The 125,342-nt window shown below is 41.6% G+C and overlaps 1 protein-coding gene across 1 annotated transcript; it reads left to right on the top strand.

Annotated features, from left to right (window-relative positions):
• The first annotated feature begins 44,069 nt into the window (after nt 1–44,069).
• Nucleotides 44,070–108,285, top strand: Ppa2 (inorganic pyrophosphatase 2). Its single transcript, XM_051185465.1, has 12 exons — nt 44,070–44,229; nt 55,665–55,729; nt 57,771–57,818; nt 59,860–59,913; nt 64,264–64,383; nt 74,052–74,138; nt 81,882–82,008; nt 98,500–98,627; nt 100,878–100,963; nt 103,348–103,417; nt 106,584–106,623; nt 108,063–108,285. The coding sequence occupies exons 1-12, from the start codon at nt 44,088–44,090 to the stop codon at nt 108,086–108,088; spliced, it is 993 nt and encodes a 330-aa protein (XP_051041422.1). The 5' UTR covers nt 44,070–44,087; the 3' UTR covers nt 108,089–108,285.
• The last annotated feature ends 17,057 nt before the right edge of the window (nt 108,286–125,342 follow it).

The raw sequence follows: 125,342 nt of genomic DNA, 5'->3' as shown, positions 1-125,342 counted from the left end.
CCACTTTAAGTCAACAAGTAAAACAACAGTATTAAGCATTGAGACTGACCCTGATCTATTGAGCATTGACAGTGTGCTATGACATGTGTATGTTTGCATATTGTTTTATTGCTTTGAGGTTTGGGGTTTTTTTTGTTTTTTGTTTGGTTTGTTTGTTTGCTTTTGAGACAGATCTCACCCTGTAACCCAGACTAGCCTTGCAGAAATCCTGCCTCCGCCTTCCTGAGTGGGAATCACCATATCCACTGACACTATGTGACATAGTATGAGGATTGTATATGTAGCATTGAAGGCAAATATTATTGTTCTGAGGTTCACTGTATGTCATCTGGTAGCAGAGTCATTATCTCCGAGCCCAGAGAAGGCTGGGCTTAAAAGCAATGCCCCTTCCACAAAAGTGCATTTTCTTTATGAACAGTAATCTGCACCGTGCCTTTTGGTAACATCTTAGCTCTTGATTCCAGAAGAAAATAATGTGTGATGTCAGCAAACAACGGTGGACTAGATTTTCAGCTTTAACCTTCAGCATTTTAGGAACTGAGATTTAAAAAGCATAAGTGACTGAGGGTCGTACAGGTGTTAGCTGCCAACCAAGGATGGAGACCACATCCCGTGATACCTAAATTCTTCTCTTCTCCTTGCTACAACTCGTTGTGGGCATAGAGAACAGCTTCTCATTTAACCAGTGGCTGCTAGTCGTGGTACCATTTGTTCAGATTCTTCAGCTAGGTCTCCTAGAGGCATTCTTTGTGCAGCCATGTTCTTCCTCCTTTCCTCATAGCAATACGGATATGAATTAACATTTACTCAGAGCAACCAGAGATAGATGCTAAATTTTAAATGTACTAAATTTCACCCATGTACCACTTGGTTAAAATAATGCATGAATAAAATATGCACAGCAGTTCAGAGTAGGTTTGTAGGACTTTGGCAATCCAGAATTTTAAAGAAACAAAAATCTGGTTCTTTGCATGCTTTTAAAATAAGAAGAGAGAAAACACAATGAGATTTTGAAGCAGGTACTAATTGGGGTGGCTAGGTGAGTCTATAAAAAGCAACAGAGGAGAAATAGCTTATATCCCTTGAACTGAGGCTATGCCCAACCTCAAAGAGGAGGAGTTTGTACAGTCACTTACCTTGACAGGCCATCCTCAGACCCTGTTTAGTCAATCCTTGAGCCGATGTTAGGTTAGAAGCTTGAGGCAGTTACCAAGGGAAGAAGACGGATCCAAATGGGATCATTAGGTCCTTTACATTTGTGGTAACAACTCATCAAAGGTAAAATGAGAGAGACGCACATTATGTAAATATCAGGAGAGGCATAGCTGTGGATGAATCTGGCAAGAGAGATGAGGCGTGGGGCTGATTCAGGGTAGAGAGAAGTGTGAACAGAAATCCTTGAAATTAGTTGAGACCAAGTGATTAAAACTTCAGTGATGGTGGAGTCAGAGCCTTATCACTCACCCACCTCTGTGTCAGAACTAATGTCCTGACAACAAATAAAACCTTTTGCAATGTATCAACAGAACTCTATTCTCCACCAATCAAAGGGCCAAGCGTGCTATCAGATAGCATCTAAGGTCTATAGTTGAGATCTGTTCCCCACTTTGCTATAGCCTCCTACTTATTGTTTCTACCTGTGTATTTAACAATACCTTGACGTATAACCCTCTTTGTTCTGTTATTATGAAACTTTAAAATTACTCCCATGTTGGAAAACAAGGAGTGAAGGTAACAAATCTATGTATTCCAAGACCACAGTCACTCTTATATGTTCTGACTCCAGCATGAACACTTTCTTATTCTCCTTGACCTTGAGAACCCTGTTTTTACATCGACAAAAATCTCGCCTCAAGAAATTTGATGGGATGCAGTTATTGACAAGGTGAATAAGCCAAGCTGTGTCTACGAACTCGAACTATCACTTACCCTGGAAGCCCTTTGGACCTGAGCATCAAGAGATGTGGTGGTGCATGGCTATAATCCCAGTTCCCAGGCAGGGGTGGTGGATCTCTGAGTTTGAAAAGCCAAAGTGTGTGTGTCTGTGTGTCTGTATGTGTGTGTGTGTGTGTGTGTGTGTGTCTGTGTGTGTGTGTGTGTGTGTGTGTGTGTTGAGGGGAAGGTTATATCATTTAAATAATTCATTCAGAAGTATACCAAGGTGACAAGAGTTGGCACCAATCAGTTAAAATATTTATCCACTGCCTGATATGTTCTATGGACAGTTGTGCTCTCACCTAGGAACGGAATAAACAATCATTTCTCATAACTCTGACCTCATCGGGAGCTGTCAGGATGACTTCAGCAGATGACATGGCAGAATAATCTGGATTTATGCTGACCTTGGTGGCATGTGGTAAGTGTTGTGACCTTACTGGCATTGCTCACATTGCTTTTCAAGGAAGAATGTATAATCTGTCAAAAGAAAATTGGATCCAGACCGTAACAAGTCTTGGCTTTTCATCATTTTCCATAAATTAAGCCCTATATGAGGGTCCCAGCATCGTTCCCAAACAGAGTGCATTGAAAATATGCAATTTGCTAGTGTAATGTCCTCTCTCATCTCTTTCAGTCCTTCATGCCTCAGGAGGCAGACAAGCAAGAGCCCTTCCCTAGACTGGGTGATCCCCCCCCCCAGGCAAGCATTAATTCCCATGAGAATATAAGAGCTGAGGAAGGGAGGTGACTGCTTTCACATTATCATTTAAAGTGCCCCAGACTTGTTCAGGAATAGTCCAAGGTGATTTGTGCCACCCCCCCCCCACACACACACTACATTTCCTCATTCTGGATCCCTCTGGCATACTTCCATGAAAATCTGAACGTTTTCTAAAAGTGCTATTTACTGTGTGAAATTTTCTGTAAGTGATTTTAATATTATCTTACGTGTGTCTACTATTTTATGCTATGATTTATAATTTGATCAAAACTTGTAGTGTTTCTCAATAGCAACCAACCCATTTATTGAATGTTAATGAAAAAAACTTACTTTCATATGCATTTCATATTGATTTCTCACATTTATTTTAGACAATGTAGTAGGCATCTTTGCATTGCTGTAACAGAATGCCTGAGATAATTACCCATAAATAAAAAGTTTCTTTTCAATTAATTTCGCCCAGATTTGTGGTAATAATGTATCAAAATGTAAATTATGAAAGGTATGGTAATAACATGCTTTTAATTCTAGCACACAAGAGGCAGAGGCAAATGGATCTCTGTAAGTTCAAGGCCAGCCTTATCTACATAGAAAAATCAGGAAAAGTCCAGGCTATCTGGAGACCCTGTATCATATCTCAAATTACAAAACAAACAAACAAACAAAAGCCCTGATTAGAACTCAGCTTTGAGACAGCTGACCTGAAAAGGGGAGCTCATGGACCCCCAGACTGATAGCTAGGAAACCAGCATTGTATTGACTGACTCAGACCCCCTGAACATGGGTCTCAGGTAGAAGGCCTGGGAAGTCGGGACCTCAGACAGTGGAACCAGGATGTATCCCTGGAGCACAAAAGGAGGGAGGGCCTAGACTCTACTCCAAATGACTTGACAGATTTTGATGATCCCTCCTGGAAGGCATCACCCTCCCTGTGGAGTGGGTAGGGAATGGGGGGGGCACTGGGAGTCATGGGAGGGAGAGGAAACTGGGATATATATAGTCAGCTCTGTTCTACCCATTCCCTGCAGACACTCCAATGGAATTGAATGTGACCCTTCTCCCAGATACCTTGTCTGAAGTACCAGAGTGCACAGACTTTGATTCCTCTTCGTGAGGTTGAAGAGCCACACTTTTCAACCCCTGTGCAAAGTCTCCAACATTATCTCTTGGAATGTGCTTGTTCCTCTCTATCTTCTCCTTTTCTAACTACACTATCTCATCTCAATTTCTAATAATTGAGTGGTCCCCTTGAAGGGCTCAGACCCTCACCCAGTCCCCTGCTTTGGCAGCCATGGCAGGCTGCAGAAAAGACTCAGCAAGTCATAGACCCCTGACTCAGCAGCAACAAGTGCTGAGCTCCCCCAACCTTGCCCAACTGTGTCCTAATCACTAGGAAGCCAGATACCCTCCATGTGATAAAGAACCAATCCAAAGTTGGCGGGCTCTGGATGTGTTTTATTGTTAATAGTGGAATGCACGAAGGAGCAGTCGCTGCCCTGGGATGGCCTTTAGGCATAGCAACCTTTCTGAAGCTGCAGCTGACCAATCACCTCAGGACAGGTTGCCCAAGCCTGGAGGTGAACCAATCCTGAGACTGTTGTTATGCAGCTAGCAGACCCTTCCCCCAGACACTCCCCTTGCTCTACCCCAATACTTGTCCTGCCCCAGTGCTGCTCAGGGTCACACCTGCTCCACCCACTGTGTTGGACAGACAGAGGACCTGAGTTAAACCCAATTAACTCCATAATAATAATAATAATAAAAGACTCTGTTTTTGCATCAGACTGATCTCTTGGTGGTTTGCAGGATTCAGAGTCTGGGTACAATACCCGAAGCTAACTTCACCCACCCTGACTTCCAGTTCACAAATTTGTCTTCAGCCATGTCTAATTTGCTACTAAGTACATCCTTTGAGCTTTCCTCGGCTACCTTTATTTCTACAAAGATCATTTTGACTCTTTTCAAGTATGATGTGTGAACTTGGTACACCTGGGGAAATTGAAGCATTTCCTATACTGCATTTGCCTGAGGGGATACCTATGAGGCAGCTTTTAATTTCTGATTTACGTAGGAGAGCTCAAGCCACTGCAGGCAGTGCCAGCCGTGGGCAGGTGAGTCTGGACTGTAAAACGAAAGTAGCCAAACAAGCCAGGCCCCGGTGTTCCTCCCCTGCATTCTGCTTGGAGTCCCTGCCTCGGATTTCTTCAGTGATGCACTGTATGAAACCTGTAAGTAGAAACAAGCCCTTTCTTTCCCAAGCTGTTTTTGATCATGGCGTTTATCTCAGCAACAGAAACCAATAGGACACATTGTGTTGCTTTTCTGTTTAAAGTCCTTTTAATTAGTTTCAATGATTTTAATTTTACTTATTTTTATTTCACTTCAGGCTTTTCTGTATCTGAATTTTGCAAGTCCCTATTAAAACAAACAAACAAACAAACAAAACCTCTTAATTTAATGGCTTATTTCCCTAAATACCTTTTATACAACACACATGTTTTAGATTCTAAGCCCATATTTTAGGAGACTTTTTTTCTACAGAAAAAAAGGGAGCTGGCAGGATAGGTCTATGGGTAAGGCACTTGCCTTGAAAGCCTGGTGACTTGAGTTTGAGTCTCTGGATCCCCATAAAGTTGGTAGAAGAACCATCTTCACAAAGTTGTCCTCCTCACACTGGTCATACCCTCCTGCAGAGGTGCTTATGGCAATCCATAGGACCCACTAAGGGTAGTTAACAAATTTTTGTAACTCTAGTTCCAGGAGATCAGATGACCCCTTCTGGTCATTGTGGGCACTGCACTCACACAGACACACACACACACACACACACACACACACACACACACACACACACAGTGAAAGATAGATGATAGATAATTAGATAGGTAGGTAGATAGAGAAAATATAGAGACATAATTTTAAGAATATTTTTAATCTTTAGTTATGGGTTTTAAAAAGTTGCCAAACCTCATAAACCCTGAGAGACTTCATCACAGTTGTGCCAAGCTGTAACTTTGGTATTGCCTGGGTAGAAAGACGACAAGGAAACTGATAAGAAGGATATGAATAGCTTGATAACAAGACACAGGCAAAGGTCACAAACAGCTATTTTACAAAAAAAAAAAAAAAAAAAAAAAAAGCAAAAGTGATTTGCCTGCTCTAATTACACATTTTAGAGAAGTGGGATCATAGGTCATCCTCTCTGAAAATGATCATTTGCTCGGCTTCTACATTTGAGAAGGGGGCTGGACTCCGAACTGGATAGTCTAAATTGGTGACAGCAAAATGTCTTCTTCTCAAGAGTGATTATCACTAATCAGATTTCTGGAGATTAAAGAGACCACTGTAGGAAATCATGAATGTTTATATCAAACAGTAGCTAGATGGGAACATGTGCGTCAAATACATACTGGGGTCAGTTTTCTTTAGGTTTTTTATTTTCTTGATATCTTTTTTTTTTTTCCTTTTGAGAGAGAGAGAGAGAGAGAGAGAGAGAGAGAGAGAGAGAGAGAGAGGTCATCAGTATAATTAGCACTTGTGAAAATTTTAAAACTTAAAAACAAATGTGAATGTATTACTCTGCATAGAGAAAGTGTGCATGGATGGAGTGTTTTGTAATGTTTGGGCACACGTATGAATTGTGTAATGCTTAAGTCTTGGCGAGCCTAGCTATCCCTTCCATTCAGTTCACCTACCATAAAGGAGGCTGTCAGGAGCAGGGAGGCACGAGAAACGTGAAAGTGGCAGGGGTGATGTTCAACATACACTATACACACATAGGAAAGCGTAAGAACAAACGTTCATACTACTTTCATCTTATCCATCCTGCTGAACGGCATCGCGGTGGAACCTCTTATCCCTGGCAGGAGCTCTGCCCACCACATAACCCTTCTCCTCCATTTCTTTCTTTTTAAGTTTGTTATGTTTTAGAGTTTTGTTTTGCTTTTTTGAGACGGGGTCTCTTTACATAGCACTGGCCATTCTGGAACTTACTCTGTAGACCAGGCTGGCCTTGAACCCACAAAGATCTACCTGCTTCTGCCTCCTGAGTGCTTGCATTAAAGAGTGAACTACCAAGCCTAGATTTCCCTTGGTTTCTCCTGACCTCTGGTAGCCCCTTCTCCCTTTAATTTCTACTGATTCTAAGAGGCCACATCTGTGACACCACATAAGATTTGACTTTCTGTGTCTGGTTTATCTACTAACGTAATGATCTCCAGGTTCACAGAAAAGTCGTTCTCTATAGATAAGTGTAAGGAAAACAGAGGGGGAGAGCAATCTAAGATGGCTACCAGAAACAGGTGACATTTTAGAGAAGTCTCAGCCTGCACCTCTTATGGAACACATTTTTATATGACGATATATTTCTCTTTGCAAAATTTTGTACAATTTCTATCGTTTTCTGTAGTGGGATATTCACTTTGTCTCGTTCTGTGGCACTGACCACGCCCACTGGGGGTGGAGCCAGGGGCGGAAGTGACCTGTGGAAGGAGGTCTGAGGAGGAGCCAGGAACACTCTCTTGCTGACAGGTTGGGGAGAGGATCGGGTGGAACTTGCTGATCTGTCTAGGTTGTAAGTTATTTCTCCCTGAATAAACATCTATTCAGCCTATTTGTTTATCCTGATCTTTATTTAACCGCAATAATTTTCAGTCCAAACTGCTAATAGTTCTGCAACAGAATTCTCTTTATTGTTTGTCATTTATGAATTTTATCGGAGCTTTCTCATTAGACAAAACCCATATGCAGATTTAAAACAAAATAAAAACACCTTTTGTCCCTAAGGTTCTAAAGAGGATGTCTGAGGAAAGTTAGTTAAGGGACCACATCCCCAGGGTCATCAGCAGCCTTTGCAGTCACCCCAGCCTTATCCTCAGAACATACTCTACTGAGGAAACTCTGTGTAACATTTGCTTAGAAGCAAGCCCTTAATTTTAGCTTTGGATTTTCCCACCACAGTATACCATTATAAACATCCACTGATCCCACATCACACACATTGTTCTCCGTGGATTTGTGGGTAACTAGCCCTAGAGCATACAAAAATTCTCATGCCATTGTATAGTTTGCAAAAACAAAAAATAATAATTTTAAATCACTGCTTTCATCCTGTAAGCTGCCATTTTATCATTTCAAGATTATATACTCAGGCAGCCATTTCTGATTTTTTTTTTCTTATAAACCACATACAGAGTGAAGCATGGTTATTTTTCAGATTTCAGCATTTCCCCCTTAGGTTATCTTCTGAGATGTAAAATAACTGGGTCAAAGGATATTAATATTTTAATTACTTGATAAATATTACAAAGCTGCTTCTCAGGGAGGTTGGATCATTTTTTACCTTGCTATCTTTCTTACTTTAGGCTTATTACTTATCTCATTTTTCTTATAATCTTCCTACTTTCAGCTTTTTCTTAGTGTTCCTGCTGTGTTGCCCTTACTTCTAATTAAACATTCAGTCACCAGTTTCTTGGTTCCAATATGTACATAGCACGAGGAAGCCAGTATCTCTCTTTGGCCTTCCCTATTTCCTCCAATATATACATTATGTATTCAAATGATCTTTAATTTCAGTGTGTGTGTGTGTGTGTGTGTGTGTGTGTGTGTGAGAGAGAGAGAGAGAGAGAGAGAGAGAGAGAGAGAGAGAGAGAGAGGTATGTCACAGATGGCCAGAGAGGACACTGGATTCCTGGAGCTGGAGTTGTAGGAAGTTGTGTGTGTCCTAATATGGGTGCTAGGAACCCAGCTCATGTCCTCTGGGAGAAAAGGAAGCACTTTTAACTGCTGAGAAGTCTCTTCATCTCTCCATTTCCTTCTATTTACATTGTTTCCTTTTAAAGAATTGTGCTTTAATTAAACTTGTTAAAAAAGAAAGTGGGTTATCCTCACTATGCCATAACACAGGCACCTAAAACACTCCATTGAAGTGTAACAATTCAGGCTTTAATCAAAATAATTGCAACTGCAACAAGCTTTCAGTTTTCTGAGTATTTTGTTGGTTGTATGTGTTTGTGTGTGTCCCTATGTGTACACACCTATGTGCAGTTACATGTGCACTTGTGTAAGCATGTGTATGTGAAGACTAGAGGCCGATGTTGGCCGCCATTTTCCGTTCATCTCCATCTTATTCTTTGAGACATGGTGTCTCACTAGATCTGCAGCTCACTGATTCAACTGGACTGTCTGGTGGATAAGCCCCAGGGTTCTTCTGTCTCTCTTGACTTGGTGCTGGGATTATGTGAGTGTGCCAGCATGTGAATGAGTGTTCCAGTATGTGAGTGTCAGTGTGAGTGTGCTAGTGTGAATGTGTCAGTGTGACAGTGTGTGAGTATACCAGTGTGTGTCAGTGTGTGAGTATGCCAGTGTGTGAGTGTGTCAGTGTGTGAGTGTGTCAGTGTGTGAGTGTGTCAGTGTGTGAGTGTCAGTGTGTGTCAGTGTGTGAGTCTCAGTGTATGTGTCAGTGTGAGTGTCAGTGTGTGAGCATCAGTGTCAGTGTGTGAGTGTGCCAGTGTGTGGGATAGTGTTCCAGTGTGTGTCAGTGTGTGTGTCAGTGTGTTAGTGTGTGAGTGTGAGTGTCAGTGTGTGTGCCAATGTGTGAGTGTTCCAGTGTGTGTCAGTGTGTGTGTCAGTGTGTGTCAGTATGTGAGCATCAGTGTATGAGTGTGCCAGTGTGTGTTAGTGTGTGAATGTGTCAGTGTGTGAGCATGTCAGTGTGTGAGTGTGCCAGTGTGAATGTGTCAGTGTGTGAGTGAGTGTGCCAGTTTGTGAGTGTGCCAGTTTGTGAGTGTCAGTGTGTGAGTATACCAGTGTGTGTGTGCCAGTGTGAGTGTGCCAGTGTGTGTCAGTGTGAGTGTGCCAGTATGATGTTAGTGTGTGAGTGCCAGTGTGTCTGTTTTTCTTATGATGGTTCTGGGTGATCAGACTCGGGTCTTCATGCTTCCACAGCAAGCATTTCCCAGCTATCTCGTGCATATCTTACTAATTTTACCTAGCTCTGAGAGTTCTATAAATGGCCTAAGAGAGGCAGTTACTAATAAACCCACTCTAGCATTGTGACATCAGGAGTGCTTTGGGCCAAACCTCAAAGGTACAGTATGTGATAGCCCAGGCATTTTTGTGGCCTTCCTGTGAGAAGGTCAGGGACTAAAACACAATTCACAGCAGCAACTTTTCTTTGGTAATGGATAATAAAAGAGATTAATTTCTTGGTGAAATACGATAAAGTAACTGGTTTCTATATGTGTTCTTTATATATGTCAAACTTGCTAGTGAAAAAGCATATTAAAGCCAGGCAAGACAGCTCAGTGTGTAAAGGTGACTGTGGCTAAGCCTGACTACCTGAGTTCAATCCTTGGGACCCACATAATAGAGAGAACTGATTTCAGCAGGTTGTCCTCTGACCTCTACTCTTGCCCATCACACACAAATAAATAAGTAAAATATGATAAAAATGATAAGATTCCATGATAGATGTAAGCACAGAGTATCAGTTACTGCTAATGGTACAAAAAAGATAAACATATCTTTTAATTTTTAATTTTTTAAAAATTAATGAAAATTTATACAACTCATTTTTATTATAGTCCTCTCCTCTGGTAACTCCTCCTAGATCTTCTCATACTACCCAACCAACTTTATATTCTTTCTCTCTCTAAAAAACAAAAGAACAAAATAGCCACCACCATCACCATCACCAAGAGCCCCAGAAAGCAAAAACCACCAAGCCAAAAGAAGTGCACAATGTCCTCTGAAGTCTGTCTTGTGTGTCCAGTTTGTGTTGGCCAGCTACTCCAGCATGGCCAGCTACTCCAGCAGGTCTTCCCTGCAGGGTGGTTGATATGTCCAGTGTCACTCCACTGGGCATCTCCTAGCAGATATCAATTGTAAATATTATTATGCACAAAATATCTTTAAAATAATTCCGATAAAATATAGATGACAGAGAAACATATCACATACCAGCAGTCAAGGTAATAAGGACTTGATTTATTTAAAATAAGGAAACACAGTTGGAGAAAACTGAGAAACTCATTAGGATTCAAAGAGCTTCCCAGCTGTGTGAATTGATGGAGTGGTGTAGCATTATCAATCACATCGTGGTCCAGAATAATCTTGAAAGGGTAGGGAGATGGCTTAGTGGGAAAAGCTCTCACTACTCACAAGCCATCCTCAGTGCCAAAGAGACACTGTCTCAGACAAGATGGAAGGTGAGGATTGATGCACAAAAGAAGCATGTGTGTGTTCATACATGCACAAGAACAAGTCTAAGAGCACACAAGTGTATGTGCACACTCGCGCACACACAAATAACTTTGAAAGATATGAGATAATTAAAACTTTGAACACTAAATATTTGTTGATGTCACATATTGTTGCCATTTTGCTGCAATATTGTTGCAGTTGTGCGGCAATAGTCCTTAATTTTTAGAAAAACATACTAACAAATTGACAGATTAAAATGTATGATGGTTGTGTTCTAAATTAGATTTTTCAGAAACACAACTTTGAGAATGGGAAGCTTTAGCTGCCTTCACACTGATTTGGGCTTAGAATTTATTCCCATTCTGGAAAATAATGCTAGAGGGGTACAGGTAGGGCTGAATGGCAAAACTCATGAAGCAGAAGGAAATTACATACTTAGTAAGATTCCAGATCCCCCGGACTCATCACATAGCCGTGTCCCAGAGAGTGTCCTAGCTAAGATAAACTGAGTCTGTCTGCAGCTGTTTCCAGCTCATCTCCCCTTCCTAACTTGAATCCAACAGTGCTGCAACCCTACAAGGCTCACACTGTTGGTGAAGGCCTTTCATCTTTTAAGCTGCATGCCCAGGAGAAGCCTCAGGCCTGGCGGGGCCTCACCAGTTCAAATCCCACTATCAGATATTACAATTGGGATGTGCCATCGACTCTCCTGCCCTGTCTACCTTTGTGATATTCCCTGAACAAAACTGCAGCTCTTGTTCAATCTATAGCTGCATGTAACATGGAAAAAGTCAATAGCCTTTCTGTATAATAATAGTGAACTGGCATGCAAAGAAATCATTTAAAAATTTTCAAATTTCATCAGCTTCAAAAGTAACTAAGCTCCCAAGAAGTAAGACTAACAAAAGAAGTAAGAGATGTCCACAATGGAAACATTAAAACACTAAAGAAATTAAAGAAGACACTGCCAGGTGAAAAGACCTCCCATGCTCTCAGATTGGCGGAATCAATATTGTGATTGCAAAAGGATGTCCATGTGTTAAAAAATGATATGGATCAGAGATTTTAAAATAATAAACTCTGAAACCTGGAGGGGGGGCAAAAAACAGAATTAAAAAATTTCAATGAATTGGTATAGGCAAGGTCTTTCCGAAACAGGCTCCAATAGCACAGGAAATGATCCCAAGAGTTGATTAATAGGGTTACATAAATATAAAATATTCTGTAAAGCAAAAGGAAAAATCACCAAAGTGAAAAACAGCCTGTAGAAGAGGAAACTGTTGTGGTTACCTTCTTATACACTGTGAAGATTTGTCTGTTTCACGTCACCAGCCTAAGGCACCTTCTGATTGGCTTAATAAAAAGCTGAATGGCCAATAGCTATGCAGGAGAGGATAGGCAGGACTTCTGTGGAGAGAGAGGGACTCTGGGAAAAAATCTGAAGCATGAGAGATTAGCCGACCAAATATGACGGAAGATGGGAGTACTGTACTGAGGAGAGGTAACGAGCCATGAGGCAAAATGCAGATTAATATAACGGGTTAGTTTAAGTTTTAAGAGCTAGATAGGGACAAGTCTAAGGTAAGGCCAAGCTTTTATTCTTAATAAGAAGTCAGTCCCTTTTCATTATTTGAGAGCTAGCCATAAAAGAAAGACTCGTTATAGGAAATTGCTGAGAACACATTAGATTAGGATTAATAGCTAAAAACATAAATGACTACAAAAATTAAACACCACTTCAAATCATCCAATCTGTAAGTGAGCAAATGAACCGAGTCAAGAGTTCCCAAAAGAAGCCTCAGATATGGTCAGTAAATGTTGGGGAAAGTGTTCAGCATCCTCGGCCATCAGTGAAACGAAAACTATAACTACTTTGAGATTATTGTTCATTCAGCCAGAACGACTACCAAGAAAAAAAAAATGACAACAAATGTTAGCAAGGATGTTGGGGGGAAAAAACCATTATCCATTGCTGGCTGGAATGTGAACTGGCAAGGCTGTTATAAAGCTCAGTGTGGAAAATCTTTAAAACCTGTAGTACAATTAATAGTCTAGTTATTCTAGCTAGAGCAAGTACAAATATCTTTTCATCCAAATAATTGTTCTAACTGTAGGTAATCAGAATATGTTTTACTCAAGTTTCCCCCTTTCAAAAACGAAAACAACAGCAGCAACAAAACCAGTTCTGCCTTCCCTGAAGGCCCACTCAATTCCCAGCTGTTGTTGGCGCCCCCTTGTGTTGAGACGGTTACCAAATTCTCACGTGTTTCTGCTGCTCTGATCAGAAAAGCAGGCATGAGAAAACGGGCATGAGAAAACTTCCTGGAAGAAATGAGGATACTTCTTTCTTCAAAAGCTCTCTGCTAACCTGCCTTCCACGAGGCTTTTTCACTGTAAACATTCCCAGAAGCAGTCAGTGTGGAGACCCTTAAAGGGCCAGTGTCTCCACTAATAAATTCACAGCATTCTCAGCGGAATACAAAAGCGCTCAGTGTCTGCAGGAACAAAATAGCATTATTTTCATAAATACTAGAAAACACCCACTAATTCAGCCTTGAAATTTGCACCATGTCTTTTTCTCCTAGAAGTATTGTCTTGGATTGGTTTTAGTAGTTTTTAAGTATTTCTCTATTCTGACATATAACATGATACATTAAATATCTAATTGAAAATAAATGCAAAATGAAAGAACAAGATACTGGTGAAAATATAGTATAATATCTTATACTTTAGTTGATAAAATTCTATCTAGACATTACATCAAAGGACAAACTATCAAAGAAAGACTACCTAGAAATTAAAACAGAGTACATGAAAATGTATAGAAGATAGAAATAGGAACAATAGATTTATACTTATAATACTTGTGATTGACAAATTCATTGTCACAATTATTTATAAGAATTATTATAAGAATTGCTTTGGAATTAAAGGGGACAAATGTTATAAAGAGCAACTTACAGGGAATGCTCAAATTACCAAGAAACATATGGGAAGATGCTACAGTTGGCTACCAAAGGAAAGTGTGAAGTCAAACCATAAGACAGTTTCCCTGGAAACAATTACAGTAAGTGACGAGCATAGTAATAAAATAGACCATCTTAAGAGATGTCTATTAAGGTTGATAACACCTTATTGAAAACAATTTTGAAATATCTGTTTAAAATAATGACACATTGAAAATAATATACTAGAACACTTAAAGAGTCAGAAATTCCATTTGTAAGAACTTCCCTGAAGAAATTGCTGCAAAAGGTCGAAAGAGATATAAAGAAGGATTTATTACAATTTTGTGTTTCTAGTAAAGACAAATTTGGAAATGGCTTCATTGTCCATTGACTGAGAGCTGGTTAAAAGCATAGAGCTTCTTTATAGAGAGAATATTACACGATTATTTAAACCATAATGTACTTCTGTATATACTGACCAGGAATGATTCCCACATAGTAATTTATAAGAAACATGGTGTGCTTCTGTAAAGTGTATTTTCTAGGGGATTGAGTATACACTGAAATCTCTAGGAGTGTGAATCAAACAAAGTGTGATTATCTCTTACAGGTGCAAATGTGAAAGAAAGTATTTTTTGCTTTCAACTTTGTGTGTCATTCAAATTTTGCAGAGAGTATTAATATTTTCATTGCCAGAAAATATTATCACTTTGCATATTTAAACATACTTAATTAATGTGAATGAATAATTCTTATCACTGTGTTTCATTGAGACTTCTCAGGTTATATTGACCACTAAAGAGTAAACCCAAACTGTTTAAAATTTCACTTTGTATTACTTAGTAAGGAGGAGTGTTATCAATTCCTAAACAACAGGAGAAACTTCTATTGAAGGGATAGGTAACACATGTAACATTCTAAGGAGTTGTCATTATTAGGTGTCATGGTTGGCTTTGTTTGTTTGCTTGTTTTGTTGTTGTTTTCTGTCAACTTTACACAAACTAGAATCATCTGAGAGGAGGGAACATTGATTGAGAAAATGCCCCCATCAGATTGGCCTGTAGGGAAGCCTGGGCAATTTTCTGGCTTAATGATTGATGTGGGAGGGTCTAGCTCAGAGTGGGTGGTACCATTCTTGTGTTGTATAAAAAAGCAAAGTGAGCGAGCCTCAGGGAAAACAAGTCAGTAAGCAATAATTAAGAAATCCTCCACAGTCGTGCATATTGCAAGTCAAAACCAAAAATGCTTCAGTAAAGTTCAATTTAGAACCTTAAAGCCTGTAGCCCAACACACACACCCTCTCAGCTTCACCATCCAAGCACTGTCTTCTGAATTCTTGCCTCTAATAGCTGGTCTACCTATTGTGACCCTGGAACATCCATTTCCAGGTAAACACACACTTCATGTCAACAGCTCTACTTATGTTACATAGCAATCCCTCTGCTGTTGCTGATCCTGGCCATTTTGCTAATTTCTTTTGCGCATGAATGATCTTTATTCTTCTACTTGCCACCTGCCCCAGAGCCTGCTGTTCGTGTTTGCAGTTTTAGGAATTTTTCTTTCTGCCATTGTAATTTTCCATCATTATACTTATTCTATGAACTCTCCAACACATAAGCCACTTGCAGATTGCGGCTATTAACCATCTATAGTGTGACTAATATGAACTGAGATATATATATATATATGTGTATGTATGTATATATACATATATATGTAAAGCATCTACCTTCTTACCTATCATAAAGAAATGCAAAAGCAATATTAATAATATTATACAGATTTCACACTGAAATGATGTATGGATTTAAGACAACTATACTATTAGAATTGATTTTGCATTCCTTTTAGTTTGAAAATTATAATGCAGGATAATCTACATTACATATATTGCTCGAATTATATTTATACTGGAAAGAAAAATAAGAAAAACATCACTTGAGGGAGCTAGAGAGATGACTCAAAGGTTAAAAGCATAGTCTGCCCCTCCAGAAGACCCTGGTTTGATTCCCAGCAGCTACATGGCATGTCACAACCATCTATAAACCAGTTCCAGGGTTTCTGATGTCCTCTCTGACTTCCATGGGCACCAGGTATGCATATGGTGTACAGATATATAAGATATACATAGGCAATACATGTATATACATAAAATAATAATAATAAAATACAAATTTTTAAAAAACTTACGTGATTACATATTTCATGTACTCTGAGGTTACTGTACTCCAGGCATTAATCGTGGATGGTAAGTGATACCCTCATAATGGACATCACATTGAGGTAAATCGAGACAGAATATATACACAAAATTATTGTAGGTTGATATTTTTTAGTTGGAAGCTCCGCTCCAGCCTCACTCTCCCCTCCCAAACCCCGCCCAGATGTTCTGCTGGGAACCGGGTCCCACTCCTCTCAATCCAGACCCCGCCCCTCAGAAAGCCCACCAAGGGTCAGCTCCTCCCCGAGCTGCTCAAGACCACTCTTACAGCTTACAGGGTCTTTAAGACCAAATCACTAACTAGTCTTGCCCGTTGATCTCCCGCTTTCCTGAGAGTCACCTAGGAAGCTACTTTGCTCTGCTTATTAAATCTGGATTTATTCATTCGGCTGGATTTGACTTATTGCATTGGCGTAGGAACCTCCAAACCAGGGCTTTTAGAAAATATTTATCAGATATATTTTGTGTTATTGGGGGAAATTTAGTGGGGAACATAAAGTAGACAAAGGCTTCTAGGAGATAATTGAATAGAGCTTCCTGAACTCGTAGACCAGGCATTATGGACAGCTGGGAAGAATTACTTAAGTCTGAGCGTGTACAAATAACGGGTGAAGGAGCTGGGCATGGTAGCTGTAACCACCGCAGTGAGGCAGACATCCCAGGAACGGAGCAACTGAGCCTGAGCCGGAACTGTGAAGACAGGATGATTGATGTAAGAAGTCTTGAGGCAGGGGGTGGGATATAATGTAGGTCTTGCTGACTTTGGCCCTGAATTTCATGCAAAGCCTTTGGGAGATGGAGGGCAGGGTATGGCAGCACCTGGGAGGGGAAAGCACCAAAGTAGTGGTCTGGTGATTAGTAGGATGGAATGGCCACTGGCTGAGAAAGGTCGGGTTGTGGGGACTGACAGGATTGGTGATGGCCTGTCCCCTCAGGGGAGGGAACACAGTTCCAGTGTTCAGAGATGAGGGAACTAAAATTGTCTTGGAATACAGCAAAGCTTCCTTGGAGTAGATGGGTTTTTGGCCTGTTGGGGTGAGTGAGATTTTCACTGCGGAGGAAGAAAGGATGGAGAAGTCTGAGACAGGAAGATTCCTGGGGCTCTTTGGCAAACCATCCTCGATACTCAGCAAGTTCCACAGTCTGTAAGCCACTCACTCTGTCTCAGAAAATAAGATGAAGAGCGATCAAAGACAACCTATGCTGACCTCTGGTCTTCATACCATACCCACACCACGGCACTCACCATGCACACACACACACACACACACGCACACGCACACGCACACGCGCGCGCGCACGCATAAGCACACAGGCACCAACACATAGAAATACACGCATGTACACATACACGCATACATACAGGCATGTACACATGAAAATCAAGCAGGTAATAAGCACTTTACGCTGGACATTTTTCATTAACTCTACAATCAGTCTCTCTCTCTCTCCCCCGGTGTGTGTGTGTGTGTGTGTGTGTGTGTGTGTGTGTGTCCTTCTTTACTATTCATGCTCCTGGAGGGGTGGCTTTATGTATTGTGTAAACCAGCTTCCTTTCCTCTTTAATGTATAATCACATAAGAGATATAGAAGGAGTTACAAAAGCAGGTAGGAGAGAGGTCAGAGTGGCTGCTACTGGAAGCTGCTTTCAGTTAGGATGGCCTCCTGGGAGCTCGTGGCTAGGAGAGCTTCAGGCAGCAAATGGGACAGTTTTGTCTTCCTTGAGTCTTGAGATGAACTGGCCACCTTGCTGTGGGAAAGTGGGGTCCTTCCCTCTCTCTCTCTCTCTCTCTCTCTCTCTCTCTCTCTCTCTCTCTCTCTCTCTCTCTCTCTCTCTCTCTGCTGTAGCCTTGTGCCCACATTTGTGAAGTGCCTCTTTATTAAAGTCATGCCGCTGGAACCATAATTGTGTGCACCATAGGAGAAAAAGTCTCCCATCTGAGGGTTTTTGGTTGAATTGATTAGAATTGACCTCTAAGGTAGCTACTGTTAGTGCTACTAGCCACTACTTTCCCTCTGAAGGCAGCAGCAAGGATAATCTCTGCAGGCACCTACACTCACATGTGCAAACACACACACACACACACACACACACACACACAATTAAAACGAATAAAATAAGCTAGGCATGGTGGTGCACACCCATAATTCTAGCATTTTAGAGGTAGGGGCAGGTGGGTCTCTATGAGTTCAAGGCCAACCTTTTCTACATAATGAGTTCTAGGACAACAAGAGAGACATAGATCTCACATAACAAAAACACTAGTAATAATAATAATGCATGAAAATCAGAGCCATGGAATCAAGAAGAAGAGCCTGAGAATTGTGGGAGGAGGTAATTATGAGAGGTGGATAAAGCTGAGTCTGTCTGGTAGACCAGGCCTCCCTCAGCAGCCCCTTTACTGAAAGCTATCCATATTAAGTCTATTTGCATTTAATGAAAAATTGCTTACTTAAGCATAAAACTTTTTTTAGTGGTACTTGTTGAAGAACTCCAAAAATAAATAACTGGGGTAAAGAGAAATCCACTTAAATAAGTCAAGAGAAAAAGGGCCAAAGACACAAAAATATCAAAACCTGAAGATCCAGCAACTGTGGGAATGTCAACTAATTCTGGAGCCATATGAAATGGCAAAACTGAGTTTTCTTATTGACCTGAATAAACACAGAAAATCTGGCTTGCTTAACTGTTGAATTGTGGTTGTCACGCCTATCCCTGTCAGCAAAGCTTCCCAGTTCCCAAGGAGGCAAAGTACAGCACTAACAATAAACATTTACAATGCCTCTCCATGTTCTACATCTGCACTCAGAAGTAAGCTTTCTTGGAGAGTTGAACATTAAGAAAAAAATTAAACCTAGTAGCTGATGTTTTGGTGAATACACAACATTTATCAAGGTATTACATTTTAATTGTCCAAAATGCAAAAAAATGTATTTCTTATGACAGTTTTTATTTCCTGAGCCATAAAACTATTTCAGAAAATTAAATACTTTTCAAAGTCAAGGCTGAATGCTGCACTCTGGTTACTGTCCTATAAGAAAAAAAAAAAATCTGCACCTTTAAATACACTTTAATTCACTGTTATTCCTGGTTTCTAAACTAAGAAACAAATTTATAGCTGTGTGGAAAATGTAGCCAGTAAGTGTTCTCAATGACAATATATTTTAAAGCAATCCTAGTGCCTGTTTCTTTTTGTTTGTTTTGTTTTGTTTGTTTGTTTTTCCCAGTGAAGAAATTCACATTTTCTTTAGCTTATCAAGTGTTGGATTTGGTATCAAGAATCCTATGTCTAGTTTCTGGTGGAAAAATAACCATCTCTAAATATTTTTGATGACTTATTTATTTTATGTGTATTGATATTTTGCCTACGTGTATGTCAATGTGAGCCTGTCAGATACTGGGGTTACAGACAGCTGTGAGCTGCCATGTGGGTGCTGGGAATTGAACCTGGGTCTGCTGGGAGAACAGGCAGTACGCTTCATGACTAAGCCTACTCCCCAGCTCCCCATCCCCAAATATTTTATTAGAGCTAACTCATTGCTGATTCTATATAACCTAGCCATTTTTGTGCTTCAATTATGTATTTATCATTTATAATAATCATTCTAACTTGTTTTCCCTTTACTACCATTGTGCATCTGTGTTGCCATTCAAAATTATACTTCTGTAAATCATGTCACAAACTTTGTCGTTCATTTCCCTTACCACAGCTGACCTTGCAAAATCCATTTGAGAAGTGTTTATTCGCTTCATACTTCTCTATGCCAGAAGCTAGGTGTTCAGCCTTGAGCTGTGTGATGTGTTAGGTTCCTATGGTTCTATGGTTGCAGTTTATAGAATGCCTTTTAATATGAAGTGTCTTTCTTTGTGTATCTATAATTACAACAATTAAAAGTATCTGTGATTTATTTTACATTGTTATATTCATGTACTAAACTTCCTAAATTTATGCATTTACATCAGGAGAAAATGTGAATAACTAAATGTATTTTAAAAGATAAAAGCAATTCCTGCAGGGTGGACATGGTGGTTCATGACTTTAATCCCAGTACTTGGGAGGCAGAGACAGGGGAACTTGAACTCTGTGAGTTCAATGCCAGCCTAGGTTACATAGTTAGACACTTTTTCAAAAGGAATACATGTAATTTCCCAGTATTACTAAACATTTTTAATAGCTGATAAAATATACTAGAGAAACAACATAATACTTACTATAAATACATTTATTCTTAAATATAAATATTAAGAGTTTATGCATTTAATATTTATTTTATTGTTACATTATTTTACTATTCTTAATTTGATATTTTACCAAAGTTTTAGTAATATTATACTTAAGAATATTTATGGAGATGGTAATCACTCTTGACTGATAACTTACCAAATTATTTATTTAAATTCTGTTCCTAGGCAAACTTGTATAATATGCATATAGTCTCTAGTCTCTGTCTGGCTTATTAACTTGCATGAGAATGCACTAGAATACTTTACTTGATAAGCACTAGTTAATCACTCCCTTTAATGGTTGAAGTTTTTGGTATCTTTCAACCATGTCTCTCAAGTTTGAATTGAAGCTTAGTTTCTACTTTTTGACACTACTTTTATTGTTTCCTATGTGTGTGTTGGCTCTGGGTGCTACTTAACAAAAAAAGACTATACTTCCTCCCACTGGATCACTCTGTGCCTTTGTTGAAAATCAAGTTAACCATGGATACGCCTTATGTTGTTTTGGGGCCAGTTTTTCTATTACAGCTTGACATTATGAATAGACCAATGTCTATATATTCATAGTGTGTATTTATTTAAACTAATAAAATTTAACTCTTTGTGGTCAGTTTTATATTATACCTTTCCATGCATTTCAATTATTTTTTAACTTTTACTATATGTGTGGTAGTTTGAATGTAATTGCCCCCCATAATCTCATAAGGAGCGGTGCTATTAGGAGGTGTGGGTATGGTCTTGTTGGAGACAGTGTGTCACTGTGAGGGCAGGCTTTGAGGTATCCTGTACTCAGGATACTGGCCAGTGTGCCAGTCAACTTCCTGTAGCCTGCAAGACGTAGGACTCCTAGTTCCAGCACTACATCTGTCTGCCTGCACACAGCCATGCTCCCCACCACGATGATAATGGACTGAACTTCTGAAGCCATAAGCAAAGCCACCCTCAATTAAATGTTTTTCTTATAAGAGTTGCCATGATCACGGTGTCTCTTCACGGCAATAACACCCTAACTAAAAGTATGCATTTTAGAACAAAGAATTTTTATAGAAAACATTAGAGGGTGAGATAACACTGAGGATGTCTGGAAAAATGATAAGGAATCATACTTTTAACTGTCTATGTTTTTTTAAAAAACATAATGCATTAAGTCTGTGAATAAATATGCAAATATAGCTTAAATGAGATTTTTCTCATCTAGGCTGACAATACTCCCTCTAAGAGCCAATGGCCATCTTAAAAAACTCCAACCATGATAAGTCTTCTTTTGAGTTGTTGGTCAGGGCTGTCTAAGAAATTTGCAAAACATTGCACTCTATTGCTATTGTCCTGGGTTGTCCCCAGAGGTGGGTACAAGTTTAGAGACAGGGCCCAGAGACCTCTGAGCAGGTACTGTCCTGAATGCCCCTCCCTGAATGCTTGCTTTCATGGTACCAGAAGATGCAATGTAAGCTTCCAAGGGAGGGAAGCAACCAACTGTCTTATCTAACTATGAACCACAACAATCACCAGGATAGCACGAAAACCCTAAGTTTGCAATAGTGGCACACATACCTTGACAGTAACTAACTGCTCTATAATTGGATTTAAGATCTGTTCAATAAGATGAAAATCATGCCTGGGACTGAAATCCTAGCCAACAACTCAGGACTAGTGAAGTCATGGATCATGAAAAAGAACCTCCACCACCAATTTAGTAAACTAGCAATCTTCTGCAAAAACACTCCTCTACCTTCTCTACTGAGAGGAGAGAAATCATCATGAAATGATTGAGTGAAAGACATGTTGCATGAGTTACAGAGGTCTTGGTAATGTGATATTAGTTTCTCTGTTTCTCAGAGTTGCTTTGAATTAACTTATGAAACTCTAGTGTCTGGTTAATAGCCTGAGATTTTTAGCACTGAGCTTATGTTCCTGTGATTTTGTATGGATTTTGAAATCATCAGGAAGCATAGCTATCGAGTTTTAACTTTAGCCAAGGATTTAAAAGTGTCGATTGGCTTCTAGGGACCCTGCTTGGAGCTTTCTGAGGCCTGGAGGACTGGCCCTGTCCAGAGTCCACCAGTGTCCTGGTCCTGCCTCCACCCACAGGAGGAGCCTGTCTTCCTGTGCCCTGCTCAGAGCTTCCTGGGGACTAGGGACTATGCACAGGTAACCCATCCCAGCGGACCAGCCCATCCAAAGTCTGCCAGCACCCTAGTCAGGCCACCACCCACCAGAAGAGAAGAGCCATTGGAGTATTGGACCTGCTTCCACCTACCAGGCAGAGGGAGGGAGAGACCCCCCACCAGTCTGCACTTGGAGGAGGGATAGGTAGATAACAGTATATGAATACAGTCAACAACAGAAAGATCAATATGATACCACCAGAGTCCACACCAACAAGACCTGGACATTCCAACACAGAAGAAGCAGAAGAGAATGACCCTAAAAACAACTTCATGTAGATGATGAAGACCCTAAAAGAGGAAATGAGAAAATCCTTTAAAGAAATGGAAGAAAAGACAAACCAAAAGTTGCAAGAAACAATTCAAACAGTGCAAGGTTTGAAAACTGAAAAACAAACAAACAAACCAAACAAATAATCAAAAAACCACAGTCTGAGGGAATGCTGGAAATAGAAGAGCTGGGTAAACAATCAGGAACTACAGATGCAAGCAAAACCATCACATTACAAGAGATAGGAGAGAGAATCTCAGGCATTGAAGATACATTGACCAAATAGATTCATCGACCAAAGAAAATCTTAAGTCCATCAAATCCATAACACAAAATATCCAGGAAATATGGAACACTGTGAAAAGTCCAAACCTGAGAATCATAGGTATAGAAGACAGTGAAGAAACCCAACTCAAAAGTGCAGAAAATATATTCAACAAAATCATAGAGGAAAACTTTCCCAACCTACAGAGAGACATGCCAATGAAAGTACAAGAAGTTTACAGAACACCAAATAGAGTGGACCATAAAAAAAAAGTCCCCTCACATAATAATCCAGACACCAAACATACAGAATAAAGAAAGAATATTAAAACCAGCAAAGGAAAAAGGCCAAATAACATATAAAGGCAAACCTATCAGAATTACACCTGACTTATCTATGGAAACTCTGAAGGCCAAAAGGTTCTGGATAGATAGTCTACCAACACTAAGAAACCACAGATATCAGCCCAGACTACTATACTCAGCAAAGCTTTCTATCACTATAGGTGGAGAAATCAAGATATTCTATAACAAAGCCAGATTTAAACAATACATATCAGCTAATCCAACCCTACAGAAAGTTCTAGAAGGAATACTCCAACCCAAGGAAGGTAACTAAAGCCACAAAAGCATAGGCAATAGATGATCCCACTTTACTAACAGCCAAGAGAAAAATTGGGGGGAAATCCATACACAATATCACCACCACCACCAAATCTTAAACAAACAAGAATTAACAATCAATGGTCATAATATCCCTCAATATTAATGGTCTTAACTCACCTATAAAAAAGACAAGCTAACAGAATGGATATGAAGACAGAATCCATCTTTCTGCTGCATACAAGAAACACTCCTCAACTTCAAAGACAAACGTTACCTTAGAGTTAAGGTTGGGAAAAGATTTTTCACTCAAATGGATCCAAGAAACAAGTTGGTGTAGCAATCCTAATATCTAACAAATTAGACTTTAAACTAAAATCAATCAAAAGAGATGAAGAAGTTCATTTCTTTTTCATCACAGGAGAAATCCATCAAGATGAAGTCTCAATTCTGAACATCTATGCCCCAAATACAAAGTCATCCACACTCATAAAAAAATTACTAAAACTCACATAAAACCACACACACTTATAGTGGAGATTTCAACAGTAGACAGGACCATCAGACAAAAACTTAACAAAGAAACAAAGGAAGTAACAGAAGTTATGCCCCAATACTCAGCAATATAGCAAACTTCAATAGGTACAAAAAATCGGAATAACCCCCTGTATCTTATCAGTCCACCATGCTTTAAAGTTAGAATACAACAACAGAAATTGCAGGATTCCAACAAATGCATGGAAATTGAACAATGTACAATTTCACCATTCTTAGGTCAAGGAAGAAATAAAGAAAGAAATTAAAGACTTCCTAGAACTCAATGAGAATGAAGACACAACATAACCAAACTTATGGCACACTTTGAAAGCAGAGCTAGGAGGAAAGTCCATAGCACTAAATGCCCACATGAAGAAACTGGAGAATAGTCACACTAGAGAATTAAGAGCACAAATGAAAGCTCTAGAACAAAAAAGAGGCAAACTCACCCAGGAGGAGTAGACACCAGGAAATGAGCAGATTGAGGGCTGAAATCAATAAAATAAAAGCTAATAAAACAATACAAAGAATCGATGTAACAAAGAGTTGGTTTTTCGAGAAAATCAACAGGATGGACAAACCTTTATCCAAACTAAAGAAAAGGCAGAAAAAGAACATGAAAATTAACAAAATGAAATGAAAAGGGACACTGAGAAAATCCAGAGAATCTTCAGGTCATACTTTGAAAACCTGTACTTCACAATATTAGAAAATTTAAAGGTAATGGACAATTTCTGGATAAATATCACTTACTAAAATTAAATCAAGAGCAGATAAGCAGTTTAAGCAGAGCTATAATCCCTAATGCAATAGAAGCAGATATCAAAAATCTCCCAGACCCAAAAAAAAAAAAAAAAAAAAAAAAAAATTGCCCAGGGCCAGATGGCTTCAGGGCAGAATTCTACCAGAAATTCAAAGAACAGCTAATACCAATACTTCTCAAATTGTCCACACAATAGAAGCAGAAGGTTCACTGTCATACTCTTTTTACAACGCTACAATTACCTTGGTACCCAAGCCACAGAAAGACAGAACTAAGAAAGAGAACTACAGACCAATATCCCTCATGAACATTAATGCAAAAATATTCAATAAAATACTGGCCAATTGAATTCAAGAACACATCAGAGAAATCAGCCACCATGACCAAGTAGGCTTCATCCAGGGGATGCAGGGATTGTTCAACATATAAAAATCTGTCTATGTAATCTGCAATATAAACAAACTGAAAAAGAAAAATCATATGATCATCTCACTAGATGCTGTAAAAGCCTTTGACAAAATCTAACACCCTCTCATGACAAAGGTCTTGGAGAGATCAGGCACAATAGGAACATACCTAAACATAATAAAAGCAATATACAGTAAACCAACAGCCAACATCAAACTAAATGGAGGGACACTCAATGCTATTCCTCTAAAATTAGGAACAAGACAAGGATGTCCACTCTTCAATATTATACTTGAAGTTCTAGGTAGAACAATAAGAAAACAAAAGGAGATAAAGGGGATACAAATTCGAAAGAAAGAGGTCAAACTTTTACTATTTGCAGATGATAGGATAGTTTACATAAGCGACCCAATAAACTCTCCCAGGGAACTCCTACAGCTGATAAACACCTTCAGCAAATTAGCAGGATACAAGATTAACTCAAAAAAAAAAAAAATCAGTAGCCCTACTATATACTGATTATATATGGGCTGAGAAAGAAATCAGAGAAACATTACCCTTTACAATAGCCACAAACAACCTAAAATATCTTGGAGTAATGCTAACTAAACAAGTGAAAGACCTATATAATAAGAAGTTTGAGTCATTAAAGAAAGAAATTAAAGAAGATACCAGAAATGGAAAGATCTTCCATGTTCTTGGATAGGCAGGATCAACATATTAAAAATGACAATCTTGCCAAAAGCAATCTACAGATTCAATGCAATCCCCATCAAAATCCCAGCACAATTTTTCACAGACCTTGAATGAACAATACTCAACTTTATATGGAAAAACAAAAACCCAGGATAGCCAAAACAACCATGTACAATAAAGGAACTTCAGGAGGCATCACCATCCCTGACTTCAAGTTCTACTATAGAGCTATAGTCCTGAAAACAGCTTGGTATTGGTACAAAAAATAGACAGGTAGACCAATGGAATTTAATTGAAAACCCTGATACTAACCCACACACCTACGAACACCTGATTTTTGACAAAAAAGCTAAAATTATACAGTGGAAAAAAGAAAGCATCTTCAACAAATGGTGCTGGCATAACTGGATGATGACATGTAGAAGACTGGAGATAGACCCATATGTATCATCATTTAAAAAACTTAAGTCCAAACGGATCAAAGAGCTCAACATAAATACAGTCACACTGAACCTCTTAGAAGAGGAAGTGGAGGTACCCTTGAACAAATGGTGTTATGGAGACATAACACCAGTAGCACAGAATTTGAGATTGACAAGTAATAAGTGTGACCTCCTGAACTGCGAAACTTCTGTAAGGCAAAGGACACAGTCAACAAGACAAAATGGCAGCCCACAGAATGGGGAAAGATCTTCACTAACCCCACATCTGACAGAGGGCTGATTTCCCAAATATACAAAGAACCCAAGAACCTAGTTTCTAAAACTCCAAATAATCCAATTAAAATGTGGGGTACAGAACTAAATAGAGAATTCTCAATAGAGAATCTAAAATGGCTGAAAGACACTGAAGAAAGTGCTCAACATCCTTGGCCATCAGGAAAAATGCAAATCAAGACAACTCTGAGATACCATTTTACTCCTGTCAGAATGACTAAAATTAGAAACTCCAGTGACAGCTTATGCTGGAGAGGATGTGGAGAAAGGGCAATCCCTTCCAATGCTGGTGGGAGTGCAAATTTGTACAGCCACTTTGGAAATCAGTATGGTGGTTCCTCAGGAAAATGGGAATCAGTCTACCACAAGATCTAGCAATTCCACTCTTAGGCATATACATTCATACAACAAGGACATCTATTCAACTATGTTCATAGCAGCATTATTTGTAATAGCCAAAACCTGAAGCAACCTAAATAACCCTCAGCTGATAAATGGATGAAGAAAATGTGTTGCATTTACACAATGGAGTAGTACTCAGCAGCAGGGGTGGGGGTGGAGGGGGGAGAAAGGGGAATGGAATTGTGAAATTTAAAGGCAAATGGATGGAACTAGAAGAAACCATTCTGAGGGAGGTAACCCAACCACAAAAAGACAAACGTGGTATGTACTCACTCATATATGGATTTTAGACAGAGAGCAAAGGATCACCAGCCTACAATCCACACTGCCAGAAAAGCTAGGAAACAAAGAGGACCCTAAGAGAGACATACATGGTTCCCTGAAGAAGGGGAAAAGGATAAGATCTCTGGAGCAAATAGGGAGCATGGGGAGGGGTGGGGGAATTAGGAGAAAGAGAAGGGGAGGAGAGGAGGGGACAGGAGGACATGAGTGAGAAGGAAGATTAAGTCAAAGGAAGAATAGAGGAGAGCAAGAAAAGAGTTAACTTAATAGAGGGAGCCATAGTAGGTTTTAAGAGAAATCTGGCACTAGGGAAATGTCCAGAGATCTACAAGGATGACCCCAACTAAGAATCTAAACACTAGTGGAGAGGCTACCTTAAATGCCCTTCCCTGATAAGGGGATGACTGCTATATCCATGCTAGAGCCTTCACCCAGTAGCTGATAGAAGCTGAAGCAGACACCCATGGCTAAGCACTGAGCTGGAATCCAGCTGCAGAGAGGGAGGAGTGATGAGCAAAAAGGTCAAGATCAGGCTGGAGAAACCCACAGAAACAGCTGACCTGGACAAGGGAGAGCTCATGGACCCAGTCTGATAGCTGGGAAGCCAGCATAGGACTGACCCAGACCCCATGAATGTGGGTGTCAGTTAGGAGGACTGGACAGTCTATGGGGCCTCTGGTAGTGGATCAGTATTTATCCCTAGTGTACGAATGGACTTTTGGAGTCCTTTCCACATACAGGGATACTTTCTCAGCCTAGACACATGGAGGAGGGCCTGGGCCCTGCTCCAAATGATATGATAGCCTTTGAAGAACACCTCCCATGCAGGGCCTCCCGCACCCTGGGGAGCAGAAAGGGAATGGGATGGGTGTTGATAGGGGAAACAGGGGAGGAGGGGGAGGATGAGGGGACTGATATTGACATGCAAAATATCTTGTTTCAAATTTAAATAAAAAATATCATAAAAAAAGAAAGCTATAATTGAAAGAAGTAAAGGAAGGGGAAAATCAGTATTGTGGGTCCTAAGGGATTTTCCTCTCCAAAATGGTTTGCTATAGAGACCCTATCTTGCTCTTCAAAAGCAAAACCAGCAAATAGAGCACATGTTAATGCTGAGAGTCAGATGGTAAAATGGTCTCATAACAGAGTCATTATTACCAAATGTCTTAATAGACATCCAGTATAGAAATAGAAATATGACAGGAATCTGCTAGATTTGGGCAAGTATTGGAAGTATATGGGAAGGAATATTGATTTTTTTTAATAGGCTGATTTAAGGAGCACCTAATTTAATTGAATCTTGACAGTAGGTTGGGGAGAATTCATGAGACTATTGAAACACAAATAACCTTTAAGCGTTTCTCTTGCTTGGGAACATTTTTCTGTGACTTGGTGTACTCCCTTAATAGAACCCATTACCTAAATCTGAAAGAGTCAGAGACTTCTTGGAGATATAGTAAACTTTGTAGCATTATGCGCTTTCTGAAAAAAAAAAAGGCTCTGCCATTTTCATCAAATCTGAAATGGGTCTGAAGGCCCAAAAGGACCATGCTGCCTATAATAAGCTTGAAGTTACACTGTCTTCTCAGCTTATTTATAGCATTAAGAATTATATCTCAAAAGATTAAGTGCATTCCTTGCTAAATTTTTATCAAGGGTCTGTTTTGTTATAGGTACTACTTGAGGATTCAACACATAAATGACTCTTTCTCTGCATAGAATTCTGTTCTGCCTCTCAAAGAGGCAGTGCTTCTGATGTAGGAAGTGCTAGAAGTTGCCTGTGAACATTCTGATTGCCTGTCAACAGAAAAGAGGAGGTGCCATAAAAGCATACAGCATGCCGAGATTTCTGCAGTGAAACATGAGCTAGTCCTGTACGGAGCAGAGTGTTAATCACTTCTGAGGACAGCGTGCCAGAGCCAGAATGAACAGACCCAACTTTCTCATGCATTGGTTCACTTAGCCCCTCCCACTTCCTAGTTCTGCAGAAGTTAATGCGATGACAGTCATGGTTTCCAGATTATAAGAACAAGATGGGTTGTGAAGGAAGCATCCACTGGTATCTGGAATTGAAATGGACAGGGATACTAGTCCGTGTCCATCTGTTTCTCCTTCCTATAACAGACAAGTACAAACTTCAACACCCAGAGTTGCTCTATCCTTGCTCAGTTTGTCCCTGAAAAGACTTGGGCTCAGAGAGAGTATCAACTATTCATTTTCTTTTCACTGGGACTCTTAACAGAAAAAATAATGTGTGTGTGTGTGTGTGTGTGTGTGTGTGTGTGTGTGTGTGTGTATGTGTGTGTAGCATGAGTTAGGATAGGTCTTAATAATAAAAGCCCAGAGTCATATATAGGAGAAAATGTTGAAAGATCAGAGAGACAAGCCACAAACATGCCTTCCCTCACTAACTTTCCAGCCCTAAAAAATACTTATGATCCTGTCTCCTCTAGCCTTATCACTCCCTGTCTCTCTGTACAGACTTCCAGATGACTAACTAGTGGCTAGCTCAGTCCTCTGATCTTCAGGCAAGCTTTATTTGTTAAAGTATGAACAAGATGTCACTGTATGTATGTATGTATGTATGCATGCATGCATGCACGTATGTATGCATGCATGAATGTATTCCTTAGGTCTCTGAGCCGAAAGTGATCAGGCTTTAGGTTTTAGTTTGAAAAATTGTTAAAGTGTGGAAAAGTTAGGGCCACAATAAGAACTTCTCCCCATAGCCAAGGTCATCCAAGAAGAAAAAAGAGAAGGAAAGGAAATAAGGGCGAGTCCAGTGCTGATAGGAAAATAAATACATGACATCAAGTCCTAAAGCTCAAGAGATCACTGTGCAATGAGGGGGTGACTATAGTCAGGCACATTAGGATTCCTTCTCGAGCAGTCAGTGTGGCAGGTGACAAGAGTTGGAGCCGACTCTTCTGAACCTTTGGATGCTTTGGGTTAAACGGAGTGATTTGTTTGGGAAATGAGAAGTCTCCATTGCAACTGACAGGCAGACAGGTGAAGTGAAGGAGCAAAGTGGAGTGTTGAGAGGACAAATAGAAATCCCAGGGCAAAGGCAACATCTTCTGGCAGAAGGGTGGGGTTAGGGCATTTAATTTTTACTGATTTGAGACAGGGTGTCCCTGAACCCATAGACATCTACCTGCCTGTGTCTCCTAAGTTCTGAGATTAAAGGTGTGCACCACCACATCTGCTCCTGAACCTAGGATATTAATAACTGGAACCAAGGACTTGGATGCCCTTACGACTTTCTCAGGTTTCTTCCTTCTGTGATGGGTGAACATGGCTTCATGTGGTCTTGGACTCAAGTCTTTATTACCACCATTGCTGTTTGAGATGCCCAGGGAGGAAAGGAAATTGGCCTACTGTCTAGTCCTGTAGGGCTGGTATGACTTTAAATAGGGAAATTGATAGAACACAGTCTTAACCACTTAAAGCCTTGATAGAGGTCCTATAAACAAAGCAGTATCCATGGCAACTCTACATTCAGAAGAAAGTTCCACCCAACTCACAGTGATAATTCGAGGGTGAGAAATTGACTCTGGCTTCACCAGTGACCTGACCAGAGAATTAGATTTTCTTTGCTCTCCTTGAGAGGGCAGCCAGAGTGACAAACGTTTTCTCTGGAGATGATGTGATGTTAAAGCTGCTTGTGATTTGTAGCACCCATTGTACTAAGAGATGAATGAGGCTTGTGTACAGTCTGGTAGCTTAAGGAATTTTTAATTATTCTCTACTTTGATGGTTGGGCATATAGGAGCTTATAAATTTAATTTTTTTTTCTATATTTCTCACGTACCACTATTCATCAGGAAGTGAGAGGACAGCATGCCAGAGTTCATTCTTTCCTTCAGCTGTATTAGTTTCAGAGATCAAACTCAGAGTGTCACATTTGGCAGCAAGTGATGTTACCCACTGAGCCATCTCACTGGCTCTACCCCACAATTTTTAACTAAAAGAAAAAGGAACATTTCTTGTGTAAGTTTATGGATGTGGGATGTAACTTATGTGGTTGGCCTATTGTATTTAAGATATATAATTTACCTTCTGAGATGGGGGACACAGACGTTGGTGTTGTTATTTACTTAAGTGCAACACTGCTTCTAATTTCACTCATTCCATGATGAATGGGCTTAAGATTACAAAAGAGATGTTGATCAGATGTTGTCAGAAAACCAGAAGTTACAAGGTTTTACTGCCTTGTCCAATTATGTGTTGCTAAGAAAGTCTGCTGGTGAGTTGCATAATACTTGGGTTCAAAGTAAGTGTCAGTAGATTATGCTATCAGACTGCTCTGCCATCATGGGTTTATGAATTAGTCATATGGTTAAATGATGATTAGATAATGTGTTCAGTAATAATTATAATCAATGCTATAACACATTGCACAAATTTACCACAAATTAGTTGCTGTGCTTTAAATCATGCACATATGTTGGCCATCTTCTATGCCACTACAACAGTATGCTTCCCTTTTGAGGTATGGCACTCCTTTCCAATAGGATCTACTGTAATACTCCACCACCAACACCATGTGCTGCTACTTTTTCTGATCATTGGACATGATTGGTTCAAGAGAAGTTGCCTAACACAAACATAGCCAATTCCGGTCCATCATTGACAACTGAGATTATACTGGGAGAGAATATGATAAAAGCAAGGGCAAAATGTCAACATCAGGAGCTATTAGGTTCTACCTCACTGAGGAAGTATGGAAGAAGAATCATACACTTCAAGAGAAATCCATTTATGAGAGATGGAGAAAAGAGCCTTGGAAAATCGTTCAGTTGGTAAACTTCTGGCCATGCAATCTCGGGACAAGTTCACAGAGCCAGCACCATTTAGAAGCCAGGTGCTGTGGTATTAATCTGTAAACTATCTGGGGAGGCAGAGGCAGATGAAGCCTTGGAGCTCATTGACTACCTAGTCTAGCTGAATCAATGAGTATCAGATTCAATAGAGATGCGGTTTTAAAAAAAATAAAGTGAAGATCAATTAAAGAAGGCATTCAATACCAACCTCTGGCCTACACACATGCACATGGACACACATATCACGTACACACAAGGCACACATGCACACACAAACATCTGCACACACATGCATATACACACATACACATATGCATACATACAAACAAATGCACACACATGCACGAGCATGCACGCACACACAGAGGATGGTGATGGGACATAGATACATCTGGAAAAAGAAAAAGAGGAAAAGAGACCTGGAGTTACTTAATGAGCTAAGTTTCAAATATTTTTAATAAGCAGCACTATCTTCATAGTTCACTTTTTAAATATTGTCCTCAATTATATCAGATTGTTTTCAACTAATTGCTGGTTTTGCTTAGGTTAGTTTGCCTTACATTTATTTTGCTTGTAACAAAAGCATTCTTACTAACCTTGTGGACTATCTTTGTTAATTTTCTCTGAGGCTTCAGTGGTATTCCCTTTTACAAGTAAAGACACTAAATGAATTTGAGCGAATACAAGGTAGGTGTTACACTCTGGTTAAATCTAGTCATATTCTCCAAGGTACAAATTCTGAAGTTTCAAGGGATAAATGATGGTTTCTCTGTATTCATACATAGTATTTTATGCTTATCTTTAGTAGACATATGTTTTTAATTTTTCATATTTATCATTTTAGTTTATGTTTAAGAACATTTTGCCTGCATGTATGTCTGTATCACATGTGTGTCTGCTGCATGCAGTGGATAAATGTGTTTTTAAAAAGATGTTTAGTGTGTCAGTTAACCATTACTGAAAACCAAATCACCCCCAAGTCTGTCCACAATAATAATATTATTTCTTAAGCAAGTGCGGGATAGCTAAGTATTTGCACTTCTAGGTAAGTTTAGTTGGGATAGACATATATGTCACTCATTAATCCCTTGGATCAGTGTCTGATGGCCACTCTTCCAATGGAGACGAGAACACTACAGAGGGCAAATCCAGGTGTGCCAGCTTACTTTACACTTCCCCTTGTGTAGCATCTACTCATGTCCTTTTGTCTAAGTCACACTGCTGAACTCCTTGTCTGGTTAGAGCCAAACATGCTGCCATTGGGAACCTCAAAGATACATGGGAGAGGTCAATGATATAGGAGGAATGAAAACATTGTTGGTCGATGCAATCTATAATAATTAGAGGATTATCTTCAGCATAGTGTCCTGGTTAACTTGCTTTGGCATAGAATGTCAAAAGGCTGGCCTGCAGGGTTCAAGCTCAAGATTCGCAGCTGTAGTTGGGTGATGACTGAAGTTGCACAGAACAGTGCAGAAGTGGGTAGGGACTTCCCAGGCATCTTGCTTTCATAGCCTTACAATGTAGTATTTCCACGTGGCTGAGGGTAGGCATCCTTACAAGCCCAGAACATGCACAGCTTACATTAAAAGCAAGGTTTTACACAGCTTGCCATATAAACCCAAGTACCAGGTGTGGAATACTCTCTGAGTTGTTGGTCTGTCTGGTTGTTCCAAGTACTCCCAAAATGGCTATGACCATTGTTCTTGGTTGCCCAGAAGAACTAGATGGTAAGACCCCTATTGCTTGTTAGGTTAGTAGTGGCATACCCTTTTAACCCCAGCACTTAGGAGGCAGAGGCAGGTGGATCTCTGAGAGTCTAAGGCCAGCTTTATCTTTATAGTTAGGTTAGTCCTAACAACCAGGCCTACATGGAGTGGCCGGATTGCTGAAGACACCACACACAATGGTGGCAGGGCATGGAGAAATGTCATAATACTAAAAGGTGCTGTGCATGCTGCTGGAGGGGTTGGAAAATCACCAACAGCCCTACTCAACTGTGAACTGTAATAATGACTGACATGGCAAGATACGCCCATGGGTACAATAGCAGCATAAATGCTGTGGGGGTAACTATCTTAGTTTGCTTTCTACTTCTGTGATAAAACACCACGAGCAAAAGCAAATTGGAAAGGAAAGGGTTTATTTTTGCTTACTACTCTCAGGGCATCACTGAGGGAAGTTGGGACAGAAACTCAAGCCAGGAATCTGTAGGCAGGAACAGAAGCAGAAGCCATGGAGGATGCTTCTTAGTGGCTTACTAAGGAACAGCCTACTTCCTCATACAACCCAGGTCTACCTACCCAGGGTTGGTACCACTCACAATGGACTGGGCCCTCCTAACTCAGTAATTAATCAAGAAAAGGCACTACAGAATTGCCTTCAGGCAACCCTGATGAAGGTATTTTTTTTCAGTTGAGGTTCCTCTTCCCAGATGACTCTAGCTAGTTCTCCAACCCCTGATTGAGGAGTTAGGTGTAGAAGAAAAAAAATCAACCTGTCACCAGTCACTTTCTGATTGGATTTAAGGCCCTCTCCTGAGGAGGAAGCACTAGAAATCTGGTTAAGAACCCGTGGCTGCAGAAGTTCAAGACCCCAGGGATGAGAATCTACAGGTGAGTAGAATCTACTACTATTATTCTCATAAATAAACTTACTATCAAATTGCCCTTTGAATTCATCTCTCTCTCCCTGCATAGACTGTTGCAACTTTTGGACTTCATTAGAGAAGTTTCTTTGTGCAATCCATGGTAGTTAGTGGTGGTTCATTCAAAAGTTCACAGCTGGTCAAAGTGCAAATATTGGGAAGTGGAGAGGTCAGCCACCAATGGGGCATCTGTGTCACACACCCTCTCCAGGGCCCAGGGGACCATTGTGCAAGAGGTGGTGGGAAGACTATAAGAGCCACTTGCTGGGGAGGAAGAAAAGAAAGACAGGACCAAAGCATGCGTGAACTCATGACAGCTGTGATTGTCTGCATATGTCAAGCCGGCCAACCTTTCAACTTAGAGTAGGAAGGATCTATGGACAACTGATGGCTTTTGGGAGGAGAAGATAGGTCAGCTATACTCCAGTGGATGATCCCACACCTAGGGGTTAATGGGTCTCACAAGCTGGAGTTGATGAGTTATTATCTTAAGGCCACTAAGTTGGGGAGGGGAGGCTCATGGAGTCAGGGGTTGATCTGGGAGGAGTTAGGAAGCATACTGGGGTGAATATGATAGAAATATATTGTATGAGCTTGACAGTGGTGGTGCACACCTTTAGTCACAGCACTCAGGAGGCAATGTCAGGTGGATGTCTGTGAGTTCGAGGCTAGCCTGGTCTACAAGAACAAGTTCCAGGATGAATTAGGGCTACCCTCAAAGCAAACTTGTCTCAAAAAAGAAAGAAAAAACTACACATACATTTTTATGTATATATTATAAAACACAAATAAAATTTGTGTGTGCATTGTAATAAAGGTAAAAGCATATATATGTATAAAATTCTCAGATAATAAATACACATAATATTTAAAGAAAAAAACTTTAAGGTTTTAAGAGCGAGTGTTCTAGTTCATAAAGCACATCTCCTCTTGGCAGTCATACAATTTCACTTCTGCCAATGCAATCAAGTTTCAGCCTGTTCAAGGGGAGGAGAGTGACATTTCCCTTCCTGATAGAGCTCACCTACCTTCTAAGACACATTGGATGAAAGGTACTGGTGCCATTTTTGCAGATGGGGATATATAATCAGTTACAGGCAGTATGATGGAGCAGAAATTAGGCGTGCTTTGTGATCCAGATATCTTCAGACATAGTATCTGATCTGTCAATATTAGCTCCTAGTAAGCATCACATAAATGTCTACTAAATAAACAAAAGAGTGGATGAATCAGTGACTTCCGGCTTCAGATTCTTCCTTTGTAATAAACCAATAACAACAAAGAATAAATGATGGGAGATGCCATTATGTATATATGTTTCTCATACTGTTTAATGAATAAAGCACTGTTGACCAATAGGAAAGCAAGATAGACAGGACTAGGAGGAAACAGGAAGTAGTAAGAAGTCAAGATGGAGAGACTGGGGAGACGAGATGCTGACCCCTTTCTCCGGTAAGAAGACCACGTAAGACCACGTGGAAATACATAGAAATGGGTTAATACTTAAGACAGAGCTAGCCAATAAGAAACAAGTAACTGGCCAACAGAATTGTATCTAATACAGAGTCTGCATTATTTTGGGGCTGGCGCGGCGGCTGGACAAAACCAGGCAGTGGGCGAAAAAACCATACTCCTTACAAATAAATGAGTTGAGAAGCTTTAAATTCCTTTGAAAACTTGACATTGTAAGAATCTATGCACTTTATAAAAAAAGATTTTATTTTTATTTTTCGGTGTGTGGCTATAAATGGGTTTGTGCGCATGAGCGCAGTGGGCACGAGCGCAGTGCGCACAATGACCAACGAGGGGTCATTGGAGTGTGAGGAGCTAGAGCTCCAGGCCATTGCTGCCTGACATGGGTGCTGGGAACTGAACTCGGTCTTCTGAATGTGAAGCAAGTGCTCTTAACTGCTGAGCCATCTCTTCTGCCTCCTGTATCAGAAACACTTGATGTAACTGATAACCTAGCCTGGAAGACATTTCCAGGAAAAGACTATTATAGAGGGGAGACTTTCACCATCTAAGTTGGTCCCACTAGCTCCGCCTACCGGGTCCCCACAGCTGCTATGAAATAACCACTCAGAGACATAATATATTGATGGGAGATGTCAGTCTGTAAATATGTTTCTCATACTGGTTAATGAATAAAGCACTGTTGGCCAATAGGAAAGCAATAGGTGGGATTAGGAGACAGGGAGGATTCGAGGAAGTAGTAAGGAGGAGTCAGCATGTAGAGACTAGAGAACAGAGGTCCGGGCCCGCTCCCTGGTAAGATGAGATGACGTGGGAATACTTAAATTAATAAAAATGGGTTAATACTTAAGACAGAGCTACCCGATAAGAAATAAGTACCTGGCCAACAGCATTATATCAAATACAGAGTCTCTGTATGTGAATTGGCAGTGGGACCAGGCAGCGGGGGGGGGGGGGGGGCCTTACTCCTTACAATATATATTTATAATTGTTTGGCCATTGACTTAGGCATCTTATTGGCCAGCTCCCTTTTAATTACTAACCCATTTTTATTAATCTGTGTAGCACCACATGGCCTCGGCTTATCGGTGATGCCCAGGTATCTCGACTTCCTAGCAAATATGGCGTCTATCACTCTATTTTGCTTTTCCCTGCCTGTTTGTTTGGAACTACCGCCTAGCTAAATTTTGCCTGTCTGTTGGTTGAAACAGCTTTATTCATCAATCAACAAGAGAAACACATAGTCACAGCATACAAAATGACATCCTCCATCATCTCCCCGTTTCTGTCTAAATAAAGAGGAGAGTTTTAACTTTAACATAGTAAAATTATACATAAAAAGTTATCAAGGAAGGATTATAGTTACAATAGTTAGTCTATTGACATTTGGCAAAATTTAAAGAAAATACTCCATCATCTATCTATCTTTTTGAGTCTAAAGTTTTATACTAGTTTATCTCCTCTTCCTCTCTCCTCCTTCACCATCTCCTCTTCCTCTCCTACTTTTCTATTGTTCTATATACCATTGCTGTCCTACTTCTGACCATTAGTATTTTTTAAATAAATGTTAGTCAAATGAACAAAGGTTTGAATAGAGGATGGTGGAAAGAAAAAGTATTTTTTAAGAAAAACGTATTTCTGGCTTCCTCACTGCAAAAGTCAACAATTGAAATTCTTAAGCCATACTAAATTATTTCAGGTATGGAAGCTGAGACTATTTTGGGGGATCAGCATGAGGTCTGATATAAACTAATCTCATCTACATTTTCTGATAATGGATTACATAAAATTTATTTGAAAGAAGTGCCTTTAGAACCCAGAATTATTTTGAATCCAATTTGAAACCCATTCTTTCCTGTAATTAGAATATGTATAAGAAAGGAAAAACTAGAAGTTCTATAGTTAAATCATTTAAAAAACAAAGTTAATTACCATTGCTCAAGGCCTAAGGGGAAACATCTACAAAGTGGGCAGAAAAGATGGGCTGTCTCATTAGATTCAGGACCTATTATTACCAATTATTGGCTCAACCCTTAAATTGGATTGGAGTTTCTGTATTTATAGTATTATAAGGAATTTATAATGTGACATTGGGGCTGAAATTCCTCATGCTTAATTTAGCCTAAAAGCAGTCATAATACTTAAAGAAAACTTTGTTTTCCTCATGCCACTTAATAGTGTGTACTTAGCTCATATGTGACTCTAGTATGATGGATAAATATTATTATGGCCAATTTAGTGAGGAGACAGAAAGGCTGAGTGCTTAATACCGAGTCCCTTCTGCAAATCACTGGGACTCACATAAAAGTAACTTGTAACTTGTCTGTCCTGTTCAGTTTTTAAGAGCCTCAGGACACAGGCTTGTTTTTGCGCAGACCAAATCACCCTAGCAAGAATTTCAACATGCTAACACCTGCTTTTCTTTCCCCAGACGGGAAGAATCAAACTAATCTCTCCCCCTTCATTCGCTCTGTTTCCATTTGCTGGATCAGTCTGCTCCTTGGGCCAACTCTTTCAGGAAAGTTAGATCAAAATCTTTTTTTTATTTTTAATTTTTAGCATAAGGGAAAACATAACCAAGGGACAAATCATGTGATCTTTCAGCATGACAGCTTTTAGGAAGAAACCAAAGCGTTGATGGGGTTCCTTTCTATGTCTTGTTCTTTTCAGCTTCCATTATTCTGTACTGAGCACTTGACCACGCTCATCAATGTACTTTGGATGTGTAGGGGAAGGAGTCTATGCTCCACTCCTGTTGTTGATGTTTACAATTCTAGGGGGCTGGATAATGAGCGTAGGTTTGAAAAAAGATTTCATATTATTAGCTTTTATAAAGAAGTAGCATTTACAAAAGGACACGACAAAGTCTCCTGTAGTGTTAGCGAATCCTACAATTTTCAACCCCATTATAAATGGAATGCCATTATCACATAGTTTACTCTTTTGTCTTTTGGGCAGTTAGAAGCCTCAAACCCACTGGAATTTGTATGTATGCATGTATGCATGTATGTATGTACTCCCCCTACCCCAGGTACCCAGATCTGGAATGAGTCTTTCTCTGTACAGAGACACAGAGACTTATCAATTACGAAAGCTTAGGCTTAGCTTAGGCCCGTCCCATTAGCTCTTATAACTTAAATTACCCCACTTATTTTCATGTATGTTCTGTCATGTGGCTTGTTACCTCATGCTGCTCTTGCAGCTTTCTCCATGTCTGGCTGATGACTGTCTTCTTTCCAGAGTTCTCTCTGTCCTGCAGTCCTGCCTATATCTCTTGCCTAGCTATTGGCCATTCGGCTTTTTGTTACACCAATGAGAGCAATATATTGTCACATTATGTACAAATATGAGTTGAGTCATCTTTTTAAGGAATTTCATGCACCTAAAGACCTATGATGCAGCAAATACAAAATGATTACCAATGAGTTACTTCCTCATTCAGAAATACCCTATTTATATTTAAATGCTGTAAAATCAGATGCCATGCAGTAGCTCTATATGTTTTAAAAATCATTTTGTTATTTTTAATTAGGTCTCCAAAAAAAAAGGGTTTTGAGAATTTAAGCTCTTTTCATCTAATTAGAAGAGATGTGGATGATTAAGGTGACAAATGACTTGTGAAATTAAAATAAAGAAGTATTTGTTTAAAAATAAAGCTAAACATTAAAATCTCTCAAAGAATGGAAGCACCTTGTGGCCACATAGCTCCATTTAACATTCAAGGGGTAATGGGTGTTTTAGTCTAGGCTGTAATATTTACATCTTTATCTATATCCATATCTATTTATAGAGGTATAGACTATGCATGTATGTATATAGTCACGAAAGCCAGTCTGAGTTGAAAGCAAGTGTGTGTCATACACAGGCAATCTGACAGTACTAGTGACAGGCAATATTAGTTAGGAAGCTGAAAGAATGGTGTGTAACAGGAATAATAAAAACCCAAAGACAGATGTTGGGGTTCAAGCTGAAGAGCAGAAAAGCAAAGTGGCAGCTCTTACTTCTACCAAGGCCCAGACCAAAGGGGGTGTGTGGTCCTGTCCTCAGAGTGACTGCAGACTGCAATGCTCTCCACCAAACCTCAGACTCCCTGAGACTGCACTGAGCTCCTGCCTTATAGTCTTCCCTAGTGCTGGGATTAAAGGCATGTCACCCCAAGTGCTGGGATCAAAGGTGTGAGCTCTGTTTCTCTTTCAGACAGACTCACTCTCATGCAGCCCAGGGTGGCCTTGAACTCACAGAGATCCATCTGCCTATGTCTCCCAAGTGCTGAGACTAAAGGTTTGACCACCTCTGCCTATCCTCTATGGCCAACTAGTGGCTTAGGTGTTTGGCTAACTAATGGGTCAGTGTGTGTGTGTGTGTGTGTGTGTGTGTGTGTGTTTGTGTGTGTTTGTGTGTGTGTGTGTGTGGCTTAGCTCTGTACTCTGATTTGTTAGATTACAAACAAAATATCACTACAATGGTAATTACTAATGATAATGCAAGGCATAGCAACTAACAATGGGAAAGAATGAAACATTTTAAATTTAAATTACTATATTTGCTATTGGTAATACCAGGAGTGGGGGGGGGCGAGGCCAGCCTAGACTGCATAGTGAGGCCCTGTTTGAAGCAGCAGCAGAAAAAGGAAGATGAGAAAAGGTAGGAAGAGAAGAACAAAACAATGATTCTACAATTTTGAGATATGTCTTTTACTATCATTGTTCGCTTGCACGGCCTTCTTTAAAATGGGCCTTTAAAAAAGAGCAGTTTTGTGTTCACAGAACAATTGAGCAGAGCATAGAGAGATCTTGATTGTATATTAGATATAGAAAATCTTTGGGCTTCCAGCTCACAAATAATGATGGGGAGACTTATTAAGAAAGGTCTTTGCTTAGGTTTGTTCCTAACTAGTTAAAGTTACCCACTTATATTAATCTACATTTTGCCTCAATGGCCTTTTACCTCTTGATGCCAACTTAGTGCAGACACCCGATCGGCATAGTGCACTACAGCCCAGAACTCACAGGCATGTACCACCTCTCAGGGCTGGTGCATGGGCCAGAAATCGAACCCGGGTCAACTGCTTGGAAGGCAGCTATGCTCACCACTATACTACCAACGTGTACCTCCCATTTCCTCTCTATGTCCTCTGCCATCTCTCCTGAACCTAGACTCATCCCCAGTATCTTTCTCTGCCCGGAAGTCCCACCTAACCTCTTTCTGCTTAGCTATTGGCCATTCAGCTCTTTGTTAAACCAATCCGAAGGTGCCTTGGCAAAAACATCATCACAGTGTACAAAAAGATAATTCCACAACAACTAGACATATTTCTTGGTACTGGGAAAAAAATATGACAAAAGCAACTTCATGAGGGCAGAGTTCTTTTGTTTTGTTTGGCTCACTGGTTGGGGTACGGTCTCTCATGGTGGGCAAGAGCAGGAGGCACCTGGAAGGAGATGAATGCTGATGCTCAGCTCACTTCCTTCTTTTTTATTCGGCTCAAGACTCAAGCCCATCCAAGTTAGTTTTTTTCCCCCTCTCTAGTTAAACCTTTCTGCAAACAGCCTCACAGTCATGATTAGAGGTGTGTCTTTTAGATGATCCAAAATCTAGTTAAGCTGACAGTGCAGACAGACAATCAAAAAATCCACTCTGTCAACATGTCAGCCAAACTTAACTTCGAAATCATGATATGGCCTCTCTATTCCAGAAAACTCTCATATTCACGTTATAAGGCAAAAATGTACTTATTATATTTTGTATAGTACTCAAAGCTCCAGTATAGTTCAAAGTCTAAATACAAAGTCTCTGCTGGAGCTCGGCCAATCTCTTATGAGACCATGTAAAAACAAAAACAAGAAACAAAAAACTAGTTACACACTGCCAATATTCAATGGCACAAAGTCTGAAAGAGAGAAATAAGGTTATAGTTATAAACAATGGGACCACAGCAAGACCTAAACCCAGTAAGGTAATCACAAGATTCTGCCTCTCCTTATCTGGTGTCTGGGGCTGATGATGGCGTCATCTGGGCCTTGTGTGGGGCGGTGGGTACCCTGCCCACTCAGCTCTTCAGCCTAAAGCACATATGGCCTCTTACTTGGAGGACCTTCACTTCCAACAGCTTCTGTGTCACATATACTTCAGGAAAAGGAACCTACTTAACTGAAAACCTCGAAACTCGACTTTGATGTTAACAGCCTAGTGATTTGGTTTATTCTAAAGTGTCTTATTCCCAATTCTGCACTTTCCATGTTATAGTCTTCTGAGGTCCACATTGAACTGGCTTGGATGTCTCACTACCCTCAGATCAATACACAAACAAACAAACAAATAAATAAAATTTAAAAAATCAGTACCATACTAATCTTGACTATCTGCTAGACTCACCTGGGAAGAGGCGAGACTGTCTCAAAAGACCAAAACCAACCTTCCAAACTCTACTAGTTTTGTATTTTGTTAGTAAATTCTGGAGATGTGTTTAAGAGCTTTTGTACAAGTGTGTTTATCCTCCCTCTTGTAAAGTCCTGGGGTTCAGAATTAAGACTCATACTCACTACATGGTAATGACAGATGCCCATGGAGGAAATTCAGTGTTAGGCCCCAAATGTCTACATTTGAAATGGGGGAGTATTATATGGTAATCATCCTCAGAAATTTGTATTGTAAAGTTATCCAGTAAGCCAACTTTTTTTCATAACATATATATTTAGTTTTGATACACAAGTATTTCAGTAAACTATAGAAAATAAAAGATCAAAATTTACATGTTCCAAAAACAAGTCAATGCTTTTAATGCCACAAAGTAATAAATATGTCCCTAAATCACATACTTGAAGAACTTGATGTTAATTTTAAGAATGTAGACCATTAAACAACACACAGTCTAAATATCCAGTCTCTGAGCTTTGACTGAAAATGTAGACTTCTTTTTTAATATAAGCAACAAAATTATATAAATCAATGAGATACATGCACAAGGGAAATGCTTCCTTTCCTTTTCATAGGACAACAATTCAGCTTAAGTTGACACCCATTTTAATTCTGTTGCAATTTAGATGCAGAAAGAACCCGTGTTTCCAGTTGGTGAGGACGAGGACCCTGCTCACAGTTGAGGAGAAACTCTCGAGGACCTTTGCAATGAGCACCTCCCCCCTGCGAAAAAGAACAACAACAACAAAACAAAAACAAACAAACAAAAAACTGGTCCACAGAGAAGGAAAATGACATTTGTGGCCCTGTCGCTTGTTCCTTCTGCAGTACCATAGCTCCTGTTGTTTGCTGGACCAAAGACCTCAGAATAAAGGCTGCTGTTGTGACTAGTTGCAGCCAGTAGACTAGCTATAAACCCTTGCGATGTGGGCAGTTGCTGTGAAGTTGGAAGTTACCTCTACCTGCTGGGTTAAATATTAAAGGGCCTTCTGGAGGAAGTGGCACTTGAGGGAATTAAAGATTTTGGCTAAGTCTGTGCCAAAGGTCTTCAGAAGGAGGTTCGATCACGTGTTAGTGTGTGTGTGTGTGTGTCCTCTAGTGTCCTGGTTTGGGCAGCCTTTGAGCAGTTTCTAGAGCCACGCAACCAGTATTACATCAAGGTAATAGAATGATCATAGTGTGTGAACGAGTGACTTCCAGGGGCGAGGCTCTCAGGGCGCATCGAGGAAGGTGAAGAAGGCAGGAAGAGGGTGGGATTTGAAGCCGACCGGGAGGCAGTGCCGGCTCCGAGCGGCAGGGGGCGCCGTGGTGCGGCCGCGCCGGGCCCAGGAGCGACCCGGCGCCTACGGGCTCAGTCCGTCCGCCATGCGCGCGCTGCTGCCGCTCCTGAGCGTCGGCCGAGGGTGGCGCGTGGGGGCCGCCGCCCGCCCTCCGCGTCGCGTCATGTCCCTGTACCGCACGGAGGAGCGCGGCCGTCCCCCCTCGGAGAACTACCGCCTGTTCTTCAGTAAGTGGCCCGCCGAGCTCCGCGCCGGCCCGACCAGCAGCCGCGCCGCCGTGCCCTGCCTGGCCGGGTCCGCAGCCCGCGGCGACGGGGACCGGGGCTCGGCGCGCAGCGGGGACGCGCTGGGCGGCGCGGGGCCAACCGCCCTCTGCAGCGACCGCAGGCGGCCCGCAGCGCCGCACTCCACCCGCTGACCTCCCGCGCCGCCCTCCCGGGAGCGGCCAGCCCATCCCCCTCCGCACGGTCCGGTCGCTTTACTTTGGGGACCGGGGCTCACTCCTGAAATGAGTTTGCATGTGAGCTGGCTGCAAGCGCAGGCGTAGTTGGAGGGAGGAAGTGGGGGGGGGGGGGGACCAGGCGCTTGGCATAGGCTAGTGTGCAAATGCCCCAATGGAACCTGTTATTTTGTAGCGCTGACTTTGAAAAACAACACTGATAAACCGAGTTTATACCTGAAAGTTTGCACCCTGAATGCCATCCACAAACAGGACTCTGACTGGCGTTCTAGCAAGATGGTGGCACCGCCTCTTGCCTTGCCCATTGAACTAACCTAGAGGGAGGTGTCTGGTGCTGCCCTGAGTTGGGCACCAAAGACAAATGGCTACTCACCTTTTCTTTTCACCGTGTAGTTCCCCCCCCCCCCCTAATGTAAAATAGCCACGAAGATCGAGGTGCCTTCATGCCCCATTGACTTCAGAGCCCTGAGGAGAGCTGTAAGCCATGTAAACTCTTGTGCACACCTGTTAGGAGTTTACACCCTGAAGGGGGTGGAGCTAGAATCTTGGAAATGCGTAGTTTTTGCTCGGAAACCCCAACCTATTTCTTAACTTGCTAAGCATTAGTTTTTTTTTTTTTTTTTTTTCCAACCTGGTAAAACGGGGATGCAAACATTGCTGTGTGTGCAAAGTAGTCACTAGGTTTATAGTGTAACTTGTAATCATTAATAACTATACTTTTTATAGTTACCTTTCTGGAACTTGAGGTTGAGGATTGTTTTATGATAAAGGAGCAAAGCTAATTTAAACTCTTGTCTTCTTGTTTTCTTTTGATTTTTGAATCAGTGCCTGCCTCTGCCTTCTGGATTGAATACAGGGGCCTCTTCATTTGACAAACCCTCCTAAGTAATGCATCTGGTACTAAATCGTTTCTTAAAAATTAGTTTCTGTGCTACAATTTTTCCATCCTGTCTTGTTTAGTCAAGACTGATTAGATTTTTTAAAAGGGGAGTGGGCTCTGCACACAGTGGGAGCCTGGGTAAGACACCAGTCTCAAAAACAAGAGTAATAATAATAATAATAATAAACCCCAAGGAGAAGCCCTTAATAAAGTAGACTCATTTCTGAATGGATTGTGTCCCCAAAGTTACAATGTAACAGTTACTGGCAATGTTCTCCATAAAGATACTGTTACCTAATGACAGCTTCCTAAGCAGAAAAGCTCTTATGTATAATATGGTGAAATGTTCTACATTTACAGTAAGTACGGTCACATGTAGTGAATGTGTTCTGTCAGAAACAAACAACATTAGTTGTTCTACAATGTCAGTTAATTTAATAACAGTAAATTTAGAAGCTACTAGGGTTTGGTTGGGCCATACTTGGCCAAGTAGTCTATTTCCCTTGATTGCTGGCCAGGGTTAGCATTCTGGAGCTCTGTCTCCTGGTCCTTGGACCCAGTTGATGATCAGATGACAGGTTGATGGTAGTTATAACCCTTCAGGATTAAGTGGTCTTGATAAAAAACAAGGGGTAGAAATAGGATAGGCAGTTTATGGTGGAGGACTCTGGAAGTAGACTCAGCCTTGGGGAAAGCTCAAACACCTGAAGCTATGTTAAGGCGATGGGAGGAATAATTATCCCTTTCATATGTAATGGATAATGTAGTTATCCTTCCCAGAAGCCCCACCCTCAGCATAGATGCTTGCAGAACTTCCTAGCATAGCTGAGCTTGTCCACTCTTCTGAGTTACTTAGAAAACAGCTCTTTCTTTTTCCAAAGCTTAAGTGTGAGTTTTCCGATTCTCTGGGCTTTTTCATTCTTTCTCCAGAGCTGCCCATGTCCCTGTCACCATGTGGCTGCTTACAAACTGTGGCTTTCTTTCTTCCTCTTGATTTCTAATAAAATCGGTGTCACACTTGAAGTCTATTTCTAAATTCTAAATTCTATGAGTAAGACTAGGAACCTCAAAGAAGAAATCCTCATTTGCCCAGTACTATATTGGGCAACATGCTTTATGACATCCAGGTGAGGATGTTGTACCTTTTCATTTATCTTTTTGTTTGATAAATTCTTGGGTCTGGCTTTTCTGATAGGGTTTTGTTACATTTGTGAAGTATGTGTGTGTGTATGCGTGCATGCATATGCCAGTTGCATGTGGGAGTTGGTTCTCTTTCTCTAACATGTGGGTCCTGGAGATCAAATGCATGTTATTGGGTTTGGCAGCAGGTGTCTTTAGGCACTGATCTATCTTTCCAGAGCTTGATAAGATTTTAATGTGCCATGTGCTTATTTGGTCCCAATGTACTTGGATAATTTGATAGAATATCATTGTGTGGACTTTTAGGGGTGATTTATTTCTTTATCTATATCCTTGATTGATTAATTGATTTGTCTGTGCTGGTGGTGTTCTTCAGGCAGTGTTATTTACATGTCTGCCAAGGTGCCGAGTCCTCCTGCCTCTGCATTTTTGCTCAAAATGGAGTAAATTCTGCTTGTAAAATGGAGTTTCTCAGGCTAAGGCACAGCCTGAAAAACTACTGTTATAACGAGATATATTGAGATCTACCCTAGATAAGGGCACACTGTAGTCTCCGTGCAGTACGGGACAGCAAAAACTGTGCTGAGCAGTGGAGAGGTACAAGATGTAATCATGTACCCTGCCCTCAAAATAATGTAACTAATGGCTAAGAATATAAAAACAGAGAAAAGCTGTTCAAGAGCCTGGAGTCTACAGCACAGCTGGCCAAGCACTGGATTTGGAATGGGGAGGCCTGGATCTTAATCATGGTCCTCCTGCTGGGTGCTGCTGGGCAGGTGGTGGCAGTGTATCTTCTGGGGACAGTTCTGCCCTAAAAGGAGGCAGCTGACCCTGTGGTACTCCTCAAGGTCCTTTGTGCACTAGTATTCCTTCAAGGATTTGAATGCATTAGTAATAGAAATTCACATAATCTGTATTGGGAAAGGTCCGTGATGGGTATCTCCGAGACTACACTGTATTTTTTTTTTTTTTTAAGCACCAAATGTACTTAAGATTATTCTGAAACTCAGATGCCATAAGTAAAATTGATTTTTATTCAGTTGAGTAAATAGAGCAGAACAGAAGAAGGAAAAACAAGCAAAAGGTTTTATTGAAGTAAATGGCAAGGATCTGAGTAAAAGCAAGTACTTACTATCTGGGGGGAGGTTCAAATGGCGGGACTCTTACTGGAAAAGTTGAGTTAAACAGTTCCTGAATTACCACCAGATGGCATCAGTGGCCCAGGACTTTTTCTACTTGTTGAGAGGGATGGATGAAGTGATGGGAATCTACCTGAGGGTAAGTTGAGGAAAGGGAGGCAGCCCCTCCCCCCTGCCCTGTGGCCCTGCTTAGTGACTTACCGAACTTTATTCACTTCTCTTTGTTTCTGAACATTATTTTATAAATCGTGGAATGGGAGACTTGAGCCCAGTAACCGTTTTTCAAACTACGCTTACTTGAACACAAGTGTCCCTTGAGATTCTAGGTTTGCCTTCAAACACAGGGTTTTGTCACTTAATAAACTAAAACGTTTCTCATTTAATACCTTCTTGGAGAATAATAATGTGCATATTAAAGTTCTGGAAAATTCTGATGTAAGGCAGTGCATCCCAAACGTTTGAACTGTGAGTACCTATTTCTTAGAACATTGCTAATGTCTGAGTAGCTCTGGAGTTTCCTGGAACTCAGTTTAGGAAGTACCATTCAGGGTGATTCCTTCAGCCTCTAGAAGCTGGTAGGCTATGATGATAGACACAAGCCAGCAAGGCATATGAGCTTTAGTTCTGACTTCACCATCTTGGACAAGTCACCTGGCTGAGCTAAGCATGGTATGACCTCTCTGGCCTTTTAGCTCAGTTTGTCTCTAGCATAGGGTTAGCGGTAATCAGAGAATTTCCATGCCTGCTCGATGAGGTGTGCATACAGAGAGATGTGCAGGCAGTGAGATGTGCATGCAGTGAGGCGTGTTGTGAGGCGTGCATGCAGTGAGGTGTGTATAAAAATGGTCAGTGTCTCATGGCAGTAGTTACTAAATTATGCCATTTCTCTTTTGATTTTAAGAAATCAGTCATTTTAGTTTTTCTTTATTTTTGAAAATCTTATAGTTATACAATAAGACCTCACTTTTCCTTTCCTTTTCCAACTCTCCCCAAATTCCTCCTAGCTGCATTTTTTTTTTTTTTTTTAAATTAAGTCTAGCTAGAGCTACCCATATGCATGTGTGTGGGACCATGCACTGGAGCCCGGGAAATCGAGCAGTGGTCACATCCTCCAAAATGAATGATGCTCTCTTCCCCAGCAAATACACACTGGCAGTAGTTCCTCAGTAAAGGGTGAGGTCTGTTGATCACCTACCCCATCAGCACCAGTTTTAGCTGGCTTGATCTTTTGTAGGTCTTGTGCAGGTACCCACAGCCAGCCGCAGTGAGTTCATGACTGTGGTATCCATGTCATATCCAGAAGACAACGTGTTGCTGCACTACTCTGCATACTTGGGCTCTTACATTCCTCTCACCTCATCATGCTTGGTGTTCTCTGAACCATGGTAATAGGGGGAGGAATACACATGGCCTGTTTAGGCTGCACACTCACTGTGACAAGTGACAAAGTACGCATCCCTCCATTGACTGGTGACTACTGCACATGCTGGTTTTTTTTTTTTTTTTTTTTTTTTGATATCAAGGTTGACAGCATCTGGGTCTATGGGTTTAAGCATAAATATTTAGAAAGCAGTTTGACAATATGACCATTTAGCAAACAAACGATAACAGCTTCAAGTCTTCCCCCGCCATGTGCCTCTGACCAAGAGTACAGTACCAGGCTTGGCGTCCCTCCTGTGGAGCAGGCTTCAACTCCAGCTCGAAAGTAGTCCGTTACCCCGTAAATGTTGTGCCACTGTTTCACCCGTGTTATAGCACCAAGGGTCCAGTGCTGGGTAAAGACCGGGAATGTGTCTTCTCCCCCAGCAGCCCACACAACACACCTGGTACTGTGAAAGCCAGCCAGCAGGGAGCAAGCGTCTCTGTGAGTGTGTGGGTAACGAGTCCTGGCAGTAACCTGTGTGTCTGAAGACCTCTGAGGCCACCCTGACCAGTAACTCATAGCAGGACATCCCGTGCCTTGTACTGAGATTCTCAGTTAATAACTTCTGCAGGTGCCATTGTGTACTCATGTAGGGCACCTGATTCAAACGCCTTCTTTAAATTAGATTTTTAAATGGGCTCATTAGCTAGCGGGGTTTGCATAAGGCTTTTCCATAGATCCTTAGTTTTGGTTAACCTATTTATTATCCCCTCTTCTCCCCCCCCTCTTGCCTCCATCCCTACTTAATCTTTAACCCCTATTATTGCCCCACCATATTTCATATTCCATGTATTTCACCATCCCTCTGTTGTGAATAATTTTTTTTTTTTTTTTTTTTTTTGTATGCTGTGAAGATGTGTCGCTCTCATTGTTAATGAAAAGCTGATTAGCCAATAGCTAGGCAGGAGTTTTGTGGCAGAGAATGCTGGGACGAAGGGTGAAGTCTCAGGAGTCACGAGCAGACACAGAAGAAGCAACATGGGAAGTTCATAGATGAGGTAAAGGAGCCTCACGGCAGCACATAGATGAATATAAATAGGTTCCTTTAAGTTTCAGGAGCTGGCTGGAGACAAGCCTAAGCGATCCACCAAGCATTTATAATTAATATTAAGTACCTTGTTATGTGAGAGCCACTGCCTAGACAATGAAAACCTCTGCCTACTTCCCTCCAATTATACTTTTTAAATAAGTTGAGACCTAGTGGGTTTTCCTATGGCTTTTAACACACAGTTTAAATTAGCCCCTCTCCCATGCCAGTTAAAGCTATCCACTGGAGGGATACACTGCTTCCATTTTACTTGTAATTGATTGTCCAACCTGAACGTGCCTCCTCCCAAAGGCCTCTTTCTCATTTGCTGGCTTCCACCGTGCTCCAAGTTGAACATACAAGCAAAAGATTAGAAGCCAGAATCCCGGCTTGAGAGAGCAAGTATAGAGTTTGTGTTGTAAGTGTAATTTACTCACTGAGTGCAATCTTTCCCACTGCCATGCACTTACATGCACATTTCAGGTTTTGTATTTTTTGACCTTCACAGCTAAGTAATATTCCGTTGTGTATATGTATCACATTTTCTTACCCATTCACCCACTGAAGGGCATTTCCTGGTTACTGTGAAAAGAATAACAGTGAATGGGGTTTTCAAGTGTCTCTGTAGTTGGATATAAAGCCCATTGGATTTATTCCCCGGTAGTAGTGCAGCTAGCTGATCATATGGCCCTAGTTTTACCTTTCCAGATTGGTTTCCACGGTGTCTGCATTAGTTTATACTCTCACCAACAGCGCATAAATACTCCCTTTTGCTGCCTTCTGTGATAGCATTTGCGGTCGGTCACGTCTGTCCTTAATGAGGGCCATTCTGAGTGGACTCGGATAGAACTTTTTTCAAGATTTATTTATTTATAAATGTTCTGTCTTCCTGTATGTGTGCACAACAGCAGAGGCCATTAGATACCATTATAAGGTGGTTCTGAGCCGCTACGTTGTTTCCGGGAGTTGAACTCAGGACCTCTGGAAGAGCATCCTGTGCTCTTAACCACTGAGTCACTTCTCCAGCCCCTGAGATGGAATCTTAAAGACTTTAATATGTAGTTTCCTGATTGTTAAGAGTGTTTCTAGTATTCTCTAGCCATTTCTACTTCTTTTGGGAACTTTCTGGTCAGGTCTATAACCAGTTTTTAATTGGGCTATTTCCCTATTGTTTAGAACAGTTTTTCTTTTTTTTTCTTCATGTATTCTAGACAACTAATCCCCCATTGGGTGTATAGCTGGTAAAGGTTTTCTTCATTCTGTGGGCCCCTACTCATGCACGAGCATTCCCTTTGCTGCACAGAAGCTCCTTAGTTTCATGAGATCCCATTTGTTGGTCAGTGGTCTTAGCTTTTGTGCTACCAACATTTTATTCACAAAGTCCTCACCTGTGAGTTGGAGTTCACCCCCTGTAGCAGTTTTAGGTCTTAATGCTGAGTCTTTGTCCCATTTTGTGCATGATGAGAGAGAGAAGGATCTGGGTTCGTCTTTCAGTAAGTTAAATCCAGTTTTCCTAGCATCATTTGTTGAAAATGCTACATTTGCCCAATGTGCATTGTTGGTATCTTTGTCAGAAATCAGGTAAGTATAGTTGTATGGACTTCTATCTTGATTAATCTGTTTGTCTGTTTTTGTATCAGTACCATGCTGTTTTTAATTATAAATTTTTAAGAGCTAATAAATAATTTTAGCAAAGTGGTTGGATATAAAGTTAACATACAAAAATAAGTAGCCTTCTTATTTACCAGTTGATAGACATATGAAAAATATAGAAACAATTTTATTCTCAATAGACACACACACCTGGAAATAAGCCAAGGAAATCAAAGACTTTGCAATGAAAATTTTAGGACATTGAAGAAAGAAATTGAGCCACGAGACAATGGAACAACATCCAATGCTCATGGATTAGCAGGGAAAGAAAAAAAAAAAAAAAAAAAAGATTGTGAAAATAACCTCCCTGCCAAAAGCAATCTACAGATTAATCTCAGTCAGTATTCTAGTGTTCTGGAAACGTATGGGGAGACACAAAGATCCCGAATAATCGAAGGACTACTGAATAAAAATTATGTGGTGAGCAGTATCACCATACCTGACTTCAAATTATACGATTGACCATAGTATTAGGGATACATTCTTTCTGTTGAATCCCATGGAGGGTGACAGTGATGGATTCAGTTCTTAGACTTGTAGTGGACATAGCCCTGCAGCCTTGCATTAGCTGCGAAGTGACAGTGAGCCCACTTTAGATAGGATTACACGTGCAGCACTGCCTGTCTGCTCCCTGTGACGTTGCCGGTGTTTTTTTTTTTTTTTTTTTTTTTGGTGGTGGTAACTTGAAAGTGACTTATTTTAGATTTTAAATTTTTCTTAAAGGAGGGGGGAAAACCCATACTTTCCATAATGTGGAGTCTTGTTGGTATGTGGTAGAAGACAGATTCGCTTTATGGAACAGTGTTGTATGTAACTCAAGCTATTTTTATTTATTCCAGGGCTGAGTCATTCAGGTCTTTGTTGATGTGATTTCCTTCTCTTTTTCTTTTTTCTTCTTTTTGGAAATAGGAGATGAAATTACCATCGTTTTTCTTAATTACATCATTTGAGTAGTGGGTGGTGACATGTTTGAACTTAGTAAAACTCCCTACGAGTAACTTCCTGTAAGTTAGAATCAATACATTTAAACATAATTGTTATTATGTTGATATTATTAGTAAGTTGATATGTTAAAAGTTATGTTTACTTGATGTTAGTTATAGAACCTTCAAACACTTTAGTTTTCTGAGTGAAGAGCTGTAAAATGGAAATTCTGTGATTTAGATGAAGAAGAGGGCACATTTTTTTTCACTGAAGGTCATCTTTCAAATTTCTTAATATTTTAGAAAGTACTGCAAAGCTCATTTTCATTTTATTTGTTATCAAGTTTCCAGTGAGAATCTCTGTAAATGGGTCAGTAATGCTGTGTATGTTGGTGTTTGCTGTCAATATAGCTATTTGGTGTATAAATGTTATATTATAATGCTATAATATGTCCTATATTATATAATGGTTATATGTTATAGTATATAATATATAGCATACTATATAATATATAATTATACTTTATATGATTAATTTATAATTATGTATCAGTTGATATATTATGATATTACAATATATGGATATGTTGTATATTTTATAATATATAATGGTATAATATTTAATTATATAATATGGTATTTATAATGTTATAAATATTAGGTAAGGGTTCCACAGTCTGCTCTGTTTTCTCAGTTGCAAATACAAACAATACATTTTCAGCAACATGAGACAGTGAAACCTTAAAGAGTTACATACTGACAGAATGAAAAGTAGTTTAGACAGTTGACGAGGAAGTTGCGAGGCTGGAGTACCTGGGACACGTTGATGAGCCTGCTGGAATTCATTAATTTTTGCCTAGGGCTGCAGACTGCCTTTATACCAAGACACAGTGTGGTGACTGCAGACATTTATCTCGTCAACTTTCTAGTAAATACCATATTAAAGTCAGAGCGAGAGTCCACAATCAACAAAGAAGGAGCCGCTGGAGCTCAAGAGTTCACAGTATTTTATCATTGTCTTAAAGAAGTGTGGCTGTGATGGAAGTGGCTAGTGTGTGTGTGTGTGTGTGTGTGTGTGTGTGTGTGTGTGTGTGTGTCAGAGCGGGTGGAGTTGGGAGGGAGCCGAGCAGGGCTTCAGGCCTTGTGCACACACTGAGATAGGTAGGCGAGAGAGAGGGTGTGATATGTGGCTCAAAGTTGATAACAGTTATTTTGACGACTTTCTCTTCATATCACCCTTTCTATGACCCTTCTCTTATTTCTGACCTCTAACCTGTGAAATGCTTCCCAATTCATAGCCCCTGCCTCTACACCGTCTCTCCCCTGGAGTTGGCAAAGTTGTCTGTAAAGGACCAGATGGGAAATATTTTAGGCCACATGAACTGTCCACCTCTGTCATAACTGCTCAGCGCTGCCATCAGTGACCAGAGTCAGCTGACTATGGCTCTGGGCGGACCTACTGTGTGTCTTAGTGTTGCCTGTCCATAAGTCCTAGGCTTACACCATTAGTCACCAGTCTGGAGACAGGATTCACATGGCCAGCTTTGCACCTTGTATTGTTCCTTTACTACAAACCACACTACAGTTCCCATGCATGAAACAGAAAATCTTGGTCACCTATGTCTGCCCAACATGTTTATTAGTTTTAATCAAGCTAATGAAATTGGCATATTCATTGCCTCAGATATTTATTATTTTTGTATAGCAAGTACGTTGGAAGCCTCTTGTCTAGCTATTGGAAAGTTTGTGGTCCGTTTTATAGCTGTGGTCACTAGCCTCCTGGAGCCTGGTGTAAGCTGTGATGTGCCTTCAGCTGACCTTTCCACGCCCCTTCCCCTGTAACCTACTTGTCCCTTCTCTTACCTTTGTCCCATGTTGAGTCATTGGCTTCATATCCTTTTGGGACATATCCAGGTCAGCTTTTGAAAAGTGCCCAGAGTACACTATTTCCTGTCCACCCCCATCCTTGCCACAGCATCCCTGTCACCATCACCTTCAGGAGATCAGTGGCAGAAGCCTCCTGATTCTTTACTGAAGGCACATGATCCCGTTTAAGTAGCTCTGTTCAAGCCCAGCGTGCTTTCTGTCCCACTCAGAAGAAGTTTGAAAACTGAGTTAGGATGCAAGGTTCCTTATGAGCAGATGTGAGACAGTGCCCTCCCTTTTGCTGCCAATCATCCTCTTGCCTCTGGTTGTTGCATTCCTGCCTAGCTGGCCCATCACCTCGTGCTCTTCCTCTGCTTTCCCCGTGCCTTGTCATATGTCCTGCAGGAGTTACCTTGTTGGGAAAGGACATTAATGGCGTGGAAAGGGGGAGAAATGGAATAGTAATAAATTGTTTATCTGATAACTACCGAATGCCAGCTAGATGCTAGCTACCTTTTTCCATGAAGGGAATTCAATAGAAATGTAGCAAAACAGACAAAACCAAGCACCAACAAGGACACTTTCCCTCAGAATTTAACCTGGCTACATGCTCATGACCCTGAGTAGGGGGAGGAGTAAAAGTTTAATAAAATAGTGGCATTATTAAGTTGTCCGCCTCTGCTTTTATTGAACTGGACTCAGAACTTATTATTTGTTGTTTAGCCAGCTGTTTTGTGATAATTTTATTAATCGCTTATTTTGGCTTTTTGCCCCAGCATCTTGCCAGCTCCAGGTGGACCTTTCTTCCTGTGGGTTATAGATGGAAACTGTGGGTTATACTGTTAGATTCCTCCTAAGGAAATGAACATCAGTTTAGTCTAATCCACTGAGTAATGAGAGCGTTACTCTACCTTAGCTGCTGTCTGCCCGGGTGTTTGAAGCCAAGCACAATATTGAATGACATGATTTTAGCAACCAAGTATGGGTAGCTGGCATATATTTCTATCTTCAGGCTGGAGCAAGGTTTGAAAGCCGAACTAAAATGTAATTAGCATTGCTAAAAGCCTCCCGGTTCTGAGGGACATCAGGGCCTGGCTGCCGCTGCGAGCAGGGTGTGCATGCTCCTAATTGCCTTGCCTTTTCCTTTACAGAGAATGTAGCTGGCCACTACATTTCCCCTTTCCACGATATCCCTCTGAAGGTGGATTCTAAACAGGTATTGTTTTTTACTTGTCTCGGGCTTGAACAACTTCTTGTACATGATAGTACAAAAGTGGTACTTCCCTCCGGACCTGACAATTCTTGTCTAGAAATGCCTCGAAAGTAAAGACTTGGTCGGCAGGCAGGAGAAGAAACCGAGGAGCTGGAACAGGGCTGCAAGCCTCCTTTGTGAATTAAAATCTGTGGGCAGCTAGGAAAAGGGTTATTTGTGGTCTGTGAAGTTTAAGCTTTGGTAGGAACTGAAGATTCAAGGACGGTAATGTGGGACATTAATCTGCTTATGTTGAGTCATAATACAGTTAACATTTGCGGCTGACTTCTGTGTGTTAACCCATGCTAAGTTGCCATAAGCTGCCCAAGGGCCATGAGGCAGCAGGGGTTTCATTGGTTTGCAGAGCAGCGCACATCTGGCCAGCGCCAGAGCCAGGTTTGGAGCTGGCCCGTTCTGACCACAGAGCTCCTGCCCATTACCACCCTATGAAGCAGAAACATAAAGCTGGAAGAGCCCAGAGTTTCATTAGGTCTTCTCTTGGAAACCACTTGACAGTCGGAAGGATGCTGGTGAGGTAGGGTTGTCAGCCACTGCAGAAGGGGAGCCCCGAGGGCGCCTGAAGGCTGGGTACAAGTGCGCGGTGCTCGCCTTGTGTTATTGTAACCCTGATGGCAGCTACCGTTAGTTACTAGCTTACTTCTTGATGAGGTTCCACGCCTTGCCCTTGGTCCCACTTGTAGCTGTTATGAGATGGGCTTCAGTTTAGACGTAGTGCTTAGCCTGTCTCTTCAGTGTTCTGACGGACAGGGTGTTGTGAACTAAATACCTGTTGTCTGCCCAACACCTTACTTTTGGCCAGAGGTGTGCATGCATTTGTTTATCCACTTGGCCAATAGTCGTTGCACACTTAGTACCCGTGGCACTCTGTGTGCAATGGTGAGCAAGTCAGATGTAGCTCACACTCAGTGGGAGAACACAGGCAAGCCATAGGAGAGGCCAGTCAGATGGTGTTTAATACTGTAAAGGAGGATGGAGGAAGACGGATGACTGACTATGTAGTGTCCTATCTGGGGTTCACCATAACAGATGTGTACACTGCGTAACAGCAACGGTGCCAAAGCTGCGTTTGTTTTTTGGTTTTGGTTTTATTGTTTTTAATTAGGAAGTAGGTAGGGGTGGGTGTGGAACAAAGACAGACACACATCTGTGGGTGTAACATTCTGCCTATGGAATTTGAGGATAAGGCAGGACACACAGGACAACTTATAAGACACAAGGCTAGTGAGTTGTAGAGGTGCAGAGGTGTATGTGTATATGCGTGTAGAGGTGCACGGCATGGGTATAGATGGGCTTCCCTACTTTGGAGCCAGTCATGATTGGACTTTTTGCACCTTGTATCTTGGGATGTAAAGTTTTCAGAACAAGAATAATGTTTCAGGACAGTGTGACTTGGAATCATCATTTTCTGTTTATTTTGTTTTCTCCTTCGTAGTCATTTTGGTGTGTAAGTGTTACATAGACCGGCGAGCATTCGTGAATGGCATAATCTTTCTTCCCACCCCACCACGTAGCCTGGTTTAATTTAAAAATGCTTAGCGGAGACAGAGTAATCACACCTTGATAGGATTCACAGGCAGGAGGTAGAGCCAAGCACTTTCACAGCTTGTTAGTCAAGCTCCCGGGAGTTTCATTTCGATAATGAAATGACTGTTTGAGATGCGGTCACTGGAACCTGCGGGTCTCTCCCTGTCTCTCCCTGCACACTCGGCAGAGCCTCTGCCTGCATCAGGCAGACTTGGGGAGTTAGTTAGGGGGAAGAGCTTTGGACTTCCTGATACTTTTAAAGCTCTTTGATCATTTGTCCATTTGAGGGTGGGGATGCTCGGGGACAGACAGTACTAGCAGGTTGTCTGCTGAGACTGATTTCTAGACAGCACCTGATAAAGCTCGTGGGGCAGTAGGCACATTTTTGTTGCTGTGCATCCTGCATTTTTTTTTTTTTTATGAGACATTCTAATCACAATTACCATCTTTGCTCTTACAGGAAAATGGCATTCCCAGAAAGAAAGCACGAAATGATGATGAATTTAAGGTACCTTTTGTTGTTTCTTTCGATTGTTTGAATCCTTTAAAATTTTATTCCCTGTGTGTGTGTGTGTGTGTGTTGTGTGTCTGTGTGTGTGTTGTGTGTCTGTGTGTGTGTGTCTGTGTGTGCACATGAGTGCAGGTAAGTATTCATGGAGGTCAGAAGAGAGAGCCAGATCCTGTTCAGCTGGCATTACAGATGGCATTTTAGTCTGAAGTTATCTTTTCAGTGGGGAAAAATATATTGCAAGTTCTGAGTGCCAGCTTAAAATTTAATTCTTTAGCCAGGCAGTGCGCCTTTAGTCCCAGCACTTGGGAGGCAGAGGCAGGCAGATCTATGTGTGTTTAAGGCCAGCCTGGTCTACTGAGCGAGTTCCAGGGACAGCCTCCAAAACTACAGAGAAACCCTGTCTCAAAAAATAAACAAAAAATTAATTCTTGTAACACAGATTATATGTTGGGCACTGATTGGTATTTATCTATTATCTTATTTTCCCCCTAGGGGGAAAGGACTAAAGGAGGGATTAGGCTGCCCTGTCATAGTTCTGATTTGAAATAGGTATCTTTAATTGTCTGATAAATGCTGCTAGTGAATTGTTGGCCTATTACTAATGCTAATCTTAGGGAAACAAGAGCGATCCTGGCTTTGATAAATTACATTCAGAGCACACTGCAGCTGGAGAGAAGGGCATGGTGGCATGAGTCTCTGGTCGTCAAGTGTAAATGGTGACTGAGAGTGTGGCTTGCAGGCTCAAGTTTCAAAGCTGGTGCTCTTTTGGCCCTGCGGCTCTGTGCAAGTGGCTTTGGTGGGTTAACTAGCACAGTCCCCTCTGCCCTCACCTTGAATTCATCCATCTGCGTCTGTCCTTTTACAGCCAGGTTTTCAAAGATGAATACATTGTGTAACCATCTGCCATATAGTTATGTGCGTGATGCCGTGCTGTGGGAGTGTCTTCTACATGGACACACCTACAAAGCTTCCATTTTTTTTTAGCGTGAGATTCAGTAGATACACAAACTACTGTCAGTTAGCTGCAAATGTTTCTAAATGATCAGGTAACTGTTGCAGACTGGTCATGGGCCTGGGCTATGCTGTTTTAAACCATTCCTTCCCCTTGACCATGATTCATTATTGACATAAGCATAATAGCCTTACCTAATTTTGTAAGCCACCTTTAAATGTTAAGACTTTCTCTTTGTGAGGCAAGCTGTAGGCATTGTATGTACCCACACTGACCTAGTGTCTCCTTCGAGTTAAGCAGTTTACAAAATGTAGAAGGGAGAAAAAGAAGCCATGGCCCTTTTGTAATGTTAAGGAATCTGAAATCACTAGCCTTGTTTTAGAAAGGCATTTCTAACTCCTTGTAAACTTTCTAACTGCCTATAATGATATCTTTGATTTTACATTATGATGATAGCAAGAACAAATGTTCTTTTAATCATTTTCAACATTTTTTGACTACTTAATTTTTCTGTATGTGTTCCTTTAAATTGCATATCATTATTTTAACCACATTGCCGTGAGTAGAGCGGAACTGGTCTGACTTACTGTTTTAGCTGGAAAATAAATGACAAAACTCATTTTGTGCCAGGTGTGATGATGGTGCACGCCTTTAATCCTAGTACTCAGATGGCAGAGGCAGGTACACCTCTGTTTAAGGTTAGCCTGGATAGCAAGTTCTAGGCTAGCCAGAGCTCCCTGGTAAGACTGCCTCAGAACAAATAAATGAAAGAGAACAGGTCTCCTTGTCCCCAGCGTTGCCACAGCTCTGGAAAGAGCTTCCAGATGTTCAGTGCCCTTTGATGCTACGCCGCGATGGTCAGATTCGTGACGCCTCTGAGTGTTAGGTGGCCTCTCTTAACTGTAAGAAGGGGATGGATATAGAAGGTAGGCACTAACTATCTTATGTTTGGGGTGAAAACTTGTGTTATTCTTTTATTAGAGTCTACTGATATTCATTTAGCAGACAGTCCCCCAGTGCCAAGTGAAAAAAAATAAAAGGTGAATAAAAAGGTTAATGTTTCATCTTTTTTTTTTTTAACTGCAGAATTTGTTTAATATGGTTGTGGAAATACCTCGGTGGACAAATGCCAAAATGGAGGTACAGATATATTCTCTTAACATAAAATTGAAATGCTAACTTAATCGTATAAGAGCATCTTTTCTAGCTACTTGGCATATTTGGAAGAGGGATGCCAGGCTTCTTTATGTAGGATAATTTAAAATGCTCTTGTGAGTGTAGACCTTAATTTCAAGAAGAAAATGGTTTGAACTGCATATTTGTTTTTAAGAGTGTTTCCCCGTTTTTTAGGCACGCCTTTATGTCATTTTCTCTGCCCTTTCCCTGACTTGACGCCAAACACTTTCAAGTTTCTGTATTTAGTTCAGACACAAACTTTGTAGCGTTTTGTCTGGCTCTGGTGGCAATTTCGGTTTCCTGGGACTTAGTCCTTTAAGAGTTTTACGTTGCCTGGGAACAGTGCCTTCTCCCGAGTCTGGATCTTATCTAAGAGCACCTACTTTAGCCCTTAAGTTTTTTTTTTTTTTTTTTAAACTTTATTTAATTTTTTTCCATGAAACACAAAGCTGTCAGGGATCCCTCCTCTTCTTGGCATTGTCCCCATCTTCCTGCCATCAGACAAGTTTGAATTCTCAAGGGGGGCTACTTTGTTTCTTTACCTCATTGTTTAGCTTGTTTATTTTATATAGGATTTTTTTTTGCCCTTTTCCTATACTAATATGAATATGTTTGATAGAAAAATAGCTTTAAAATGGAGTCACTTGGCAAAGATCTGAGCTTGGTTTAAAAAATTACTGTAAACGAGCAACATATATTTGTAGAGTACAGATGTGATTTATGACCATGAGATAAAAATTAAGTCAAGTCGGTCAACATACAGTCTGAAATATGTTTTTTGGTTAGGTCACTTTAAAGTCTTACTCTCTCAGACATTTTGAAGTGTGTAATACCCCGGTAACTGTGTTCACCGCCTTGCACAACAGCACTCAAAACACAACACAACACAGCAAAATATTTTTGTCTAAAGTTTTTATACTCTTGGACCATCATCGCCATTTTGCTCTGCTTTTTAAAGCTGAAATTTGTTATTTTAATTCTATTTAATTATTAACTATAACATAGAAATATAAACATGATGCCATGTTACACTTAAACAGATATGTATTGTTTGAATCGCATTAGACTTCCACAGTGAACACTTTCCGGGTCCTTCTATCCCTTGAAGCGTACCCTGTTGTTTGCAGCTGTCCCCACACCATGCAGCTGCACCAGCACCTCTGCCCCGGATCAAGCTTCCCCATCCTGTCTCGCCTCCTGCTCTTTCAAGCCTCAGAGCTCAGCCTTGGAGCCCGTTTTCTTGGTCCGTTCATCAGTTGGTGGTCCTGTTTCCATCCCTTGGCTGTTGTGAACAGTGAGGTGCTATCAGGTGCCAAGTTAGCCGACTGCCCTCCTCTCCTGCGGCTGTGCGTTTGGAATGGAATGGCTTCTTCTGTCAGTTCTGCTTTTCATTTCCCATGTAATCTTTGTGCTGTTTTCCTCGAAGGCTGCACTAATTTCTATTTCATCAAGGCTATCCTCCATCAGCAGTGTACAAAGCTGTCCTCCGTCAACAAGGTAGCCTTTCCTTCCCCGAATCTTTACTACTACCACTAACTGTCTGTAATCTTCTTGGTAACAGTTTTCCTTACTAGAGTGAGGTGAACCCTCACTGTGGTATTTTGCTGCTTTTGTTAAACGTGTGTGTGTGTGTGTGTGTGTGTGTGTGTGTAAATAGGTAAATAGGTGTGTGTAAATAGACATCTTTTGGGAGTTGGTTCTTTCTGTCTGTCCTGTGTGATGTACCTGATGTCCCTGGTACTCAAACTCAGGCCTTGACACAAAATACCTTTGCCGTCTGAGCCATCTTGCTGGCCTCCTCATTATTGTTTTGACTGGAATATTCCTGATTGCTATATTGACTATTTTTTTTTTTTCTCATTGATCATTTGTGTATCTTCTTGAGAAATAAGTCTACTACCCCCATTTTTTAATTACAGGTTTTTTTTTTTTTTTTTTTTTTTTTTTTTTTTTTTGGTTTGCTTGTTTTATTTTTCTGTCTAGTTCTTTAGTTTCTTGTATATTTTGGATTTTAAGCCCTTGTCAGATGTATGATTTGAAATATTCTTTTCTCCTATGGTGTATATAGTTTTTTTTTTTTTTTTTTTAACTCTTTCGGGGGTGAAGGCTGCCACTCAGCTCCCAAATAATCCACTGTAACTTATTCTTTCTTCTAAATGCCTGGCCTTAGCTTGGCTTGTTTCTAGCCAGCTTTCCTTAACTTAGTTATCAGGTGAACCTTTACCTCCCGGCTTTTGTCTTTCTCTATTCTATATGCCTTTCTTCCCTTCCTGTTCCGATGCTTGCTGGGTAGCTGGGTGGCTGCCCCGAGGTCCACCTCACTCCTCCCTCTTCTGTTTTTCTCCTATTTATTCTCTCTGCTGGCAGCCCCACCCATCCCTCTCCTGCCTAGATACTGGCCGTTCAGCTCTTCATTAGACCCATCAGGTGTTTTAGACAGGCAAAGCATCGCAGCTTCACAGAGTTAAGCAAATACAACATTAAAGAGTGCAGCGCATCATTGCGTCATTAAACAAATATTCCACAGCTGAAACGAATGTAGTATATCTTAATATTCTACAGTAGTAGGCGCCTTTCTTTATTCAGTTGGTTGTTTCCCTTTCCACGCAGAAGCTTTTAAATTTGATGTAATTTGGTTTGTCTGTTTTTGCTTTTATTGCTTGTGGTTTTGTGGTCCAATCCCCAAAGTTTTTGTGTATACCAGTTTGTCCTTCCCTCCTGTTTTCTCATTTTACAGCCTCTGCCTTATATTTAAAGAATCCATTTTCAGCTGTCCTTGCCACACATGCTTATGCTGTTTTCCCAGTGCAGTTTCTTTAGGAGAGTGTGCTTTTCCTGTCCTGTGTTGCCAGCACCTCTGCTGAAACCCATTTGTATTCGGTCTCACCTGTCTGTTTCTGAATTTGACTTCTGCAGATTCTACCGACTTTATTACTGTGGCTTTGTAGTGTGGTTAGGCTTTTTCTTTTTGCTCATACTTGCTGTAGCTTTTTAGGGTGTGTGTGTGTGTGTGTGTGTGTGTGTGTATGTTTCCATGGAAACTTCAAGGTTGGTTCTTTCTATTTCTGTTCTTTTTAAATGACTTTGGAACTTCGCTGTGAATTGCAATGACCCTGAATTATGCTCCTTCAATCCAACACTGGACGTCTTTCCCATTGTTTGTGTATCCTTTGATGTTTTTCATCATCAACTTAGTTTTCAGCAGGAACACATCTTTCTTTTCCTCCATTAAATTTATCCCCAAGTGCTCTGAGTTGTATTGTTGTTTTGATGCAAATAGGATAGTCTCTGGATTCCTGCTTTGAGCAGTTCATTGGTAGTATACAGAAATCCTGTGGGGTTTGTGTGTTGGTTTTATATCTTGCAAATTCACTACATCCATTTGGTAATCTCTCTCTCTCTCTCCTTCCGCACTGGTGTGTGTGTGTGTGTGTGTAACCTTATGTGCTTTCTACATATATATTTGCATTGTATTGTCAGTAAGCAGCGATGACTTTAGTCCTTCTTTTCATGTTTGGATGCCTTGCCTCACTACTCTGGCAAGGACTTCCAACATTATGCTGAATCACAATGGCAAGACCGAAATCCTTTACTCGTGTGTGTGATGTATCCTAAAAGCTTTCTGTCTTGTTTGCATGTGTGCGTCCTCGGGTGCTGTGTACAGGGGCTACAGAGGCCAGAGATTGTGTTGGGTGTACTCCTCCATCGTTCTCTACTTGTTCTGCCAAGGCTGTGTCCTACTCAGAACCTAAAGCTTGTGTCTCCTCTGCACTGGTAGTCAGCAAACCCAGTGTTCCTCCTGTCTCCTCCTGTCTCACCACACCCAGACCTGGGCTCTCAGTGTTTGCAGATACCTGGCTTGTTACATGGGTTGGTTCATATGATTGCAGAGCAAGCACCCTTAACCGTGGGGCCATCTCTCTAGATGCTCACTGTCTAGTTAAACACCTTTGAGTTAGCTATAGTAGCCTAAGACTATCGGCAGTAAAAGCCGATTAGCAACAACAACAAAAATATAGATTAACTTTTACCCTCCTGTCTTTCCACTCATCTTACTGTTTCTTGTTAGAGATAATGCAGGGTACAAAAACTTTGAGCCTAACTATGTAATCGAGTGTCTTCTTTTCAGGTGGTTTTTCTTATATGGTACATGTTAACTGCTGATAAGAATTGATGTAATTTACCCTAAAGCACCTTTGATTATTAAGTTGGGATGTGAATATTTGGTCGTGCTATGGTGGATTTAAAATCTGTTCATTGTGTGCAGGGCTAACCATTTCACTCTCTCCCTGCCTTCCCTTGTGATCTGCCTAGATTGCCACTGAGGAGCCACTGAATCCCATTAAACAAGATGTAAAGAATGGACAGCTACGCTATGTACCAAATATCTTCCCTCACAAGGGCTATATATGGAATTACGGGGCCCTCCCTCAGGTAACATCCCTGTTACAATGGTAAACTTTTATGCCTTCTAAAGAAATCCCCATAAGTCCTGTCTGCTCCCTGAATTTAGATTGGTTCCTAGAGCATACCAGTTTCAGAGATTTGTGACTTAAAAGTTTTTAACTTGGCATTCAATTGTACCAGTAAACTACTTCAAACCATATATAGTCATCCCTCAGGTTCTTGGAGTCTGGCATGTAGAAGATTGACAGTTGACATTTAAGCACATCTCTTTTTTGTAGGCTTAGCTGTTGTCAATGAACAGTTCTGAGCAAATTTTATCTAGCCATTCCTTTCATATGCTCTTATATACCTTTCTACACGACTGGATGCATTTTATTTTTGATAAATCTAACAGGTGAATTGAGTTACATTACTTACAGAACCCACCGTTGTAAATCTGGAATTGTGACTGGGAAACGAGGAAGTCAAGGCGTGAGTGATGGCAAGTCCTCGTTCCGATGTGGGCCATGTTGCCACTCTTGACCCCTTTTACTGACCTCCCAATTTCCTCACCCTCTGAAGTAGCAACTCTTCCTGATTATTCAGTGAGCAAGACTCAGTATATCAGCTCCAAAGTCTGGGTTTTGGAAACAGAGAACCGGTTTTTCTTTATGATCGTAAGCCCTATGAGCTGTGTGGAAATTTGATGTTTGTAATTTTATGTACTAATTTTCAATTACATGAAAACTTACACGGGGGACTGTGTCCCATTAGATAAACACTCACATGAAAAGAACGGAAAATTGTCCTTTGTAGAGCCGGTTTCCCTCTGATGTAGCCGGACTACCCACTTGGATGCACTCTGGTACTCTTGAAATGATGGCTAGAAATGAGAGTGTACGCTCAAGTCGTGAGGGCAGTTGTCTTCACTTCTTAGGTCTCTACAGAGAAGATTCTGTGGAACCTAACAGGGAAAGGTTAAAAAACACAGGTCCATGGAGCTTAGGGGATTGTGGAAGAGGAGGATGTGGGTGAAAGGAAGGCCAAAGAAGCTACCTATTGGGGGCAAAAGCAGAGACAGGCCAAGTTGAGCAGTTCGGGAACAAACTAGTGTTCATTTCTTGAGCTGCTTCTTAAGGGCGATTTGCTAGAGGCAAGGGTATGAAAAGATGGGAGTAGGCATGAGGTCGGGCAGAGTAACGGGAGACCGAGTGGGTAGGCTCGAGAGCCTGGCTGTCACATCAGCACTGTGACCTTGACATGGCCTGCCTCTCTTCATCTGTAGAGGACACGGACATGTACTGCGCGTGGCTGTGCTGAGGGGCTGCCTGGGGAGTTTCATTAGACTAGGGTGTGATGGACAGCACCCGTTTTCAGTAGCAGTTATTTTTATCTTAACGATTAGTGCTTGGTACAGCGGTCCTCAGCCTTCCTAACGCTTCCACCCTTTAACACAGTTCTTCATGTTGTGGTGATTCGCCCTCCCCCCAACCATAACATTATTTTCGTCGCTACTTTGTAACTGTAATTTTGCTACTGTTGTGAAGCCTAATACAAATACTTTTGGAGATAGGAAGCTTGGCAAGGGGGTGCACAATCCACAGGTTGAGAGCCACAGGATTAGAGCAATTGACAGCTAAGTCACTGGTTACAATGTGGCACAGTTGGCTCTACTGACTGGTACTGATTCTATTTATTTTGTTAAGAATAACAATGAAGCAAATCTGGGCATGGCAGCCCACACCTGCAACTTCAGTATTTCTGAGGCTGAGGCAAGAGGGTTATTGCCAGTTTGAAGCCTGCCTAGGTTATATATAATTAGGCCTGGTCTCAACTCCACACCCCACCCACCCTGCTAGAATTAACAAAGGAACCAAATGCAAGTCTGCTAATGAGAAGGGGTGATGACTGAAGCCGAGAGGACCTTCTGTGCTGCTCTGGGTGTGTGTGTGTGAACTTTCAGGGTGTTCTTACCTGCCCGGGTCTAGTCTGTGAGGTACAGTTGTTCATTCTTTCATTCTTTTTGTGTGTGGAGGGGTATTTTTGAGACAGGGTTTTTCTCTATAGCTTGGGCTGGCCTGAAACTCACTCTGTAGACCAGACTGGCCTTACACTCAGAGATCCACCTACCTCTGCCTCCCAATTCTGGGATTAAAGGCGTGTCCTTTCTTAATTCAACTGAATTAAACTGGAGCCTGCCCCTAATTTACTGTGTACTGTGCACTCTCCCTTGCCTAATTTGCATACTCCAATCAGCATCTAAAATGCTGTTTTAGAAATCAAGATCTGGCTAGCACTTGGGAGGCAGAGGCAGGGGGATCTCTGTCAGTTTGAGGCTAGCCTGATCTACAATCAGAGTTGTAGGACAGCCAGTCCAATGACAACAAAGTCTGGTAATGTTTCCTCATACAAGAACCTTTGAGTGGTTTTGTATCGGTAGGAGACTAAAGGCTGAAGCTCTTAGCCTGCCCCTTGCCATGTGACTCTAAGACTCACTGGAAGGTCCCTCCTTCCCCACTTCTGTCCCTGTGGGTCCTCTGGTGTCCCCGATCTCTGGCCCCCACAGTCCCTCTTCACTCGTCACACAGTCACTGGTGCCTATTTTCCAGGGACCGTTCTTGCTATGAGGACAGGGGTAAAGGTGATAAGAATCCCCCAAGAACTTTTATTCCAGACAGAAAGTCAGACAGTAAACACAACAGTGTAGTGTGTGTGTGTGTGTGTGTGTGCGTGTGTGTGCTTCATTATATACAGCTTCACTAAAGATTGCATATATTTGTTATCTCCCACATAAAAATAACTTCATGCGATTTTTTTTTTTTTTTAAAGCTGGTTATTGATCAGACAGCTTTTAGAGGGAAAACCAATTAATTACTGGTCCCTTTGTGATGCTGTATCCATCTTTCCTCGGTGTCCTCCTTCCTTCTCCTCTCTCTTCTTTATTCCCAGCCCTCCCTTCAGCTGACTCCTTTTCCAGCACGCCCAGCTCACTAACTGGAATGTTTGCTCTAGTCCAAGCCTTTGTGATGTCTCTCAAGCTGTAAATCTTTCACCCTGCCTCATGAACTTTACTGTTCACACGAGTTACTCCCTCCTGTTCTAAATGCCCACCAAATTATAACTGACTGTAAGTTATCTTGTTTACTGTCAGTTTCTTGAAGGTAGAATGCAGACTTCATTAGCTCAGGAATTCTGTTTTATTGGTGGTTATATTTCAGTGGACCAGTTTAATTCTTGATACCCTGAATTGGTGATCAGTAATTTTGCATTCTTTTCATGAGGCTCACGGAAAATACCTTCCTCAGTCTGCCCAAGTCCTAGGATTACAGGAATGTAGCACTGTGTACAACAGTAAACGTTTTGGGGTGAATAAGTTAGTGACGTCATTGCGGGGGTGTTTGCCTCATGGTACATGTTTTAGTATTTCCCTTGCTGTGATAAAACACCAAGACTAAAATGCAAGCTGGGGAGAGAAGGGTTCATTTGACTTACACTTCTGTGTTGCTGTTTGCTATTGAAGGAAGTCAAGGCAGGAAGTCACAACTGGGCGGGAGCCTGGAGGCAGGAGCTGATGCAGAAGCCATGGAGGGAGGAGGGATGCTGCTTACTGGCTTGCTTCCCCTGGCTTGCTCAACACACTTCCTTTCTTTTGAAAATATTTTTATTGATTCTGTGTATTTCACATTAGCCATCCCTGCCCCGCTTGTCTCCCCTGTCCCCTTGCATCAACCCTCTGTGCTTGCAACCTCCCCCAGAAAACAAAACAAACGTTCTCAGTGTGGAAGCTGCGGTGGGTGTAGTGAGTCATGCAGCAAACCCTTTCGTGTGCTGCTGAGTCTTGGTCTGGCCTGAGGCCTCTCACTTCAGCTGTGCTATTGGTAATGGGTCTTCTCTGAGACCTCTTTTAGCTATCCCTGTTGTCCGTGCCATGGAATTCCTGCAGGTCTGGGTCTTCGGGTCCGGCCCCCTCACACGCTCCTACAGTTCAAAGGTCAGGTGAATGTTGGGGTGAGCCAACTCGTAGCCCTGACTCTGGGCCTGGGTGGTAGCTGGGTTGGTCAGCCCACCAGCTTTCCCTCACCTGGGTGAACTCACCCAGTGCAGCAGACAGCAAGGATCAGCGGGTGAGGGTGGGGGAGGGGGGTGGGGGTGGGGGCAGTTCTGCTCTCACGCACCTGGGTTCATCTCATCTCCCCTCGCCAGGGCCAGCTCTGCTGTTTAGCCCAGACAAGGTGCAGGGCCCACTTTCCCAATCATTGCAGGGAGCATATGGAGGTGTGTTATGTGTCTTTCTGTCTATCTGTCTGTCTGTCTGTTTGTCTGTGGTCTCCTACTCTCATGCCTTCAGGGCTGGCTCAGCTGCCCGCCCACCACCAGGATCAGCTCGACTTTGCTGCCTGGGTGAGGTGCAGGTTCTGCTCCCCCCCACCCACATAGGCGGTGAGGGGGTGTGAGGAAGGGGGAGGTGTTCTCTCCCTCACCCACATCTAGACCTCTTGCATATCACACCCCCCCACACCCCATCAATAGGGTCAGCCCTACTGGGCTACTCTGGTGAGGTGCAGGGCCTGTGGCCTGTTCTCCCAAGTGCTGCATGCAGCCAGTGAGGGGCTGAGCCAACTTTGTGTGACTCTATCCTCACCGTTTTCAGTGGTAACTGGAGTCACAGACATCAACGCAGACTATGGCTGCAGCAGGGACATGGCCCGTGGCAGCAGCCCAAGCCTGGATGACACCACACCCTGACCCTTAATTCAGCCTGCTTTCATATAAAACTAAGGACTGCACTGCTAGCCCACACTGGGCTGGGCCCTCCCCCATTGATCACTATTGGAGAAAATGCCTTACAGCTGCATCTCATGGAGCCATTTCCTCAACGGAGCCTCCTTCCTCTCCAATGAGTCTAGCCTGTGTCAAATGGACACACGGAATACCAGCCAGTCCAGCACATGTGGATATTAAGTTCATCTGGTCACCTACATTTTGTCTTGGTTGAGCAGAATATTTGTTAAGAACAGTTACCAAGCCAACTGCTTAGAAGGACATTTAAGCAGAACACTAAGTAGAAATGTTATCATCAGTGAGGTTGTGACTCAACAATATGACATCATCATCTTAGACCTCTAGCTCTCTATGGTCTCCCATGAAGTGTTTTCCTCCGACTTTGACTCGGACTTGAATAAAAGTCATCTTCCACACTTACATTTACGTTTACCCACATCTACCAGGGTCATTCCAGTAATCCCTTTCTCTAAGTACATATTTAGAACACTTGCATAGATAATACGAAAAGAGTCTCACTTTAAAATTCAGCCTTCAGTCTGAATACAGTATTGACATGTTCATTATTTTAAACTCCCTTACAAATTTGAGTCATTGACCATAGACATTAAGTAAATGGTGGTGTTTGTTATATTTAGAGCCTGAGAAAAGAGATCAGATCTCTCTAGGCTTGTTTATATTCATTTGTATGATCTTGACTCCTACCTGGAAAGGCTATTGTAATGAAGGGGGTGGTCTAGGGTGAGCTCTGTAGATGGTTCTTAACAATGTTAGCTCAGCAATTCGGCTGTTGCCGCTGATGCTACTGACAATGATAAAGGCGATAGACTGTTGATCCAGTATGATCTCAGTTGAGATGAGTAGCTCTCACTAGCTCTAATTTGGAGCTAAGAACCGTAGACGATCAACAAGAAACTTGCCAAAACCCACCTGTGTGGACAGCTGTTTCTTTTTGTTTTCAATGTTTTTCAGAGAACATAGTGATAAAAGGATATTTATTGGTTGATAGAGATTGTAAAGTAATGATCTCCAATTCCTGTTCAAAGCCAGGATTTATTTCAGGCTATGTCAATATGTATTATGATTTCATATTTGTAGATTTATAATTATTTCTTAATAGGTTGTGGCTTTCTGTTATCCTTTTCTTGGTCTCATGCTAAGATTTTTTTATTTTTAGATTATGTACTAGATCCATAGTTCCCAACTTGTGGGTTGCAACTCCTTTGATGGTCAAATGACCCTTTCACAGGGGTCGCCTAAGACCATCTGAAAACAGGTATTTACATTATGATTCATAACAGTAGCAAAATTATGTTATGGTTGGGGGTCACCACAATGTGAGGTACTACATTAAAGAGTCTTACCATCAGGAAGGTTGAGAACCACTATACTAGAGAGGCATTTGTGAATCAAATTGTGAGTTATATGCCCATTCTGCTCTACCAAATATTCTCAGATTAGTCATATAATAAGTTGTAACAATTTATACTCTTACGAACATTATATAGGGTTCCAGGTGAGCAATAGCCTAGCTACTATTTTGGGTTATCAAATCTCTGAATTCTGTGAAATAGTGTTGAAACGTACTTTTACTTTGTGGTTCTCAGATTAACAACTTTTCTTAAATGTGTAAATCACCCATATTTATTTTTTCTCTAATCATCTGTTTATGTCTTTAGCTCACTTAGTCCTGTTTGCCTTTTTTTCTTACTTAGTTCAAGAGTTCGAATGTTCCCCTCTTTATACTTCACCAGTCTGAGCCTTTTCCTTTTCTCTGCCCTGTTATGCACCTAAACTTCCACTAGAGGGCAGTCTCAAAGTTTTACATTGTTCAGTTTCCTCATCTGTTAAATGTTAAAAGTGACACTACTTAATGTACAAACTTTGGAACACAACTAAAGCCTGAAGATGTGAAATACTAAAGGCAGAAATGTGTGTGTGTTGTGTCTGCTGATATGGAAGATTGTGAAGAAACGACCCTAATATTAACAGCATTGAATGGCTTAAGAATATTTCATTATATTTTTAATTACTCAACATTAGAAACTAAGTTGATAGATAATAATGAAAGTAGTGAGGCGAGTTCAGTCAGCCAATCAACAAACAGAACAATTCACCAAGGGGCTAGAGAGATAGTCCAGTGATTAGGAACACTAGTGCTCTTGCAGGTGACCCAGGTTCCCTTCCCAGCATGCACACGATGGCCATAGTCATCTGTAACTCCAGTTCTAAGGGATTCAGTGCCCTGTTCCGGCCTCCACAGCCACCAGGCAGAAGTGTGGTGTATATGTATACGTGCATACAAGCATTCATACACATGAAACAAATAAATCTAAAAAAAGGAAAAAAAATTCTCCAAAGCCTTATTGCGTGCATGTTATGAGAAGACACCTTTGCCTCAAAATAAGAGACAAGGGCTGTAGAGATGGGCAGCTATTAGAGGCTCAGCTCACAACCAAGGTGACAACATTAGCAAAGAGTTTCTTAACTAATTATGCTTAATTAATTAATGTTGCTCTCTATAGGCTAGGTCATCCCATCAATCTGTGCGCTTCCTATTCACTGGTGGTATGCATGGAGATTATGAGTAGACACTAACGATCAGGACTCCGGATGTCAAGTATCCGAACGTTACCTTACTCGTGTCATTCTTTATATAGTTGAAGAAACTGAGGTCTGGGTGTTTAATCAGAGCTGTTGTGGTATGTAGCTGTCTTCTTTTGGCCAGCATGACTTCCTGTTCAATCCATGGAAATGGAGTTCATGCCTTAGGAAAGAGGAAACTAACTCATGGGTATTTTTGACTTTATGGTCTAGATCAGTGATTTCAGTTCGGTTCTGTGTTGGTTCCTCTGCACATGGAGACAAATGTTACACCACTTATTAACACAGCACTCTCTCGCTTACTGAGCCTTATTGGGATATTTTGTTGATGATCTAACAAATAAAGCTTGCCTGAAGATCAGAGCGCAGAGCTAGCCACACTAGTTAGCCATAGGGGCCAGGCAGTGGTGGCACCCATTTTTAATCCCAGCACCTGGGAGAAAAAGGTAGATGATCTCTGTGAGTTCAAGGCCACCCTAGGCTACATGAAATTGATCTAGTCTAAAAAAAGAAACAGAGCCAAGTGGTGGTGGCTCACACCGTTAATCTCATACTTGGGACTCACACATCTTTTATCCCAGCGCTAAGGAAGTGGAGACAGGAAGGGATATGGTTGGATGGAGAGAGGGATATAAGGCAGGGCAGGCAGTCTGAGGACAGGATTTTGTCTGAGCATTGCTAGAGGTAAGGACTCTCCAGTGGTTGGTGGCTCTGCTTCTCTGATCCTTCAGCTTTCACCCCCTGATAGCTGACTCTGAGAATTTGTGCAACAGAGAGAGCCTGCCCTATTGATGGATACTCAGTATCCAGCCTTGTGCGTGGATCCAAATGCCTGGTAAGCAGCAATAGGAAAGATGCAGAAGCGATGGGAGGACTAGGAGAGAACGGAGCTACTGCAGGAAGCACAGACATTTGTCAGAGTAAGGAAGAACATGTCAAGAAGGGAACTGGGAGGCGGAACTTGCTGTTCTTGCTGAAATGTGAGCATCGTAACTTCTGATTCACACCATGGATTCTAACCCTGACTCTGCTACTTAGAGATTCGGTGAGCTTTGACCCCTGTAAACCATTTCAGTTTATTTGTATTATGGGATGGATAATTATTCCTCACAAGGTGTGTGTGTGTGTGTGTGTGTGTGTGTGTGTGTGTGTGTGTGTGTGTTAGACAGTATCTCTCACCTATGGCCGGTACATAAGGTTATATTGATTGTTATTCTAGGTTTTTTGGTTTTAGTAGGTTTAGTAGTGGGACATACTTGCTGGGCCTGATTTTTTGTTGTTGTGTTTTGTTATTTGTTTTGTTTTTAAAAGTAAAGATGGGTCAGTAGATGTATTATAGTTAAGGTTAGAAGGAAAATACTGTTTTTTTTTTTTTTCTTTTTTTTCTGGGGTTACTTGTAAATAAGTGCAGTTTTAGTTACCTTCATAAAATAGAGAAAGTAAACTTGGATAATGTAAATGCCGGGATGTCAGTGGCTGAATCTTGAGATGGAAGTTTCTCATCCCTTCTAATGCCAATTTAAGACAATTCATTTTAGGCCATTTCTATAGTTTGATTCAGAGTCAAGCTTCTGGGAAGAGACGGTGCCTGGGAGAGATTTTAAATTGACAGCAAATGCCCATTACATTATTCATCTCCAAAACTGTGGCATATAATTTATAGCCAATAGGTTATCATCTTCCCAGTAGACCCAAGAGCTGACTTATTTGCATGATTTTTGTCAGGAGCCTGAAATTTAATGACAAAGGTTCAGACGTTTTTAAGGGAGGAAAATGGACAGAGATGGGTTGGTTTTTCCGCACTGGAGTAAACCATGCCTTGTCCTTTGCTTCTGGAGGGAAAGCTGTTTCTAGCTTAGGAGACCCTTAACCAATAGGAAGTTCATTTCAGATGTGGAAAGCGAGGCTGGGAGACTGCCACCACGTCAGGTGTAGCAGTGAGTGACAGGGCCATGGCTGAGACCGTCGTGTCGGCAAAAAGAGAGAAACAGCGAAACCCTGAGGTTTGTGAGTGTGAATTTAGCCGCTGACTAGGCTTGGAAGATGAATATTCTGAAAATGCTACCCACTTTCAGATGTGATGACACAGATTAGAGACAGAGAGTAGAAGGGCTGTAAACCTGTTGATGATTATGATGCCTGAGGGTGTATCTTGGACTGCTGTTAGCACGGAGCCTGCGTGGGTAACCTCGGCTCATTTTCCCTTTGAGTCATGGCTAGTTATAAAACGTCACGGTCATTGGAAAGGTTAGCATATATATCCCACAGTGAGTGTTACCCTACATTTCTGCCTCAGTTTTGATTGTTTTTTGTTTTGTTCTGTTTTTTAGACCTGGGAAGACCCTTATCAGAAAGATAAGACCACAAACTGCTGTGGAGACAACGATCCCATTGACGTTTGTGAAATAGGCTCAAAGGTTTGTCCTACAGACTGCCTTAGTCCTCACGTGTGCTTGCTTTATTCTCGTCATAAAACTTCCTTTTGGCCTCTAGCTCTTCTACTCGGAGTCTGAATGTGCTCGTTCCCCTGATGTTGAGACTCTTCCTTACCCTCACTGCTTTTTCCCAGGTCCCGCCTTGGTGAGCCACGCAGGGCAGGTGAAAGCCAGCCGACATCTGGTTCTGATTCCGTCTGTGACACAGCTGCCTTCCTGTGTGCCTTGTCTAGCGCTGCTCTTATGTCAGAGCAGCAGAGCTGAGGAGGTCTTGTAACAGGGACTGGAAGGCCTTCAGGGTTTGCTTCTGACATTTATTGGGAGTTTGTCAAGCTCTGACTTCAGCTTCCGTGTCATTGTCTAGTCAGAGAGTTCAGTACTGATGGGAACCAACTGCCCGAGCTGGGGAAGCGGCTCCCGGGGTAAAATGCATGACTAGAGAGTGTTCATTCAGATCCCCAGACCCCAGGGGGAAGCCAAGCACGGTGACACACCTGTAATGCCATTCCTGGACAGGAAACGACATGCAGGTGCCTGGACCTTGCTGGCCAGCTAGCTAGGTCTGTTTGGCGAAGTTCCAGGTAGCCTAAGGAATGACCCTGGAGATTATCCTCTGACCACAGGCATGTATGTCTGCACTTGCACATGTGTCTACAGATGCACACACATACACATGAAAAAAGCAAAACCCCTCCCCCGTTTTCTTTCCATATCTGCTTCCAGGCTGCCAAGTCCTGTGGTGCGAAACAAGGTCCTGTGAAATGAGTCTGTGTGCTGGTTCCTCTCAGTAGCTCTTCGGTCTGCTCGGTTCCCGTCTCTACTGCATTCACACTAGCGCACATTGCCGTCCTGCGCTGTTCCCTAGTCTGTGAGTCAAAGCGCTCGTAGACATCAGCAGGGGCGAGCTCCGTCTTCATTCCCCTCAGGACTGTGTAAGGCGGTCCGTGCCACCCCCATGGCTGCTCTAGATTTCACACTTCCCGCCTGCAGGGCATGTTTTCTTCTCCTCCCTTCTCTCCAGGGTCAACAGCCCCTCATTCATATCTGGCTTCCTATCACAGGCACCCTCTCCGACAGCCCCTTTCACAGAGCCCTGGAAGAAGAGCCTTCAGGACCCATCTCCATCTCCTTCTCTCGTAGTTGTCACTCCATTGCGAAGGTGGTTCTTCCTCCTGTCCACCATCATTTCCATCAAACTGCCATCAGTAGGGTTCCCCGGAGCTGCCGTAGAGTATGGATTTCCTGTAGCGCTCTCTAGCTGCCATGTCCTCTTCCTCCTTGAAGCAGTCAGCTGTCCCCTTGGCTTCTATTATATCACAGTACTTGGCTTTCTGTGCAAGCTTTCTGGCTTGCACATGAGTTCATTCTCAGGCACACTTCCTCCTGCCTGCCCCGTAGGGCTGGGGAGCGGGAGGAGGGGCCCCTGTTAGTTCCTGTGCTCCTGTGCTCTTCCCCTAGGTGTCCCTGGCTTTGCTCTTATAGTACACAACATCAGCTCATAGCCTTGCATTCAGCTGCGTATTAGCTGTACTCCGATGTCTCTTGGGCCTCTCGAGTTCATGGTCCAAGCTACGTTCACTTTTTCCTTTTTCTAATTTATAGCTCTCATTACTTTCCATGGGGCGTGGGGGCGAGGAGAGCGACAGAAAATACAGTAAGCAAACAGAGAATACTACTGAAGACAGCTTGGCCCCTTCCCCTCACATTTCCATACTCCTCCACTGGGAACAGCGGGATCATCTTGATGGCTTGCTTCTCTTCACCCAGCTAATGATGCAATATTGATTTTGTGTCCAAAGAGCTTTCAAAACTAATTTTTTCCTTCTTGCTGCCAGTAGTTTCGTCTAGTTCACTGTTAATGTCTCAGTTGATGTATTCCTTGTGCTAACCAGTTTCCTTGCTAAGTCACAAAATCTGCTGTCATGCTTCCTTTGGTACCTGGCTCCTACCTCCTTTCCTGGCCAAGTTATTACGTTCTTCTGACTTAGTTGGAATCAGTCGTTGGAAACTTATGTTAGCATCTTCAGGTAATAGTTATCTCTCTTTACTATTTTTTGTTGTTTCTCTCCTCTTGTTTTTAATGTTCTTCATCGTTCTGATTCCCTCTTCATCCCCTCTTAATGTTTCTGATGGGGGATGTTCTGTGTGCTGTGAATATGCTTCTCTTATTATTGGCTGATGAATGAATGTGATTGGCCAGTAGCCAGGCAGGAAGTATAGGTGGGCTACCAGACTAGGAGAATGCTGGGAAGAGGAAGGCAGAGAGGAGCTGCCAGAGAGACACCAAGTAGCTACCTGGAGTATAGGATGCCCAGCATTCTCCAGTAAGATAAGGCCATGTAGAAATACATAGATTAATAGCATTGGGTTAATAATTAAGAGAGAACTAGCCAGTAAGAAGCCTAAGCCATTGGCCAAACAGTTTATAATTAGTATAAGACCCTGTGTGTTTATTTGGGGCCAAACGGCTATGGGACCAGATGGGGCAGAAACTCCATCTGTGTATTTCCTGCCATTTGTTGCTTTTTACTTCCTGGTTTTTTTTTTTTTTTTTTTTTTTCTGTTTTTCTTTTTTCTCCCTTCAGCGTTCTCCTCACCCTCTCCCTCTCGGCTCTTCTCCCCCATTCTCTCCCTCTTGTCATTTCTCACCTTCCCCTCTTCTCATCTTCCTCCTCATTCTTCCTCCTTTTGTGAGCTGAGGGATCCTCACCCTAGTGGTAATTCTCATTGCCTGCTCAGATTTGTTAGAATTTGTGTGTATGTGACTGTTACTCTTGCCTGGCACATGTCTTCAACAGAAGTACGAACAAATTATGACTTAACTTCAAATTTAAGTTGTAGTTTTTCTGAACTTATTTTTTTTAGTATATTCTTGTAAGAGGTGTAAATGATGTTTATAAAATTAAACAGGCTACAAGAATGAAAGGAATAAAATATCCTAATGAATACCTCCTCTGCCTAGATTCCATGCTAGGCTCTTTGGTTTCCAGCCCATATCTTATTTCATAACAAGTAAAGATGGCTAAGTTAAGTGACTTTTCATTGCTGGAACAATTGTGTGCTTCTGACATGAGAAAAAATCCTCTTGTTTTTGGGGTATAACTGTTAGGGGGTAGTCCATTCATATTTAGTCAGTTTAAACCTGGTTGAATAAGAAGCTTAAACAAAGGCCCGTGTACTGTGTCACTGACCACATAATTAGTGAGTTGTGACTGGAAGAAATGTTAGCAACATTTGTAACTTATACATTGACATGACACAGTCACATTTATCTGTAAGCCAAGAATAGCTAAGAAACCTCAATAGAGGTTTCCAAGTTGTAGAATATACACCATAAAATTTAGGAATGTTAATATGTGATTTGTTAATGTATAATTACTGGAGTATGTTAACTAATTATTGTTATATTTTGCTAGTCTATTCTAGAACTTGCAATGTTATAGGCCCAACTACTGTTTAAACCCTAGGCAGAAAATCCGCCCATCCCTGGCATGGGTTCTTCTTGGTCCATGAAAACTTACATTGTTTAAGCCATTAAGTTGCAATAACTTACTACACAACAGTAGAAAACCGAGTTCACAAGTTAATATGCTTTAAACACTGCTTCCCGTTATTTTCTGTGTTAACTGTCCATGGTTGAAGTTTGCCTCCCTCAGACCTGAGTCAGCATGGAGCCTGTGTTTATAGGCCCCTCTTACATCCCCTTATTCCAGGTCCCTGACCATTGTCACTGGGAAGGTGTATTTTAATAATAAATAGGTCCCAGAGGGGGAACAATGCTCTCTGTAGAAGATCTCTTGGCTTTGAGTTTATACATCTATTTTCCCTTGTCTCTTCAACAGTATAGGGAACTGAGACACCATCTTCACTTTACTGAGACACTAAGCCCTAAAACACTATAAGAAGTAACTTGCCTAATGTCATCTCTCGGGGTTGTGGAGGACAAATTCAACCCAGCATTTACGACTGACATTCCTGCCTTTGGAAATGTCCCCACAGCAGCTAGAAAAGCCTCTGTCTGGATTTCCCTGAAACCTAGGCACAAACACCCTAGCTTCAGCATCTCAACCTAGTTTACAAACTGGATTGAGTTGCTCCCATGGAAGTGGTAACGTAGGTTGCATTCGGTCAATTCCTCGGAAGAGCAGTCCAGTTTGTTTGAAGCAAGGCTCCCTCTCTGTGTTCTTCTGAGATCAAAAGCTGGTTCATCTGATGAAACTTGACAGTCACCTGAAACTTGCTTCCTGCTAGCCTCAAAGTCTACAAAATAAACTCACTGGTTGCTATATTGCTGGGAAATCAGTTTTATGAGTAAGAAAACAAAATAATTGAGAGTGGAAGTTCTCAAGAACTTGTGTGCTGTCCTCTTCTGTAGCGCAGCTGACGTTTGAGATGGCTCAAGCTTTGTCAGGGCAGTGTGTCTCTCAGACATCCCCGTCCTCTTCCATGAGGTACTATTAAACCAAAAGGTGTCTCCGGCAGCCAGGGTCTCCTAGAGGTTAAAACTGCCTTGGTTGAGAGTTACCCAACATGACCAGCTTTTAATTGGTACGTGTACATAGCTTCAAACTCAGGATGTTTTATGAAGACCTTACAGTTCCTTTGGTCTTGTGTACCATGCCGTCCTGAAGCCTTGTCCTCAAGGGTTAATACTCTAATTACTTCTCCTGACAGTGTCCTGGGCCCTTGTCTGTGTGTCTGTCCCCCAGGTTTCCTCTGTCCTCATCCTCTTTCGAAGTGAACACCATGACTCCAGCCTGTATTAGCTTTAGCTGCCAGCTGCTGTGTCTATGAAGTGCTTCAGGGCTGAGAGCAGGCACACCCAAAGCTGTGAATAGCACCGCCTTCTTTCACAAGTATCAGCCTCTACATCTTCCTTTTGGACTTAGGGACTGGGAAACAACAATATAGACCTGAGGATAGGTACCCGAGATACTTGGTGATTTATAGCTAAGGAAAAGGGCTTGGTGGGATGGGGCAGGAAGGAGCAACATTTGATTGACACCTGAACTCTTATAGGGTAAGGTTGCTGTTTTATTTCCTTCACAGGCTGGGGTTCTCTTAGCCCTGCATTCTTCCAAAAAGAACAGCAGTGCCAATCAAACAGGGCAAAGTCATATCATTAAGATCTGCAGTTACCCATCCCTAGAGCCAAGAGTCTCCTGGGCATCCCAAAGCTTTCCCTGGGCTTAGAGTGGAAGAAACTCCTCTTTTGTGACTGAAGATGGGTTTCTTCTTCTGAAAAAAAGAAATTTTGGTATTTCCTTAATGATAGCAAGAATGGCAGAAACATACTTCTTGTAGAATTGTAGGAACTAACATCAAACATCACTTAGATCCTTGTCTTTTGGATATGCTTAAAGGTGAGCTGCTTATTTGTTTTCTTACCAGTTTTTTTTTTGTTTTGTTTTGTTTTGTTTTTGTGTTTTTTTTTTTTTTTTTAAATCCTCCCTCACATTTTTATTTACTGTGAGTGGGAAGGGGGATCTAAATCATGATTCCCTATATGAGCCCAAACTTTCCGAAGCTACCCATGCATCTCACATTGTCTCACTTTCACCTCACATGGCTGGAAAGCGCCAGAGTGGGATCCAGTCCCAGAGGTGTGATTCTGGAGGCTGTCTCTGGCTTTGATGGGGCCCCGCCTCCAGGGCTAATGCTTGTGAAGACTGATGCCCGCCTGTATCCCTTCCATCTCTGTCCTGTAAAATTGCAGGTTGGGCCCTGCAACCCAGCGGTTGAGATGTGCGATGGTAGAGCCTTTGTATTTGAGGTCGCTGTTGTGTCTTGTTTTTTTTTTTTTTTTTTTTTTTTATTTTTTATTTATTTATTTATTTATTTATTTATTTATTTATTTATTCTTTTGTCCACACCTGCAACATCTAAGTATCCCAGACAAGGTAGTAAATGCAAACAGGGATTTGTAACACGAGTAATATACACCCATGATTGATACTGGGTTCAAACTTCAAGCTGAAGATGAGAAAAGAAACCGGCCACTAGCTCTTACCTCTACCTCAGACCAAAAAGTCTGTCCTGGCCTCCGTGTGGCTGGAGTCTAATTCTCTCTCTGTCTCTCCCTCCCCTCTCCCTCTTTCCCTTTCTCTCCCTGTCTCCCTCCCTCCTTCTCTCCCTCCCTTCCTCTCTCTCTGTCTCTCCCCCACTCCACCCTTTTTTTTTTTTTTCTTTTTCGCTCTTTTCCTAACGCAGTACCAGGTGTTTCATAGATAATAGACTAGCCACGGGAGACCCTTATGTGATTGTCTGTGTGCCCTCTCTAAAGAAGGAGCCTTCAGTGTCATTCCTACAGTCACACTAATCGACTGTGTGACAGTCAGTTCGTGGACAATTCGATTAAGACTTGTCATTTTGCAAATATTTTGAATGGATTTACTTGATTTTCTGGTTTAACATCATTTTGTCTAAACACTTTTGGGGTACATAAATGACTCTGTTTTGCATACCTTATTTTGTAAAATGTAAAGCTGCATTTTGGGACCACGAGGGAATTTGTCTTCTGAAACACATTTAGAGTCTAAGCTTACAAGGCAGTTTGATAGCCGACTAACCCTTTGAAAATAAAAGAATGTAGAAAGATTTGAGGTGTTGGCAGCCCAAGAGCGCTGAAATCACTTTCTCAAGCAGTGTAGTATCAGAGGAAACTTCTGATACAGTCTGTGTCTGTGTATAGATGTATGTATGTGGGAGAGTGTGTTACTTGATGTGGCTGCCAGATGTCAGCCTCTGGTGTCATTCCTCCGCAGGTGCCATCTACTTTTGAGACAGAGTTTCTCACCAACCTCAGGCTCTTGCTTATTTAGCCACTGGGGTTACAAGCCCTACACCCAGCTTTTGATAAGAGTCCTGGGACTCGAACTCAGGTCCTCATGCTTACATAGCAAGTGCTGTGGGACTGAACTGTTTCCCTAAGCCCAGCTTCTTCTCATTTTTAATTACCCTGCACTCACTTTTAAGCATCTCGAGGAACCTGTTTTGTTTCTTTCTAGCTTTAACAATTGTTTCATTGTCATTCCTTGTCTTAAGACAATCTGTTTGATAGTTTTTAGGCATAAAAATGTAACACTTGCTGGGTCTTAAGTAACCTTTTCTTGAGGACACTTTCAGCCTCCTCTGCACTGTGTTTCCAGAGTAAAATCTTGACTCCAGTCTATGAAGCAGGGATTGTAGCCACCTCGTCCTCCTTGGTGATAGTGGTTGTTCCTTTTAAACTGTACTTTGTTTGTTTGTTTGGTGTGTGTGTGTGTGTGTGTGTGTGTGTGTGTGTGTGTGTGTGTGTGTGTGTTCGTGCACATGCGCTCGTACCGTGGAACAGATGTGGCGGTCCGGGGACGGGGACACCTTCTGGCTCCCCCTTCTGTACCCTGCAGTTGCCCTGGGCACAAAGCCCAGGCAGTTTCCATGACCCTCCTCTTCCAGTCACTTCCCTCAGAGTCTTGGTCCTACACTGCCTGTTTAATGTCTGCTTTTCTCGAAGTACACAAGGCTTTGATTGATTGTTTTGGTTATTTAGCCAGCAGCCCTTTCATGGGTGGAAGAGGAAGTTTTGAGATACTTGTTCCTAGGAAAGAGACTGCAAGACAGACTTTCTGATCATTTTCACATGGTTTATAGTTCCCAGAACTGTTACGTTTCCATTGTGTGAGTAGGGTTTTATAGTTAAACCCTCCCAAGCCTTGCAAATGACGGCATCTTTTCTCTGTAAAGGTTCTTCCTCGTGGAGATGTGGTCCATGTGAAGATCCTTGGGATATTGGCACTTATCGATCAGGATGCCACAGATTGGAAAATAATTGCTATTAATGTGAATGATCCTGAGGCTGATAAATTTCATGGTAAGTCTGAATCTTTCCAGAAAACAGAAGTAAATCAGCAAGTCATTGGAATTCTTAGAAATGAAAAGGGAAACGAAACACACTTTATATATGTAGGTATTGAACAGCATTTTTAAAACTCTTTTTACTGTAGACCACAGAGGTTAGTCTAAAATATTTTTGTATGAGTTGTGTCATATTGCTAGGAGGAGGAAGAAAAAAAAAAAAAAAAAGAAAGAAAAAGAATGAGACAGACAAATGATACTTTGCATGGGATATGAGGAAATTTCTTGTGTCCATTCCTGCTTACTGCTTTTCCTTTCCGCTTCCCTGCCTTCCCTCCCATCTTGCCTCCCCATTTCCTCCTCCTTGGTGCTTTTTACCCATGTGTTCTTAGCTTTGAGTAGCTGCTTTTGTTCCATAAGCGATGTGTTTTTACGGATAGTTCTTAATTTGTGTACTCTCTTTATTGACTTGACTTGCCATTTAAAAAGACAGGGACTTAAAACTTTCCTCATTCTTCTCTATTTTTTTTTAATATTTTATGTTTCCCCCCTCAATTATCTTACCACGTCTCAAGCTGTCTTTATGTTGGAGGAACTTTTTCCCTGGAGAGATGTGAACAGGCATCTATATCTATTCCAGGGCAACAAACCCAGGTCCATTCCACCAAAGTCCACCTGGGGGAGCCAGTGAGTTTATCAGGCATCTTCTCCCTTCTCCCAGGGCAACAGCAAACCTGAGTACCTTCCACCAAAGTCCACTGGAGAGCCATTCAGAGCATGGATGAGGGTTGTTTGCAGGCTCATAGGTGACATCAGAGCAGCAGGAAGCCATCCCTGCATGGGTGGTGACTTCCATATAGACGGATGTCCTTCAGGTAACCTTCCACATTCTGTGTGCTCTAGCCCCTCCTGAGATCACAAGGGCAACAAGGCAGAATTACACACAGTGGCTGGGAGAGGCAGGGGAGGGTGACAGATCTGTTAATGGTCCGTTTAAGATCTCTGCTGTCTTCCTTCAATGAGAGGACATCACTGGGTCCTGGTCCTGAGGACCCCTCACAAGTACTCACAACTGCTCTCCGATGGTGGGTGGCCACTCTTATGCTTGGATGCCAGCGCTATGTAAGATTTGTCACTTCGCCGACTTGAAGCAATGACTTCACACTACCCAGTGTAGAACTTAGGGTTTTTAAATTTTCTTTATCTTTCTCATCCATCACAGCCTTACTATTTGTCTGTACATGCTTAGCATGTTTCTGGAAGCTTTGTGATAACAGAAAAAAAAATGCAGTCGTTATAGCCTTTAAATATTATTTATCCATATCTGTCTCTTGGATAAATCTTAAAAGTTAAAGCTAAGTGGAACGTAAAATGCCCTTGTGTAATAGTAAGTGATCAGCTAATTGATTATATCTATTAAGTGATCAGTTCTGCTTGGGTTCTGCTCTGAACCTGCTGCACGGCCACCATAGGCCTCTCTCTAGTGTCCTCCTAGACTGTAATCTTCACGTTTGTTTTTTATCATTAATTTTTTTTATCTTCATTGTTACTACCACGTATTTTCCAATTTATTCTATAAGAACTTGTGTTTGCCATCGATTCTCAGAGTCTCACCCATGTCTGAAATGCTTTTCTTCATAACGTCTTTAAAGGATGTAGAACAGTGACCTGAAATATAAATTACCACATAGAGTTGGAATTTCTAACACAAAGAAGGAAGTGGTTTTGTGGTGATTTAAATATTGCCATCGGTATTTTTGGCATTTTGTTTTTCTTTTCTTTTTTGTTCTTAGAGAATGTCTTTTATGTATAGATGATCAGGCCCCCTCTCTACCTCTTATTCCCACTCCAGCTCTCACTAGATTTCCTTTAACATTTCCCCCTCCCAAATTCATATCCTCTTACTGTATTTTTTTTTAAACCATGCCCCTCCGGAGTCTAATTAGCACCTCTCATATGTGGGCAGTTATGGGGCTGTCAACTAGAGCATGGGTAATGGCTCCCTCAAGGAAGAGGGAACAATTCCCTCCCCCCCCCAGCAGCCATCACTGCCAGGAGCTCCTCAGGGGCAGGTGGGTCCTCAGGTACTCCTTGCCATGACTGGCTGGCTTAACCTGGCAAGTCTTATGAAGGTAAGCACAGCTGTGTAAGTGCATGTGTGTCGTGTTCAGAAGACTACATCACTATGCTCCTCCCCACAGCTTTCCTGTCCTTTCTGCTTCCACCTCCTGGATGTTTCCTGAGACTTGATGGAGGGTGGAGGAAGGTAATCATTGACAAAGATGTTCTGTCTAGGGCTGGGCACACACAGTCTCTGACCAATTAGGAGCCTCTGAGTTGATTGCTGTCTAATGCAGAAAGATGCTTTTTTGACCAAGGTTGAGAGTAGCCCATGTCTTTGTGTATCGATGCACATATTTAGAAGGTTGTCTGACGGCTTGACCATTTACCAAAAGAACAATAGCAAGTTCCTCAGAGCCTATAACCTTTCAAGTCGCAGGCTCCTGACCCGGCTTACAAATGTATGAGGTATGACATTCCCTCCTGTGGAACAGGTTTCACATCTAATCAGAAAGCGGCTGGTACCCACTGTTGCAGCGTTGGTCACATTTTGCCTATCATGTCAGGATTGAGCATGTACACGTAAGATCGTTGACCCTTTTTCTCCCCCAGCAGCCTGCACAGCACATTCCGGCACCGTGAAAGCCAGCCAGCAGGGAGGGAGCTTCCCTGTTGCTTTGATAGTCATTGTTGTCCTTTAGCTAAAGTCTGTGGTATCTTCAGCCTTACTGTACAGTTATGGGGGGAAACCAAGGACCCTGGCAGTAACCTGCATTGTTTTGAAGACCCCTGGGGCCACCCTGGCCCCGTAACTCATGGGGGAGAGGGGTAGTGACTTGCACTGAGATTTTCATTTAATAACCCATGTCTTCTGGAACGACATTGTTCACTCACTCATTGGGCACCTCATTCAAACTTTTTTTTTTTTTTAATTAGATTTTAAAATTAGCTTACTAACTAGTGGGTTTCCCTAAAGCTTTTTCGTAGACCCTTAGTTTTAGTTACTGCACTTATTACCCCCTTCCTCCCTATCCCTCTACCTCCGTCCCCACTTAATCCCTTAACTCCTACTATGCCCCCTTCTTTCGTACCCCATGTGTTCGACCCCCCCTCCTGTTACAGTTTTTGGGTGAGAGATAGTGGGTTTCCACACTCTTCTTTAAGTTAATCCTCCCCCATGTTCTCTATCCTATCCTCTCTGCCCTCAGTATTCTACATCACTAACTAACATTACTATCTATCAAGTTTCATATTCTGTAGATGTATTGGACATTGTGGAATTTTTCAAAGACTACATAAACCTGGTACTCCCTAAGGAAAAAATTGGTCTTTTTTTTTGGGGGGGGGGGGTGAGGCTCATTAACACTTGGGAAGTCCCAGACTATTTAATCAACTGTAATTAGTTTCCAGTCCTTAATGCTTCATTATGGTATCCGAATGGCTTGAAAGAGTTAATAAGACTCCCTGGGCATCTAATTGTACTGGAGATGACTGGGCCATTAGAGATAATAGTGCTGGGTTAAGAAATAATCCAGCTCAGGGCTTTCTAAGAAGACTGGAGTGTGCGTGTTAGTCTTCTCTTGGTTTGACTAACCGCCTGAGGACCTTAGTAGGGTTGGTAATGGAGGTCTCCATGCTTGGCAGCCTGCACATTTCTTCTTGTTTTGTCTTTAACTAAATGAAAACTGTTGTCTTTTGTCCTGTAAGAGCTTTTGCCTGTGAGGTGATGTTATACTTTTGAAAAATGAAAGCTTAAAAACCAAAACTTAAAATCATCGCAATTATCTTGATTTTTGTACAATCTGAATGAGTAATTTACGCAAGCTGAGCAATGCAGAACTTATTTTACAGGAGGAAGTTGGAATGCTTTCAAAGGCCAGCATCCAAATTGTCCTGAAGTTAGCTGAGGTTTTAAGTGTTTCAAGTGGGTAGAATTTTAACATACGTTTAGGAAATTTAAACATCAAATAAACTTCATAGGTCCTTTTATTGTCTTTCAGGACAGGAATGAACATATGCAAAGTGTATCCATTTGGCTATAATTTCACTTTCTATGTAAACATGTCTAGTGCTCTTTTAAAAAAATCCAGTTAGTACGTGTTTGGTTTTCTTTTTCCTAGAGCATAATTTAATATTGTCACTGGAAAACAAACTGGGCGGGGGTGGGGGGTGGGAGTAGGGGGGGTGGGCAGCATTGAAGCCCCGGGGCAGAGTGTCTCTGCTAACTGTTGTAACCAGAGGCAGAGTGTTCTGTCTCCCTCCCTGCCCTGTTGGAAGACAGTGGGGACTCCAGAAGGGACATCTGACTATCTGTCACTACTGTATTCCTGGAGCCCCAGTGTGTGCCAGGCTGAGTGACCATGTGTCTGGGAACGATGCCACAGGCTTCTCTTGGAGTTGTCAGTCAAGGTGTGCCCCCGCCCTTTTCCTTTAAATGAGGGAACTGAGCCCTAGGAGAGGGGAGAATCAGTGACTTAAACAAAGTCACACTTCAGCCATTCAAATCCTGCCTCCTTCCAGACCCCGGGAACTTCCCTGCTGTGTGTGTCTCCTTGCCTTTGTAGAGTTAGTCAAGACTATTAGGAACCTCTGGGGGAGTGACCATTCTCCCCGAGGCAGTAATGAACTGGTGATCATGAGAAGTCTACTAGAGAGGTAGTTCTTTCGATGGCTGTCCTTTTGATTTTATTAATGGTGTAAAGGTTTGGGTGTGGTGCACATCATTAGGGATTAACTACTGGGAATCTGTTGCTTCTTTTTTGAACTTTGACCCCTGTAGCTTTTAGGACTTTAGTCATACTTCTATGCTGCATTAATTAACGTGGGGGAGGTCTAAGATCTAAAATTGGAAAAATCATGTGTCTCTCATCATGTCACTCTCCCCCCCCACCCCCCGCCCCAAAGCCCTAGCGACTCCATTCTGCAGTTGTGGGTTGGTGGGTTGTCCTCTTACCCATTTCCTATTACTAAGCTCCTTTCCATGCATGCATGTGTGGTGTTTGCCTTGGGTTTTTCATATCTGTATACATTGCAGAACCTCACCCATGGGGTCATGAGAGAGTTCTTGGGAACACAGCTCACCTCCTAATCTGTTGTAGGGAGACTCTTATGTGTTAGGACTGGAGGTTTGGGGGCAGTCTCTGCTTGCCTGCCCTTGTAGCCACTTCCTCAATATGCTTCAAGTAACATTACATTAGAAAAACATCTACATTTCTCTGCACGAGGTCCAGATATGGTGTTCATTTCGGGGGATCATGCAAAGTTTCTTATTAACTAGTAATGGATACTTATATTTTGGCATAAAACGTCTATTAACTCTTCGAGACTGCTTTCTGATGTATTTAGATTTCCACAGAGACTTAGAATACTATTCATTTCCATTTCTGTGTGGCAAGTGTATTTTTTTAGTGTCGGTTTTGAGTTGGTAAGAGCAGGGGCAGGGAGGAGAATGGAGAGTGAGAGGTCAGCTCAGGGCTGGTATTGCGCCTTAGCCCACAAGCACTAGACGTCAGTGTGTGGAAAGGCCTGTCAACAGGAAAGTCTGTGGAGGCCCCGAGTAAGCAGAACAGCTAAGGAAGCATTCGCTGCATAGGAGCAGAGACTTGTGGTACAGATGTACAGATGTGGTGAGTGTTAGGGATTGACCGGTGTTCCTTTCCAATATTTCTGAGCAGCATTTAAAGCACACGTTCTTGCCTCCCGTGGATTTTGTTTAGAGGGGCTGATTGTATACAAGTCTAGCTCAATTTCTTGGTGTCTTTTTTTTTTTTTTTTTTTTTTTTTTAATGTAACAGAACCAAAGAGGTGGCATTATACATATATTACTGGGTTTTGCTAAAATATGAAAATTCCTCAGTGGGGGATATAGGCCCTCGTCTCTTGTGTTAAAGTTTGGTGTGAGTAATTTACATAAGAGCAGTATGGTTTTCCCTTCTTCTAATCTCTATCCATACAGGTGGTTCTTGGTTGGCAAGGATGGGCAGTAAGATTAAGCATAACACTCTGTGGCCACCTCTGTGTACTATCTGGTATAGGATAAGTACTAAATTTCTTAATTTTTGAATTGATACATGAGGGGATATATATGTGTTAAGAAGCAAAAATGGACATTTTGAGTAAAATATGTAAATATCTTCAAAATAGGTTTATTTTCATTGACTTCAGCAAGAGGGAAAAAAGGAAAACATTCATTTTATGCTTGGATTGTTGACATTATAAATGATCATAGTTCTTTCTTTAGTGCCATGAATGTGTACTTTACTTTTATATCTGTGACATTTGTAAACTTTGTCATCTACATGTGGTTGCTAAGTCACCAACACACAAACTATTACTGATTTTCTCATTTTGACCTCAGAAGTATCTGGAATCGATTCTTGCCTTTGCATTTCCTTAAATGGCCCTGTCTTGCTTTTCCGTCAAAGCACTGTTAACATTTCTCTTGTCCAAGCATCCTGAAACTAAAATTTATCATCTGCATTGTTTATCAAACTGATTTTAGAGAAATCTTACTTTGAAGGCAGGTAGAAAAAAGCCTTGTCACGCTCTCTTTGCAGAGAGGTCCAGATTCTCTACTTTTGAAGTCATTTGATACTTCGCCCTGTTGCCCTGCATTTACCCTGTAAACCCTCCAGCACCCGCTGTGTCCCGTCCCGTCCCGTGACACCCCCCCCCCACGTGTATGCCAGGCTCTTCTCTAGTCGGTGACATTACAGCTGCATCCCCATCACTCAAATGCTCTTTGTCTTCCTGGAAACACCTTATCTTTCAACAGCCAGGCTAAAGGTCACCGCCCCTCCATGGGACTTTGATTCTGTAAGGCAAACATAATCTTTCCCCCCACAAACACCATTGTGTTCAGTTCAGTTAAGCGTGTCTGCATCTTCCAACGCATCTAAATTGTGAACTCCTTGGAGGAGCAGGCCTGTCACTTGCTTTGTTTGATTGTTTGAGATAGGCTCTCATGTATCCCGAGCCGGCCTCAAACTTGCTGTGTAGCTGAGGATGACCTTGAACTTCTGATCCTCTCTCTAGCTCCTGCCTCCCAGATGTTGGATTTATGGGTGTGTACTACTACACGGAGTTTCTGAAACTCAAACTGGCTGCGAATAGGTGAATGCTGCTAATTGAGCTATAGCCCCAACACTACATATATTTACATGTAGTCACAGCACTTTAAATAGAGAGTTTAAGGGGTTCGCACAACTATATATGTTTGTCCCAATACCAAGTGTTTCTGTTACCCACAAATTCCCCCTTGCCTGTGGATGGATAGCCAGTGAGTCCTGCCTTCCTATCATTAGCAAACATCACTCTTCCTTCTGTCTCCGTAGTCTTCTCTGGAACTTGCATAGGTGTAGTCCTGTGTCAGTGACCCACTGGGTGTCCTGTGCTGTGAAGCCTGGCCTTTAGAATAGGACTTCTTGCTCTCGTACGTGTACTGGAGAATCATACACTGGCAGACTAGTGTGTTCCCTTTTTATCACTGGATGGAACTCTGTGGTGTCCATACACAGTGGTGTCACTGGTGAGTGGACATTTGGATTTCCAATTTGGGACTGATACAGACATTGAAGTCTTGATGGGAAATAATGTTTTCATTTCCTATGAGAGAATACATGGGTAAATAGGATAGTTGGGTCAGATGTAATCATAAGACAAGTATTGTAAGCCACTGTTGGGCTGTCCAGCTGTCTGTTCAGCTGTACTGATGCCATTTCACCAGTGTATGAAAGAGCAAGTGTACTTTTGTTACACAGTTTTTAATCCCAGCACTTGGGAAGCAGAGTCAGGCAGATCTGTGAGTTTGAGGCCAGCCTGATCTACAGAAAGAATTCCAGGACAGCCAGAGTTACACAGAGAAACACTGTCTCAAAAATAAAAAATAGAGAAACACGCACACATGTAAGGATTATTTTGTGTTCACATACTTTCCTTTGCGATACCTGCTCACTCCCTTCTGGAAGGTTCCCCCAAGTTCATGTCCCCTTCTGATCTCATCACCCTTCAGTTTCTCGTAGCCCATTGCTGCTGGTGGTAAACTTTGTCATCTCAATTTGTCTAGGTTTGCATTTTTGTTTTGTTTTGTAAATATATTTTCACTGGATATAGATAGTATTTTCAGTTACACATTTTCATTTTTTTAAGTTCCAAAACCATGTGCCTTCCCTCCCCCCTGGGCCGTCTTTCTGTCTCTCCTCTCTATTCTTTCTAACACGTTCAATAGCATTTGTGTTATAAAAGTATTGTTTTTCTCAGACCAGTTAAAAGTCTTCCTTCTTGCTTTTGGAGTGCAGCAAGGTTTTTCTGTCCTTTGCTGCAGTGCCCTTTTGTCCATGCTTTGCTTGGACTGCACTGAGCTTGCTGGGTCCTGTTGGATTTGAGAAATGTATACTGCTGGGTTTTACACATTTTTCCCCCACTCAGTTCTCTTACCTTCTGGGACGCGGGCACTTTATATCTCAGTTTACTATTTCCCAGATGACTAAAGCCATTTACATCTCATAAACTTCTGTCTCTGCTGTTTCCAAGACCAGGTCATTGGTACTGCTGTTTCCTGCGGGCCCCTGACATTTTTTATTTCACCATATCTAAGTTTGTCTGTTAAGAGCTGAGTTTCCATTTCAGATACTCTCTCACCTGGTTCTTCTTTATTTTTATTGTCTCATAGTTTCTTTTCCTCAGCTAAGATTTCATAGCATTCATAAAGTATGGTCATATTTCCAGACGGTCCTTGGACATATCCATAGTAACTACCTCATTTTTAATGACAGTATGTAACTAAAGCATATGGGATGGGTGGGGGTCCTTGGGACCAAAGGTTCCACTGTGCGTGGATTTACTATGGTGACTGGCTATGTGGGTCATTTTAGGATTAATTTCTGTCAGCTGTTCTTTACTTGATGCAGACTTCAGAAATATTCCAGTGTGTTCAGTAGAGCCCCAGGTCTGTGTGTGGCTATAGAGTCAGACCCCCACACCCATTGTTTTGTCTCTGTTAGACTGAGTTTTGGAGGGCCCTGTATCTTTCTTACTGTTTGCTGGTTGGTTTGGTTTTGTCATTTTGCTTTCTCTTCACACTATTTGTTTTACTATGAGTTAGTTCACTGCGTTGGTGTGCTAAGTGTTGTAGAATATTATTTTAAGATGCCTTACATTTGTTTATGTTGTGGAATAGTTGTTTAATGATGCAAAGATGTGTTGCATTCTTTTATGTTGCATTTGTTTAACTCTGTGAAGCTGTATTACTTTTCTTGTCTAAAATACCTGACTGGTCTAATAAAGAACTGGACAGCCAATAGCAAGGCAGGAGGAAGGCTAGGCGGGGCTGCCAGGCAAAGAGAATAAATAGATAAATAGAAGGAGAAAAGAGGACAAGGAATAGAAAAAGGGGCAAAGAGGACTCCAGGGGCCAGCCACCCAGCTGCAGCGAGACATGAAAGAAAAAAAGGAAAGATATACAGAAGTCGAGAAAGGTAAAAGCCCAGAGGCAAAAGGTAGATGGGATCATTTGAAATTAACAAAGGCTGGCAAGAAACAAGCCTTTGGGTGTGATTTATTTGGGGCTGGGTGGCTGGACCCCCTATTACAAGCAGTTTTCCCACCAGCCTGGTCCCACAGCCTTGTCAGCCCCAAATAACACACAGAGACATTCTATTAGATATAAAGCTGTTGGCCTGTTACTAGCTCTTACTAGCTAGCTCTGTCTTAAGCATTAACACATTTCTGTCAATCTAAGTATTTTCATGTGGTCTTATCTTACTAGAGAGAGGGTCCAAACCTCTACTCTCTCAAGTCTCTACATCTTGAATCTCTTCTACTACATCTCCCAGAATCCTTCTTGTCTCCTAGTCCCACCTATCTTGCTTTTCTATTGGCCAACAGCGCTGTATTCATTAACCAATAAGAGAAACATATTTACAGAATGACATCTCCTATCACCCCCCCAAAAAAAAGAGCAAAAACAACTAACAGCTAAGACATGCTTTCAGAAGCCATCTCTAATTTCTCTGAAAGTAAAATTGTCAGATAAGGAGTGTTCATAATTGCTGGCGGTTTGGTTCAAGTGCTGAGGCTGAGTAAAAGTCTCAACTGCTTTACTTATATGAAAACATATACCCTTTGTTCTAAATGTGCTTTTTAAATGATTGTTTAATTCATACTCATGCAAAGAAAAATTATAAGATCTAAATTGGAGCCTTTGAGATGGCTTGGGGTAAAGGAGCTTCCCCAAAAAAGTGTGATTCAGTCCTTGTGGCCCACATGGAAAGAGAAAAACAACTCATTATTTGTCCTCTATCTCCCATACATGTGCTACCATGGCATATGTGTACACACACACACACACACACACACACACACACACACACACACACACACACACACACAGTTGATCATGAGGATTCATTCATTCTCCAGCACTATCTTTTTAGTTTAAAAATTCATTTTGTGTCTGATCTTCAGTGTCAACAAGTAAAAGGTATTTTTACAAAAATATTTTGAATAATTATATGCATGAATAGGTGTGTTATGTGTGGCCACATTCCTTTTGTATGTGTTATTTTTAACATATGTTTAGACAGTGGTGGCTACATTGATTTCTCAGTAGCATTGTAGCCTGAATGAAGTAGCTGTTAATATTAGTTTAAATGTTTGTCATATCTTTCTAAGTCATTAATTCATGTTTTTATTTCAGAAGATAACAGAGCTGCATTCATAGGTAAAATGTTAGGATGTTGAGGAGATGAAATTCATATTTGGCAACTGATGCAATTTTTGTTTCAAAAAACAAAAGTTAAATAAGTACAGACACTAATAAATCACAACCCTCCCCAAGTGGGAAGTTAGTTTCAGGTTCTGTAATATCTGAAAGATAGAGTGCTAGGTTTTAATTAAAGTATTTTAGATTTATTTCTTTGTTTCTGTAGAAACATAACTCAAGTTAAGAGAAATAAAGCAAAGAACTTGGACTTAGAAGGAATAAGCTTGGATCTGTCTGTTATTACAGTTTGTTGTCTCTTCTGCTTTTTAGCTGGCTTCTCAAAAAAATTCTGCAGTTTTCAGTAACTTTATGTAGATGGTATGATACTTTGTAAAGCATGGTGTTATTGTCTTGATATAAAAATTCTACAGAGACAATACTTATTATTAAAGTTTTAAATTCAGATACATCTCTGTTATAAAGTAGTCATAGTTTTAGAGTGTTAAAAGTTATGACACCCTATGAGAGCTGTATTTAAAAACCTTAGGTGAGCCATGCTTGCTGGCACAGAAGGTAGAGACAGCCAGTCTTTATGAGTTCGAGGCCAGCCTGAGTTTCAGGGTAGCTGGGGCTATGTAGAAAGACCCTGCTTCAAAAAACAAGACAAAACAAAAAGACAGAAATCAAAACACTTTGGTGACTCGTTTTGCTTTTCTGTGTTTTAGATTATTACTTAATGTTTTGAGTTTTTTTGATATCTTAACACTATTCTATTTCCCCCTCCTAGGGAGATTTTTCCCTCTCACCTACTTGCTTATTCTCTACTTATCCTCTGTAGTTCTATGGATTGTAGCTTGCGTAATGAAGACTTAACAGCTAATATCCACATATAAGTGGATTCATATCATATTTATGATATGGGTTACCTCACCCAAGATAATTTTTTTCTACTTCCATCCATTCACATACAAATTTTATGATTTTTTTAACACCTGAGGAATATTCCATTGTGTAAATATACTACATTTTCTTTATTCATTCTGAGCATGGGAGATCTTTCCATCTTCTGATGTCTTCTTCGATTTATTTCTTCAATGGTTATAAATATTCTTATGTTCCTCTCTGTCCTTCCCCCTTCTCCCTCCCCCACCTCTCTTTTTGTTTTCCTTTTTCTTATTTTTACATAACAATCCCAGTTCCCTCTTCCTCCCATCCTCCAACCCCCCGACCCCCCCCATTCCATTCCCTACCCACTTCACAGCGAGGGTGATGCCTTCCAGGAGGGATCATCAAAATCTGTCTAGTCATTTGGAGTAGGGTCTACGCCCTCCCTTCTGTCTCTAGGCCAAGGGAGTGTCCCTCCATGGGGAATGTGCTCCCAAAGTCCTTTCCTGCACCAGGGATACATCCTGGTTCCACTGTCAGAGGTCCCTTAGACTGCCCAGGCCTTCTAGCTGAGACCCATGTTCAGGGGGTCTGAGTTGCTCCAATGCTGGATTCCCAGCCATCAGTCAGCTGTCTCTGTGGGTTTCTGCAGCCTGGTCTTGACCTCTTTGCTCATCACTCCTCCCTCTCTGAAACTGGATTCCAGGCTCAATGTTTAGCTCTTGGTGTCTGCTTCTGTTTATTTCTTCCTTCCTTCCTTCCTTCCTTCCTTCCTTCCTTCCTTCCTTCCTTCCTTCCTTTCTTTCTCCCTCCCTCCCCCCCCCTTTTTTTTTTTTTTGAGGCAACATTCTCTATATAGTACTAGCTGTCCAGACGTTCAGAAGTTCGCTCTGTAGACCATGCTGGCCTCCAGCTCACAGAGATCCCCCTGCCTCTGCCCTTTCAGTTTCTTGCTTCATTTTCTCCTCTGTACATGGTGGTTGTTTCTCCCCTGGGCAGATGGAGGGATGTCCCTTAAACATATATGCCCTGCCCTGAGCCATTTCAACATAAAAGGCAAAGTCCTCAGTGTGACCCCGAGAGTTGTGTGTGACAAGTGTGTGGTTGGCTCTCCCTTTTCACGAGCTGCCTTGTTCACTGAGTTCTAGCCACAGAACTTTGTTTTTCCCATCCCCGTCCTCCCCTGTAAGAACACTAATTGCAGAAGTCTGGATAGTTGTCCTACAGTTCAGAGACTCCTCTCAAGGGGCTAGAGAGGTGCTCAATGGTAAGAGCGCTGGATACTCTTCAATGGAACCACAGTACCACCTGGCAGCTCGCAACTGTCGGTAACCCCAGTTCCAGGGGATCCAAAATGCCCTTTTCATCCTCCACAGTCACTAGATATACACAGGGTGGGTACACATGTAGTTAAACATTCATACACATCTGAAATAAAAATGAAAATTAAGAAAATCTTTTAAAAAAGAGTTCTCTGGAGTGCATTTTACACGAGCTTGACTTGGTTATGTAAGATGCTTTCCCTCTCCACTGGCTCAGCAATCTGCATGTGTTGGGAGATATTTAGTTTTTCCTCTAACTCAGCTGTTTTATTACCCAGCTCTAAATTGATGTCAGATGTTTTTAGTAACCAGTTTTATTGGGTTCTTTCAGAACATTCAAAATTAATTTCACGGAAGCCAACACTTTTTGTATTAAGAAATTCACCTGCTTACATGATATTTAGTTAAATCTTTAACTGTAACCGCAGATACCATTGGGAATGGGGACACCTGAAACTTGTCAAAGATAAAATCCAACCGATGATGGGACATGTGTATGCTTCCTTCCAGAGGGTTCCACCAGACTCAGCACATACTACAGTCAGAATAGTTTGCTCAGTGAAGAATCTTTGTTAATTAGTGCAGTAAAGTAATAAGTAGAGGTTCAATTAAAAGGGCTTAATGGGTCCAGAAGAGAAACTGAGGCATATTTAGCTTGATTTTATAAATAGGTGCTTCCAGGTTCTCCTTCCTGATTGCTAGTGTGGTCCATCTCTGCAGCAAATGCCCTAACTGTCTGCATGATAAAGTTTCACATAAAATCCTAAGAGTGGGAATAAATGGGTACTAGAAATTCACTACTTATCTTTAAAATGGCATACATTATAAAAATGCATCTGATGGAGAAGTCCTACAGATGGATAGTGGTGCCAATTAGACATTGTGGAGGAACAAAATATAACTGAGTTATATCCCTAAAATGACTGCAGGGGACACCACCATGCTATGTAGATGTTCCTATAGCAGAAGAAAATGATCTGCGTTTATTTTGAACGCCTTTGGCTGGGCAATGCAACAAGAAGAAAAGCAGGTTAACAATTAAACGTCTCATGGCTTTTATGATGCAGCTTCTGTTGTACATTTCAGCAAACATGTCAAGTTCTCTTTGCTATAGTCTCCTTATATTTAACACATATGTATTCCGTGGGTCAGTCTATCGATTGTAGATACAATGCTTCCCGCTTTCAGAAAAGTCAATTCACTGAGTTGGATTTCTGGTTGGACATTTACTATTGAGATTTTAAAAATGTTAGAATTGCATGCTTCCAATTTTGTCTGAGGTCTTGGCTGTTTATGAAATTGCAGCTGTTTTCTCCTGGGATGTAATTAATTGAGAATTGGTGAGTGTAGCTTCTACTGGAGGATTGTACTTCTTTCTGGCACTGTTAAATGTTTGACATTTTTAATCACTGGTGTCTTAAAGGTCCCCTCCATGAGTTCAGAGCCAAGAGCTTCCTAGGATGAAAAGGGCATTGGCTTCTTTCTTTAAAATTGGTGGGTAAAATAAAGATAATCAAACAAATGCTTTGCACAGTGGGACAAAGACCAGTGGATTGGGTGAGGTACAGGGATGGAGTCATCAGTCAGTTCAATAAAAGATTATTTTGGAAATTAAAGTACATTCCTATTTATTCAAGTTTAGTATACTGCAATATTTTCCCAAGCGAATAAAAGAATTTTAAGTTGGGCCAACCTGAAATTAATCAGTTTACAAGGATGCTTTGTAAGAATAGGAGGAGGATATAAGAAGATGATCAATGGAAAATCCACCCTAGATATAACGTCTTAGAGAAGCAGGAGAATGTGAAGATGAATAGAATCTGAGACGGAAACATTATATTGGGTGAGGAGTTTCTTGGATTGTGGGTCTGGGCCACAACAAAGGACTCTAACCCAGGGTGCAGGGTGCATTCCTTAGAGGGTACACTTACAGAAAATTCTCTGTCTTAAGCATCTGCCACAATTACAATTGCTCGAAAAGTATATGCTGACACCTGTTAATGATGCAACTGTAATCTGCATTCCCTTCGAGCAAGTCTCTCTTATTTTCCTTTGGTTAATTGTAACGTTGGTGCTTCTTGTTTTAAAATATTTCAGATAGATGTGTGGCCTTTGGTATCATTTCAGACTTTAAGGGAGAAGACTGTCAGCAAATCGAACCTTCCGCCTTGCCCAGGCCTCTGCTCCACCACACTCATCTCGGTTATAGCGAAGCCCCCAGCCCTGGAGGCATTGAACCCCTCCCTGTATACCAGGCAAGGGGCCAGTGGGAAAAGGCAAGGCAGTGGCGCTCGTCTGTGTCACCAGCGCCCATGGAGCACTGGCGTTCCCTGTCAAGCGGGAGGAGAGGGCTTTCAACAAGGTGTGGAACCGGGGAGTTTCTGGGTTATCCCTATCTGTCGTTCTCTCCTAGTTCTAGTTATAACTTCCTAGTTCTTCAAGTTTGACCAATTCTGTGTGCTCTGTGTTGTACATCACAGGCTGATTCTTAAACATCTCCTCTAGAGTATTTTGCCAATCACTTACTATACTTTTAAATTGTATACTAGAAAGGCTGCTTCCTTGGGGACCTCACTGAATAAGGGGTTTGTCAATCTCAATACAGGAACCTTATGTCCAAGTATAGTCTAGTGAGTGTTCTCAAAACCAAATCCTGAAAAACCATGGTTGAATTAGGACAATTTTTTTTTTTTTTTTTTGTGCTATCTGTGCCCTACCCCGTTTAAATTCCCCGACTCATCTTTGCCTTCCTTGTCTGGTTTCATTCTTCTTTGGGGACTGTTTCTTTGCTGTGTTCATGCAGGGTCAGCCATGACGGTTGAGGGCGAGTGTTTTCATCTACTCATTTCAGTTTTCTCACCACTTAGAACAGGATGTGACACAAAGAAAGAACTCACTAAATATCGCACACACAAGAGAAGACTCACACAGCCTCTCTTGGCCGGCCTCAGTGCTCCGTTTTCTGGATACTGCTCCCGACCGTGTTCAGACCTTTGAGACCAGTGTTTGTAGAAACATGAATCCTGACACTGTGATTTTACTAGTTTAAACCCTTCCTTTGCCTGTCAGAAGATAGCAGTCCCTGTCGTGGTATGTGCTGTTCAGTGGCCCTTCCTTCCTAGAGACGTCTCCTCCCTCTCCACTCCTGTCTGACTACTTGTGCATGCCCTCTTCTATGGTGCTTTCTTTCACTCCCTGATTTGGTATTACCATCCTGTTCTGTGTATGATAACCTCATTGCACTTCATCACCATTTGCTGTCTGTTCCCTCTACTGTGTAACCCTGGGAACTTGCAGACAGAGAGAAACCTGTGTCCTGAAGGGACCCGGTAGATGTCTGTAGAATGAAGGAACAGTGTTTTACATAGGGAAGAAGAAGTCTGTGTGGGATATGAGACTTGTCAAGCATCACTAGCACAGTTGGTTATGATGGAAGCTGGAGTTGGCCCACATTTCATGGCTTCCTCAAGACCTGGCCTGATTGTATTCCCGAGTGTAAACGATTTTTAACAAAATGCTTTTGTTTCTTCCTTCACAGATATTGATGATGTTAAGAAGTTCAAACCAGGTTACCTGGAAGCCACTGTTGATTGGTTGAAATGCTATAAGATACCGGATGGAAAACCAGAAAACAAGTTTGCTTTTAACGGAGAATTCAAAAACAAGGTAAAGATGTTTGAAGTGTTCCTCTCAATGTCTGATAGCATGTTTCACATAGACAATCTGATATGAATATTCACATATAGAAGAAAGACACTTTACTGACTTCCATATTTAAGGGCATTAGTGTTAACATTTTTTCCAGATATTTAAGTGAGTCAACAGGATCAATGTACTCATCCCAGAAAGTAAGGGGATTCAGCAGTTTAAATTTTCCAAGCTGTGTATGAAGAAAATACCTTCATTTCCTGGTTTGAGGAGGCTCCTTTCCCATAATGTAAATCCATCCAGGATTCTCTCCTGACTAAGTTTTACACACACACACACACACACACACACACACACACACACACACACACACACACACAGAGAGAGAGAGAGAGAGAGAGAGAGAGAGAGAGAGAGAGAGAGAGTTCTTTATTGTCTCAAAGGCAGCCTGGCAAGTTTTGACTTTACAGAGTCGGGTCAGGTATCTTCTCTGTGTTCTGGTGCTTTTGATGAACATTTATTTATTTATTTATTTATTTATTTATTTTCTGTAGGTGGCTGGGTTGTTGTTATACCATTTCCAGAAATAATCATTTTATGCATTGCTTTTTACCATTGCCACAAAAGGACAGAGCCTTACCCAAGAATGTTTAATTCTGACTCTTTTTTTGTGTTTGAAAAAAATGGCTTTCATTTTTAATTCTACAATTTCCCTACCCATTTCATTGAGCATGTACTAGAATGTATTATAAACAGGATTATCTGAATAATTTTGTCCATTTCTTATCCCCTGTCTACAGCAGTATCCCCAATACCTCCTCACCGAGAATGAAGCCATTCTCCTTTTCTCAGCCTTCTGTAGCCTGGAGAAAACTATTATTTCCATAGGTTAAATTCCCATTGCAATTCATCTCCAAGCCCAAGATTTTGTTTCTTCAGTATGATAGTAATTAGTTATAATTGAGGATAAAGCTAGCATAAATTAGCTAATAAATATTCTCCAGGAAGGAAGGAAGGAAGGAAAGAAGGAAGGAAGGAGACATTTGAGGGAAGATCAGTGAAATGATTTTCTTGTACTTAGAGAGCTGGCTCATTGGTTATGAGGTCTCTCTGCTTTTGCAGGGAGTCTGGTTTGGCTTCCAGCATCCACTCAGCGGTTCACATTACCTGTAACTACATCCTAGGGCATCTGATTCCCTCTTCTACTCTTCAGGGCTCCTGCCTACATACATATACTCAGGCACACACACATACACATAAACTAATTTTGAAAAGAACGTAAAAGTGATTTTCTCCTTTGGAGACTCGAGATTTTTGCTATGTAGTATTCATTATAATATAAGAAAAGCAATGTGCAAGAGAAAGATACCATTTGACAAGTTTCAAGCAGGAGAAGAGGAGACAGGAAAGAGGGGCAGAGAGAGAGAGGTGGGGAGAACAGAGAGAGAGAAAGAGAGAAGGATGAGAGGTGGGCAGGGCCCTTTTAAAAGGGAACGTAGTGAATGTGCACAGGTGGTGTTCTTAGTGGCTGCAGCTGAGGGTGTGTCCTGTCAGAACCCCAAGGACAGGCCAGTACAGATGCCCGAATTCTAGCAGTGTTACAAGATGCACACCTAGCCAAATGTTTATTACTGCTTTTACAATTTTAGGTATTTTATGAATTGGTACCAAGAAAAGGTTGTGGCAGCTCTGAGATGTATTGCTTTCAGGCAGTGAGTTGTCAAAAATTATAGTTAGACCATGTGCACTCACGACAGTGATGAAGTAAATATGTGCTTGCTTCCTCACAAGTTGTGGACTACGCTGAGCACTTTCCTGTGCATCTTTTTATTATTCATTCATTAGCTTTGTAGTTAAGATCTGAGGTGGGCGAACTATGTCTGTCCAGGTCAGACAGTAAATATCTAAGGCTTTACAACATAGCACATGGCTTCCGAATATCTTCTCAACACTGCCATCCCATTAAAGCATCCATGGGCCAAAGACACATGGCAGCCCATGGTTGACCCACAGACTTTGATTCATCTGCCCCTTATGTAGATTGCACCTCACCCCACCTCATTGTAAGCTATTCCTTCGAGTAGGGGGTTGAGGCTTGGTGAAGTTCAGCGCCTGCATCCCAGCTGATAACTAAGAAAGGTATCTACTCAAGTTTGCCTGATTCCAGAGCTCTGGCTCTTAACAGTTACTGGTTCTGTGTAGGTGTAACACTGGTTTTGGTGGGAACTAGGTTGCAACTACCTCCGTCTGTTTTTTGATTGGAACTAGGCTTTTGCTCTTGAAGTTGTCAACAAGGCACATGACTGTTGGAAAACAATGATCATGAAGAGATGTGACCACGGAGCTATCAGTTGGTAAGAACATAGCTCTTCTGTTGATGTAATGTTAATTACTGTCAGATTCTGCTCAGCAACCAGATATTGCCCAGATCCCTGACTTTCAAAGCATGTCTCTCTTTTTTTGTTCTGTTTCAGTTTTTTGTTTTGTGTTTTTGAGACAGGGTTTCTCTGTGTAGCTCTGGCTGTCCTGGAACTCACTCTTTAGACCAGGCTGGCCTCTAACTAAAAGAGATCCACCTCCCTCTGCCTCCCCACTGCTAGGATTAAAGGCATGCGGCACCACTACCCAGTTTATAGAACATGTCTTTAACAGCCAGTGCTGGGTGCTGACTGTCACTGTGCAGATAGGAAGCCAACGTGCCTCACGTTTTCCAAGTGATTTTTATTTCAATAAGATAGACTGAGAAGTAAGCAAATGCTTAATGCAATCTTCTGGGATAGGTGCAAAGATAGAGTAAGAACAGCAGTTTCCAGTATATAATAATATGGGTATTTGTGTACATAAAAACTACAACACTAAAAATTGCTGTTTTCTTTAGCTATATTTTTTTTCATGTGCATATGTCTGTGTGTGCGCATGGCACAAATGGTGGCAGTCAGAGGACAACTTGCATGACTCATTTCTCTGTTGTAGAATCAGGGGATGGAGCTCAGGTAGTCTTCTTGTCCAGCATGACCTGGACCATTAAATGATTATGAAGAACCAGACAAAAGTAACATGCATACCTTCTACTTTAATTCGAAACACTTGAATATACACTGAGTTACCAAGCTTTAGCTATAAGGTTAAGACCTTTTCTATGTAGATTCCACGAGGGTTCTTCCCTGTGTCTACTAGCATTGTGTGAAATAGCAAAGAAAGATCCGGAAATCTGAGTTCTCAAGTGCTAAACTGGTGTTCCTTTCAAAGAGTGTCGATGTGGCTTTGTCATCCTGATGCTTAAGAATACCTGCAGTGGGTCCCTTCAGTTGTGGGGCCTAATTCCCTAGCCTCATGACCTGTCTCCCCCGGCCAGCTGTCTTTCTGTCGTAAACGTCATCCTCTGGGCTCTCACCCTCTGCCGTGCATTCCCGAGTGGACAGCTTGAGTGTTAGTTCGCTGCTGGGTGCCGAATCTGAGCTTTAGCATGTAATCGCAGGGCGTGGCGCAGAAGGGAGTCTTGACCAAGTAAATACATTTTCAATTACCCCAGGTTATGTATGTCATGAAGTTGTTTTGTTTCGTTTTTCACCTTCCTGACGGAAGGTACATTTAATTCACTGAAAATAGTTTGGTAGCACCAGTGAGATGGCTTGGCTTCCTTTGGAAGCCTGGTGACCTGATTTCAATCTCTGGGACCCACATAAAAGTAGAGGGAGAGAACTGACTGTACTGAGTATACACTGGTACCCACATGTATACTGCGACATACATGCACCTCTCCACCTGACATCCATGCACAGGAACAAGGGCACCCGTGTACACACACACACACACACACTTGAATAAATACACACATAAATAAATAATATCATTAAAAACCCTATAGACATTTAAAAAATTAAATGTTGTTCATGGCAAAAACAAAAATAAGTCCCACACCAGGTTATGATGGTAACCAGAATGAAAACCTACTGTAATCAGTGATAAATAGATCTTCTTGTGACAAATTCCCAACATATTTCACAAAGCAGTTGTGAAGATAAATTCGACAGTGTGTCTCTGTTAGGCCGTTTGAAAGAAAGTACGTGTGTTTACACCATTCTCGTAGGAGACAATCATCGCTAGTCACTTTTCCCTTTTCCCTTTGAAAAAAGTAACTAGGTCTGAGCTCCCTTCTCTTCTAGTGCTTTCCAAATCTGGTCCAACCTGTCAGCTTTTCTGTGGAATTTTTAGAAATTGGCCTTACTCTGTGTAAGAGGGCTAGTGGCCTCTACTGTTGTCTGTTGGGGGCCGAGGGTCAGGGCAGTAGGGGAGGCTTGTGTAGTGGTGGCATACTTTGGGGTCTGTCAATCAAAGAAGGGCATTGGCTTCCAAGCCCTCGCTGATTGGGGAACAAGCCTTTCTGGGCTGTCCCTGTCCAACGAATAAGAACAGTTATTTTGTTATCGTTTCTTCTTGTCCCACTCCATAGAGGATGATGTCTCCACACAGTGTCTTTCTGTATGTTGGATTTGACTCTTACTCAAGCTTAAGTGTAGTTTGTGATGTTTCTGTATACAACAGGGAGCGATTTGGGTAGTATATCATTTTAATTCGGTTTAATTGTGGAGAGTGCAGTGTTGTATATTACAGTATCTTTAGTTCTGATTTGTTTTTGGCTGACATCATACAGCCAGTGTGGACAGTTTGCAGTTAGTTTTCTGGTGATTTCTCGTTGTTTTGGCTGTGTTAACTAAAATTCTCTTTTCTTCTGCAGCATGAATGTGCAGATGTGTGATAGCCCTTTCCACTGCACCCCAGAGGAGGCAAGATCACTAGTTGAATCGGTAAGGAGCCGCTGTTCAAGACATCCTTTACTCATGTAGATCTCATGACAACGCTGACATTGGTTCTGAAATATCCAGCAGTGAAATGTGTCAAGACCTTTGGGAATCATAAAATGAAATAATGTTATTTGAGTTAGCATTTGGGGGGGGCAATTTAAATCAGAGGGTACTAAAACCTTCTGGTTTAATTCTTAAATGTGGTGTTCAGATTGTCCTCATGGTCCCTGTCCGCTGCCGTGTCTCTGTGGTCTTCTGTCTCAGGAGCTTGTCCCTCACATTGTGTCCATAGAACAGGTTTTCATGGCTCAAGAGACTGAAGAAACTAAACCCTGCCCCCTTGTAATTTCCATGTAGGTCACCTACCTCACAAGCTCTGCTTCCAGGAGCTCCCTGCCTTAATGATGATGCTGCGTGGAGGCAACTGTATTTACCAGTATATTAATTCTTAATTAGAGAGCACTAAATAAAATTAATATTTGGATAATTAGGTATGTAAAGTGTGTTTAGCAGAGATCTCAGGCTTTAAAATCCCCCTTATAAATTAAGGGCTTTTAACTAATTATGAGCTAGGTCCTTATGAACAACTAAAGTTGTGGCTGCTTTTCCTTTGTTGGATTTTCCCACCACTAATTCATCAGTTATTCAGTCACAATCTGCTCTGCGATGATTTACCAGTGCTTGAGTGCATACTAAAGAAGCCACAAAAACACACGTCCTTCTGAAAGTTACATTTTAGTTGGGAAGATAAATAGTAAATGTAGAAGTGAAGTAGACTTTGAATAGATAATAAATACGGTGATGAAAAGGGAGCAGGAAGAGGGGGATCAATTGTAGGAGGATGGGAATTATAGTCATTAGGCAGCATGCTACAACAGCCGCACAGGAAATGGGTTTAGTGATTGATTAGCCCAGGACTAGGGAAGGTGAAGGGGGGAGTGGCTAAAGGGAGAGCCTTCTGAGCCCAAGGCAGAAGGATGCCTGTGTCCTAGCCAGGAACACTGTGGATTGCTGGGGATTTGGGACTAACTCAAGCCACATACTCGATGGTTACCTGGGCAATGTAAATTGTTATGATTATTTCATAGAGTTCTAAGTAATTCCTACAGAGATGGAAGATGCTAACTCACTGTTGTGCAGTTGGCCTTCTAGATAAATCTCAGAGATATTGGTGCGTGTGCTTATAAAACCAGACAGGGAAAATCTGAAGCTAGGTATCAGTCGATAAAATTAGGGAATAAACTGTACTCTGGCACTATTGTCCTGCATGTTTATAAATCAGGGCAGAAAGAAGCCGTGGAGTTGGGTGGGTAAGGGGTAAGGACATCAGGAAATCACTGCCAATTGTGAAGAGTTAAGTGTCTGCTGCTTTTTGTAAGACCATTGCTGTTACTTTCAAATTTAAATATAATTTTCTTCATTAGTGTGGAAAAGACGTTTCTTGCCCATGACAAAACTGAGTGCCACTATCTGACTTCCCATAATGCTGGTTCTCTTAAATAGGGCTTTATGTGTTCTGAATATGTTCAACCAGTCAAGGAACCTGTCCTAACAATGCAGCAAATAACATTCTTGAGATGATCTTTAACAGCTATGTCCTGATATATGTTTCAAAAGAATTTGCCTGCTCCTTTTTTTTTTTTTTTTTTTTGCAGTGGGTTTCAGGCTAACACATTGCTCAACTGTTTTATTTTTTTATGCATCGTTCATTTTCTCTCTCTGAAAAGCTTGGTAGTACCAAGGAGAAGCAGATGTTAATTTTAGACAGGAAATTTAGCCAGTGACTTTTCCAAAGAATTTTGTAAAAATATATTGTCCAACTTACAGAGCTAGAACAAGTCAGATTATGAGTAGGTTCCAATCCATGGAAGTGGAGTGAAACGTGGTTAATTACGGGCCAGGTGTGTGTCCCATTCCACTGTAGCTACAGTCTTGAAGAACAGGAACAAAGTGACTGGAACTGCTTTGCTAACCAGCACTTGCCATACCCTAAACATCTGGACCTGGCATCACTTTCTTCCTGTGCATCACAGTCGTCCCAGGCTTCTGGTTCAGGAATAAGACATTTTATCCATATTAAAGATTTTCTATGGCAAGTGGTTTTCCTCTGCGTAAACTTTTACCCACTGTTTCCACAGATTCTCCCCCGCGCTCACATCAGCGCTCACAGGGCCAGCACCCCACATTTATGTAAAGAACAACTCTCCCTGCTTAAACCACCAGGCCTGACAACCACTAATGTCCCTCAGTATCACAAACCTGGGCCTTGGCTGTGGTTGTTGCAATGCCTACAAGGTTATACTTCTATACCTGGTCTTCCCACTCTAAGCTCTCTTCATGTTCAGTCCAGGCCATTCTCAAACTCTCAGTATCTTATTGCTGCCAACAAAACAGAACAGTGTTGGAGGTCAGAAGCTGAAACCTGCAGAGTGAGTGCCATCTCAGGGGTGGGAGGCCTGGGCAAGCCAGGTGGAAGGTACACCCCCTCCCAGGATGCCCCTACACAGCTGTGCACTGGAGTTCCGAGCAGGGCTCTTGAGGGGTTGGCACAATTGCCACAAATTGTGCTTATTGTAGGTGACCCTCTCATACATTTATTAGTGATATTCATCCCAGCATCAAAGTTGTGGACATCATCCACCAGACCAAGGAATTCTAGCTGCTTTTAAGGCTTGCGCCCTGAAGCAGACCTTTGGTCGTGTCACTGCTTTAACTGAAAATCATAAAACACTGATGGAATTCTAGAAGGATTCCGTCTATGACTGGTCCAGAACCTTGCTCAGGTAGTGCCACCACAGAGACGGTGAGCTGTTAAGTTGGGTGTGGGTGACGGTGACATTACAGGCCGCTTAGAGGCCGTTCCCGTGTGCCTTTGTGTGTGGTTGAAAGAAATCATCCTCTGTCACTCAGCTGCAGAGTGCTGGGGGCCCACTTGGGCGACTGATAGGAAATATCCTGAGCATGTTTTCTTTTGTGTGGGTCTACACCCGGGGCCTGTTCCTTAGAAAGAAGGAGCAGCCCAATAGAGCAGAAGCAATCTTGACTTTTTTGAAGTTAGAAAACAGTTATATGTCCATTTTATTCTATAATCTCATGAAAACTATTTCTGGGTTCACTTTCCATATATAAATATTAAATGTATTAATTCTTTGCTGTTCTTATCTTTTAGGTCGCAACACCTTCAATGAGTAAAGAAAGCAATGTAGAAGGTATGTTTCTTTTAAAAATTGTCATTTTAAGAGAGAGAGTGAGAGCATATACTTTTGGTTGTGAGCCTAGCCTTTAACGGCTGAGCCATCTCTCCAGCCCGAGAGCATATACTTTTAGGAGTCTGTTTTGTCTTTCCTTCATGGACTTGGGGGTAGATCTCAGGTCATCAGGCTTGGCAGCAGACACCCTCACCTTGAACTATCTCACTGTCCTGGTTACAGTTCTTGAGAGAAAAAAAAAATGTACAAATCTCTTCATAGCAGTGGAAAGCAATAAATAAATAAAATTGGTTTAAGAGTTATGAAAATTAAGTAAATGGAGTTCAGGTGGTCATTAAATTGCTCTGATAAAATGTCATTTTATTCCCTAACTTCTGGAAATGAGGATCACATTTGTTATTTTGAGTTATTTGAGCATTCCATTACATGGTGATTAAGCAACCTCCATGTGTCTTGCTTAGGCCTCCTCCATGCTGCTTTAGCATGCTGCGATATGGCTTACACAGCTCTTTCTGTGTGAGTGAAGTAAGGTGAAGTAAGCCAGCTCTGATAAACCTAGGGTAACTCCAGAAACTTGTGTTTATTATCGCTAGGATTTTTGTGTCATTCATTTTAACTGAAAGTCTTCAAACCAAAATATATCGTAGAGTTGAAACTAAGTTCCATGTCCTTGGATGTCATTATCTGAAGCCATTATTGAGAAGCAAGTAAAAGTATTCTTCATTAACAATTTCAGAATGTAAGCATACAGGCATTTAATCCCAGCACTCATGAAGCAGGCGGATCTCTATGAGTTCAAGGCCAGCCTGGTCTACAGAGTTAGTTCCAGGAGAGCCAGGGCTGTTACACATAGAAACCCTGTCTGTAACCTTCCCCTCAATATGACAAGGCTTTTGATCTTCTAGTATAAGTAATATTAGGATATTCAACTTAATGAATTTGGAGAGGAAATGAAAACAATTTCTGCATCCAGCTGTGAGATGTGTAGGATGGTGTCCCTAGACTCAATTCTGTGGGAAAGCTGGTGTAGTTCTCAACTGCTGGCTGGTCAGGCTTTCTTTACAGTGCATCTCCTTTTGGGTGTTTAATGAGCAATAGAATTTTACAGCAAAGTTTTTCTAAACCTTTCCTATTGTTGCTAGAGTACTAACTTCTACACTGTTCATTAGAGTCTAAAATGCTACCAAAGGGGGCAGGAAATAGCATGGGCAGACTCTAGAATTTTTAATGTAGTTTCATATGAGGGTTTAGTCAACTGAGAACATAGAGAGCTGGAGGCAGTATCTAATCTTAAGAGGAAAAATGGCGTGCTAGGATTGTAGAGACTTTTAAAAACATTCTAATACTAATGTCTAAATACTTCCTGCAGATCTAAACTAAACATGTCTTACTCTTTCTTCTTCCCTCTTCATTCCTCCACCTCCTCACACTTTAAACAGAAGAAAGGTGGCACTTCCTCAACTGACGGGGACACTGGAGGTTCTCCATCAAGACTTCAACCTCCGAGGACCCCTACGGTCCCTTTTCCCTTAGTGTTCTTGAGAAGCAAGCCGATGCCCATTTCATGACTTCCTGTCAAAACATCATTGTTCTAAAACTTTTTAAATACACTTGTAAATAAACACTGACATTTTGAACTTCTCTCTCCTTTAGATACTTATTGATGCAAGAAAAAGATTTCATTTTTGTGTCTAATTGGTTAAGTGTCAAAATCAAAAATTTCGCAATAAAATTTTTACCAATACTATTACTATTATTTTCATATCTTCTTGTCTCTTTTCAAGCCCATCACTGATAAATACTTTTTTAATCAAACTGTCTGCATAAATGTGCTATACGCACTAGAGCTCTTTTCTCTGATTTGTTGTTTCAGAGGCCCTTACCCCTTCCAGCTTTCACTCCATCCCTTTGATTTTAGTTCTCATCTCCATGGAGATTTAAGATCCACAGAAGGACTTTGCTTAGACATCTCTTTAAATGCCCTGGACCCCTCTTATCCCAACTGCTGGATTCAGTTCCCCCCTTGAAGTCATACTGAACCCCACTTTATTCATGAATGCCCCCTGTATTCCTTCACACACATTCACTGTCCTCGTTCATTGGGCATCCCCACCCACACTCCAATCTCTTCTGTGGGTCTCTGTTTTGTCCACATTGCTCTAGCTCAGCTTCATGCTCAAGCCTCCACACCAAGTGACTATTCTCTCTGGCTTTGCTCCAATCTCATCTTCCATATTTCCAGCAGTTATTTTCTTAGTTTTTCTCAAAATACATTCAACAGCTCTTGTGTTCCTGAGAGTAAAAATTAAATTCTCATTTACTTCAGAGATTCACTCTCTCCCCTCTTGCTACCCATACTCTGTAGACATGTATTCTCACACCCACAACTTGTTAACCTGTTGGCAGTGCTGGCCATACCTTTTTCTCCTTTTCCTTTCTATTGGTCTCCTGATCATTGCATTCACTAATATGTTTTGTGGTTGGCAAAACACTGTTTTGCATTACAAAACCTTTCCACTTACTGAACACCTTTGGCATATCGGGATGTGTGTTAGAAAGCCACATGCTGTATGCATGCTATAAAGTGATGTCACATGCTTCATATCTGATATCCTGAGATACTCGTTAACTTGCCCAACATCACATAGAGCCAAAATTAGAACTATTGACTCTCACGCTCTACATTCTGTGGATTTTCCAGCCTGTTCTGCACAATGCATCTCGCTTATAATGAAGGCAAAATAGCATCAGACCATGAGTAAATATGTTCTGTGCATGTGTGTGGAGTACATGTGGAGGTCAGACGACAATCTCAGATATCATTAATCCACAGGCATCATTCACCATTTTCTTGGAGACAGGATCTGTTGCTGGAACCTAGGACTCAGTGAGCCAAAGAACCCCAGGAAGCTTCCTGTCCTTGCTTCCCCAGCTCTGGGATTCCAATCACATGCCAACATGCTAAGCTTTTCACCTGGGTGTTGGGAATGGAGCTTAGGTCCTCATGCTGATACAGAGCCCCAGCAGTGTTTTGGGGAATATGTGAACTGTGTTGAGAGACAGCAAAGAGCCCAAGGAAAGAACATATTTTTAATATGATAATGCCCTGCCTGGTTGTTGTTGTTGGTGGTGGTGGTGGTGGTGGGGTATTGCTGGGTTTTTGTTTGTTTCGTTTTGTCAGCTGAAACAAGCTAGAATTATGGGGGAAAGGTCAGAAAATTGCCTCCACCAGATTGTCTGCAGGCCGGTGTGTGGTGCATTTTCTTGCTATTTGATAAGCGTGAGGCAGGGGGCAGTGCTACCCCTGGAACACGGTCCTGGGGAGCGACAGAAAGCAGGCTGATCGGGCTGGGAGAGTGAGCCAGTGAGCCGTGTTCCACCATGGCCCGTGCTTCAGCTCTCTGCCCTGACACAGTTGCAAGCTAAAGTAAACCTTCTCCATAAGTTGCTCTTTGGTCAAGGAATTTGAGTACAGTTGTAGAAACCCAACAAAGCCCTGACTTAAATTGTGAAAATAAAACTTAGGAAAAGAGAATAAAGAACACGTAGTCTTGTAATTTAAAAAAGGAAGTCGAGTTTCCAGGGAGGGGCTAGACTGACAATTGGTGAGAGCAAACTGCCTTCTGTGTATTAAAAGAAGCTTATCTAGGCGAGTCCCCTTCCCCTGGCGGGCAGTACCCAGATGCCACCTACCTAACAAGCCTTTTTCAGAAGGTGACACATCACTGACCTAAGTTTGCTTCACGCTGAGTTTTTTCATAAATAATACATAAACTTGAATTAAAGCATTGTCATACCAGGCAGTGGTGGTGCACGCCTTTAATCTCAGCACTCGGGAGGCAGAGGCAGGCGGATCTCTGTGAGTTCGAGGCCAGCCTGGCCTACAGAGTGAGTGCCAGGAGAGGCTCCAAAGCTGCATAGAGGAGCCCTACATCTAAATAAATATATATATAATATATATTTATATATATAATAATATATTTATTATAATTTATATATTATATTACATATAATATATAAATATATTATAGTATATTTATATAATTTATAATAAATATATAGTCTTAATCGCCTAAAGCCTGAAACGGACAGGGAGACGGGGTGGGAGGTGGGTGTGCAGTTGCGGCCCTGTACTTGATGGCCATCCAGGGTCTTCTCCTTCCTGTAGCAGGGCTTCACAGATGGAGAGTAGAGCATGGGCGCTGGGAATCAGGCCCCAACCCCATGTGTCAGCACCTGTCTGTCTTCAAGGAGACAAAATCAGCCAAGCTCCCCGGGGAGCCAGCTAGTGAGCTGCCCCTTGCTGTCAGATCCGCACTGATCTGTGCTGTACAGAAGTGGCTCCCTGCCTATTTGGTGTGCGAGGCTCCCCGGTGGTGGAATGCAGCTCTGGCTGCAGCCACGGAGACCACCCAGTGCACGTTCCTGCCGTGTCCCTGCTGCTGCATGAGCTGCTTCTGATCCTTAAACTCCAATGTGGCCTCTTCTGAGAGCTTTCCCCAGCCCTGCCAGGGGAGGGCAGTTCTTGTCTGCTCTGTGGCTGATGAATCCTGCAGGCTTGTTTGAGAACGGTCCATACCATCTCTCCTTCTGCATTATAAAACACTGAGAGTGACTGGGACAGTGTTTAAAGAGTTTGTTCTATGCATTAGCAATTCCTGCTTGTTGAATTACACGGATGCAGTGCCCTGTGAGAAAGATGGATCCTTTTCCTGTTTGACTTATCATATTCAGTTTATAAAGGGAAAGTGGAGTGTTGGAAATCACAGGCCCTTCGTACCTGGTGTGTCCTCTGATGCTGCTGTTCAAAGTATTGAGAGGAGTTTCCCTCTCTCATTCCAAAAGCCCATGTCGGAGCTCTGAAACGGAAGAGCCCATTCATGTGAAGGGCACCCCTCCCCCCCCAATGGAAGTTTACCTCCTTAAGTGTCAGGGTCTTAAACTACATTTATTTATTTATTTATTTTGTGTGTGTGTGTGTGTGTGTGTGTGTGAGAGAGAGAGAGAGAGAGAGATGGGTAATCAAATACCGGTTGTCTAGCTTGGTGGCAAGCTTCTTTACACACTGAACCATCTTGCCAGCCCTCTACCAGTTGCTTGAATGTAGCTTATTTTAATGTGCATGGACGCATGGATTCCATTCCAAGAGTCTGGAAGTTCCTTCACTTTAAGATACAGTAATAAATATGACTTTTCTTTTTTCTCCCCAAGTTGCCTTATTCTTAGCTACAATCCTACTCACCACTGCGGGCTGGTTTAAAACCCTTTGTAAATGCCCCCCTTTGCTGTGGAGCCCAAGTGGATGTGGCAAACCCCTGCCTAGTCTGCCTAGTGTCAAGACAGACACAACAGCATCCCTGCCCTGTTCCTTACATGTCACTTGGACCTTCTTAATGCTGTCTAGGACAGTATGCTGTCTGCACTGGGCTTATTTCATGCTACACTACCTACTGGGGATTTTCTCAGGGGAAATTTTTCTAGCAGTTTTGAGAGTTCTCACAGGCATGTGCCTGGGAGCAAAGCTAGTGTCCAAGACTGCTCATCATATATTTGCTGCTGCCTTTTGTACAATACAAACAAAAATAAACGCGCAATACTTAACACTAAAAATAGACTCAGACTTGAAGGCCAACCTTCCTCCAGAAGGGCTTTCTTCATGAGTTTGGGTGTAGTTACCAATAATGACTTCCATGTTTAAAATGTGACCTCCTGACCTGGAAGGAGATTTTTTTCAGATCAGAAATAATATGAGCAGCATGCTAAAAGGAGGCGAGTAACCTAAAGTGAGTGACTGGGACAGCACTAAGAATAATACACGGTAAAATTGAGAGGGACATACCCCATGTGGATATAATAGAAATAGCTCAATTGGTAGACTCTCATAAACAGTTTTAAAGGGCTTCTGCTCCACTCGGAGCTACTTATTCCGAGCTACTCCTATTTCACAAATGTTTTCTCACAGAAAAGTCACTTTTCCTCTCCTTTCCCACGGTATCAAATGTCATTTCTCTGATATCTTTGTTCCACTTACAGAAATACTTAAAAATTCTTGGGAATATTTCAGAGCTCTTGGCTTCAAACCACAATTTCATTTTTCAATCCTTACACCCTCCACCTTTCCAAACAGTGTCCTATCCATGAAAGTTATAAAAGTCTCAGTATTGTCTCTAGAATGTGTTTAAACATTAAAGTTTACGATATCAGAAACTCTCCGTACCATCACCAGAAGCACACTCACACACGAACATGTTCACACATGTGCCCATGCACATACGTGCAAAAGTGTAGGAGCTGTCGGCTGTAAGTTGCCTTCTCTGTTTCCTTTTTGAAGACAGGGTATCAGGTAGCCCAGGCTGGTTTTGAATTCACCAAGTGGCTGACCTTAAATTTTTGACCCTCCTGCCTCCACTTAAATGCTGCTATCATAAGCATGCGTCATTCAGCCCACCTCATACAGCTGCCTTTCTAACTCTGAAAGACGATTTGGGATACAAAACTTTTTTAAACAGTTAGGAGTTTCACTTGTAGGAAGGGGAATATAGAATGCACAAAGGTTGGTTGCCTAGAGCCTCCCAGCCAATGACAGAACTGGCCTGAAGCACGGTGTTCTGAACCAAGTCTTGGCTTGCCTGATTATCCTCCCCTCTGTGCTCCGCCTCCCTTGTGCTGTGTAGGTGTGTGAACAGCATTGTGTGGCAAGCAGGCGCAGTATCATGTCCCTACAGTTCCTATCCAGAAACTGTTCAGGAGGCTGAGGCAGGAGGATACCTTGATAGCTAGCCTGGGAAACACTTTGAGACTTAATTTAAAAAAAAAATACTGAGTGTGGCAGTACATGCCTGTAATTCCATACTCCAGTGGCAGAAATGAGGGAATCACTGTTAAATTTGTAAACACAGCAAATTCAGGCCAGCCAAGACTCCATAGCTGTTCAGCCAGGCATAGACTGGTACTGGTCTGTATCCACAGCTACTCCAGAGGCTGAGGCAGCAGGATGATTAAGACCTGCTTGGACTAAGAGAAGTTCAAGACCCATGCCCTTTATTATTTTCTACTTCTTGTTATTTGTTTCTGCCGTAGTCAAAGCTATTGAAAACACTGATAGTTTTAGGATCAGATGACAGTCATCATTTGGAGACTCCTTTCTGTGATGACAATTGCTTATTAGGTTCGTTTCAAAATACAATTTTTACTATGAACCAATTTGGTAATATTACCTGTAATTTAGATTAAGAGTTTAAAGATTGAATGTAAATCCAAGGATATTATGTGTGGCTTTTCAAAGGGAAGATGCTGATAGGGTATGGTTCAGCAACATGTGGGAAGGGGCCACATTAGTGTCGTCTGCTTTGCTTTTTTTGGTTTTTTTTTTTTTTTTTTTTTTTTTTTTGTCTTAATCTGGTAGCCCCTTTGCTCATCTGAGGACTGGTTGCCGTGGCCCCGGGATCCTGTGCTGGAAAAGGAGATTGATGTATGCATGCAAATCCGTGTCTCTTTCCTCTAATTGGACAATGACAGTGGGTGTGGAACCTCAGTTGCCGTTTTAAAAACGTATTGGTACTTTAAGCAAATGGAGGACCATTACATTGAAAAGAAGTCAATATTTTAACATCTGTTTTGTGTGGATACTTTCCCGTGATATACAACCACAAGTGTAACAGGTTAGTTTGCCAGTCCTTAGTACTTCCTAGAGCACACTGAAAGAAAGTTCAAAAGACAGAGCTCCAGAGGAAGCAGGGATGTGCGAGCTGGAACTGGCATTAGCCAAATCCTCTGTGGCAGATTCATTCTCTCTGATCACTGGTCCATTCTGTGAAAACTTTTGCAACTTCTTGCTAAGAGCATATCAGGTGTTTGAAGTTGCTTTTCAATGAAGGACTGAGGTGAACATGACCAAGAATTTCCTGAGACTTACAAACCAAGTATCTGTCTTTAGCATGCATTTTCACATTAGATGACTATCTCTTGGAGAAAGGAGATAATTTGTGTGTGCTCAGGGCCTTTACCTCTCATCCTTTTCACTTCCCAGGACCATCTAACTCCCATTATCATAACTGATGGCTTATACATGTGCATGCATATATATGGTTTCTTATGGTTTCTGGGGATAGAAATGTAAAAGCCAGAGTATAGGAAGGAAGGCTGTATAAAGCTGTCTTCTGCACATGACATGGCTGTTACACACATGAACTCAGAAACTGTGGTTACTAGCACAAGATCTATACAAGATCAAGCTAGTTAAAAATTCCAACACTGAGGTGGGAGGGACATCTGATGCCCCACCCATAGCTGAGGTGCTAATGACAATTGATGGCTGCAGAAAGGTGGGGGGAGTCACCATTCTTTGGGGAGGGTAACCATCGGTAGGTTGTCATGCCCAGTGGATAGCCATATACACCTGCATATATGAGCAATACTAGCTAAACTCGGTGAGTTATAAACAACAAACAAGACATGAAGTTGAGGGGGAGATGGGTGATATGCCAGGGAGGCATAATGGAGGAAAGAAGTAGGGAATGGATATGACCAGGAAACACTATGTAAGTGAATAAAATGTTTAAAATATAAAAGTAATTTTAAGAATTAAAACAGGTAGAGATGGCTCATGGGTAAAGAGTGCTTACTGTTCTTGAAGAGAATGAGGAATTGATTTCAAAGCCCTCTGTTGGCCTCTGTTGGCAACAGGTACATACATGTTAGTATTCAGGCATCTGTACTGGCCTGTCCTTGGGGTTCCGACAGGATATGCACTCAACTGCAGCCACTAAGAGCACCACCTGTACATATTCACTATGTTCCCCTTTAAAAGGGCCCTTGAAGACAGAGTTTCTGTTCTGCCTGGCCACACATTTCGACCATTTCTGGTCCAAAATGAACACACAGAAGCTTACATTAATTATAAACAGTTTGGCCTATAGCTCGGGCTTCTATTGACTAGTTCTCTTTTAAATATTAACACATTTCTATTAAACTATGTATTGCCACAGGGCTGTGGCTTACCAGTAATGCTCCGGGATGTTACTCTTTTATGGTTTCTTGACATTTCCCTGGCAACTCCTTGTCTGCCTTTCCTCTTCCCAGCATTCTCCTAGTCTGGTAGCCCACCTATACTTCCTGCCTGGCTACTGGCCAATCAGCCTTTATTCATCAGTCAATAAGAGAAACACATATTCACAGCATACAGAAGGATATCCCCCATCAGGCCCTGCCCATCTTTCTCTCGTTCTCTCCCTCTCTTTGTCTGCCCCCCTCCCGTTCTCCTCTCTCATGATGCTCCTGTCTCCAGAGGCCAGGCTTCTCCCTTCCCTTTCACTAATTAAAAACAAAACAAAAAACAAGACAACAACAGCAAAAACATTCTGCTTGAATCATGTGGCATCTTTCTCTTGAGCACCACTTTTCTTAAATTACAACAGTACACACATGGTCCAAAGATATACATACAGGAAAACACTCATGCACATTATTAAAAAGTAAAAAACAAAACAAAACAAACAAAAACAACCACTTGCTTTCATTGGCCCATTTGCCCTTCCTAGCATGGTAAGCAAGGAATTTGCAACTGGTGTTGCTTCTAAGATTAATGCAAATAGTCTGAATCACATAAAAAAGATAAAATAGTTTCCTTACAAAAATTGCATTAGATTTACCTTAAGAATTTTGTCACTTTGTCATGTATTGATGAGTAAGACAAAATGTGATGACTCTAAACAACATTCCTTTCAAATATAGGCCGAGCTTAATTGAGTTCCATATGTAGGTTATACCAAGGCTTGACTGGGAAGGGCTTTAGCTCCTGGGCTTAAATGTAGTGATTAAGAGAATTTCTATTTGTTGTTCTTCCCTTGTCACACTGTCCTCTTCATTGTGGAGTAGTTTGCTTTATCAAGTGTAGAAACCAAGAAAATTAAAGTCTCCCAGCAAGACAGCAGCTGAAGCCCTTGGACCGTCATTGTGGACATGATTACATATCAGCTTTGCTGTAATCCGTTGTTTAAAAACACGACACTAGGTTCAGCGTACAGTCTATTTAAGACATTATACAAGGGTGGAAGCCAGGAGGTGAGGGGATCTGGGTACCACTGTAAGGTTCCTGCTCCAATGGGCATTCATGTGGGTCTGCAGAAGACTTGTGTTTGGAGAGATATCAGTTACCATGTTTTGAGAAAAATTCATGAAATTCACCAGTCAAAACCATGATACATTATAGGGAATGCTTTTCTCTGAATATTCTTGAGGTAAAGACTGTCTGTTCAAGGGGAAATGTGCTACATCGAAAGAACAGGGCAATTTTGAGTAGTTAAGCCATGTGGTAAGGAGTTATGTCATTTCAATTATGAATTTTTGTAGGTCTCTTAAGTTATGGAATATATGTAAGACATGAAGGAATGAGTGATTTAGAATTGCACAGAAAAATACATTTACCTGCTTATTTAGGAGAAAGTCTGAACACAGTGGAATGTGGTAGCAAATGTCTCTAACTCCAGCACTCTGAAGAACTGATGTATTCAAACCTGAGTGTTAGCTGAGGTGGTCCTTGTCCTCCGTTAATAACCTAAAATTCAGGCCGTGAGGTGTGACTCAATGCCTTGCATGGCCAAAGTCCAGTGTTTGACCCATCACAGTACCAAGAAAACCAAAGAGAAAGAAACTCAAGAAGGCCAATACAAAGGAAAATGAAATGCACAGGAAAAGAGGTTGCAAGATTCCTAGTGTTTTGAGTGTCTTAGGTATATTTGAAGCTCAGGTTCATTCTTGCTTTATTTTCTATCACTTGTACATCCCAAGAAATACCAAAAAGCCACATATAGAAAACGGTAAATGCTTAGTGTATGACAAAAGTTCTGAGCCCACATCCAGATTTGAAAAACTATCAAAACCCACCAATCCTGGAGCTCAAAATTCCACCACCATGGACATCTCCACCCACAGAAAACTCCTCCCCCAAGAAGCCCTATATAACTGTCTCTTGATCAGTTGCTTCTCACCTGAACAGAGGCAGCCACCTTACTGTGTCTTTCCCAATAAAGGCTTTGTGTAAGGTCAGTTGTGCAATATGACTTTGTGGTATCCTTTGGCTCCCGACTGCCAGAATACCTTTCCCTTCAGAGCTGTAACACTTGACTTGGGGAGACCTCTCCCCTCAGAGCTGTAACACTTGACTTGGGGAGACCTCTCCCCTCAGAGCTGTAACACCTGGCTGTTGTGAATGTCCCGTGGAAGCAGGAGGAAGTGGCAACTGTGAAGAGAACAGGCTGTCACTGTGAGAGGAATGAGAATTATGGGTGTCAGTGAATCGAGGGGCAACGAGTGCTGCTTAGATTGCTGAAGGAAGCTAAGGTCAGGTGACTTCAGTTACTGGAAAGGGAACTTTAAGGATGTGTTCCATTCTCAGTAGACTAATTATACTGCATTCTGTGGTGCTTCCCTGGAACTTGACACATTTACATTTCTAGTAAATATTTGCTGGCACATGTTTTGCCTGTGCCTATACTCAGTTTATACCTGCCATGTAAAAGTGCCAACTGCATGAAATCTGTGGTGGTTATGGTTCAAAATAGCCTAATCTCTTATTGGCAAGGTGACTAACTCTGAATCATCCACTTAGTCTCGAGTATAGGAAATGGCCCAGGAGCAGCTGGGCCTCCCTCCATTGTGACCCTTAGGCACTGGCTGTCACTCAAGCACCTGAGCAGCAATTCATTGTGGTCACAATAAAAAGCAAGAAGGTCCTTGTGGCTACAGGAAGGGCTTTCCACAGGGAGAGGGCCCAGCTCAGAATGAAGTAAGCCCCAGGAAGACAGTCCATCAGAAGTGGGCTTTTTTGAGAGGAAAGATATATTCTAAACATGTGGACAGGGTGCTATGTGGCTTTAGAAAGTTGGTAACAAAATGGGAGCTTACACAGCTTTTGTGCACTTGAACTTGATTTGGAAAGGTTGAAGCTGAAGGATGAGTAGCACAATAAGAAACCCTGGGTACCACTCCTCATCCACCCCACCCAACAGTATAAGCTAGTCTTATACTGAGGGTCCTTGTGCTTGTATTTGACTTTTATTGGAAATGCATTTGCATTTTATAAGAAATCAAAAAGTGTGTGTAAGCATATTATAAGAATAAGTAGTAGGTTTTTAGTTGTCCAGGATTACATTTCTCTGGGCTTAAATTGCTATCAAGAGATGCCTGGGTCCAGAAGTACCAAGAAACATCAGAGAGAACTCCAAAATATCTAAGAGCAGAAGGACCTGAAGTGCTCCTGAGTCTCAGCTGATAGTGGATAACTGAAAATTGTACCTAGTAGATCCTCTGGAAGATGTTTGGGACCTATTTGGTGAAAGTGTGAAGACATACAACTTTGAACAGCCAGAGACAATGGTGCTGCATGTCCCTTTATGGCCTGCATTGTTTCCTGTATGAAAAATCACACCAGTGATTCTCAGCTGAATTTTCTGTTGCTTTTGGATGCTATTCATGAAGAAAGCTCCCGTCATCTTCTGTCTGAATTTCTGCCAGGGAAGATGGATACATGTGGAATCCCTATCAGGTAAAAGAGTAGCCGGCTACATATTGGGAACTAGTTTGTTTTGGTGGTTGTTTTATAAATTATTGTTGATAATATATTATTATGAATATATAACCAATTTATTAAAATTTATGTGGTTTATGTAAAGAGTGGTATTTTTTGCTTGTATTACAGTGAATGCATCTTATCTAAGCTGTGCAATTAATCGTTGAGTCAGAGTGGCCCAAACCCAGGTTCATGTGAGGCAAATAGTTATATAGTGGGATACAGTGATGAGGTCTCATATCCCAAGACAAAAGCAGGGGAGCTCACACACGGTAACTGGAATCACTTCAGTGAGCTTGCTTTCTCCATAAAGGACACTGAACACTCAACATGAACGGCTAGGGAGTTCCCTGTGTTACTCTGGGCTCGTGTCTAGTTAGGAAGAGAAAAGTACATGTCAGTTTCTTCTGGGAAAAAAATATATGAAGATAAACAATAGAGACGGTCCAGTGATGATAAATTATGCATGGAAAATTGACCAGAGAACTCAAAATTAGAACTCATGAAAAGATGAGTCCAACTAGCTAGAAACTAATAAGATCTGCAGAAGCCAGTAGATTGGAATTTTTGGAAGAGCGTGGACTCAGTTGGAGAGCAGGAAACTTCATGTCTCAGACTAAAAATACAGATGCTTGATGTCTGTTGCCTGTGAGCACTTGTTCTGGATCTGAATTCTAACTAATAAGAGTAATAACTTCTGAAAATCACAAAGTTTTCAACACACTCGACTGAGATGACTGTAGCAGAGAACATGTATTGCAAAGTGTGGAACTAAATCATTCTGGTAGTTGAAAAGCACAGTCAGTCACAGAGACATGATACACTGCTTGTATCAAGTCTCTATTTCCTTGTGAATAGAATGAGGATAAGAATATTTTCTTGAAGACCATATTAAGTAGTTACCTTTAGGGTGTTCTAGGTAATGTAAGAAGAGAGGAAAACTCACTGTAAGGACACAGAATTCTTTAGAATTCTGCATGGAAAGAGACTGTGGTGGCTGCAGAAACAAGTGCGTGCAGGAACGGAAAGGGAATGGCAACTCTGAGTCAGCCTGCAGCACAGCCAACTTAGCTTTGGCCTTAGAATAATGTCATACTCTGCAGAAGCTTGCAAATGGATCCCACACGGTTCCTCCCTTAGGGTATTTGGTGGTTCTAATGTTTTATGTACAACTAAGCATGAATCCCAACAAATTGGAATGGTATTGTCATAGCTTCCCTGACATCACCTGGCCATCTCTGATCCACTTCTCTGTGATTTAGTGGGCCAGGCTTTGATCATGTGATACTCTGCTCCTTGCTGGGGTGATGGTAAAGATGCAAATAGGATAAAGTAAAGGTGATGGGAGTCCCTATAACTGCACTCAGCCGAGATGAAGGTCAATGGGGTGTTGTATAGAAAACATCTTGGATACCAGCTGCCTGATGCATGCAAACAGTCCAGAATACTGTCTGTATCACTTAAAGCTGAAAGCCATGGCATGACACAGCTGATGGGCAAAGGCCATATGTCCTCATCCACTTCATCTTTGTAACCAATATTTTTCTGCACTTGTCAGAGGAGGACAGTGCACAGAACTAGCAATCTTGTGATATTTATGAAACAATCTCCCCCAGACCAAAATGACCACAAGTTGAAGGAGGTGTACCAGCAGCTGGTGTTTCTGTGACCCCCATCCTTTCCAGCCGGATTCTGGTCACCTGGTCTCATTGTGCTTGCCGCACACCCTTACTGGCAATGAGGAAATAACCAAATGGAATTTGAAAAACGACCTAGCAGAATGACTACACAAACCAAATTTTAAGTCATTTCCACGAGTGTAAAAGACTCATGGTTACTAACCAATTTCTTAAACTAAAAATATTCCCCTCTTGTATTAATTTTGATGAGATCACTGATATCAGGGGCTAGGAAGTGTGAGTGGAAGATCTGTGTTGTAGTGATGAAGTCATATTTACTCTTAGCACCTCTTGCCTGCCCAGGAAAAAGTGCCCTACAAGCAGAGAGAAGGAGTAACTCTTCCCTAGAGCCAAGCGCAGGTAAAACCCAAGCCACTACCAAAGAAGTGTTCTTTCCCTCCTGCTTAAGTTGGGCTATGTTTAGAGTTTAAATATCCCCGTTTAATTAGGAGAATGAGATAAATTAGGCATGAGGACAGTTTTGACTTTATGCCGCAGCAGTTGCTAATGTCTACAGAAGAAGAATTATCCCAATAAGCCTCAGTTCTAGTTATTAGATACCAGGTGACTTTGAAATTTTTTTTTAATGCTGTTTAGTTTTTCTTTTGATATTTCAAGTTTTAATATATCAAGCTTTTAAACTGTCTTCACTAGCTAGGGGGATTTCAAAACCAAAAGTTATAAAGCAAACTTCTCTCTGGAAGATTTTTGACTGATTTCACACAGGTAGGAGACATTGTCTCTCTTTTCTCTCTTGAAGTTTTTTACACCTTATCCTTTGACGCTAACTTTTACTTTAGTCTCAGGTCAGTGTTTGCTTTAGCAGTAAGTGCACTAGCCCTGTTGCTGGACAGTGTCTCATGGGAAACCCTGCTTTGGATGTTGTGAGAAGAAAGGCGTGTTCTTGCACCTTGGTGAGATGACCGAGAACCTGCACCTAGCAGGCTTGAAAACTGGGGTTGGAGAATTTTAGTCTTCAGCCTCACCTTAGCACAGCATCAAAAATCTATATTCATCCTTCCTGGATCCCATCAACTCTACTACTGACTGCATGAAATTGCCCAAATTGAGCTTGATGTGACCAAATCCTCTTATTCCTGCTGTGAACCCATGGTGAACACACCAGTTCTCACTGGGACGTGCCAGTCTGTCAGTTGAGTGGACATTGAGCGTCTGGGCACAGTTCCCTTGTGGCAAGGGTTGGATAGAGATTGCATGAAGGAAGCAACCTTACTGCAGATACTGGAGGAGGCTGCTTTGGGCATTGCACAAGTGTTAGTTCGTTATCCATTCCATCGTTTTCTTAGTTTAAACTTCTCTCCTCAGCTCAAGGCTTATGTTCAGCTATCTTTCAGACCTCTAACCTGTAAACTACATGGAACCAGCATTTCCGGCTATGAAACTAATGGCTTTTCCTTCCCAAACTGTGTTTTCCATCTATACAGTACTGTATTCTCCTACCTCAGCCAGAAATCTCCTAGTTATCTTAGTTATCTGTACTAATTCCTGTTTTATGTCCAGTTCTATCAGATGATGTCAATCAAACGTGCCTGTCTGCAAATCTTTTTTTTTTTTTTTTTTTTTTTTTTTTTTTAAGACAGGGCTTCTCTGTATTGCTTTGGAGGTTGTCCTGGAACTTGCTCTGTAGACCCGGCTGGCCTCTAACTCACAGAGACCCACCTGCCTTTTCCTCCCAAGTGCTGGGATTAAAGGCATGAGCCACCCATGCCCAGCTGTCTGCAAATCATTGTCTTTGTGGTTTGTGCTATTCTTGTACTACCTAGAAGAAGTATTTCTTTTGGCTCCTAGTCCTAGGACGATGGAGTACATCATGGTAGGGAAAGCATGGTGCTGGGAAGCCAGCTGATCACTTCTGTACTCAGGAGACAGAGAACAGTGAAGCCAGCTATAAAATCTCAAAGCTCACCCTCAGTAAGGTACTTCCTCCAACAAGGCTCCACTTTCTGCACATTCCTTATCGTTTCCTAGCAACAATACCATGGGGATTTAATGTTCAAACTTATGAGCTTAAGGGGAACATTTCATTATCAAAATACAGCAGTTACTCCCCTCCAATTGTTAAAAATATATGCAAACAAATACATTTTCTTTAAGAAAAATAGCACTGTTGGAGCATTCAAATGACTTGGAATATAATTCATGTGTAGAGTGGTTGTCTACCATACAAAAGCCATGGACTTAATTCCCAGAACTCCATTAAATTGGTCATGGTGGGGCATGTCTGCAATCATAATATTTGGGAAAAGGAAACAGGAAAATCAGAAATTGAAGGTCATCTATTTATTGAGTTCAAGGTCAGCCTTGACTATGAGACCCTGCCATAAACAGAAAAATAAAAGTATACACATTCAAATTGCTAAGTTATTGGCCACATAGTAGTAATGGAAATAGTATATAAAAGCTTATAGAAATATACGAAAGATTTCAGCATAATTAGACTCAAACTTTAACGTGCTTAGAAGTCTCCATGTAATCTGTTAGAATGCAGGTTCAAACTCACTTGGCCTTTCATGGAGCCCGGAGTTCCGTGTTTCTAACAAACCCCGAGGATGCTGATATTTCTGATCCCAAAACCATGTTTTCAGGAGAAGACTTGAGCTTAAGAGCTCATCTGCACCTCAAGCATCCCTTGCCCTAAAACTTCTCTCCTATAGTGAAGTTAGACTCTGGCCCTTTAAAACACTGTTATTCACAACACTGTGATGATGAAAGGGGCAAAGCAACCTTTTGGAGAGGTGAACCACCCTTGTTTATTCACTGTAGGTGATAACCTTTATTTTTATACCAGAGACAAAAACTTCAATTTTCTAGAAATCCCGTGACATTAAATGACCTTTGATAGACATGGAAACTTTTGAAAGGTTAGATGAAGAGATGGAAGAGGAAAAGAGAAAATAACCCTGGAAATCGACATATACAGGATAGGAAGCCTAAGACCAGTTCACAACATTTGAAGACTCATGCTTCTTTATATATGGCTGCCCTTAGCTTGTGAGCATCTATTTCCAGCAAAGGACGACAAAGAGGTCATGCTATAGTAACCACATTATCCTGGAAATAATGCATTTGTTTTCCTAAGATATTTGAGCTTTCTACCATTTAATTTTTAGAATATAGAGTAATACTCTATGAGCTGTAGAATTTGTTGTTTTCCTTACACAAAACCATTCATAAACTTCATTATGTGATAAAAACGATCTGTATGTGTGACTTCACCTTTTTCTTTTTACTTTACTCTAGTTTTGAGGTTCTTCATGTTCTCCATTAAATTAATATTAAAACAAAGATTAATATTTGGTATGGCTTTAAGTTATTCTGCATGGCTAATAGTTCTTAAATGCTGTCTATAGACTATTAGAAACTGCTTTATAAACCGTATTTCATTATACCCTGGGACACAATTTAATATAATGTCCTGATGCTTTAATCATGAAATGTTCCCTCCACAATCTCCTGAATTCAGTGCCTGTTTGGTTCTCAGCTTATGGTGATATTTTAGAAAATACTGGAAGCGTTAGGAAGTTGACCCTTGCTAGAGAAAGCAGGTTACTGAGACCGGGGTCATAGGGGTCCATTACCTCCTTTCCTGTACCTCTGTCTGCTTCCTGTGCACCATGAGTCCAGTAGCTCCTGCCACGTGTTCCTACGACTATGATGCTCAGTACTGATATAGATTCAAGCAGCTGTCTGCGACAGGCTTAACTTCCTGGAACCACAAAGTTGTTGTTTCAGGTAATTGGTCACAGTGTCACTCATCCAGCCCTCACTCTAGGGCTTACGGTGGCTTATGTGTCCTAGTCTTTACACTGACAAAAAAAAAAAAAAATCCTTTATTTCTTATTAATTGTGATTTTTTTTTTTTAAATGATTTACTACGTGGTACCCGAACTTAGTGACAGAAGAATAAACAGCTGTGCACACTTTTTGACATTGCAATATGATGCCATCACCTGCAAACTTCATGCTCAAGAACGGCACAACCAAGTTGCTGGGCAAACGCACAACGATTTCACAATGTTTTAAGTAAGCTAGCAATTTTGCACAGAGCACCAGGGTGTGGGTGTGAGGGCCACAGTTGCAGACTGGACATGCCTGCAAGAGCATCACCTGGGTACAGAGAAGAGTGGACTGTCAGATTTGACAGCAGCTCAGGGAAGTCACCAACTTCAGCATGGTGATAGAATGCTAAAAATGTTCGAGTGAAAGGGGAAATCTTAACTGATGGCTTCAGGTAGACACAGGCAGAACTCTGCAAATGGAAATGGAAAGGTGTCTGGGAGAAGGGAAGGCACTTCTGTAAACAGCCATATTCTTTAGCTTGAGGACCTTCAAGGGCAAGTCCTCTGTGATGGTCAGAGTCTGCTATCTTAGACTTTCCGGTGGCGGCTTCTCTTCCATGTGTCGCCTTTGTCATCACCCCGTCTCCTGTGTCCTCTGGGCTGCTCCCACTG

Source organism: Phodopus roborovskii, unplaced genomic scaffold (assembly GCF_943737965.1).
Source record: "Phodopus roborovskii unplaced genomic scaffold, PHOROB, whole genome shotgun sequence".
Taxonomy (NCBI): Eukaryota; Metazoa; Chordata; class Mammalia; order Rodentia; family Cricetidae; genus Phodopus; species Phodopus roborovskii.
Note: the sequence above shows the minus strand (reverse complement) of the source record. Positions and strands in the feature narration are given on the sequence as shown.

What these genes read in the sequence shown, in the direction of transcription:
- Ppa2 (XM_051185465.1), top strand. Translation starts at nt 44,088, where the DNA reads ATGCGCGCGCTGCTGCCGCTCCTGAGCGTCGGCCGAGGGTGGCGCGTG. An exon ending in ACGGAGAATTCAAAAACAAG is followed by an intron (nt 98,628 to 100,877) that starts GTAAAGATGTTT and finishes GATTGGAACTAG; the next exon opens with GCTTTTGCTCTTGAAGTTGT. An exon ending in TAAAGAAAGCAATGTAGAAG is followed by an intron (nt 106,624 to 108,062) that starts GTATGTTTCTTT and finishes CACTTTAAACAG; the next exon opens with AAGAAAGGTGGCACTTCCTC.